The 144,179-nt window shown below is 43.3% G+C and overlaps 1 protein-coding gene across 1 annotated transcript; it reads right to left on the bottom strand.

The window, feature by feature from the left end:
* Positions 1–26,586: 26,586 nt before the first annotated feature.
* CDHR5 (cadherin related family member 5) lies at positions 26,587–79,100 on the bottom strand. The gene is given in 16 exon segments (XM_044270432.1): positions 26,587–29,325; positions 30,433–30,602; positions 40,009–41,073; positions 45,279–45,345; positions 47,661–47,777; positions 48,925–48,975; positions 48,977–49,132; positions 49,573–49,670; positions 50,954–51,044; positions 57,649–57,819; positions 60,167–60,274; positions 63,204–63,296; positions 63,938–64,030; positions 64,486–64,536; positions 65,514–65,677; positions 78,963–79,100. Coding segments are annotated over 16 exon segments (3,051 nt in total). The 5' UTR covers positions 79,024–79,100; the 3' UTR covers positions 26,587–28,830.
* Positions 79,101–144,179: the final 65,079 nt, after the last annotated feature.

Genomic DNA, 144,179 nt, shown 5'->3' with positions numbered 1-144,179 from the left:
AGGTGCCACTCTCCCCCCCCCCATATGCCAGTATCAGGTGCCACTCTCCCTCCCCCCCCATATGCCAGTATCAGGTGCCAACCCCTCTCCCCCCCATGTGCCAGTATCAGGTGCCTCTTCCCCCCCATGTGCCAGTATCAGGTGCCAACCCCCCTCCCCCCAGGTGCCAGTATCAGGTGCCAGTACCAGGTGCCAACCCCCCTCCCCCCATGTGCCAGTATCAGGTGCCTCCCGCTCCCCCATGGCAGTAACAGTTGGGTATTAAAAAAAAATAATAAACACTTCTACTTACCTCCATGTCAGCGATGCGATGCAACCTCTTCCTGTGTCCCGCCCTGTATGTCCTTATATGGAGTCAGTGCTTGTATTTGAGAAAAGATTCTGCTGGGATTCAAACCCACGACCTTCTGCTTCAGAGGCAAAGCAGCTAACCACTAGACCATACCAGCTGCCTTGCGGCTGACTGAAAAAATATGAGACTTCTACTGTTATAGCTGGCTAAGTGTACATCTATACACATGGCAGCTGCTCATATATAGAGATGTAGCAGAGCTGAATGTGCTGAGACAGCTGTCATATACAGATATAGCAGTATCTCAGATATATCTCTATATGACAGCTGTTCCAGCACACTCAGCTCTGCTATATCTCTATATATGATAGCTGCCCCAGCAAACCCAGCTCTGCTACATCTATGCATATGACAGCTGCCCAAACACACCCAGCACTGCTATATCTCTATATGACAGCTGTCCCAGCACACTTAGCTCTGCTATATCTTTAGATATGATAGCTGCTCCAGCACACCCAGCTCTGCTACATCTATATATCTCTAAGTATTGCTATACAGTAGATAGATATATAGAGATATAGCAGAGCTGAGTGTGCTGGGGCAGCTGTCATGTGTATAGATGTAGCAGAGCTGGCTGTGTTTCGGCAGCTCTCATGTGTATAGATGTAGTAGAGCTGGGTTTGCTGGGGCAGTTGTCATATATAGAGATATAGTAGAGCTGAGTGTGCTGGTGCAGCTGTCATGTGTATAGATGTAGCAGAGCTGGGTGTGTTTGGGCATCTGTCATGTATAGATGTAGTAGAGCTGGGTTTGCTGGGGCAGCTGTCATATATAGAGATATAGCATAGCTGAGTGTGCTGGTGCAGCTGTCATGTGTATAGATGTAGCAGAGCTGGGTGTGTTTAGGCATCTGTCATGTGTATAGATGTAGTAGAGCTGGGTTTGCTGGGGCAGCTGTCATATATAGAGATATAGCAGAGCTGAGTGTGCTGGGACAGCTGTCATATAGAGATATAGCAGTGCTGGTGTGTTGGGGGCAGCTGTCATGTGTATAGATGTAGCAGAGCTGGCTGTGTTTCGGCAGCTGTCATGTGTATAGATGTAGTAGAGCTGTGTTTGCTGGGGAAGCTGTCATATATAGAGATATAGCAGAGCTGAGTGTGCTGGGACAGCTGTCATATAGAGATATAGCAGTGCTGGGTGTGTTGGGGGCAGCTGTCATGTGTATAGATGTAGCAGAGCTGACTGTGTTTCGGCAGCTGTCATGTGTATAGATGTAGTAGAGCTGGGTTTGCTGGGGCAGCTGTCATATATAGAGATATAGCAGAGCTGAGTGTGCATGGACAGCTGTCATATACAGATATAGCAGTGCTAGGTGTGTTTGGGCAGCTGTCATGTGTATAGATGTACTTTTTTTTTTTCCCCAATCAGTTGTAATGCAGCCTTTATGGCTGTGAGGGTAAATGCTTTGCCACTGATTCACTGATAGATTGGAGGTTGTGGGTTTGAATCCCAGACCAGGAGACTTTAGCAGACAGTAAGATTAGATCACACTAGCGGCTGCTGTTAAGGGGCCCCTGAACACGATATTTAACTAACTTGAAATTAAACCGTCGGGCCCCGAAGCAGCTGCTTCCCCTGCTTCCCCGGTAGTTACGCCACTGCTGCTATGTCTGCCTTGTTTACAGGAGCCCATAACTGTACACAGTACTCCATGTGTGGTCTGACTAGTGATTTGTAAAGTGGTAGGACTATGTTCTTATCACGGGAATCTATGCCCCTTCTGATGCAACCCATTATCTTATTGGCCTTGGCAGCAGCTGCCTGACACTGGTTTTTGCAGCTTAGTTTGCTGTTTATTAAAATTCCTAGATCCTTTTCCATGTCAGTGTTACCAAGTGTTTTACCATTTAGTATGTACGGGTGACTTGCATTTTTCCTTCCCATGTGCATAACTTTACATTTATCAGTGTTAAACCTCATCTGCCACTTCTCTGCCCAAGCCTCCAATCTATCCAGATCCCTCTGTAGTAGTATACTGTCCTCATTAGTGTAAACTACTTTACACAGTTTAGTGTCATCTGCGAAAATTGATACTTTACTGTGCAAGCCTTCTACAAGATCATTAATAAATATATTGAAGAGAATAGGGCCCAATACTGACCCCTGAGGTACCCCACTAGTGACAGTGACCCAATCTGAGTGTGTACCGTTAATAACCACCCTCTGTTTTCTATCACTGAGCCAGTTACTTACCCACATACAGATGTTTTCTCCCAGTCCGAGCCTTCTCATTTTGTATACTAACCTTTTATGTGGTACAGTGTCAAATGCTTTGGAGAAGTCCAGATACACGACATCCATTGATTCGCCGCTGTCAAGTCTAGAACTTACCTCCTCATAGAAACTGATTAAATTAGTCTGACATGATCGATCCCTCACAAAAATGCTGATATGGCGTTATGTGCTTATTCCCGTTGAGATGCTCTAATATAACATCTCTCAGAAAACCTTCAAACAGTTTACCCACAACAGATGTTAAACTTACCGGCCTATAGTTTCCAGGCTCTGTTTTTGGCCCCTTTTTGAATATTGGCACCACATATGCCATGCGCCAATCCTGTGGGACATTCCCGGTCAGTATAGAGTCTGCAATGTCAGAAATAAGGGTCTGGCTATGACATTACTTAATTCCTTTAGGATACGGGGGTGTATGCCATCCGGTCCTGGCGATTTGTCTATTTTAATCTTTTTAAGTCGCTGATGTACTTCTTCCTGGGTCAGACAGGACACTTTTAATGGGGAATTTATTTTTACATTCTGCATGTCATCTGACAATTTATTTTCCTCAGTGAATACATTGGAGAAAAAAATATTTAACAGCTTTGCTTTCTCCTCATCGCTCTCTGCGACTTCCCCCTCATTGCTCTTTAACGGGCCGACACCTTCAGATTTATACTTTTTAACATTTATATAATTGAAGAACATTTTAGGGTTAGTTTTACTCTCTTTGGCAATTAATCTCTCGGTCTCTAGTTTGGCCGCTTTTATTTGTTTTTTACATGTTCTATTTTTTTCCTTATAGTTTTTCAGTGCTTCCGTGCTCCCCTCCTGTTTCAGTGAATTATATGCTTTCTTTTTGTCATTTATTGCTTTCTTTACAGTTCTATTTATCCACATTGGTTTCTTTTTGTTCCTTAACCTTTTATTCCCATACGGTATGTACCTCTCACAATGAGATTTTAGGATGTTTTTAAAGATATCCCATTTTGTGGCTGCATTTTTATTTTTGAGGACTTTGTCCCAGTTAGTTCGGCCTATGGCCTCTCTTAGTTGGCTAAATTTCGCTTTTTAGAAGTTTGGTATTTTTGTTCCTCCCTGTAGAAACGCTCTTTTGAATGATAATTGGAAGGTTATTACTTTATGGTCACTATTTCCCAGGTGTCCCCCAACCTGCACGTCTGTTGTTCTGTCAGGCCTATTGGTTAATACTAAGTCCAGTATGGCCGTCCCTCTAGTCGGGTCCTGAACCAGTTGGGAGAGGTAATTGTCTTTGGTTATTGCCAAGAACCTGTTTCCCTTATGAGATATACAAGTTTCAGTTTCCCAGTCTATATCTGGATAGTTGAAGTCCCCCATAATAACCACCTCATTATGATTTGCCGCCTCGTCTATCTCGTTTAGTAATAGATTTTCTGTGGACTCTGCTATATTAGGTGGTTTATAGTAAACTCCTATTAGTAATTTATTGTTGTTTTTAGCTCCATGTATCTCTACCCACAGTGACTCCACATGTTCATGTCCCTCACTTATATCTTCGCGGAGTGTGGGCTTTAGACCGGACTTTACATAAAGGCAGACCTCTCCCCCTCTCCGGTTTTGATGATCCTTTCTAAACAGACTGTAACCTTGTACATTAACTGCCCAGTCATAGCTATCATCCAGCCATGTCTCAGTTATTCCCACTATGTCATTAGTCCTCCTCACACATCACTTATTCCAGTTCACTAGTTTTATTAGTCAGGCTTCTGGCATTAGTATACATACGGTTGAGATGTTTATGTATATTTGTTACCCTACACCTTTCCTTCTGAACTGTTCTAGTTCCTCCTTCCATTCTTTCCCCAGTTCCATTCCCTTGCCCCCGGTCTCTATCTGCACTATCTTCCCCTCCTATAACGTAATTACCCTCCCCCCCAGTCCCTAGTTTAACCACTTCAGCCCCGCTAGCTGAAACCCCCTTCATGACCAGAGCACTTTTTACACTTCGGCACTACACTCCTTTCACCGTTTATCGCTCGGTCATGCAACTTACCACCCAAATGAATTTTACCTCCTTTTCTTCTCACTAATAGAGCTTTCATTTGGTGGTATTTCATTGCGGCTGACATTTTAACTTTTTTTGTTATTAATCAAAATGTAACTATTTTTTTGCAAAAAAATGACATTTTTCACTTTCAGCTGTAAAATTTTGCAAAAAAAAACGACATCCATATATACATTTTTCGCCAAATTTATTGTTCTACATGTCTTTGATGAAAAAAAAATGTTTGGGCAAAAAAAAAAAATGGTTTGGGTAAAAGTTATAGCGTTTACAAACTATGGTACAAAAATGTGAATTTCCGCTTTTTGAAACAGCTCTGACTTTCTGAGCACCTGTCATGATTCCTGAGGTTCTACAATGCCCAGACAGTAGAAAAACCCCACAAATGACCCCATTTCGGAAAGTAGACACCCTAAGGTATTCGCTGATGGGCATAGTGAGTTCATAGAACTTTTTATTTTTTGTCACAAGTTAGCGGAAAATGATGATGATTTTTTATTTTTATTTTTTTCTTACAAAGTCTCATATTCCACTAACTTGCGACAAAAAATAAAAAATTCTAGGAACTCACCATGCCCCTCACAGAATACCTTGGGGTGTCTTCTTTCCAAAATGGGGTCACTTGTGGGGTAGTTATACTGCCCTGGCAATTTAGGGGCCCAAATGTGTGAGAAGTACCTTGCAATCAAAATGTGTAAAAAATGGCCTGCGAAATCCGAAAGGTGCACTTTGGAATGTGTGCCCCTTTGCCCACCTTGGCATCAAAAAAGTGTCACACATCTGGTATCGCCATACTCAGGAGAAGTTGGGGAATGTGTTTTGGGGTGTCATTTTACATATACCCATGCTGGGTGAGAGAAATATCTTGGCAAAAGACAACTTTTCCCATTTTTTTATACAAAGTTGTCTTTTGCCAAGATATTTCTCTCACCCAGCATGGGTATATGTAAAATGACACCCCAAAACACATTCCCCAACTTCTCCTGAGTACGGCGATACCAGATGTGTGACACTTTTTTGCAGCCAAGGTGGGCAAACGGGCACATATTCCAAAGTGCACCTTTCGGATTTCGCAGGCCATTTTTTACACATTTTGATTGCAAAGTTCTTCTCACACATTTGGGCCCCTAAATTGCCAGGGCAGTATAACTACGCCACAAGTGACCCCATTTTGGAAAGAAGACACCCCAAGGTATTCCGTGAGGGGCATGGCGAGTTCCTAGAATTTTTTATTTTTTGTCGCAAGTTAGTGGAATATGAGACTTTGTAAGGAAAAAAGGAAAAATAAAGAAAAATCATCATTTTCCGCTAACTTGTGACAAAAAATAAAAAATTCTAGGAACTCGCCATGCCCCTCACAGAATACCTTGGGGTGTCTTCTTTCCAAAATGGGGTCACTTGTGGGGTAGTTATACTGCCCTGGCAATTTAGGGGCCCAAATGTGTGAGAAGTACCTTGCAATCAAAATGTGTAAAAAATGGCCTGCGAAATCCGAAAGGTGCACTTTGGAATGTGTGCCCCTTTGCCCACCTTGGCATCAAAAAAGTGTCACACATCTGGTATCGCCGTACTCAGGAGAAGTTGGGGAATGTGTTTTAGGGTGTCATTTTACATATACCCATGCTGGGTGAGAGAAATATCTTGGCAAAAGACAACTTTTCCCATTTTTTTATACAAAGTTGGCATTTGACCAAGATATTTCTCTCACCCAGCATGGGTATATGTAAAATGACACCCCAAAACACATTGCCCAACTTCTCCTGAGTACGGCGATACCAGATGTGTGACACTTTTTTGCAGCCTAGATGCGCAAAGGTGCCCAAATTCCTTTTAGGAGGGCATTTTTAGATATTTGGATCCCAGACTTCTTCTCACGCTTTAGGGCCCCTAAAAAGCCAGGGCAGTATAAATACCCCACATGTGACCCCACTTTGGAAAGAAGACACCCCAAGGTATTCAATGAGGGGCATGGCGAGTTCATAGAAATTATTTTTTTTTTGCATGTTAGCGGAAATTGATTTTTTTAGTTTTTTTCTCACAAAGTCTCACTTTCCGCTAACTTAGGAAAAAAATTTCAATCTTTCATGGACTCAATATGCCCCTCACGGAATACCTTGGGGTGTCTTCTTTCCGAAATGGGGTCACATGTGGGGTATTTATACTGCCCTGGCTTTTTAGGGGCCCTAAAGCGTGAGAAGAAGTCTGGAATATAAATGTCTAAAAATGTTTACGCATTTGGATTCCGTGAGGGGTATGGTGCGTCCATGTGAGATTTTATTTTTTGACACAAGTTAGTGGAATATGAGACTTAGTAAAAAAAAAAAATATATATATATTTCCGCTAACTTGAGCCAAAAAAATGTCTGAATGGAGCCTTACAGGGGGGTGATCAATGACAGGGGGGTGATCACCCATATAGATTCCCTGATCACCCCCCTGTCATTGATCACCCCCCTGTCACTGATCACCCCCCCCTGTCAGGCTCCATTCAGACGTCCGTATGATTTTTACGGATCCATGGATACATGGATCGGATCCGCAAAAACACATGCGGATGTCTGAATGGAGCCTTACAGGGGGGTGATCAATGACAGGGGGTGATCAATGACAGGGGGTGATTAGGGAGTGTATATGGGTGATCACCCCCTGTCATTGATCACTCCCCTGGTAAGGCTCCATTCAGACGTCCGCATGATTTTTACGGATCCATGGATACATGGATCGGATCCGCAAAAACACATGCGGACGTCTGAATGGAGCCTTACAGGGGGGTGATCAATGACAGGGGGTGATCAATGACAGGGGGTGATCAGGGAGTGTATATGGGTGATCACCCCCTGTCATTGATCACCCCCCTGGTAAGGCTCCATTCAGACGTCCGCATGATTTTTACGGATCCATGGATACATGGATCGGATCCGCAAAAACACATGCGGACGTCTGAATGGAGCCTTACAGGGGGGTGATCAATGACAGGGGGTGATCAGGGAGTGTATATGGGTGATCACCCCCTGTCATTGATCACCCCCTGTCAGGCTCCATTCAGACATCCGCATGATTTTTACGGATCCATGGATACATGGATCGGATCCGCAAAACACATGCGGACGTCTGAATGGAGCCTTACAGGGGGGTGATCAATGACAGGGGGTGATCAGGGAGTGTATATGGGATGATCACCCCCCTGTAAGGCTCCATTCAGACGTCCGCATGTGTTTTGCGGATCCGATCCATGTATCCGTAAAAATCATACGGACGTCTGAATGGAGCCTTGCAGGGGGGTGATCAATGACAGGGGGTGATCAGGGAATCTATATGGGTGATCACCCGCCTGTCATTGATCACCCCCCTGTAAGGCTCCATTCAGACGTCCGCATGTGTTTTGCGGATCCGATCCATGTATCCATGGATCCGTAAAAATCATACGGACGTCTGAATGGAGACTTGCAGGGGGGTGATCAATGACAGGGGGGGGATCAATGACAGGGGGTGATCATAGAATCTATATGGGTGATCACCCGCCTGTCATTGATCACCCCCCTGTAAGGCTCCATTCAGACGTCCGTATGTGTTTTGCGGATCCGATCCATGTATCTGTGGATCCGTAAAAATCATACGGACGTCTGAACGGAGCCTGACAGGGGGGTGATCAATGACAGGGGGGGTGATCAATGACAGGGGGGGTGATCAGGGAGTTTATATGGGGTGATCAGGGGTTTATAAGGGGTTAATAAGTGACAGGGGGGTGGGGGGTGGAGTGTAGTGTTTGGTGCGACTTCACTGACCTACCTGTGTACTCTGGTGGTCGATCCTAACAAAAGGGACCACCAGAGGACCAGGTAGTAGGTATATTAGACGCTGTTATCAAAACAGCGTCTAATATACCTTTAGGGGTTAAAAAAAATCACATCGCTGCTGGCAGGCTGGAGATCCACTCGCTTACCTTCTGTTCCTGTGAGCGCGCGCGTTCACAGGAAATCTCGGGTATCGCGAGATGACGCGCCGATGCGTCCAGGAGGAACAAATCAACCACCTCCCGGACGCATCGGCGCGTTAGGCGGTCGGGAGGTGGTTAAACACTCCTCCAACCTTCTAGCCATCTTTCTCCCCAGCACAGCTGCCCCTTCCCCATTGAGGTGCAGCCCGTCCCTACGATAGAGCCTGTAGCCGATAGAAAAATCGGCTCAGTTCTCCAGGAACCCAAACCCCTCCTTCCTACACCAGTTCTTGAGCCACTTGTTAATCTCCCTAATCTCCCATTGCCTTTCTTGTGTGGCTCGTGGTACAGGCAGTATTTCGGAAAATACTACCTTTGAGGTTCTTGCCCTAAGCTTTTGACCTAAATCCCTGAAATCATTTTTAAGGACTCTCCACCTACCTCTAACTTTGTCATTGGTTCCGATATGGACTATGACCGCTGGATCGTCTCCAGCCCCTCCCAGTAATCTGTCATCCCGATCCGCGATGTGTCGAACTCTAGCGCCAGGAAGACAGCACACTGTTCGGCGATCACGGTCTTTGTGACATATTTCCCTATCTGTTCCCCTAATAATGGAGTCTCCCACTACCAGCACCTGTCTGGCCTGCCCTGCTCTCCTGGTCCCCTGCTTACTGGAGCTGACATTCCCCTGACTGGCAGAAGAAGTGTCCGGCTGCAGCAGTGCCGTCCCCGGACTGACATCCCACTCATCTGCCAAACGTGCAAACTTGTTGGGGTGTGTCAGATCAGGGCTAGCCTCCCTGGCACTCTTCCCTCTACCCCGCTTTCTAACTGTTACCCAGCTAGCTACCTCACTTTCCTCAGCCTCCTCTCTGTCACCCTCCCCCTCATCTACCCCAAAGAGTGCTTGCTCGGTGAGAAGCAAACTCTTCTGCAAATTGTCAATGCCTCTCAGTGTTGCAACTTGCCCGTTTAGAGACTGGATTTGCGATTCCAAACTGGTAATTTGCTCACATCTAGAACAAAGATATGCACCCTGGAACTGCAGTTCCAGGACTGCATACATCATGCAAGATGTGCACTGGACTGCGTTGTCAATTGTGCAGCACATACTAAATTGGGGATTGCAACAGTAAAAAAGTAAAACAGTATATATGATTTAGATTTAGACCCTGTCTGTAATTCTTTGCTGAAATTAAATGAGGAAAAAAGCAATATGGTCGAAAAGCCACATGCATATGTGTACATATAACATATATGCATAAAAACACAAACACGTGCAAATGGTATTTATGATCTTAAAAAAATAATAATGAAAAAGTATTTATAAAAATAGCACAGATACCAAACAGGAATAGGTTCATTTCAAAGGCTTTATTCGGGCCATATGGATAAAGGGTATTTAGTCTATATATCCAATACATCTCCTGTCTCCTATATATCCAATACATCTTTCCGTTGGAAAGGCGAAATTTGTTCTATAGGCGTGACCTAGAAGCCAGAGAAAAGACCTCCATGAGAATTTGCAGCATGGCAGGAAACACTATGTCGAATATATTTCTTTTTTTTACATTAGACCTATGTTTATTCAATGTATTGTGTAATGTCTATATGGTTCGTCCAACGAAAAATGCAAATCACAAAAGTGGAGCCAAAACTAAGTTGACATTTGATAGAAAAGATCTCATTACTGAATTTTCTGGAAAAAGTGGATGTTTTACAAATCATGTCACACCGCATACATTTCAATAACACCTGGAGCTCCCTGTTTCGTTTGACACCTGGATACAGGTTTTTGGTCTATTTTCTGACCCAGGTTTCAGCATGCTTGGGGCCACAAGACTTTTAATGGTCTTAGCTCGTCTGTATGTAAGCTGAGGATGACTGGGTAGTAGTTTCCATAAGATTGGATGCTTTTATTAAATATACCAATGTTTGGAGAGGATATTTCTTATTGCAGTATGATTACTGCTAAAGGTAGTAATAAAATTCGTATTAAAGGTCTTTTTCTTTTCATTTACTGAATCTTTTCTATGTACAAGGCATTCTGATTGTGTCAAATTGCCTGCCTTGTCTCTCGCCGCTTGTATGACATTTAACTGGTGCAGTTCCGTCTTATTCTTTTGAATTGTCCAAAGGGGATATTAGTTTTCCAATTTTTGTAGTATGTACTCGAAAAATTGAGATAGCTGTAGCTATTCACTTTCTTAAAGAATATACGAGTGAGTATGGTATTTTCTTCCATATATAATTCTAGATCTAGATATTTAATGGATGTCTCACTGGAATTACTTGTAAACTTCAAACCCCAATCATTGGAATTCATATGGTGAAGGAAATTCTCAATGGATGAAAAATGTCCACTCTATACGAACAATAAATCGTCTATATTACAACGATGGACCCATATATAAAAAGGTCTTCAAATTTCCCCATAAAGAGGTTTGCGAAACTGGGCATGAACATCATACCCATCGCGGTACCCCTTGATTGTTTATAAAGTTGGTCCTGAAAGAAGAAGATGTTATGGGTGAGTATAAATCTGATTCTATTGATTACGCACTCTCTTTGTAGGGGAGGCATGTGAATGTTTTGAGAAAATGGGCCACACATTCTATGCCCAATTCATGTTGGATGTTTGAATATAAGGCTGATACATCTAGTGTCAACCAGTGAAAACCTTTCTTCCACTTATACTCTTTTAATGTTCTGATCAAGGAGGTGGAGTCTTTTAAATAAGAATCTAGGTTCAAAACATATTTTTGTAACAGTAAATCAACATAATGCAACAGATTAATTGTGAGTGAAGACACCCCTGAAATAATAGGTCGCCTAGGGGGATTGGATAGGTCTTCATGTACAGTACAGACCAAACAGTCTATCCAGTAGGACTATCAGCTGTGTATCCACCTGACTTCTCTACAACGCAACTGATGGTCCCAACCCCATTTATAAGGCAAGAAATCCCACTTATTAAACCTGACAGGGCACACCTGTGAAGTGAAAACCATTTCAGGTGACTACCTCTTGAAGCTCATCAAGAGAATGCCAAGAGTGTGCAAAGCAGTAATCAAAGCAATAGGTGGCTACTTTGAAGAACCTAGAATATGACATATTTTCAGTTGTTTCACACTTTTTTGTTATGTCTATAATTCCACATGTGTTAATTCATAGTTTTGATGCCTTCAGTGTGAATCTACAATTTTCATAGTCATGAAAATAAAGAAAACTCTTTGAATGAGAAGGTGTGTCCAAACTTTCGGTCTGTACTGTATTTTGAGAAGGTAATAAAAAATAGCTAAAGCTATTTTTTTATCACAATATATTCCTTTTCTTTTTTATCTAATATACTGGTAGCAGATTAAATGAGATTAGTGAATTCCTCCATATATATTGTCGGGAAGGATCAATTGAAATGGGTGTATTGTATTCAATGTCAGAGAGAATTCAATAAGCTTCATTTAAATAATCTGTTTGGTTTTGAAATACTATGCCCCCTCTTTGTCTGTATTCCAGATTACCATAATTTCATTCAATTGTAGTTGTTTTAATGCCAATTTTTCAGGATATGACAGATTTTGTTTGATAGAGGTATGCTGATTGATGGTACGGAAGTCATCTAAAACCAGGTTGAAAAAGGTATCTTAGAAATCACCCTTGTTTTGTATTGGATAAAAGGATGATGGTGGTTTTAGGCCTGTGTGAATGGCTTCAGGTAGGTTTACTGTAGGATGATGTATATCTAGGGTGGCAGATGTTTTTGTGGTTTTCTCTAAAATAGCAAAATGTCTTTTTAGTGTAAGTTTACGCGTAAAAGAATTTAGGTCTCGAAAGAGATCGAAATTATTGATTTTTGACGAAGGGAAGAAAGATAAACTTTTGGACAGGAGACTGATCTCATTGGAACTAAGTATGTGTGACGATAAGTTGAATATTTAGATTTTTTCTTTATTTGTTGTACTGGTATTCATAGTGGTAGGAGGTTTTGTGCATTCTCTTTTGAATTTTTGTGTTTGAGTTGTTGTGACTTGGGACCTATGGAATGAAAAAAAAGTTGGTATTTGGGCTTTTTAGGATGGGATTGGAGATGAGCGAATTTTTTAAAAGTGTGATTCGGCTGATTCGCCAAATTTTACAAAAAAATTCGCTTTGTGACTAATTACTTTGTCGTGAAGCACATTTTTGGGTGAGTCGTGGCTGCAATGACAGGGAGCTGCAATAGCATCGCCCCCGTCATTGTACCCCTCAGATGCCGCGTTCATACATGATCGTGGCATCTGAGTGTAAAAACTGTGTGAAATTGACAGAATTTTTTTTTAAATAAAACTTACCGCGTCCATTTGCTTGCGACAGGCTGGCCACCGCCATCTTACTTGTTGATCTGGAGCAAAATCTTGCTCGGAGCGAGTTTACGTCATCACTCCAGCTTACGTGGTGATGTCATACATCACCACGCACGGTATTTCGGCCGAGATCGTCCATCAAGATGGTGGCTGGCGGCCCATCGCAAGCAAATGGAGGAGGTAAGAATGAATTTTTTTGTTTTTTATACTATTTCAGGTTAAATCTATTTGCTTACAGGAAGCCCAAGTAAATTTGGCTTGGAGGTGAATCAAATTTATCCTGAAATTCGTATCGAATTCCACTTCATGGGATTGGATTCGCTCATCTCTAGATGGGATATACCGTGACTGGAGTGAGATTTGACGGAAGCAATAAAAAAGAAGAAGCTGGTCCAGACACTGGTGACAGTGTGCCGTTAGATGTAGTTATATTACCAGGATCTGGTTGTATTGAGATTGGAAGTGCTGGTTGAATCGGATTGTTAGGGGAGGTGGAAAGATAATTGTCATGTATGGTCAGAAGTGATTCCTCTTCTAAATCTGTTAAGGACACTAGAGGTTGTAGATGGGATGTCGGTGGAAGGTGAAGCAAAAATGGTCAGTGGGAGATTGAGAGATTGCATCCTGCAAGAATATCCACACCGAAAAAGGTTTCTGTTGTGGTAGGGGAAGAAGGCACATAGGTATTGGGGTTGATGGTGTGCTTGAGACTGCTAGGATCGTCCTGGGGGTATAGTACAGGTTGGGTAATGGCTGTTAGCTATTGTATTCAGAGTGGTAATGGGTGTCTCAGAACTTGCAACAGAAGTGACATCGTGTGCAGTAAAACTGGATTTGATCCTCTCTGTATATTGAGATTGAGTTTTGTGATGACTTTTGGTGCCCCGGTATCTGGTGTCCGTGTTAGATTGCCGTGCACGCCGCTGTTTGGAATTGAAGCTATTTGTGAATGTTCTATTCTTGGTATAGTGAGGCGCAGAGCGTTGTGAAGTAGATGAAGGATGAGGTGTATTACGTGGGTTGGGGTATTCGGAAGCTCCCGGTGTGTTCTTTGGTGTTTCTTTGTCATGTGATGACCTGCTCATATGATTAAAGGTCCTGGAAGCTCTCGGCATGTTTCTTTTTGTCACCATGGTGACTCGTATGCTTTACTCTTCATTAAAGGTATTTATGCATTTCCTTTTTCTTTTTCATAAGTTCTACCAAGTGATATCAATATCTGTGGATCATAGTGAGCTTTTATACTCCAAAATAATAATTTTTATAATATGTCTCTATGGAAATTGTTAACAGCAGGGGGCGTGTCCAAAAATAGTGGGAACCATCCTCCAACCTCCCCTTTTTTGTGTTAATGGCACCTATTTATAGTCTGTGCCAACCTATGATTGTTATGGAGGTTTTACATGAAGAAGGGGACCTGTGTTCCCTGAAACGTGTTGTTTATTGCTGAATAAAACAAGAAGAACCTATCTATCCAAGTCTCTGGGACGGTTTTTGCGCTGAAGGAAATTATCCTATCCTGGGAAATTATAATGGCCCTGGAATTTTTTTTATAATAGTGACCCCAATGGTTAGTCCAGTCCAAATTGACAGAAGTTGGGGCAACACAATTAGGCAGGGACAACAGAAGTAGATGGAGCCAACACAAGTAGGTGGGGCAGCAATACCATAAGGCAGCACAAAATATCATTCCAGCAGAACCAAATACCACAGTGCAGCACAAAATACCTCCCCTCTGTGGTGGCCTTCAATAGCTGCCATGTTCTGTCCTCCTCCTTCTCCAATTTTGTCTAATATGGGCCATCTCTGGTGCAGGCCACAGGTATCTTCCAGTCTGCAGCCTGAGACATCTTTGTCCTATTTGTATATAGCCTTATATATTGACCTGTAGCCAATGAGGGTGAACAGCAGGGCCGGGAGCCATGGGCCCACTCCCATGCCCCACTGCAGTATTCAACTGTATCCCCGGCCTGAGAATGGCAATACAGTTCAGGAGGGCACCTGTGGACGCTGGCCAGGTACATAAGTATTTGATATCCCCAGCATTACGGTAATTAAGGCTACTTTCACATCAACGTTTTGGCTTCCTGGTTTTCTGGAAAGTCAAAATGTTGATGTAAAATGGTTCAGTTTTGTCCCCATTCATTGTCAAAGGGGACAAAACAGGATGTATCAGTTCCGTTTTGAAGCGTTTTGGGACTGGACACAAAACCGTAGCAAGCTGCGGGTTTTGTGTTTGGTCTATGAAACGGAACAAACCAGAAAATCAATGTAAGTCAATAGTGCCGGATCCATTTTTTTCATTACCCTGACCCATTGACTTACAGTGATTTTAATGCCAGATCTGGTTTGTTCCATTTTGATTAAATACAACTGCATAGGAATGGAACGGATGCATAGTGTTGTATTAAATGAAACAAATCAATTTTATTCAGGTTTTTAGATCCTCTGCCAGATGTCAAACCCTGAATAAAAAGCGCTTATGTGAACATAGCCTAATAGGCTGTCCCCTGTGCACCAGGCCGCGGGGAGATTTACCTGTAGGGTCTATGGGCAGTCTGACCTCGTCCTATGCTCCAATAAACGGCAAAGGTAATTCCTTTGGGCATAAAAACCCTTGTGAATCAAAATTATATGCACGGGCTGATTACTGTGCTCCTCGCCCTCTTTTCACTCAGCACTTTAGGTCCCCCTTGTGGCCATGTTATGTACATTCTGGTGCAAACATTTTTTAAGTGTCACTGAGTTTTCATAAAACTTTTCATATGTTGTAGAGACATATTAAAGGTTTTGATCGGTCTGGAACAGAAGGCAGAAGCGCTCCAGTGATTGATAGCGTCTCGGCACTCAGACCCCCCCCCCCCCCCCTCACTGATCAAAACCTTTGATATGACATATTAAAAGTTTTATGAAAACTCAGTGACCCTTTCAGTACTTAAATGACTAAACTTTAAGAATATTTTTCACTTATTGATTCCTAGTATCCATAGTTTGTTCTGCTCTCAAACAATTACAGCTTGGGGATATAACGGCAAACATGCGGGGAGATGTTTATTAACCCCTTAATGACTGACAATACTCCTTTTTACGGCGGCCTCTAAGGCCTCTTTCACACGGTCGTCATGTTTTTGGCCCGGATAAGATGCGGGTACGACGCGGGAAAATGTGCGATTTTTTTCCGCGTGAGTGCACAACATTTTAATGCGTTTTGCACGCGCGTGAGAAAAATCTGCATGTTTGGTACCCAAATCCGAACTTCTTCACACAAGTTCGGGTTTCGGTTAGGTGTTGTGTAGATTGTATTATTTTCCCTTATGGTTATAAGGGAAAATAATAGCATTCTGAATACAGAATGCTTAGTATAATAGGGCTGGAGGGGTTAAAAAAAATAAAAAATAATTTAACTCACCTTAATCCACTTGTTCGCGCAGCCGGCATCTCTTCTTTCTTCAAGACCTGGGTAAAGGACCTTTGATGACATCACTGCACTTATCACTTGGACCATCACATAATCCATCACCATGGTGATGAATTATGTGACAGACCATGTGATGAGTGCAGTGATGTCACCACAGGTCCTTTTCCTCACAGATGAAGGCAGAAGAGAAGCTGGGCTACGCGAACAAGCGGATTAAGGTGAGTTAAATTATTATTCTTTTTTTTAACCCCTCCATCCCTATTGTACTATGCATTCTGTTTTAAAGGGTTTCTACCACCAGAAATACTGTTATGTAGCTGACTGACATGAGCGATGCGCTAATGTCAGCACTACATAACAGTATGTTTTTTACCTTTCTCCCTGTAGCCGTTCTGATAAAAAAAGCACTTTTATAATATGCTAATGAGCCTCTAGGTGCTATGTGGGCGTAAAATCTGCACCTAGAGGCTCCGTCCACTCACCCTTTATCCCGCCCAGGTTCCCTGTTCTGCCCGCCCCGCTCCTCTTGATTGATGTCACGGTTCGCAGCATGGCTCACGAAATCCCACGCCTGCACCGTTCACTTCTGTATTCGGCGCAGGCGCAGTGAGTGAAGGCCGCTCTCCTGATGCCGGCTTCCTCACTGTGACGTAGTCGGCGCAGACGCAGTGAGGAATCCGGCACCAGGAGCGCATCATTCACTCACTGCGCCTGCGCCAAATACAGAAGTGAACGGTGCAGGCGTGGGATTTCGTCTGCGATGCAGGGAACAGTGACATCAATCAAGAGAACCGGGGCGGGCAGAACAGGGGACCGGGGCGGGATAAAGGGTGAGTAGACAGAGCCTCTAGGTGCTGATTTTACGCCCACGTAGCACCTAGCGGCTCATTAGCATATTGTAAAAGTGCTTATTTTATCAGAACGGCTGCAGGGAGAAATGTCAAAAGCATACTGTTATGTAGTGCTGACATTAGCGCATCGCTAGATCAGTCAGCTACATAACAGTATTTCTGGTGGTAGAAACCCTTTAAGAATGTTATAAGGGAAAATAATACAATCTACACAACACCTAACCCAAACCCGAACTTCTGTGAAGACGTTCGGATTTGGGTACCAAACATGCCGATATTTCTCACGCACGTGCAAAACGCATTAAAATGTTTTGCACTCGCGCATAAAAATCGCACATTTTCCGGTGATGCACCCGCATCTTATCCAGGCCAAAAACATGACGCCCGTGTGAAAGAGGCCTAAGGGTCCTTATAATAAGTTCAGGTGTCCTGTGCATATATAGAGGTGCTTGACTGTTTAGTGCAGATGACCTTCTGGTTTAACCCCTTCCTGATGCATTTGTTTTTTTTGTTTTGTTTTTTACTCCCTGCCTTCCAGGTTTCTGATCTCATAGCCAGTTCAGGGCTGTTTTTGGGTTTCGAATAAAAAACAAACAAAAAAAAATACAATTTTACCACAGTTTTATGGGTTTCGTTTTTATGGTGTTTTACTACGCAGTGACATATTAATTTCATTCTCTGGATCAGTACAATTACAGTGATACCACATTTTCTTATTAATTTTTCTTTTTTATAGTTTTAAAACTTACAAAAAAAAATTAAAAAATTTCAAAAAACTAATTATTTTGCATAGCCACACCATCCTGCATGCAGGACTTTTGTCTCCACTTAGGCTGGGTTAATCCTGAGCGTTTTACAGCGCGTTCCTACGCGCTGTAAAACACTCAACAAGGAGAAACCAATGCTTCCCTATGGGAATGGTTCTCACCTGGGCGTTTTACAGCACGTACGATCGCACTGTAAAACGCCAGACGCCCCAAGTACATGAGCTTCTTTGGGGCGTCTTGTCGTGCGTTCCCGTACATAGACTTTCGGGAAGAGTTTTGGCTAAACGGATCTGGCTTTCCGGTCTGCGCATGCGCAGACCTTTAAAAATGCAAAAAATAATAATACCGGATCCGTTTTTTCCAGATGACACCGGAGAGACGGATCCGCTATTTGAATGCATTTGTCAGACGGATCCGCATCTGAATCTGTCTAACAAATGCCATCAGTTTGCGTCTGGATTGCCGAATCCGGGAGGCTGCCGGAATCCTCTGCTGCAAGTGTGAAAGTACCCTTACATGGTAACATAGTACATAAGGCCTCTTTCACACTACAGTATGTTGCATTCAGTGTTTTGCGTTCCGTTTTTCACGGATCCGTTGTTCCGTTTTTTTGCTTCCGTTGTGGTTCCGTTTCCGTTCCGTTGTTCCGTTCCGTTTTTCCGTATGGCAAATACAGTATACAGTAATTTCATATTAAAAATTGGGCTGGGCATAACATTTTCAATTGATGGTTCCGCAAAAAACGGAACGGATACGGAAGACATACGGATGCATTTCCGTATGTGTTCCGTTTTTTTTTGCGGCCCCATTGACTTGAATGGAGCCACGGACTGTGATTCTCGGCCAAATATAGGACATGTTCTATCTTTTCAACGGAACGGAAAAACGGAAATACGGAAACGGAATGCATACGGAACACATTCCGTTTTTTTGCGGAACCATTGAAATGAATGGTTCCGTATACGGACCGTATACGGAACGCAAAAAACGGACCGTATACGGAACGCAAAAAACTGTAGTGTGAAAGAGGCCTAAGGCCGAAAAAAGACATCTGTCCATCCAGTTCGGCCTGTTATCCTGCAAGTTGATCCAGAGGAAGGAAAAAAAAAAAAACTGAGGTAGAAGCCAATTTTCCTCACTTTAGGGGAATAAAAAATTCCTTCCCGACTCCAATCAGGCAATCAGAATAACTCCCTGGATCAACGACCCCTCTCTAGTAGCTATAGCCTGTAATATTATTACGCTCCAGAAATACATCCAGGCCCCTCTAGAATTCCTTTATTGTACTCACCATCACCACCTCCTCAGGCAGAGAGTTCCATAGTCTCACTGCTCTTACCGTAAAGAATCCTCTTCTAGGTTTATGTACAAACCTTCTTTCCTCCAGACGCAGAGGATGTCCCCTCGTCACAGTCACAGTCCTGTGGATAAATAGATCATGGGAGAGATCTCTGTACTGACCCCTGATATATTTATACATAGTAATTAGATCTCCCCTCAGTCATCTTTTTTCTAAAGTGAATAACCCTAATTTTGATAATCTTTCAGGGTACTGTAGTTGCTCCATTCCAGTTATTACTTTAGTTGCACTCCTCTGGACCTTCTCCAGCTCTGCTATGTCTGCCTTGTTCACAGGAGCCCAGAACTGTACACAGTACTCCATGTGTGGTCTGACTAGTGATTTGTAAAGTGGTAGGACTATGTTCTTATCACGGGCATCTATGCCCCTTTTGATGCAACCAATTATCTTATTGGCCTTGGCAGCAGCTGCCTGACACTGGTTTTTGCAGCTTAGTTTGCTGAAACAATGCATATGCATAAAAACAAAAAACCTACACTTTTTAGGGATGTATAATAAACTGAATAGTTTAACGGGTTATTTACTGTGAAATGGTAATGGTATAAAAAAAAAAGTAAAATATTTTTTATCTTGCTCTGAAAAATATATAAAATTACAAAGTCAGACCAGCAACTCCAAAAATGTGAGAAAAAAAAAGGATTCGGGTGCATGCTACCATGGCTGCAATGTAAAAGGAAACAAGGACTACAAGTAGCAGCACACTGTCATGAGCAAAGACACATGCAAGCACTGTAAACATGAATAATTGTAAATGCAGTGACTGGGACCGCAGGGTCCAATGTGTAAGTGCGGTGGCCTGATGGGTGTAGTAGTTGGTACGTCGTACATGTAAAAAAACCACAGCACTCGCTTGTCTTTAATTATGCAAGATTTATTGACCAACAAAAATGCGACATTTCGACTGTCATGGTCTTTCTCAAGTGAGTGCTGTGTTTTTTTTACATATACGACGCATCTAAGGGGGATCTTCAGACTGGCTCCCAACACGGCTGGCACCACCACAAGAAAGGTTTCATTTTTTCGTTGTGCTGCTATTAACAATTTTTCTATGTAGTAGTTGGTACTCACATTTCTGTAGCTCCCTGGGCCAGTATGCAGTGACGGGAAGAATCGCCCCGGATTCGTTTGGGGCACACTCTGGTGTTGAGGGATCTCCTGCCAGATGTTTCTTGAGGTGCCCTTGATGGTACAGGTTTTAGGTGCAGGGAAGGCAGTGTGAGATTGAGAAACAGCTCTCATTGTTTGAACACTGTTTGTGTGTGGTTTAAGTTAAATGATCAGGACTGATATTCTGCAGTTTGGCCACAAGATGCCGCTGTTTCTTAAACACAGCTAATAGACTGCAGATATTTGAATATTCAAAGGAGTTGGGGTTTGAGAACTTGCTAGAAGAAGCAGCAGCCATCTTAGAAGCTAGCTGGGACTGAGGAACTGTGTGTGTGAGCAGAGGATCGGATGGATCCAGGAATGAGAGGACCCCTCAGTGACCACAGCTGCAGCTGAGTGAAGCTGATCGTTGGTCCAAGACCCAGATCCTGTCCAGGGAAAGGAGCATTGTTTCCAGGGAGGCTAAGAGCTGAGGAACAAATCTGCATACTCTGCGGGACCTCATGTTTACTGGAAAGAATGGTTGTTTGGTTCAGAGTTATCAGCGGATAAAGAGCAGACCTGGGTCGGTAAGATCGTGCACTCATCTCACCACAGTGTTGGTGCCTAGAGACTGAGAACAGGCCTGTAATTAGCTAGTTAGGGTCTCTGCTTTGTGTCAGGCCTAAAGTGTTGCTACTGTTACTACAAGGACTCCATTACTTAAAGGGACATTGCACATATGAGAGCTGATAAACACCCCCACTCAATCCAGTTCAGAGCTTTGCTCAGGAGAAATACTCAGACACGTGATACCGGACTAGTTATGGGAGGGTGAATACTATAGAGCACAGTAAGATTGCAAACCATTGTATTGCACCGCAGGCTAACCCGTACTAAGCACCCAAACAATTGTTTGTGTTTGCTTCAGGGTAATAGTAGGTACGGCAAGGCAGTTTTTTGGTTGTGCCTGCCAGTAGGTAAATGACCGCAAAATTTCCTCCGGCATCCATCAGCGCCGTGCTGTGCAACACAGGGGTCTCAGCCTTCGGGCTGGGTGTATGTAAATTTATTTTATGTTCTCAGCATTTGTGGTTGTGTTTATTACCACGTGTTAGTAAAATTCTGTTTTGGCAAAAGCTGGTGTTGGAGCTGCTTTCCTCTTTCTTGACTTTGCTAAATAAAATAAATAAACAACTATACCAGTGTATTACTGTACTGTGGCGGCAGCAGGGAGCGCACGGCGTGAAACACGGCAGTGTGCATTCGGCCTTATCAGTTGCCTTGAGTTAGTTGTACAGGTTTGTTGACATGGAAGAGGTAGGTGTATCATAATCCATACAAAGCACCTCACAGTTAGCTGTGGCTGCAATCTAAGGCCTCGTGCACATGACCATATTTTGTTTCCGTGCCCGTTCCATTTTTTTTGCGGATAGGATGCGGACCCATTCATTTTAATGGGTCAGCAAAAAATGCGGACAGCACACCGTATTTTATCTCTGTCCAAAATTACTGAACACTTGGCAGAATGCCGGATCAGCATTTTTTTCCATTGACATGCATTAATGCCGGACCCCGTTTTTGCGGTCTGTGCATTTTCAGACCGCAAAAAATGTGAAAAGAATTAACGCGTGTCTGTTTTTCCGGATGACACCGGAGAGACAGATCCGGCATTTCAACGCATTTGTCATACGGATCAGGATCCTGATCCGTCTGACAAATGCCATCAGGTTGCATATATTTTGACGGATCCGGCAGGCAGTTTCGGCGACGTAACTGCCTGCCGGAATCCTCTGCCGCAAGTGTGAAAGTACCATAAGATGTGTATTATGAGGTTCTACAGCAGCTGACGTGTGTATCATGAGGTTCTGCTGCATCCAAGGTGTGTATTATGATGTTCTCTAGCAGCAGAGGTGTGCATTATAATATTCTGCAGCAGCTGAGGTGTGTATTATGAGGTTTCGCAGCAACCAAGGTGTGTAATATAATGTTCTCCAGCAGCACAGATGTGCATTATGAGGTCTTACAGCATCTAAAGTGTGTATTATGGTGTTCTCCAGCAGCAGAGGTGTGTAGTATGATGTTCTGCAGCAGGTGAGGTGTGTATTATGATGTTCTGCAGCAGGTGAGGTGTGTATCATGATGTTCTGCAGCAGGTGAGGTGTGTATTATAATGTTCTGCAGCATCCAAGGTGTGTATTATGATGCTCTGCAGCAGGTGAGGTGTGTATTATGATGTTCTGCAGCAGGTGAGGTGTGTATTATGATGTTCTGCAGCAGCAGAGGTGTGTATTATGATGTTCTCCAGCAGCAGAGGTTTGTATAATGATGTTCTGCAGCAAAGTATATATTATGAGGTTCTGCAGCAGCCAAAGTGTGTAAGATGAGGTTCTTTAGCAGCTGAGGTGTGTATTATGAGGTTCTACAGCAGGTGAGGTGTGTATTATGAGGTTCTACAGCAGCTGAGGTGTGTACCATGATGTTTAGTGTGGTGTGTATTGTAAAGGTACTATGTGTCATTTATAAGACTGTTACCACTTAACCCCCTACAGCTACACCACTGGCCAAAGAGACCATGAAGTCTTTGGGAGAACTTTTCATGGCAGACTAGGGTAAATGAAGAAGAAGCAAAAAAGTGAACGACTACAGTCAGAGAAACATCAGTTGTGACTGGATTAACCCCTTAGTGACCACACACATTTTTAAAAAATTGCATTCCAAGAGCTCTACCTTTTTTGTTCTTTCATCAATGTACTTGTATGAGGTCTTATTTTTTGCAGGACAAGTTGCACCCCATCAGGGGGTTTTACTCCATGCACCCCAGACAATCAGCTGTTAGAAGGGGTTTTCTGGACTCAGGTTTTCCAGGAGCTTACCAGAACAACTGGGGGCTCCGTGCCACTAGAGATTTCGACCGCAGTGCTTGGATATATTAGGAAAAGTGGTTTGGAAAGAAAAATTAAAATGAAATGGACCAAAAACCTAATGTTGGCCCGGGTCGTGGTGGCTAGAGGGTGGGGAGCGGATAGACCACCAAACATTGAAGAATGGAAAAACCTATGTGAAAGGGTGCAGAGATATGAATACGCCTGTAAAACAAATCGATAGGGAACGGAAACGGAATAGGTAATAAACCCCGGAAGATGGATTAGGAATAATTGATTAGATTGAAACCCCACAGGACAACCAAGGGAGAGTGGGGAGGGATAGGGGCGGGCGAGGAAGGGGACGGTAAATGTTTTCTGATATGAGAAAAGAAACAGAATAAAAACTGGGATAGTTGACTGATATGATTAATGAAGAAATAGATTTTAAATGCTTGTAAACTTCTTATACTTGGTTAATATGTATGTTGTCTGTTCTTTCTTATGAGCTATATGGAAAACTTTTTGTATGCTGAAAAATAAAAATAAAATTAATAAAAAAAAAAAAAAAAGAAGGGGTTGCAGCTCTCGTGTGAGCGTTGTGTCCTCCTAAATGTTTACCTGCAAGACGTCAGCATTATAGTGGCAGTGCAGTCGGACCGCCACCGATCTGTTATTGATGATCTTTCCCGAGGATAGGTCACCAATATCAGACGACTGGACAAACCCTTTAATGCAGATAAGCCCTTTAAGGCCTCTTTCACACTACTTTTTTTTCCGTTTTGCGGGCCGTTTTTTGCGTTCTGTATATGGTCCGTATACAGAACCATTCATTTCAATGGTTCCGCAAAAAAAAAACGGAATGTACTCCGTATGCATTCCGTTTCCGTATTTCCATTTTTCCGTTCCGTTGAAAGATATAACATGTCCTATTATTGCCCGCAAATCACGTTCCGTGGCTCCATTCAAGTCAGTGGGTCCGCAAAAAAAAACTGAACACATACGGGAATACATCGGTATGTCTTCTGTATCCGTTCCGTTTTTGCGGAACCATCTATTGAAAATGTTATGCCCAGACCAATGTTTTCTATGTAATTACTGTATACTGTATATGCCATAAGGAAAAACGGAATGGAAACCGAAATATAACAGAAACAAAAAAACTGAACAACGGATCCGTGAAAAATGGACTGCAAAACACTGAAATAGCCATACGGTAGTGTGAAAGAGGCCTAATGCAGATTTAAAGCCCATAAATAGACGTTCCTGGGCGGGTTTGGGGGTGTTTCAAATTTGCAAACTACCAGGTTGGTAAGTAATCAGATCAAAGGGCAAAAGTAATAAATGGGAATAAATGCCATCATTGCTACTTCCTATACACAACTACTGTGTAATATACCCCAGAACTGTGCCTGTTGCTGCTATATTTACTGCAACTCCCATCATCTGCTCTGCAAATAAAAACTTTATTGTAACCAAATGGGCCTTGTTTGGCCCACCATCCACCATCAAGTGCACCCCAGCCACCATCAGGTAGGAGACCCCAAAAGCCCAAGGAAAAAATGGTGCACCCTCCACTCACTGCACGGGTGGTCCACGGAGCACTAGAGGGAGAGGGATTAACCACCGTAAAGACTACAACCACCCTCATTGTAACTGCCACAACTCCCATCCTGCCAGCCACTACACCTCCCCTGCGGCCCAGTGTGCTGCATTGAGAGTTCATATCCCCCCATGTTAGGAGTCCCTGGTGAAGATGTGGGTTTCTTCAATTCTTACTGTGAAATCAGAACAGACCCCACTGAGTGCCCTGCCAATGGCACTACATCTATATGGTTACATGCATTCTACTTTTAGGCCCGGAAGTCCTGATTTATAGAGGAGCTCTGTCTTTTGTAACTTATATCATGACTATTTATGATAACTCTGACAGCATGCAGCCATAGAAAGCTGACGGCTGGGTTTATACAGCTAGCAGTGCACGCAATGATCTGTATACCTGTATTCCATGAGCTCCCCCTTGTGGCTGCTGCAGGATACCTCTGTCACACTAAGAGGGGAAGTAGCTGAAATGTTGGGTCACTTCTCATACATACAGTGGTTTAGTAATGACATATGAGAAATGACCATTACCAAAATTTGCCAGGGACGAGTGCTTAGGATTGTCCCTTGAAATTAGAGACATTTTGTTCTTTTTAAATGTTCTAAGTATTTCATTCTGCTGTTTCTGACTGTCTGAGGCTTCTCTCACCCCCAGCTGGTGGACATGTCATGAGGAGAGCACTCCCGGCCCCACATAGCTCAACGTCAGGTCTTCCAGTCCTTTTTTTCCCCTTGGGACAGGGCTTGGGGTGAATCAAGTGGCCACCCTATAAAAGGACTTGAATATCTTAACCAAACAGGGAAGTACAAGCTGTTTGTGTGCCTGTAGAAGGAATATACTAGTTGATAGTAGTAATGTACAGTACGTACCAACATTAGGGAGGGGGGAAAGACTGGTGTCGAGAGAGATTTGAACTGGCAGGATTGTACATGCAGTGTCTGGCGACTGCAGCACCATTGTATCTGTAACATGGCAGGTAATGAAAACTTCCTGAGGGTAAATTAGGAAGACGAAAAGGTCTACAGTAGTGTTGATCATGAATATTCTAATTGCGAATTTTTATCGCGAATATCGGCATTTTGAGAATTTGTGAAGATGTAGAATATAAGTGCTATATATTCGTAATCGCAAATATTCTAGAATTTCTTTTTTTCATTGGTGCCCTCCCTTCTTGCTTGTGGGCCAATCAGAAGGCTGCAATGTCTTTGTCAGAGCTTAGCAAGATCCCTAGCAACCAATAGGAAAGCTGCCTACCCCCTTACTATATAAGAACCTCCCCAGCAGCCATTTTCTCCTGTTTTTTTTGCATTTGAGAGAGAGCAGTGACATTACTGCGCTCTGTGCTCTCATCTGGATCCTTTTCCTTATCCAATTACATTAGTTAGTTAGCTCATATATATAATACAGATAGTTAGTGGGAGATAGTCAGTGTAGGTTAGATAGTGATATAGTGTAGCTGATAGGTTCCAGTGCAGGGTGTTAGGTGGTGTGATAGGAATTACTGTTTCTCTGCTGTCCATACATACATGCTACAGACATAGTGCACCAATCAGTAATATCTACTCAGACCTGATAAAATGGGAAGTTGCATGTATTGCGCAGAAAATATGCGCATCATTAGTGCCGATTTGCACAATCACAAAAATAATGACTGCAAATAACGAATTCCAGAATTCGCAAATTTATTGTGAATATTATGCAAAAATATCGCGAAATATCGCGAAAATGAATATTGCCTATTCCGCTCATCACTAGTCTACAGCACAAAGGGCTGTGCTTGGAAGGAAAATACTTCACAAAAAGTGATGGGCACGTCGATCAAGGCTGTATTTTCCACTGGAGGTACGCCTTACAAGACAAAATCTCAAACCGAAACTCTAATAATCTGCTATACTGGTCTATTTAGCACACAGTAGGTTAAATATTCATGAGTGTTTTATTAATGCCATATAACAGATGCATATGACAGAATGATAAGGATATATCATTTCTGCCTTAGTATATACTGTAAATCCCACAGTTTGAACATTTGCCCGAGAAGATCTCCTGACAAAAATAATTTAGGAAAACTTGAGGATAATACATAAACTAAAAAAGTAGGCAAAACACTTTAAAAACTATGCCTGATGGCACTGGGGAGCAGAAACTGTGAAAGAAACAATACACCAGGTGCCTAATACAGGGTGGAATGTGGGATGAATGATACAATAATTCTCTCCATGTTGATCACTGTACTTGCCTGGAATTTTACTTTAAAGTATGTTCTTCATTTCCAATAAATCTTCATATTAAAGGGGTTTTCCAGGATTTTGATATCAAAGGGGTTGTCTCATCTCAGACAATGGAGGTGTATCGCTAGGATAAGCCACCATTGTCCGATAGGTGCGGGTCCTACCGCCGGGACCCACACCTATATTTGGAACTGAGCCTCGCAGTGTGGTGGCTGGAGGACTCCGGCCCAGCCACCACCAAGCACTCTCCCCATAGAAGTAAATGAGAGCACACCGCGCATGACCGGTCATTGCTCCCATTCACTTCTATAGGGCCAATGGAAATAGCTGAGCCAGCGCTCGGTTATTTTAAGGGCTCCGTTATCGATAGCAGTGGGACCCGCACCTATCAGACAATGGGGGCATATCCTGTCGATATGCCTCCATTTTCTGAGATGAGACCACCCCTTTAATGGCCTATCAGGATAGGTCATCAATATTAGATTAGCAGGAGTTACGTGAATGGGGCTGAGCTGGAATTTCTAGCACAGCCATTATCAAATTAACAGTGCTGGGCTTGGTAAGCGCCACGGCTTCCTCAAATAGCTAATTGGTGGGGGTGCCAGGAGTTGATCTCATATTGGTAACCTATCGTGAGAATAGGCCATGAATATGAAAATCCCAGAGAACACCTTTAAACAGAGGAGAAAGGTGGCAATTTCATATTACATTGTGTCTTAAGTATCAATAAAACAGAAGTAGATGGCTCAGAACTACTGAAAAGGAAAAGGATTTTTTTTTAAAAAAAGGTAATTATTTAATAAGGGAACTTGTCCTCCTCACTGAGGACAGCATAACGTCATCACGGATATGCCAATTTCAGTGGTCTGTCATCTCTGCTTTGGAAGACTCAGGATTTTTCATGAGTTCCTGCTCATCGGCCCACCTGCTGCTGATTGACAGTTTTCTCCAAGGAAAAGAAAATAGAGAGAATACTGTCAATCAGCAGCAGTTGGACAGGGGGAGCAGCAGCTCATAAATATGTCCACTAAGGGTATCACTTGCACTTAATTTGCAGTCCAGATCCATCCCTAGTAACAGACTCATAAGATGGGTCACAGGAAATGGGGGCATATCAGAACTAGCTGAGATCCTGAGATCCTACACAGCTTTTGAAGATGAAAGGAGCTTCCTGTGAGTCTGTGATTTCCTCCTCCATATTTGTTCTGTGAGCTAGCTCTGTCTGGAGCTGAAAACAAATATAGTGGGAAGTAAACAAAAGTACTTCACAGCAGTACATTGCTGGCATACTTTATAGAGGGGATACTCCACTGCTTCTGAGTGTATTGCATCTAGCTGTGCAGCTGAAACAGTGAATAATATGGCCAAGGAAGACTTTATGGAAGCCCAAAAACCACCCGTCCCTTCACAGTTATGATTCTACAGTGCAGCACAGCCATTATGCAAACTTTTTTGAAAACTAAGGAATGCAGACATTAGCAGACCACTGAAATCATGAGATAACAGGTTGCCCTTAATGTATTTTGATTCTATTTTGTCACCTCTAACAATACAATAGAAGATTGTACCCTAGTGATCTTATCCTTTGTTGGCAAACATACAAAAGTAAAGTATGAATACTCCAAAGAAAAGTAGATTATCACTAATAATGTTCAGAATTGTCAATCCTTGCAATACACAACATGCAATTGTACAACAATATAATATTTGCATAAGCTTGTCATCTTAAAGTACAATGGTTGAAAAGACTCTTAGAATATGGTTATATTATTTAAATTAATTGCATTGTTATTTGAAGTGCTGAATGTTGGATTAAGTTCATCTTCATCCTCATCCTCATCCTCATCCTCATCATCGTCTCCATTTTGATTACTGAATTCTTCTTCTGTATCATCATCATTTGCTTCCCCACTTTCAGCTCCCTCAATCACCATTACTTGTGGAGCAGCATCCTCCCTAAACCACACTGACTTGTAACCTCCATCTTCCTTCAAGTCTTTAGTTAAGATGGATTTTACCGTCTTGTCCTCTGAATCAGACCCCCCATCTTCTTCCTCCAATGACTGACTCCCTGCTGGGGCATTCGTTAAAAGTACTGAGCTTACTGCTGCAGCTGAAAGTAGGTTATTTTCATAGGACACTTCGACTATGTCACCATCAATGCCAAAGTCCAGATTTGAAGGCAGTGTTACACTCAAATTATCTTCCTCATTTATGAGTTGTCTATCTCCAGATCCTCCAGAATTCTAGATTAAAAAAGAAAAACGTTAAACTTAAATTACATTTTAAATTAAATGTCCCCGAACTGCAATCCTTCCTGTATCTTTTGCTCATCATTGATGGTCTCAGATTAGTTTAAAGTGAATGCCTATTTTTTAATACCAGAGCCTAAAGTTCCTCCATAGACATAGTTACATGATAAAACGCTGGTTGTTTGCAGTCACCACGAGGGGGAAGCTTAAGAACGTGCAACAAAATTCTGAAGTTGAGATGGAGATTTTGAATTTTATTCCATAGAAACATTTGACCTGCTCTTGACGTTTCCCGGCACAAATGGGAAACAGACACTTCAGATGCAGTGTGAATGCAGTCTAAGCCAATTAACCAGATTGTAGTTACAAGAAAGATTTTCATTATATAAAGAAAAGTGATCTAATTCTGTATGAATTTTGTGTTTTAGTTCTCTAGGGTTTTACAGATCTCTGCTTGTATTTATTTTATTGTGATCCTTCAGGAAGAGTAAAGTAAGGTACATCTCATGTGTCAGCAAACAAATCAGCAGGAGATTAACTTCTCTGTTTAGGATGTCTACAAGATTGTTTCAGGAACATGCAGAAATCCTACAGAAGTCCTAAACAGAGAAGTTCATCTCTTTCTGATTTGTTCCCTTTTCGGCAGGTGGAATGTTTGATGGCCAGACTTAGTCAAGAGAGAGGAGAAGAAAGATGGGGCAGAGGGGGAAAGCTACTGCTCCAGCCAGTTTCCTTATAGCGAGACACAGATGAAAGAAAAGGAGATGAAGAGAGGAATTAATGAATTTTGTAATGTTTTGTAGCTCAGTGTTTACCACTGGTGCCTTGTAGCGCTGAGGTCTTAGCCTTGAATCCGACCAAGGACAACATCTGCATGGGGTTTGTATGTTCTCCTCATGTTTGTATGGGTTCCAGTGCTAAGGCAATATTTATTTAGCTGGACAAACCCTTTAATTAAAAAGTTGACTAAAAGGTAATAAAAAGTCCCACTGCTGGTGCCAGCTTATGTACAGACTGGTGGCCTCTTCCTCTTTCTGACTCTGTGAGTAGACTTGCTGGTGACATTTGCATTATTGGGAGTCTAAAATACAAGCTACTTACATTTCCTGAGTCTTTCATCAGTCTACTCCGTATTGTGTTTCCATATTGCTTATAAATGAGGAAAGCCAGTCCAACCAAACTCAGAGCAAGAACAGCTCCCAGGGTAGCGCCAAGTATTGCCATGTCAGTGGTGGTATAATAATTAGCATTCTGCAATACTCCTTCAGTACCTGCTTGAAAAAGCATACACACCCTAAGTAAGAAACATGGATAGGAAATTGACGTACATTTTTATGAAAAGATCATAATCAAGAATTACTTTCATTTTGTTAAGCAGGAAAAAGTGTGACAATTTTATTTTTATCATTATTATTATTATTATTATCAAGAGCAAGCCTTAACGTGTCCCTGTACTTTAAAAAAAAATGTAATAGGTCATAGTGACATACCAAGGGTTTTGATTGGTGGGAGCCTGAGTGCTGAGACCTCCACTAATTGCTAGAACGAGGAGAAAGAAGCTCTCACACAGAGCACTGTCTCTCCTTGCTGCTGGGGACAGGCTCAGTAGAAAGTCCATAAGCTCATCTTATCTCCTACAGCAAAAAGAGAGAGCGCTCTAGTGATAACCGGGGAACTCAGCACTTGGACCTTGACTGATCAAAACTTTTCACTATGACATTTCAAAAGTTTGACAGGGACACTTTAAAGGGAATTTGTCACCAGAGAGACCCCATTACAAAAAGAGAAGTTATAACTTTAAGATGTTCATAGTTTTGCTCTCCTGGAGAAACTCTGTTCAGTAACAGGTAGAGCTGAAAGACAGAATTCCTGCATCTGTGGCTTGATGAATTCCCCCCTTTATTACTATATGTATATAAATCACTTAATAAAAGTTTCCTTCAAAGGTGCATACAATGATTAATAGGTGTGTAGAAAGATGTGAAGACAGGACACCAAGCCAATAAGGACAACATCTAAAGCACCACTAATGGGACCACCACCACTATGTTCAGTGTAGAGTCTACACTGTAGTATTTGCACTGGATCCATCAGGATTTAGTATCTTGAAAATTCCTTTTGGAGCGATTGATAATTCACCAGTCATATAGTTGAGAGGAAGATGAGTTCCATAATGATTCCTCATAGATGATGCGATTTAATGCCTTGTGTATATAAAATTAGGGCAAATAAAAAGTGGTGCAGTAGCTTATAGCCAACGGGGAGATTATCATACTTTTTTTTTTAACATAGCACAGCCCAGTATTTCCATAGTCCTGACCATCACTGGAAGGAGGAGGTCAGGGAGGGGTGGGAGGTCATTCTCAGGTGGGAATAACTCATTAATATGAGTCATAAAATTAATATTCCATGGATACTAGAGAGGAGCAATTTGTTTAGTAATTAGGCCTAAACACATGTACGGTAACACAGAGCTGTAGTAGGACTCATTCAAGTGCATGGAGCCACTACTATACCTCTGTATACTTCTGGATCTTTAGAGTTTTTTGTATAGGAATATATCCGAAAAAATGGTGGCAAGCCATATGTATGGAGATTTTGTTCCTGTACAGTGGCACATGAAGGACATACTGCCCCTAAGTATTGCTGTTCTGGGGCTTACTCACACTGGGGTGTAGAGGTTGATTCTTGGGATTACTTAAAGTGACTGCCCAGTCATGGGTTAAAAAAATATGACAGCACATACAGGGGATCATTTCCTGCTATTTATTTTCCTCTAATTTTGTTGCACTAGGGCAGAGATGTGATCTGTGACTACAGTTTACCTACAGTGCCCACAGGAAGTCTGAGGTAGTCTGAGAAACACCTCATATCACATCATTGGTTCAGGCTGCTGCTCGTTCCCTCCCACCTGCAGTTCCTTAGCAAAAGGTAATGTGTACCTGCTGTTGAGAACTATCCCATAAGCCATACAGGGGTTAATGAGGTGTTAATGATACTCACCTCATCCACTTGCTGGCAGAGAGGCCATCCACCCCAGTCTTGATTGAAGAAAACCCCCCAAAGGACCTGAATAGAGCGTGATGACATCACTGCGTGATCACCTAGTGAGGTCATCACGCTCGCCACAGGTCCTTTGGCGTGTTTTCTTCAATCAAGACGGGAGTGGGTAGCCTCTCCGTGAGCAAGTTGATGTGGTATAATTTTTTTATTTTCAGCCACCATTTTATAAAAAAATGGATTAGCTACTACGAAGGGAGAGGAAATTCGGCTTCATGGTGAATCGAATTCTTTCCTTAAATTCAAATCGATGTCCACTTCGGATACTTCGATTGGCTTAACACTAGAGGAGATCTCCAGGGTTTTGTGTCTATTTAGAGGGTTTTGTCATCTTTATTAGTTTACGTGATCTGATCTGGGGCATTTATTGTCTGTGGTCTGCAATTAGTTAATGGGTCTATTAGTTTTGGGGGTCTAATCAAGGGTCTATATTATTTATGGGATTTAGGGTCTGTTTGAGTTTTAGGGGTCTCGTCAAAGATCTGTATTTATTTGGGAAGTCTGGTCTTGGGTTAGGGCTTCTGGTCTAGGCCTGTGCTTAGAGGATCTGGTGTCTATATTTGTTTAGGTATCGGCTCTTCTGCTCTGGTGCAGTTATTTGTTTATGGTGGCATTTTTCATACCACCTAATGGTTTTCTTCAAAGAATCTGCTGTCATTATCTCATGTATAATGAACATACAGTGGTTCTTCACAGTTTTCAGGGAAACACAGGAACTCACTCAGGACCCTTCAGTCCATCAGGAGTAGGCACGGACCCATGGCATGGGAACAGAGTACATTGCTTCTGAATGTGTGAGAACATCATAGCAGGTAGTGCATGTGTATTGTGGAGTAGAGCTCAGGATAAGGCATAGAACGTTGGGAAACTGTGAAAGAATTCATCACACAGGTGAAACTATGACCAGAAAAACACACACACACACACATATATTCAGAACATAAAAAAAAAATTCTGGTGTTTAGAAGGTCTTAAAATTAGATAAGTACAACCTCCAGCTGCTGCTAATCAAATGTCCCTAATTAACTGATCATCAGCACGTGTGACCACCTCTATAAAAGCAGAAGTTTTGGAATTTTGCTGGTCATGCGTGTGTGCACAATGCCAAAGAGGACAGCAATGATCTTAGAGAATTATTGCTGCCCATCAAACTGGGAAGGGTTATATGTAGAGATGAGCACATTTTTGAAAAGTTCGATTCGGCCAATTCGCCGAAAATTTACAAAAAAGTTGCTTCATGACTTATTACTTCATCACAAAGAGCATTTTTTGTAAGTAGCGGGTGCAATGACAGGATGCTGCGATAACGCCGCCCTCCGCCATTGTACCTCTCAGATGCCGCGTTCATACATGATCGCGGCATCTGAGTATAAAAGCAGTGAAAAATTAACATAAAAAAATAATTTCATTCAAACTCACCTCCTCCATTTGCTCGCGATGGGCTGGCTGTCGCCATCTTTCTTCAAGATTACGTCATCACGCGGGCGTGGTGAAATCATAAGTCACTGTGCACTGGATTTCGGCAGAGATCTTTAATCAAGATGGTGGCTGGCGGCCATCGTGAGCATATCGAGGAGGTAAGTATGATTTTTTTAAGTTTTTTACATTATTTCAGGTTAAATCGATTCGCTAACATGAAGCACAAGGAAATTCGACTTCAAGGCAAATCTTATTTATCCTGAAATTCGGATAGAATTCCACTTCGTGGGATTCGATTCGCTCATCTCTAGTTATATGGCCGTTTCCAAACAATTTGATGTAAATCATTCTACAGTGAAAAAGATTATTCACAAGTGGAAAACATTCAAGACAATTGACAACAGTGGCATAGCTATAGGGGTCGCAGCGGTCGCAGTTGCTTCCGTGGGCCCTCCTTGCCAGTATTGCTGTATTAGACGCAGTGCGTCTTATAAAATAAACACTAGTGAGCACTTTCATTATAGAAGCATATAAGCAAATAACGCAGTATCAGCATGGTTTCATGAGGGATCGGTCATGTCAAACTAATTTAATCAGTTTCTATGAGGAGGTAAGTTCTAGACTTGAGCGCAGTGCGTCAATGGATGTCGTAATTCCGGACTTCTCTAAGGCATTTGATACTGTACCACATAAAATGTTAATTAATAAAATTAGAATGCTTGGACTGGGGGGAAATGTCTGTAAGTGGGTAAGTAACTGGCTCCTTGATAGAAAACAGAGGGTGGTTGTTAACGGTACATACTCAGATTGGGTGACTGTTACTAGCGGAGTACCTCAGGGGTCAGTATTGAGCCCTATTCTCTTCAAAATATTTATTAATGATCTTGTAGAAGGCTTGCACAGTAAAATATCAATTTTTGCAGATGACACTAAACTGTGTACAGTAATTAACATGAAAGAGGACAGTATACTATTACAGAGGGATCTGGAGGCTTGGGCAGAGAAGTGGAAAATGAGGTTTAACACCGACAAATGTAAGGACATGCACATGGGAAGGAATAATGCAAGTCACCAGTACATACTAAATGGTAAAACACTGGGTAACTCTGACATGGAAAAGGACTTAGGAATTCTAGTGAACAGCAAACTAAGCTGTCAGACAGCTGCTGCCAAGGCCAATAAGATAATGGGTTGCATCAAAAGGGGCATATATGCCCGTGATGAGAACATAGTCCTACCACTTTACAAATCACTAGTCAGACCACACATGGAGTACTGTGTACAGTACAGTTCTGAGTTCCTATGAACAAGGCAGACATAGTAGAGCTGGAAAGGGTTCAGAGGAGGGCAATTAAAGTCATAACTGGTATTGGGGTCTGATCTGAAGATCTGATATCGGGGTCTAATTTAAAAGTCTGATTTGGGTGTCTGAACTGAGGTGTAATATGGGGTCTGATCTGAAAGGTAAGAGGGTATTTTTGTACTGGTGCACATTGTGAGGGGGTATTTGCACTGACGCTCATTATAAGGGGGTATTTTATGTACTGGTGCACATTATAAGGGGGCATTTTTTGTATTGGAACACATTATAAGGGGGGATTTTTGTACTGGCACAAATTAGGGGGTATTTCTCTACTGGCGCACATTATAAGGAGAATTATTACTACTGGGAGACTATGGGGAACATGATTACTAGTATGGGCACAATGGGACTTTATTACTATTGCGGGCGCTGTTAACACTATGCACTCTGGGAGATAATTATTTCTATTGGTGCTACTTTGGGGAGCACTCTTACTGTGGGGGGGGGGGGGCATCCTGGCACAGTTTAGCACAATAATTATTTGGGGGGCATTATGTTTACACTATTAATGTCAGAGACAGTGTTTCCTGGGCGCAGTTATTTTTTAGACCACTGTGTGTCAATAATTATTGAAGGAGAAGCAATCTGTGTGGTACTAGTTTTTTCAGGGGGACTTTTTCTGAAGCACAGTGTACATACTATTGGTGGTGACAGTTATGTGGCGCTGTATTATCCTGTATGGGATCCCCTCCTCCCTTCCTGCTTGCCTTGGTTGCCCCCCCCCCCTCCTTTTTGCCCTTTTTAGGGGTTGGGGTATGTGGGTTTCCTGGGCTACCACCAGGCTGGTTGACAGCAGGGTTGGGGTTAAAAGCAGCACTGTGCGACTTACTGCCCCCTCCCCTTCCCTCCATGTACTCAGTTGAGCCAGCCCCCATAGTATAAAGGTGCCTCCCCATCCTCCTATCTCCCTCTTGGCTGGCCAGCATTGGTTCCCGCCCACCCGCCCTTGGTTTTGTGGGCAGTGGCTCCTGGTTGTGGTTTTGGGGATTCCCGGTTTTTTAACAGTGTTGCCTGAGTTCCTGATTTTTGTTTTCTTTTTTAGTGTGGATCGGTTATACTTCCTTTAAGTCACAGCTGGCGGTATGAATACAAGCAAGAGTACGGGGTGAAGAAAAATGGCAGACTTGCTCACTGGGAGTCCAGCAGCCGGCATACCGCTCCTGATGATTGAAGGTTCGAGCAGTTCAAAGCTCGGGTTTGCTGTGTTTTAGGAGAAATAAAATAAAGCTGTGGACGATCACCACCCAACAATTTGGTAGTTCTGTGTTGATTTACTTGGGTTAGGGTGGCTTTGGAGGGGGGGGGGGGAGGAATTGGTTGCTTGACCTGGTTCGGGGCTGGGTTTCCCGGCAATCTGTTTTGTAGAGCTGTTTGTAATGTTTTTTAATTATGTCTTTAAGTCCTCTTTCACATGGGCGAGAATTCCGCGCGGGTGCAATGCGTGAGGTGAACGCATTGCACCAGCACTGAATCCAGACCCATTCATGTCTATGGGGCTGTGCACATGAGCGGTGATTTTCACGCATCACTTGTGCGTTGCATGAAAATCACAGCATGCTCTATTTTGTGCGTTTTTCACGCAACGCAGGACCTATAGAAGTGAATGGGGCTGCGTGAAAATCGCAAGCATCCGCAAGCAAGTTCGGATGCGGTGCAATTTTCACTCACGGTTGCTAGGAGACGATCGGGATGGGGACCTAATCTTTATTATTTTCCCTTATAACATAGTTATAAGGGAAACTAATAGCATTCTTAATACAGAATGCTTAGTAAAATAGGGCTGGAGGGGTTAAAAAAGAAAAGCTAAATAATTTAACTCATCATAATCCACGTGTTCGCGCAGCCCGGCTTCTCTTCTGTCTTCTTTGAGGAAAAGGACCTGTGGTGAGGTCACTGCGCTCATCACATGGTCCTTCACATGATCCATCACCATGGTGATAGATCATGTGACGGACCATGTGATGAGTGCAGTGATGTCACCATAGGTCCTTTTCCTACTGAACAGCAAAGATGAAGAAAGAAGAGAAGCCGGGCTACGCGAACAAGTGGATTAAGGGCTCTTTCACACTTGCGTTGTCCGGATCCGTACTCCACTTGCCGGAATTACACGCCGGATCCGGAAAAACGCAAGTGAACTGAAAGCATTTGAAGACGGATCCGTCTTCAAAATGCGTTCAGTGTTACTATGGCAGCCAGGACGCTATTAAAGTCCTGGTTGCCATAGTAGTAGTGGGGAGCGGGGGAGCAGTACACTTACAGTCCGTGTGGCTCCCGGGGCGCTCCAGAATGACGTCAGAGCGCCCCAAGCGCATGGATCACGTGCCATGTGATCACGTCATTCATGCGCGTGGGGCGCCCTGACGTCACTCTGGAGCGCCCCGGGAGCCGCACGGACGGTAAGTATACTGCTCCCCCGCTCCCCACTACACTTTACCATGGCTGCCAGGACTTTAGCGTTCCGGCAGCCATGGTAACCATTCAGAAAAAGCTAAACGTTGGATCCGGCAATGCGCCGAAACGACGTTTAGCTTAAGGCCGGATCCGGATTAAGGCCTTTCAATGGGCATTAATTCTGGATCTGGCCTTGCGGCAAGTCTTCAGGATTTTTGGCCGGAGCAAATAGCGCAGCATGCTGCGGTATTTTCTCCGGCCAAAAAACGTTCCGGTCCGGAACTGAAGACATCCTGATGCATCCTGAACAGATTTCTCTCCATTCAGAATGCATTAGGATAAAACTGATCAGGATTCTTCCGGCATAGAGCCCCGACGACGGAACTCTATGCCGGAAGAAAAGAACGCAAGTGTGAAAGAGCCCTAAGGTGAGTTAAATTATTTTTTTATTTTTTTTAACCCCTCCAGCACTATTATACTATGCATTCTGTATCAAGAATGCTATTAGTTTCCCTTATAACCATTTTATAAGGGAAAATAATACAATCTACACAACACCAAACATGCCGATTTTTCTCACGCGCGTGCAAAACGCATTAAAATGTTTTGCACTCGCGCAGAAAAATTGCGCATTTTCCCGCGACGCACCCGCATGTTATCCGGCCCAAAGGCATGACACCCGTGTGAAAGAGGCCTAACAGTAGGGCTGGAGGGAAGGGGTTAGGTTGAGAATTTGGCATGGGGGGGGTGCCGTTTCAGTTTTTACCTCAGGCAGCAGAAAAGCTAGGTGCACCCCTGCCCCTTGCCACAAAGGGCTGGAGGGGGCAAGCTGAACTCTTGTACCCATGAGCCTTTAGCTACGCCCCTGGTTTTCAATCTTCACAGGAGTGGACTCCCCAGCAAATTCACCTCAAAGCCACAACCGTGCAATGCTCAGAGGAATAGCAAAAAAACCAAAATCTACATCTAAGACTCTACAGGCCTCAGTTAGTACTTAGTGACAGCACAATTAGAAAAAGACCAAGAACAAGTTGGGGGTGGGGGGTTGGCAAGAGAAAGCCTTTCTAATAAGAACATGGCCACATGACTTAAGTTTGCAAACGCGCACCTGAACAAACCTCAAGCCTCCTGGAACAATGTTCTTTGGACAGAAGAGATGTTTGGCCACAATGCACAGCTCCATGTTCGGTAAAAATCAAACACAGCATATCAGCATAAACACTTTATACCAACTGTAAAAGCATGGTGATGTTCTGGGCTTGTTCTGCCACTATATGACCTGGGCAATTTAGTAATTGAGTTGACCACGAACTGTATATCAAAGTATTCTGGAGTCAAATGTGAGACCATCAGTACAACAGCTAAAACTTGGCCAAAACTTGTTCATGCAACAGGAGAATGATCCCAAGCACACCAGTAAAGCTACAACATAATTGCTGGGGGGAAAAAATGTGTTGCAATGGCCCAGCCAAAGTGAGATCCATTCCCAACCCCTTTAGAAATGCTGTGGCGGGACCTAAAAAGATCTGTGCATAAACAAATGCCCATAAACCTCAGTGAACTGAAGCAATGTTGTAAAGAACAGTGGTCAAACATTCCTCCAGAAAATGATTACTTTAGGTTATTGCTGCTATATATGGTTCTACAAGCGAATGATTCATGGGTACTTACTTTTTCACGCACAGCTTTTCCATTTTACTTTCACACTTGCGGCAGAGGATTCCGGCAGGCAGTTCCGTCGCCGGAACTGCCTGCCGGATCCATCAATACGTATGCAAACTGATGGCATTTGTCAGACGGATCAGGATCCTGATCCGTATGACAAATGCATTGAAATGCCGGATCCGTCTCTCCGGTGTTATCTAGAAAAACAGATCCGGCTTTTTTTTTTTTCACATTTTTGCCCGGATTCGGCATTAATATATGTCAATAAGAAAAAATGCTGGATCCGGCATTCCGGCAAGTGTTCTTGAATTTTGGACGGCGATAAAACCGCAGCATGCTGCGGTATTATCTCCGTCCTAAAAAGGCAAAAAGACTGAACTGAAGACATCCTGATGCATCCTGAACGGATTGCTCTCTATTCAGAATGCATTAGGATAAAACTGATCAGTTATTTTCTGGTATTGAGCTCCTAGGACGGTTGTATTTACCTAATTCTAAGACCTTATAAGGACCAGATTTCTTGTATGCCTAATACATAAAACCATAGAATTCAAAGGGAGTGTACCTTGTTCTTATGACTCTCTCTCTCTCTATATATATATATATCTTAAGCACATACAAATTAAGGTCTGTTCAAAAAATTCACCTGGAACCACAGGTGCATGTTAATGTTGTGTGTGATGTACTTATTGTAGTGCTTCTGCTAACAGATAAATGTGTAACAGGTTTTATGTGAAAATAATATGTTGTGGTCTTTATTCTGGTGGTTATGGTAATACCTGGCTCTGGATTTTTAGCAGTACTACCTGTCCCAGTGGTAGTACTCCCTGTAATAGTGCCTGTTTCTGTGGTAGGAGAAGTTGTAACAGTTCCAGTTTCAGCAATGGTACTTTTTGTTGTCTGAGTAGAGGGAGTTCTAGTGATACCTGTCGAACTAATGCCGCTTGGTGTTATCCGAGTAGATGGAGTTGTAGTTCTAGTGGTACCTGTCCCAGTAGTGGTACTTGTTGTTGTCCAAGTAGTTGGAGTTGGAGTGGTACCTGTTCCAGTGGTGGTGCTTGTTGTTGTCTGACTAGATGGAGTTGTAGTTGTGGTGGTACCTGTCCCAGTAGTGGTGCTTGTTGTTGTCCGAGTAGAAGGAGTAGTAGTTGTAGTGGTACCTGTTCCAGTGGTGGTGATGGTTGTTGTCCGAGTTGAAGGAGTAGTAGTTGTGGTTGTACCTGTTCCTGTGGTGGTGCTTGTTGTCCGACTAGATGGATTTGTAGTTGTAGTGGTACCTGTCCCAGTAGTGGTGCTTGTTGTTGTCTGAGTAGAAGGAGTAGTAGTTGTAGTGGTACCTGTTCCAGTGGTGGTGCTTGTTGTTATCTGAGTAGAAGGAGTAGTAGTTGTAGTGGTGCCTGTTCCAGTGGTGGTGCTTGTTGTTGTCTGAGTAGAAGGAGTAGTAGTTGTAGTGGTACCTGTTCCAGTGGTGGTGCTTGTTGTTGTCCGACTAGATGGATTTGTAGTTGTAGTGGTACCTGTCCCAGTAGCAGTATTTGTTGTCTGAGTAGAGGGAATTGTAGTTTTAGTGGTACCTGTTCCAGCAGTCGTGCTGGTTGTTGTCCGTGTTGAAGGAGTAGTAGTTGTAGTGGTACCTGTTCCAGCAGTCGTGCTGGTTGTTGTCCTTGTAGAAGGAGTAGTAGTTGTAGTGGTACCTGTTCCAGCAGTCGTGCTGGTCGTTGTCTGAGTAGAAGGAGTAGTAGTTGTAGTGGTACCTGTTCCAGAAGTGGTGCTGATTGTTGTTGGAGTAGAGTGAGTTGTGGCTTTAGTGGTGCTTGTTGTTGTACTTGTGGTAGTGGTGAGTGCTATACAAGAAATAGATATTCCAAAGTCAATAATAACGTCATTATAATTATTGTACCTTAAAAGGTTTTACTATGATTTAACAGATATGCTCATGTCTTTACTTACCAAATGTATATCTACCCTATGCTCTTTCATTGTGAATTTGGACTCTGCTTTCCTGTTTTCACCATGTAAACAAATCCCTATGGTTTGTTTCCATCCCTGTATGTAGCACATCCTGTTGCTCTATCCAACCAAACCCATGATGCACTTCTCCTTTCTCTGCCACAGCCTCCTGCACCGCCACTAACCACGCCCAGCTAGTTTATAGCTCCTCCCACCCAGCTACTTACATAGACACACCTCTATTACTGCCCCTGTTGCTGCTCTGACATGCCCATGGACATAACATCACAGAAAGTAAGAAAGAGCTGCATGGACATGGTCACATGACCACAGCTCAGAATGGAAGACACGAGCAATAGAGGTAAAAGAAACACATTACAAAATTACAACTACCTTCATAAATAATTATTTTAAAGGATGTTGATGCAAACTGGAAAACCCCTTTAATGTTTGCAATTAGATTTACCATTTAACAGTTCAATCCTCCCCATATTCATAATACAATCTACTTGGAAAATCTAATTTTGGATGCTTATTAAACATGAACGTTTTTTAATTAGCATTATCTGTATTCTATAGTGAGAAGATAATGCGATCAGTAATGGTTCTGCCATAACCCACACGTCTGTAAATTGAACTGTGGCCCTGTATTCTAAGGCTACTTTCACACTAGCGTTAATATTTTCCGGTATTAAGATCCGTCATAGGGTCTCAATACCAGAAAAAAACACTTTTGTTTTGTCCCCATTCGTTGTCAATGGGGACAAAACGTAACTGAACAGAACGGAATGCTCCAAAATGTATTCTGTTCCGTTCTCATACAGGAGAGCTTTGCTGTGGGGTGGAATATTCAGGCTAAGGCTTAGGGCTCATGCACACGACAGTATTTTGCGTTCAGTATACTGGCCGTTTTTTTAGTTCAGTATGCGGAACATATATTGAACCATTCATTTTAGGCCTCATGCACACGAACGTATTTTTTAACGTCCCGCAAAACGTGGTTCCGTTGTACCGTGATCCGTGCCCGTTTTTTTATCCATGGGTCTGCCGTGATTTTTGGAGGATCCACGGACATGAAAGATGAAAAAAAAATCTAAGTCAAGTTTGCCATTGAAATGATAGGAAAAAACGGACACGGATCACGGACACGGATCACGGACACGGATGACAATCTTGTGTGCATCCGTGATTTTCACGGACCCATTGACTTGAATGGGCCCGTGAACCGTTGGCCGTGAAAAAAATAGGACAGGTTATATTTTTTTCACGGCCTCGAAACACGGATCACGGGCGCGGTGTAAAAACGGTGCAGAAGCCGAGTTTTCTACGGCCCCGTTGAAAGTCAATGGAGCCGCAGAAAAAAACAGAAAACGGCACAACGGCCCACGGGTGCACACAACGGTCGTGTGCATGAGGCCTCAATGGTTCAGCAAAAAAAAACTGAAGTGTCTCCGTGTGCATTCCGTTTCAGTATTTCCGTATTTCCGTACCATGAAAAGATAGAACATGTCCTATTCTTGTCTGCAAATCACGGTGCTTGGCTCCATTCAAGTCAATGGGTGCGCAAAACAAAGGAACACATACAGAAATCTGTATCCGTTCCGTTTTTGCGGGACCATCTATTGAAAATGTTATGCCCAGCCCAATTTTTTTCTATGTAATTACTGTATAATGTATATGGCATACGTAAAAAACGGAACGTAAAAACGGAAAGGAAACGGAATAAAAAAACGGAACAACAGATCCATATAAAACGGACCGCAAAACACTGAAAAAGCCATACGGTTGTTTGCATGAGGCCATAAAGGGAGTCTGTCAGCAGTTTTGACCTGCTCATGCAAGCGACCAGGGAGTGGTGCTTTATCTTGAAGTATTCTCTGCTCATTGAGGTGCTTTAAAGCCTGCTCCCTGTGTTTGAGTGACAGCTGCAACATCCATCAGGAAACACTGTCAGGCCTCTTTCACACTACCGTATGGTTATTTCAGTGTTTTGCGGCCCATTTTTCATGGATCCGTTGTTCCGTTTTTTTGGTTTCCGTTGTGTTTCCGTTTCCATTTTTCCTTATGGCATATACAGTAATTACATAGAAAACATTGGGCTGGGCATAACATTTTTTCAATAGATGGTTCCGCAAAAACGGAACGGATACGGAAGACATACGGATGCATTTCAGTATGTGTTCTGTTTTTTTTGCGGACCCATTGACTTGAATGGAGCCACGGAACGTTATTTGCGGGCAATAATAGGACATGTTCTATCTTTCAATGGAAAGGAAAAACGGAAATACGGAAACGGAATGCATACGGAGTAAATTCAGGTTTTTTTGCGGAACCATTGAAATGAATGGTTCCGTATACGGAACGCAAAAAACGGCCCGCAAAACGGAAAAAAAAAACGGTAGTGTGAAAGAGGCCTCACTCAGAGCAGAGGTGAGGGACTGTGAAGCAGAAAGCACTTGGCAAAGAAGCAGTGCCCGGTAGAATAGAATAAAAGTTCATATTCACACTACTCCTGATAAAAGCTCCACATGAGGTATGTTTGTCCTGCTCTCGACAGCCCCTACATAGCACTTTCAGCAGTTTTGCATAGTCAAAACTGCTGACAGCGTGCAAAGTCAAAACTGCTGACAGACTACTTTTAACCCACACTTCCTGATTCCGAAAACATACTAAAGTAATGCTAACAATATTACGATGAAACTAAATTTCCTATAGTAATATAACAAATATTACAGCTTATAGCTACTAGAATAGTGGAGATGGGTCATTTATCCAGGGAGTTATTCTGATTGCCTGATTGGCAAATAAAAAAAATTCCCCCTAAAATGAGAAAAATTGGTCTCTACCTGAAGGTTTTTTGAGATTTGACAGGCCACTGGACTAACTAAATAATCAAGACCTTCTCATGTTCATGGAAACAACAGTGTGCTTTGTTGCATGGGTTATTATGCTACTTGAAGCATCCACTTGATGTACGGCTTGTGCTTATAAAAATATATACATACGTGGCCAGCAACAATAATCTTATAAGGTATGACATTTAAATGATCACGCTCATCACATGGTCCATCACATGATCCATCACCATGGTAAAAGATCATGTGATGGACCGTGTGATGAGCGAAGTGACTGTCATCAAAGGTCTTATTCCTCAAAGAAGAAGACAGAAGAGATGACGGCTGCGCAAACAAGTGGATTAAGGTGAGTTAAATTATTTATATATTTTTTTTAACCCCTCCAGCCCTATTTTACTAAGCATTCTGTATTCAGAATACTATTATTTTCCCTTATAACCATAAGGGAAAATAATACAATCTACACAACACCTAACCCAAACCCGAACTTCTGTGAAGAAGTCCGGGTTCGGGTCTGGGTACCACATTTAGTTTTTTATCACACGCGTGCAAAACGCATTGCACCCACGCGACAAAAACTGAACAACGGAACGCAATCGCAATCAAAACTGACTGCAATTGGGTACCTACTCGCGTGAGTTTGCCGCAACACATCCGGACCTTATCCGGACACGCTTGTGTGAAAGAGGAAGTAAATTTGGCGTAGCTGGCGTCAGTTTCTGGTGCGCGGAGTGCCAGAGATCTATTAATCGAATAAATTAGGAGCATCTCACTTCAGGGCACAGGGATCAAGACTTGCGTATGGGAATGCCAGTCTTGATACATGTTCCTTATTATGTTCTTCTGCTGCTGTAGACCATCCACTTCTCCATGCATAATCCTTATCCATGCTCTTCTGACTTAGTTCATTAATTGATAGTTTGGGCCCCAGATCCAGGCCTCAATGGGCATTTCTTGCTCGGAGTAGTATTTTCTATATGCTTTAGAAACTGGTCTATGTGAAAATTGCTGGAGATTGGCAGCTTTTGAGTTTATTATACCCACTGTGGGAAGGAAATTAAACTCAGGGCCAAGAACAGAACATGTGCATGTCCACTTCCACTGCATCCTATAATCATTGCAAACACGGGTCATATCATAAATGGATTCTAATCACACATACCAAATAAATTGTCCACTGAATGCACATTTTTTTACAATATTTCAATAACCTTGCTAGCAACCGGAGGGTGCTAGGCACTTACTTTGGGTGATTTCTATTGTAACCAGAGTTGTGGTCCTCTCAGACGTTGCACCGTCAGTTGCACTCACCTTTTTGAAAGAAAAAACAGTTGGGGTCATTTATCAAACTGGTGTATAGTTGCCCATAGCAACCAATCAGATTCCACCTCTCATTTTTGACAGCTCCTTTGGAAAATAAAAGGTGGAATCTGATTGGTTTCTAAGGGCAACTCAGCAAGTTCTACTTTACACCAGTTTGATAAATGACCCCCAGTGTCTTTACAGAATTAGGGCAGCATTGTAGACATCACACCCTATATCTACTAATGGTATGTTCACACTGCACATTAGTGTTGAGCTTATCAAAGTTAACGAAGTGGACTTCGATCCAAATTTTAGGAAAAATTTGATTCGCCACAAAGCCGAATTTCCTTGTGCTTTGTGGTAACGAATCGATTTCCCTGAAATGGCGGTAAAAAAAATCATACTTACCTCATACATTCGAGTGCAAAGAGGTCGCTGTGGCCATCTTGCTTGAAGATCTTGCGCAAAATCTCGTGCGCGGTGACGTATGACCATGCCGGCTGAAGTGATGATGTCATCACGCGTCGCGCAAGATTTCACGCTGGAGCTTCAAGCAAAATGGCCGCAACAGCCTCTTTGCACTCAAATGGATGTGGTAAGTACAATTTTTTAAAAAAAAATTCTGGTCTCAGATGCCGCGATCAGTGATGAACGCGGCATCTGAGGGGTTCACTGTGTCCTTTCATTGCACCCGCTACTTACAAAAGAAACTGCACTACGTGACAAATTAATTCGTCACAAAGCAAATTTTTTTTTTGTAAGATTCAGCGAAGCAACTGAATCGAATTTTTAAGAACTATTGCACATATTCCATTTGGCAGATGTATCTCATGCACGCAATGGATGGCAGTGTTCATTTGGCATTTGTCTAGTTGGTTTACATCAGCAATTTTTTTTTCTCAAGCATATAAAAAAGCTTCTACATATCATTTCAACATAGGAGTCTATGGGCGACATGTGCCATTGTATGACTTTGCAGTGGTGGACATCAGAGCCCTCTGTTGGAGGTATAAATCAGGAAGTATCAGTAAACGGATACCTCCAGAGCCTTTTTGCAGAATGACCAAATAGATAATTTAATCATTTATAGATCATTTTGTCAGAAAACAGATGTTGACTTAACAGAACCCACCTGCGAGCACATGCTACCACGGTTTTCGGACCTTTCTCATGTGGCCCTACCCTTTATGGTCTGATTGTGTGTATGGCTGAAAATAGCCTTCAGGATCTAGCGTTATTAATGGAGCAGGACTCAGAGTTGGACTCCTAGACCCCATTTTTCAAACTCTTTTCTCCACTGAATCCCATATTGGACGCATTCTGAGGTTTTGTATGGGTCATTACACACAGATCCAACTTTTTCGTCACCATTTACTTCTATGCGAGAAAATCAGCTTCCATACAACACCAAAGACAACAGCACTACCTGGTAGTGATGAGCGGCAAAGGCAATATTCGTTTTTGCAATATTTTGTGAATTTTTCGCACAATATTTGCAATAAACTCACGAATTCTAGAATACGTGATCTCGTCATTATTTTCGCGATTGCGCAAATTGGCACTAATGATGCGCATATTTTTTTGCGCATCACATTTTATCATGTCTGAGTAGATATTACAGATTTTAAGTATTGTTGTGACATCACAGCACTATGTCTGTAGCATGTATGTATGGACAGCAGAGAAACCGTAATTCCTATCACACTACCTAACACCCTGCCCTATAGCTACACTATATCACTATGTAACCTACACTGACTATCTCCCACTAACTATCTGTATTATATATATGAGCTAACTAACTATCTAATGTAATTGGATAAGGAATAGGATCCAGATGAAAGCACAGAGCACAGCAATGACACTGCTCTCTCAGAACTGCAAAAAAAAAAAACTGCAGAAATGGCTGCTGGGGAGGTTCTTATATAGTAAGGGGCAGCTTTCCTATTGGTTGCTAGGGATGTTGCTAAGCTCTGACAAAGATATTGCAGCCTTCTCATTGGCCCACAAGTAAGAAGGGAGGTTACTGATGAAAAAAAAACTAGAATATTCATGATTACCAATATATAGCACTATATTCTACATGTTCGCGAATTCTCAAAGTGCCGATATTCGCGATAAAAATTTGCGATTAGAATATTTGCGATCAACACTACTACCCGGACTGCGTATAAAAATGTGTGCAAAAATATAGCAACATACCAAGGTCTAGGAAACTTAAAGGGATAACATTAATATATTAATATTACGTAAGAATAAGGCCTTTAATGTGTGTCTTTCTTTTCAATAAACCATGAAATACAGTACTTTGCAGAACTTACTAGGAACGCAGTGGTGCCAGGAGAGTTGAAAACAGAGCTAGTCAATATGTATCCATCGCGAAGAACGGTAAAATCCGTGCTGTTCTCTACCTTATATATGACAGCTGGATTAAAACCCTGAAAAACAGACAGTGCACATATAAATATGGAAGCTGTCTGATTAATGATGCCTAATATAGTAAAAAAATATTTTTTTTTTTTTTTACAATATTCAAGAATTTAAAAAATATTTTGCACTTGGTATTCATAATTAGCAAGGTTTGGAGTGTATATTAAGGCAGTTCTGGTCTGTGATCTATGTTATGAAGGGTCTGGACTGGGATCTGCAGTAGTTTATATCTAGTTTATGTTTTCTGTATTACATAGAGGTATTTATTTAGGGTCTGAGGGGTCTGTATTTGGGGTGTCTGGTCTAGGGTCTGGATTTATTTAGGATATCAGGTCTGGATTTAATTAGGAAGTCTGGTCTGGAGTCCGGATTTATTTAGAATATCAGGACTGGATTTAATTAGGAAGTCTGGTCTGGGGTCTGGATTTATTTAGGATGTGTGGTCTGGGGGCTAGATGTATTTAGGATGTGTGGTCTAAGGTCTGGATTTATTTAGAATGTCTGGTCTGGGGGGGTGGATTGATTAAGGATATCTGGTCCATGGCTGGATTGATTTAGGATGTCTGGTTTGGGAGCTTCATTGATTTGGGATGTCTGGTCTAGGGGCTGGATTAATTTAGGATTTCCAGTCTGAAGTCTGGATATATTTAGGAAGTCTGGTCTGGGGGATGGATTTTTTTTAGGAAGTCTGATCTGGGGGCTGGATATTTTAGGATGCCTGGTCTGGGTGCTGGATTTATTTAGGATGTCTGCTCTGGGGGTTGGATTTATTTAGGATGTCTGCTCTGGGGGCTGGATATATTTAGGGAGCCTGGTCTAGAGTCTAGTGTGTTTTATTGAGGTCTAGTGTGGTTTCTGATTTAAAGATGTGATGAAGGGGCTCCTATGCACTATTTGTTGCCATAAGTTGTGGGCATCTCTTATTGGGTCAAAGGGGAATAAACTTTGTGCAGCGAGTATGTTCTTTTTCTTGACTGCAATGCTATCACAGATACAGTGCAAAAAATATATGTTGGTAAAAGTATACCAAGCACAAGAGCAACGTTCAGCCGTTTTGTAGATATGTAAATAATACAAATAAGTATAGAATTACAATATATTGTAAGAATCAAACAGAATAATTATTTTATTCTTTCAGCTACTGGAGATACTTACATCTGGAAAATCTCTATCAGAGGCAAATACTTGGAGTGATTTACTCCTGGTCACTAGAATTACGAACAAAACTTCCAATATCTGTATTTGTAGGGATAGTTCCATAGTAATTGGACATTTGAAATATTGGAGGGTAATTATTCTTTTCCTTTACTTCAATCTGGACTGTGGTGGTGGCATATTTCTGTATATCATTAGACTGATAAGCCTGGAAGGAAATGCAATGTCTATTATACCACAAAAAATATAGTAAATGGCAAACGTTCTTTCTAGTAATCAGCCAAGTACAATAATAAATACACTGCACATGGAAAATACTGCATAATGATTTACTGTATAATACATGTTATAATATAGTATATAATGTTCAACTAAAGTCCTATGCGAGATATCTGAATCAACATCATTCTGGATTTACATCAGAGATGTTTCATGGATATTGATGTGACGTCACATGTCCGTTTCATCCAGTAATCAATGCTGCAGGATGTTATGTAACAAACTGTTACTGAGACCGGCATTGACTGCATGACGCTGCCATGAGATACTAAGATCAAATGTATTCACAACCACAAGTATCAGAGCAAAATGGCTTATTATTTCTAGTGCCCTCTACTATGTCCACCCAACAAGTTCTTCAGTACCTACCATAACTTGCAGCAGGATTGTCCTTAAGGTGTCTACTGACTTGTCCATTGTTATGTTTCCGTTTCCCGTATCTATAGAAAATATACTGTTCTCATTGCCTAAACACAAAGGAGATTAAAAGTTTAAAAATAGATTAAATGGTGAATTAGTAAAGGTTAATGGATATCTGCCAAAACTGTTTATCGGAGATACATGAGATATTCAAAAGGAGTTTTTTCATAGGTTACATCTTCTCAGACATAACCACTTATCGTCCTTCATGACCTGTCCTTGCTTGAAGCCGCAGGCTGCAAACCTACATCTCCTCCACTTATATTCCTATAATGCCTACTATTCTGAGCTTGGATATCACCATGGATACATCCATGGTAACTGCCCTGAATAATGTGTATGTGTGTCTGTGAAGGTTCTCATTTATCCAGGTCATGGTATATATCTGTAAAGAATAAATCAAGGCAACTGGACGTACTGTAGATTTCTTGAAAACGTTTCACTTGTTCTTCCAACGAGTTTTCTCAATTCTGAGTGATTGTACAAAAATTCTGGGAATAAATATGTAACTGAATCCACATCTGGTAATTATACCCAGAAGTCTTTATCACCTACTGACTCCAATTAGAATAATGGAATCAACACCTTTGACCCAATGCTGGGTATAATTACCAGATGTGGATTCAGTTACATATTTATTCCCAGAATTTTTGTACAATCACTCAGAATTGAGAAAACTCGTTGGAAGAACGAGTGAAACGTTTTCAAGAAATCTACAGTACGTCCAGTTGCCTTGATTTATTCTTTACAGATATAATGTGTATGTGTTCACACCAAAGTGAAGAGTGCAGTGAATCCAACATAGACATTAGATAGCTGTTAGGGTAGGACCACACATATAGCCCCGGAAATATATATGGTATGTAACACCCTCACTATTTCCTTCTCCACTGTCTAGAGAGAGATATATCTATATAGTCCTATTATTTCAAAGGTAGGGATGAGCACGGAAACTACTGAGCTTGTCAGTCCACCTCTGATTGCAGAAGAAGGTGGACCAAAGGGATAAACAGAAGAGACAAATGTGACATGCAACAATATTTTTATTGCAGGTATATTACAATAATACTTTATTTAAAATGCCTAGTAATACTAATACTCCTGGGATAACCCCTTTATCGAGCTATCATTGCAAGTGGTTCAAGATTTTATTTAATTGAACACATACTGGATCCCATCAGCTGGCAGAATAATATGTTGCAAAGCAATACTGTATAGACCCAGTGAAAAGCGCATACGGCATAAGAGCTTCAATGTTTTCTATTTGGCTATATGGAGAATCCGCTGTTCTGACAATTGCAATATTTATTACATTGATATTTTTACATACCACTGATAATACTGTAGGAAATAGGGTCATTAATGCCATAATCTCCATCAACAGCATATAGAGGGCCAGGCATCAGCTGTAGCGGCTCAGTCTAAAATAAAAATTGCATTACTTTACAGTAATAATAACTATTTCAGGCCTCTGTCACATATTTATTGTGTAGTCTGCTGACATCCCACTTGTTTCTCTTTTTATACTTGCTTAAAGGGGTTGTTTCACTTCAGCAAATGGCATTTATTCTTTTTATATAGAAGATATTCGACACATAGTAACAAACAATGAGGAGCTGTGCATGCCAGGAGACAGCCTGTGCTCCTCCCACACAGCCCAGCAGCGCAAGGTGCCAGGTAAGTATTTACAGTTTTGTTTTTTTTTCCTGTGAAGGGGGCACATATCTGGGCATAACTACTGTGACGGGGGCACATCTGGGCATAACTAGTGAGAAAGGGGCACATGTGGGCATAACTATTATGAAAGGGGCACATATCTGGGCATAACTACTGTGAAGGGGCACATATCTGGGCATAACTACTGTGAAGGGGCACATATCTGGGCATAACTACTGTGAGGTGGGCACTGATCTGAGCATAACTATTGTGAAGGGACACATCTGGGCATACCTACTGTGAAAGAGGCACAGCTGGGCATAAATACTGTGAAGGGGGCACATGTGCGCATAACTACTGTGAAGGGGCACATATCTGGGTATAACTACTGTGAAGAGGACACATATCTGAGCATAACCACTGTGAAGGGACACATCTGGGTATAACTACTGAGAAGGGGGCACATCTGGGTATAACTACAGTGAGGAGGGCATATATCTGGGCATAACTACTGTGAAAGGGCACATATCTGAGCATAACCACTGTGAAAGGACATATCTGGATATAACTACTGTGAAGGTGCACATATCTGGGCATAACTACTGTGAACGGGGCACATATCTGAGCATAACTATTGTGAAAGGGGCACAGCTGGGTATAACTACTGTGAAGGGACACATCTGGGTATAACTACAGAGAAGAGGGCACATATCTGGGTACAATTACTGTGAAGAGGGCACTTATCTGGGCATAACTACTGTGAAGGAGACACTGATCTGAGCATAACCACTGTGAAGGGACACATCTGGGTATAATTACTGAGAAGGGGGCACATCTGGGCATAACTATTGTGAAAGGGGCACAGCTGGGCATAAATACTGTGAAGAGGCACCTGTGTGCATAACTACTGTGAAGGGGGCACATCTGGGCATAACTACTGTGAAGGGGCACATATCTGGGTATAACTATAGTGAAGGGGGCACATATCTGAGCATAACCACTGTGAAGTGACACATCTGGGTATAACTACTGTGAAGGGACACATCTGGGCATAACTACTGAGAAGGGGGCACATCTGAGCATAACTAATGTGAAAGGGGCACAGTTGGGTATAAATACTGTGAAAGGGCACATGTGTGCATAACTAATGTGAAGGTGGCACATCTGGGCATAACTACTGTGAAGGTGGCACATCTGGGCATAACTACTGCGAAAGGGCACATATCTGTGTATAACTACTGTGAAGGGGCACATATCTGAGCATAACCACTGTGAAGGGACACATCTAGGTATAACTACTGAAAAGGGGGCACATCTGGGTATAACTACAGTAAAGGGGGCACATATCTGGGCATAACTACTGTGAAGGAGGCACTGATCTGAGCATAAGTACTGTGAAGGGACACATATATGGGCATAACTACTGTGAAGGGGGCACATATCTGAGCATAACCACTGTTAAGGGACACATCTGGGTATAACTACTGTGAAGGAGGCACTGATCTGAGCATAACTACTGTGAAGGGACACATCTGGGTATAACTACTGTAAAGGGACACATCTGGGTATAAATTAACTACTGTGAAGGAGGCACATCTAGCCATAACTACTGTGAAGGGGGCACATATCTGAGCATAACCACTGTTAAGGGACACATCTGGGTATAACTACTGTGAAGGAGGCACTGATCTGAGCATAACCCCTGTGAAGTGACACATCTGGGTATAACTACTGTGAAGGGACACATCTGGGCATAACTACTGAGAAGGGGGCACATCTGAGCATAACTAATGTGAAAGGGGCACAGTTGGGTATAAATACTGTGAAAGGGCACATGTGTGCATAACTACTGTGAAGGTGGCACATCTGGGCATAACTACTGCGAAAGGGCACATATCTGTGTATAACTACTGTGAAGGGGCACATATCTGAGCATAACCACTGTGAAGGGACACATCTGGGTATAACTACAGTAAAGGGGGCACATATCTGGGCATAACTACTGTGAAGGAGGCACTGATCTGAGTATAACTACTGTGAAGGGACACATATATGGGCATAACTACTGTGAAGGGGGCACATATCTGAGCATAACCACTGTTAAGGGACACATCTGGGTATAACTACTGTGAAGGAGGCACTGATCTGAGCATAACTACTGTGAAGGGACACATCTGGGTATAACTACTGTAAAGGGACACATCTGGGTATAAATTAACTACTGTGAAGGAGGCACATCTGGCCATAACTACTGTGAAGGGGAAAATATCTGGGTATACCTACTGTGAAGGGGCACATTTGGGCTTTACTATTGTGAAGGGGGTACAGGTAGGCTTACTACTGTGAAGCGGCACATGTCGGCATTACTACTGTGATTAGGTACAATGTGGACATAACTACTGTGAAGAGGACGCAAGGGGTGACATAACTACTGTGTGGTGGCACAATGTGAGCATTACTACTGTGAAATGGACATAATGTGGGCATTACTACTGTGAATGGGGCACAATGTGGGCATAACTATTGTGTGGTGACATATAGGGGGAATAACTACTATGTGGGGGCATTAGGGGAACTAGATGGGATTGGGTATGTATAGTTATATTTTGGGTGGAGTTAGAGGCATGGCAAATACTGTCCCTCTTTGTGCTTTTCACAAGTTGGGAGCTATGGGTAAATCACATAAGTGTAAAGTTCTAAGTTCAATCTGACACAATATGACATCAAACAATGCAATTCACTGTAGTTTATTGCCTTGCAATTGACGTACATGTGCACATTACTTAAAGCTGTTGTTAATCTAAAGTGCATCAAGTGACTCAATAAAGGAGCAAAGTCACAACCATTTCTTCTGTCTTATCATGCATACTTCTGTGACCTCTTGACAACCATATAAATGCATTGTTGCCATCGTTACTATGAGCTAGATGACTGTATTGAAGAACACAGAACAGTTGATATGTAAATGTCTACTCTGACGTGCATAGTAAAGATGTTTTATTAATTAAGGGCTATCCAAGACATTTAGTGGAGTTGTCACCTCTGGGACCCACACCTATCTCTAGAATAGACTCCTGAAAGTGAAGGAGAGCACGCCCTTTGCTCTCCATTCATTTCTATGGGAGCTTGGCTATCTTGGAACTTCCATGGAGATGAATGTAAAGTCTCATGTAGACGTCCGTGGAACACGGTCCGTGAGATACCGGACTGGCAACCAGAAAGCAACCAATGACGCTGTGCGCTCCTGCAATTCCAGTCCGGTATCTCACGGACCGTGTTCCACGGACGTCTGCATGAGGCTTAAGGTCGCTCCACATGCTCTGGGTCCCACACATATGTCCAGAATTGGACCCACAAACTGAGTGGAGAGCAGCCGCGCATACATGACTGCCCTACATTCATTTTCATGGGAGTTCTGAAAACAGCCAAGCTCCCATGTGTAACACCCCGGAGTGGTGTTACCACTCCTACAACCTGCTACTATCTCTAATGGTTAACCTAAATGCCATGTTATGTGCTCACCACCAGTGCAAATGGCAGAGCTATAGTTAGAGAGAATGATGCGCTCTCCTTTACTTTCGTGGACCCATTCTGGAAATAGCTGTGGGACCCGCATCTGACATCGGTGGCTTATCCTAGTGATAGGCCACCAATGTCTAAGATGAGATAGCCCCTTTAAAAACACTCAGAGACAGCAGGAAAATCCCCTGCCGCCCTAGTGCTGATCCTGCTGATCTCCAATGCTGTCCTGCAGTGATGACATTGAGATTACCCGCAAGTCACTGCTGCAGCCATTCACTGTCTGCTAAGTGACTACAGTGGGTGGTCACAATGTCATCACTGCAGAACAGCAACAGGGACCAGTGGGAACATCGGAGTTGCGGGAGATTTTCCAGGTCAGAAATATTTATTTTATCATTTTATGACATCCCATGCTTTCTCTGTGATTAGTAAATGTCCCAGACATCCCCATCTACACTTTATCTTTCCGTCTGAAATAATGGATCGTAGACGGAAATGGCTAAAACGGATGCAAAATGTGCCTAACTGAGCATAACGGAGGCTTAATGAGTAATTAAACCTTTTTTCCATTTAAAAAAAAGTCTTGATCGGCGGCAGTGTCAGACTGGGGTGCCTAGGGCCCACCAGTAAAATTTATTTTAGGGCCCACCGTACGGATACATACAATCTGTCAAGTTTTAAATATATAAACAAAATCTGGTTGAGGTGCTGTACATTGAATACAGTGAGGAACAGAAGTATTTGAACACCCTGCGATTTAGCACGTTCTCCCACTTAGAAATCATGGAGGGGTCTGAAATTCACATTGTAGATGCATTCCCACTCCCATTGTATGATTTTAAAGAATTTATTTGTCTTGCACTGCTGAACATAAGTATTTGAACACCTGAGAAACAGCAAGAATTCTGGCTCTCAAAGACCTGTTACTGTGCCTTTAAATAGTCTACTCGGTTCATTAATCTATCTTAGTACCACCTGTCTGAGCTCTTTAAAGACACCTGTCCACCCCACAGTCAGTTAGACGCCAACTACTACTATGGGCAAGACCAAAGAGCTGTCAAAAGATACCAGAGACAAAATTGTGGACCTTCACAAGGCTGGAAAGGGCAATTACCAAGCAGCTTGGTGAAAATAGATCAACTGTTGGAGCAATTGTTAGAAAATGGAAGAGGCTAAAGGCGACTGTCAGTCTCCCTTGGACTGGGGCTCCATGCAAGATCTCACCTCGTGGGGTATCACTGATGATAAGAAAGGTGAGGAATCAGCCCAGAACTACAAGGGAGGAGCTGGTCAATGACATGAAGAGAGCTGGGACCACAGTTTCAAAGGTCACTGTCAGTAGAACACTACACTGTCATGGTTTCAAATCATGCATTGCACGGAAGGTTCCCCTGCTCAAGTCATCACATGTCCAGGCCCGTCTGAAGTTTGCCAATGACCATCTGAATGATCCAGAGGAGGCATGGGAGAAATTAATGTAGTCAGATGAGACCAATGTAGAACTTTTTAGTCTAAACTTCCCTCGTCGTGTTTGGAGGAAAAAGAAGAATGAGTTGCATCCCAAGAACACCATCCCTACTGTGAAGCATGGGGGTGGTAACATCATGCTTTGGGGGTGCTTTTCTGCGAAAGGGACAGGACGACTACACTGTATTAAGGATAGGATAAATGGGGCCATTTATTGTGACATTTTGAGCAACAACCTCCTTCCCTCAGTCAGAGCATTGAAGATGGGTCATGGCTGGGTCTTCCAACATGACAACGACCCGAAGCACACAGCCAGGATAACCAAGGAATGGCTCCATAAAAAGCATATCAAGGTTCTGGAGTGGACTAGCCAGTCTCCAGACCTAAATCCAATAGAACATCTTTGGAGGGAGCTGAAACTCTGTGTTGCTCAGCGACAGCCCAGAAACCTGACAGATCTAGAGGAGATCTGTGTGGAGGAGTGGGCCAAAATCCCTTCTGCAGTGTGTGCAAACCTGGTCAAGAACTACAGGAAACGTTTGACCTCTGTAATTGCAAACAAGGGCTTCTGTACCAAATGTTAACACAGATTTTCTCAGGTGTTCAAATACTTATGTTCAGCGGTGCAAGACAAATAAATTCTTTAAAAATCATACAATGTGATTTCGTGAATTTTTTGGGGAATGCACCCACAATGTGAATTTCAGAACCCTCCATCATTTCTAAGTGGGAGAACTTGCAAAATCGCAGGGTGTTCAAATACTTCTGTTCCTCGTTGTATATGTATGTAGTGCAGTAAGTTTTGTGCCACTTGTGCAGGGAGTGGGAGACTAGGGGCCCACCTTGCTCAGGGGCCCACTGGGGGATTCCCCTGTACCCTTGTGGGCCAGTCCGAGCCTGATCGGCGGGGGTCACAGCTCTGAGACCACTACTGATCACTAGAATGAGGAGTCAGAAGCACTTAGCCGGGCGCAGCTTCTCCTCGCTGCTGAGTGCAAGACTGTAGACAGTTTCAATAGAAAGTCTACGAGCTTTTCCACAATCTCACGCTCATCAGCAAGGGAAGCTGCGCTCGGCTGAGCGCTTCTGACTCCATGTTCTAGCGATCGTGGGGGTCTCAGAGCTGGGACCCCCAACAATCAACACTTCTGGTATGTCCCTATGGCATATCAAAAATAGAAAAAAGGTATAGTTACTCTGTAAAATAAAGGATCAATTTTTTTGTTTTTGTTGTTTTCTGTTCCTCTGATGGTTCTTCTGAGATGATGATGTCAACCTGGCCTAAGGAACAGTAATTACCACATACATTTCAATGGTGTTCATCTGAAATTCATAAAGCCCGTATCACTAGAAACCTCCGTAAACCACCCCCACACTTACTGCTTGTTCAGAACGGTTAACGCTACTTGTGTAGCCATTGCTAATACAGATCTTCGTGCCTATCAGCCTGCAGGGCTGGAAGAAAGGTGGTTTATCGTCTGCATCAATGATGTCAATAATTATAGATGTTGTAGCTGTGAAACTGGGATGAACGTCAGGAAATTCAGTGTCCTAAACAGAAACAGACGATGACACGGTCATTTGAAAAATGCACAAGAAGATAAAAATGAAGACGTGTGATATATCTAAAATCATACAATGCGTCCACAAAGTTTGGTACACGAGAGAGCACATTTATTATTAGAAATGCGCCAGTTTTTTAATGCATTTAGCATAAAAAAATTGGCGTGCATACTTTTCATGACATTTGCTGTTTTATACAACATTTTGGCACATTGTGGAGTGTAACTATGCCAACCTATAGGCGGTGTAAGCTTCGACTAAACAGATTTTTTTGGGCGCACAGATGTATTTTTCTAGCGCAGAGACAAAATTCTGGTGCACAGAAACATTTTTGGTGCATTAATGGAATTCTAGCATGAATCTGGCACAGGATTTACAATACTTCAAATTTATAAAGGTCTATGGGCCAGAATAGTAAATTTATCTAATATTAAGACCATAGTAAATCTGTCCAATCACTTCTGCCTCTTAAAAATATATTGGAGTTCTATAGAGGGACATTTGTCAAAACGATTGGTTGATATGGGCAACTTAGCCAGTTTTTGTGATAGAAAGCCATACAATCAGAACATTTGCTAGCTTTCACCAAGAAGCTGGAAATCCTATAGCAAAAAATAATAATTAAAATAAGACCCAAATGACACTAAACTGCGTAAAGTAATTAACACTGAAGAGGACAGTATACTACTACAGAGCGATCTGGATAGATTGGAGGCTTGGGGAGATAAGTGGCAGATGAGGTTTAATACTGAAATGTAAAGTTATACACATGGGAAGGAATAATGCAAGTCATCAGTACATACTAAATGGTAAAACACTGGGTAACACTGACATGGAAAGGACCTAGGAATTTTAATAAACAGCAAACTAAGCAGTAAAAACCAGTGTCAGGCAGCTGCTGTACCACTTTACAAATCACTAGTCAGACCACACATGGAGTACTGTGTACAGTTCTGGGCTCCTGTGAACAAGGCAGACATAGCAGAACTAGAGAGGGTCCAGAGGAGGGCAACTAAAGTAATAACTGGAATAGGAGGACTACAGTACCCTGAAAGATTATCAACATTAGGGTTATTCACTTTAGAAAAAAGACAACTGAGGGGAGATCTAATTACTATGTATAAATATGTCAGGGGTCAGTACAGAGATCTCTCCCATCAGCTATTTATCCCCAGGACTGTGATGAGGGGACATCCTCTGTGTCTGGAGGAAACACAAACATAGAAGAGGATTCTTTACGGTAAGAGCAGTGAGACTCTGGAACTCTCTGCCTGAGGAGGTGGTGATGGTGAGTACAATAAAGGAATTCAAGAGGGGCCTGGATGTATTTCTGGAGTGTAATAATACTACAGGTTATAGCTACTAGAGAGGGGTCGTTGATCCGGGGAGTTATTCTGATTGCCTGATTGGAGTCGGGAAGGAATTTTTTCCCCCTTGTGGGGAAAATTGGCTTCTACCTCACGTTGTTTTTTTTTTTTGCCTTCCTCTGGATCAACTTACAGGATAACAGGCCGAAGTGGATGCACAAATGTCTTTTTTCGGCCTTATGTACTATGTTACTATGTTACATGTTACCCTTTACAGCACCTATACAGGTCATATTTTTGTGCTCATCACCCAGTGAAATTGGCACTCTCTATGACAGGGGCCTGGCCGCATGGTCTGCTTCATGCTAACTTTCACATTGCAGCACCTTGACTTGGGATGTATGCAAACACGTGGCTTATGAACCATGTTGGTGAATGTTCGCAAACACACTGTATGTGGTTCAGTCTACTATTTTCCAGAGATTTTTGGTGTCACTAGAACTGGACATCTAGGCCACATGTCCCAAATATTTGGCCAAGTAGTTCTGGATTCACATTAGAACACCACTTTCAATTGTATTTGATTCCTCAAAACTCAGGATAGGCCATCCCTATCTGATTGGTGGAGGTCCAAAACCCCTTCCCCCCTGCTTCGGAGTTACCTTGTAGCCCCGGAGCAGGACGTAGGTGCAGATACTACACAGGTCTGTCCAATGTGAGCTGATAGAAGGGAATGGGAGCAGCGCTGCAGGAACCAGCTCCGTCTACTACATAATGTACTGAGCTGTGCCGTTCCTATTTCCGACACCGCAGAGCTGATCGATGCGGTTGTGGGGTGTCAGACCCCCGCCAATAAGATAACGATGCTTGCAGATCAATATAAAAATTCAAGACTAAGAATCTCATGATTTAAACTATTGCTAGTGAATTGTTAGAGAGACATAAAAGGCTGAAAGAGAAACGCGTCCACGAACAAATCTTGCACAGAGGCCCGGTGCATTCTGTGTTTACCCTTGAACACAACCTACCCGTGCAGTGAGATTCAGCCGTATGTGGGGGTGCAGGTCATAATCCAGAGACCTATTCAGTAGTAAGACTGGATTTGTTACAGAAGACAATCTAAAATAACCAGCAGCCTAATAGTAAGGGGAAAAAAAGCATAATTAGTATGTTATTAGTATGTTAATAGGTTATGAAGTAATAGTAATAGTGATAGTGAGCATTGGGTTTGAGGGGTGTTCTCCATTGGTCCTAGAGACTCATTTGCATATATTAAAACATCATATTTCTCAGTAATGTGGACACATATGAACATGGGACCAACACAGACGTCTTCAGCTGCCAAGTGCACATGTAACAGGTCAGCCAGTGTCATAGGTACAAAACTGCTGACAGATGCACTTTAAGCATTGCGGTTCTTTCAATGATTTTCCCTGTATAGTGATGTTGCCGGCCACATGGAGATAACCACAACCTCATTCACTTGAATGCATTGCCAAACACAGTGGGTGACCAGCAGCACAGATGTACCAAATGTATATCCAGATCGGTGAACCCACTGATTATAATGTTTTGGCATATGTCAGCAAATTATGGGAATACCCCTTAGAGTCTATAAATCAATTGGATATAATGATATATTATTACCTAGAGACTGACAATTTCATATTTGCTGAGGACCACTGATGCCATATTGTATACTCCAATGTGCCTATGGTTTTCTAGGATTTTTTTTACCACATATTTCATGCCAATGTTGCACTCTCGTCCCATGCCGTATAACAGAGGTACTATGTGGGCACATAAAGTACACATGGGTCCATACTAGGTCCGTGGAAAAGGTAATACCATGAGTCTCACAAGGCCACATTATCTTTCTTAAAGGGATTGTGTCACAAAGCATATTCTACATTTTTCTAACCAACACCTGGATCTGAATACTTTTGTAATTGAAAGTAATTAAATAGTTACTACAGCCAGTGAGCTATTCAATAAAATGTATCTATACAGCGCCACCTGCTGTTTGATCTCTTTTTTATTTTTTGTCCGTCTCACTGAGCTAGTCAAACGTGCTTAGTTGAAATCTCCTACTGCCACCAGTCATATCTTCTGTTAGAAGCTGTAGTAGTTACAGGCAGGGCTGGTGCTACCATAAGGCAGACCAAGCGGCTGCCTTAGGGCGCACCCTGGGGGAGGGCGGAAAAATGTGACATGGAGGGGGAGAAATGTGACATGGGGGGCTGATGTGACAAAGGGGGGGTGATTTGACATGGAGGGGGAGAAATGTGACATGGGGTCTGATAGATGACATGGGGGGCTGATGGCTGACATGGGGAGCATGATGGCTGACATGGGGGGCATGATGGCTGACATGGGGGGCATGATGGCTGACATGGGGGGCATGATGGCTTACATGGGAGGCATGATGGCTTACATGGGAGCATGATGGCTTACATGGGGGCATTAAGGCTGACATGGGGAGCTGATGGATGGGGGCTGATGTCTGACATGGGGGTCTGATCTGAAGTCTGATTAACATTGGGGGTCTGATTGGGGCTGTTAGCTGAGGTCTGATTAACATTGGGGGTCTGATTGCTGGTATGACCTGAGGTGTAATGGAAAATATTTTTTTCTTATTATCCTCCTCTAAAACCTAGGTGTGTCTTAGAGGGTGAAAAATACGGTCCTCAAACCAGCGATTGTCTGAAGCAGAGAGAAGATACCAGGACCACACAGAGGCCAGCTGCTGCAGACGGGACCAGGGCCAGATGAGATGCGAGGGGGGGGGCGCCAAAATGTAGCTTCGCTTGTGTTGGCAAAAATCCTTGCACCTGCCCTGGTTACAGGAAGAGAGCTGCAGCAGAAAGGACACACTTCTTGAGCTGCCAGGGTGGAAGCAATTGAAGCAGTGAAGCGGGAGATCTCTGGATCCATGTGAGGTACAGGGCTGGTTTTAGCTATGTTAGAAATGTATTATCATGCACTATATGATGGTAGGTAAGGGGAGCAGAAGATCATACAACCACCCAAAGGGATATTCCAGTTATATGAAGTTATCCTCTATTCTGAGAACTATTAGATCATTGGCGGTCCTACTGCCAAGAAAGGGGGCCCCCATAACCAGTGGAGCCCTCTGAAGTAAACAGACGCCCCATTCATTTCTAGATGGGATTTCCGGACATAGCGCTGTACTCGGCTATATCTCCAGAACTCCCCTAGAAATTAAGAGAGTGACTGCGCACATACCCAATCATCTGCTCTGTTCACTTCGGGGTGCCCCACGGGTCCTGGGGCCCCCATTTTCGCTATCAGTGGGGGTCTTAGTGTTAGGACCTCCTCCAATCTAATCGTTTTTTCCTATCTTGAGGATAGGGAATACCCCGGTTAAGTAAAGCTACTTTCACATCAGCGTTTTTGCTGGATCTGTCATGTGGATAAGCAAAAGCGCTTCCGTCATAATAATACAACCGCCTGCATCCGTTCTGAAAGGTCAAGACGGATCAGTCTCTAAAACCATTGTAAGTCAATGGGGGACAGATCCGTTTTCTTCTGCGTCAGAGAAAACGGATCCGTCACCATTGACTTACATTGTGAGTCATGACGGGTCCGTCTTGATCAGTTTCCCAGGACGCACTCAGCGTTTTTGTGTGCGTCATGGGAATGCAATGAAATTAAACGGAACGCTATCTGGAGCACTTTGTTCCCTTCAGTTCAGTTTTGTCCCCATTGACAATGAATGGGGACAAAACAAAGCGTTTTCCCCCGCCATAAATCCTATGACGGATCTCAATAGCGGAAAGGGAGAACGCTGATGTGTTAGTAGTCTAACTGACCTCAGAGTCAGTCACTAGTTTATAATGCCCTCAGGAAGGACAGAATAAAGTAGACAACACATGAAACAATCTGAAATATTGCTGCTTGTCCCTCACAGAACATCTCATGTCATGTCTACTTCTTAGACCTCCATAACAAAAGGTCAACAGCGATCATGAAGGGGGGATACTACCAACGAAAATAAATTCAGAGCATAGCATAGGTATAGCAAATATTTGTTGTTCCTCTCACCGTATCATTCCCAATGAGCTCATAGTAGAGGGTATCCATATCGGCATCTTCAGCTTGTATTGCTGGACCAAGGGCGCTGTTCATTGGCAGATTCTTAATATACATATAAAATGATGTTTGATGTTGCATTATGAAACATGTCATACAGGTGATTTACCAACAGTCTGATGGTTAATAGCTGGCCTTCAAAAACAGCAGATCTATCTCTCCCAGGCAAAATTCAATGTGCCTAACCCCTCTTCCCCCAACGTGGGAGAGTCTGGAGGCCCCCCCCCCCCCATGCACATTACATTGACAGCTGTTTCTAGTAAAAATTGTGAGCTCATAGCATGTGACGCTATAGCTGCCTGCTATTGGCTGCGCCCCACCCATGTTTTCATCCGCGTGATGGGGAGATGCAGCAGTGGCCGTGCGGGCTTCAGAAGTGACCCGGGTGCTGGGGAGCCAGGTAAGTACATTGTGTGTGAGGGGCCCGGGCATATGGGTGGGAGGGGGGGGGGGCATTTCAGGGGTCAGATAACCCCTTTAAGGGAGTTTTTCCACCATCACCTATAAATAGGATAAATGATAAATTTCTGATTGTTGGGGTCCCCACCTCTGGGATCCTCATGTGTCATTAGAATGAAAACCTTACATTGTAGACTGGACTCGATGGACAGTCTACAGGGTGCCATGAACAGCTCCTCTCTGTTTCAATGGTTATCACATAGAAGGAGCGTTTATAAAATACTCACCTCAAGAATACTGAAATTATAGCTCACTTCCTTGAAGACGGGTGCGTTGTCATTGACATTAATAATTTGTATATAAACGGTTCCTCCAGGAACCTGAAAAAAAAACAAAATATCAACCCATGTAATCTTCAGACTCTCAGCCACATCACTATTGCACTATGACTGTAGCTTCTGGAATATGAAGATTGACACAATGACTTAGAGAAAGGAATAGTGACAGAACGACATCATGAAGGAGCAACATAACATTAAGGACTCATTCATACGACCGTAGGCCATCAGTGCCCGTATTGCGGACCGCAATCTGCAGGATACGGTGTGGAACGGAGGCAGGGATCGGAAGCACTACGAGAGGCTTCCGTGGGATTTTGGTCTGTGCCTCCGGCGGTGCAGAACGTATCTTGCTGATCGCAGACCCATTTAATGAATTGGGCTCACATCCGCAAACGGTATGTACTGGGCTGGTACCCGCTATTTGCAGTCTGCAGCACGGGCCACACACGCTCGTGTGCATGAGCCCTAAGATTGACAGGGAGGATGTTACTTACAATCTGGCCATTATTTTTGCAGATAAGAGTCACTCTTATGAATGTTTCCACCTATTAATACAAAGAAAAGTAAAATGTAACAAATGACAATAGATATGCATACTCACTGAGGCTCCCCTTACACGGCCCAGAGAATATTAACATCAATCTATGCTGATTTATGGGGTCTTTCACACAGCCTGATGCAAAAGAAATGGGGGACGAATAATCGTTATTACTAGGGATGAGCGAATCGACTTCGGATGCTTCATGCAAAGTCGATTCACATAAAACGTTGTTGTAATACTGTATGGAGCGGGAGCTACGTATAGTATTAGAATGTATTGACTCCGATGAGCTGAAGTTATTACTTCGCGAAGTCTCTGTACTACTTGGAACCGAACCTGAGTTCGATATCAATTTTTTTTTTTACAGTAATAATTAATTCACAAAGTTATTACACAAAGTCTAGTGAGACTTCATGAAGTAATAACTTTCGCTCATGGAAGCCAATACATTCTAATACCGTACAGATACAATGAAGTTTTATGTGAATCGACTTCGGATGAAGGATCCAAAGTCGATTCGCTCATCCCTAGTTATTACGATCATTCATCCCCATTTACTGTGCATATTTACACAGGGTCATGTGCTGCTAACAAGTGATGATTTTAGGTGCTGCATGAAGATACACAGTGCTTTGTCGGGTGATTAGCAGCATATTTACACGGGGCAGTTATCAGGAAGGACATTCCAGTGCCAAAAGGGGAGCAATCCACTTACAGTGTACTGTTGAATGCGGATTTCATATGCAGGTGGATGTTGCCGCCAAGTGAACCCTCTAGGCTTAAAACAAGAATACTAAAAACATCTCAATTGCAAATGGGGCGAGGGGTCATCTCATTGCCCGACTGGTAAATTGGAGGCTGTTTGTGGGGTGTGCAAATACATAAAAATATATCATAGCTCCCTTAACAATGGAGACAGATGCCATTTAACAACTTTTTTTAATTTTTATAAAAATTACCCGGACATTGACACGGACTTACCTCATAGTCTACTTCTTCAGTTAAAACCAAATTTGTTCCAATTATTCCAAATTTAGTTGAGTTAACTTCCACTGTATGCCCAGGATTAATAATTAATCCTGTCACCACTGTACCGGGTTTTTCATCTTCCCTAATAGCTGGAGTTTCGTTATCAGGCCTACAAGCTGTAGAAAAAAAGATGATATTCATATGATAGAAAGCTGACTGCCAACATACCTGCCTAAAATGCCGCTATGTTATGTGCAGCTACTGTGCAGTGGGTGTTCTCAGGTCCCATTCACTTGGAAAGGAGCATCAGTGACAGCACCTGAGAACGGCCACCACACAATGTACAAAGCTGTGGTGTTCCTGCACCATACTTATTTTATTTCCTGGATCCGCCAGTGCCGGTAACAGCTGATCGTTGGGATGCCTGGTGTCAGACCCCCACTGAACTCATATTGATGACCTATCTTTGATATTTTAGTCCTGGAGAACCCCTTTAAGACATATGGACATCACAGTTTTTTGCTAAGACACCTCCTCTTATTGAGAGTTAAGAGCCCCTCCCAAAGAATGGCTCTTAAAGACCTGGCTCATACATGTACTTCACGGTTGGCCATGCATTCGGCCCACATATATACATTTCTCTTTGTACTAGAACCATTGTGCTGTTAAAACTGTAACCTGCCATTAGAGAGTAATAGAACTGAGTAGTGTTGAGGAAAACGAAGTTCACAAAGTGGACTTCGATCCGAATTTCAGGAAAAATTTGATTCACCACGAAGCCAAATTTGTTTGTGCTTTGTGGTAACGAATCGATTTTTCCTTAAATGGTGGTAAAAAATAAATAAATCATACTTATCTCATACATTTGAGCACGAAGAGGCCAATGCGGCCATCTTGCTTGAAGATTTTGATCTGAATCTTTAAGTAAGATGGCCGCGGTGGCCTCTTCACGCTCAGATGGATGAGGTAAGTATAATTTCATTTTTTGAAATTAGCAAACACTATAATGCTTTAATATGGATCTCAGATGCCGTGATCAGCAATGAATGCGGCATCTGAGGCAGTGGCGTACATAGAGAAGTAAGGGCCCCATGGTAAGGATCAAACCAGGAGAGAAGGGTTTCCACCTAAACCCCTTTCAATCACCCTTGGGCCACTTTTTTCCACTGCCTTGTTTGCTAAAAGTTGTTTCTTTAGAGGGCAGAGTCCTGACCAAGTTCTCACCCCCCAGTAGAGGAGGAGATAATCCCAACTGGTTCCCCCTCTTGCCCTGGGCCCCATAGCAGTTGCATGGTCTGCCGCTATGGTAGTTACGCTCCTGATCTGAGGGGTTCAATGACGGGTGCAGTACAATCGCCATTCCCTGTCATTGCACCCACTACTTACAAAGAAATTCGCTTTGTGACAAAGTAATTCATCACAAAGCAAATGTAAAATTTGGCAAAGCAGATGATGACAAACTTTGTTCATCTCTAGAACCAAGCTTCCCACACCCCACCCACAAACAGACAATTCTGTCCTCCCTTCACCCTCATTTCTCTTTATTCCCACCAGCACTATTCAGTACTATAATTTTACTGCACCTGATCCAATGGGAGCGACAACCTGAGATACTCACTTTACATATATACCCTACACATGTAGAGGCCTAAATACACTTTTTACATTTAGTCTTAGACTACTAATTGCCTCATCTTGCTATGTGTTTTTTTTATACATCTGTACTAAAACTTTACTTTTATTCTGTCTTTTATTTACCTAATCTTATCTAACCTACTTTCTTTAAAACTATCATCAGGTGTCACTGTTTTGGTGGCTGCGCGCTAGCTCCAGTTATTGCCTAATATCCATTTGTGCCTCCTTTATATTGCACTTATTAGGGTCTCCTAATGCTTAAAATCTTCTCATTCACTGCCCCCCGACATGTTTTGCCAGTACCTGGCGTCTTCAGGGGATCGGGCAGTGTGCACACTGCCCGATCCCCTGAAGACGCCAGGTGGCTGGCGAACAGCGACTAATAAAAACAATATAGCATTGCAAAAAAGAAGGGGACACCTGAGATAGTTTTAAAGAAAGTAGGTTAGATAAGATTAGGTAAATAAAAGACAGAAAAAAAAGTAAAGTTTTAGTACAGATGTATAAAAAAACACATGGCAAGATAAGGCAATTAGTAGTCTAAGACTAAATGTAAAAAGTACAACCTGAGATACGACACATTAACACTTCCAGAACATCATCATCAGGGTGTACTCCCATCCTCTGCATCGGCTCCTCAGGGGGTCAATGCACAAGAACGACCACCACTGATGGATTGCTAGGGTGGTCGTAACCCCTGGAAGCAAGCAATGAATAATGTGATGGAATAATGAATCCAGCCAGCAAAGGAAGCAATATGGACAATCACAATACATTAGTAAGTGCCTTGTATTAACTTTCTCTGTATGATAAATGCCGTTTGCTGAAGTGAATATATGAAGGAATCCCGGGCAACCGTGTCTTGCTTCAAAGTATATTCTTTTATTTTTCAATCATTCAATGTATAATAAAGACGCGTTTCGGCACAAAGCCTTTCTCAGCCAGGCTTTGTGCTGAAATGCGTCTTATACATTGAATGATTAAAAAATAAAAAGAATATACTTTGAAGCAAGACACGGTTGCTGGGATTCCTTCATACATTTCACGTGGGGTTTGCTCCTTCCCGCTGCAACGTGATTGCAAGATCGAGTGCCGACTGGATTCTGCTTCAGTTTGCTCTATAATGACAAAACAATTTTTTCATCATCACATTCCAATAGCAATGACTTCTTTATTTTTCGGTTCACATGGCTCTATAAGAGGATTATTATTTTTTTTGCCTGTGAATTGTTTTGTGTGCCTGCATTAAACTCCCATTACATTTTTATTTTTCCATCAATCGAGCTGTGAGAACGCTTACTTGTTGTGGAATGTAAAATAAGAATAACAAAGTAACTTTTTGGTCACTTTTCACTGCAAACAAAAACAGTAATTCTGGTGTTTCTGTATGATGTTCCCCATGTGGGATAAAGAACATGATAACTTTACAGTTCAGGTTGTTATGGATGCAGTAATACCAGATGGGAGAATTTACCATGAGGATTTTTGAAGTCAGTTTTGAGTCTACGGCACCATCATTTATGGCAAATTCTTAAAATGTCACACAATGTATACAAAAATTTGGAGCATCTTTACAAATAACACAAAGTTACTTGATTTTTAAGCCACCCCCACTAGATCGAGATTGCAATTTTTTGTGATTTAAAAAAAATTGCAGTTGCCAAATCTGGCGTTCACCTAATTACCATAGTAACCACACACCCTTTTCCATCAATTTTCAAAGGGGCAAAAGTGGCATAAAAGCCACAAAAAGTCTCAAATGTTTGCACAAAAATGGCATGTACTTTTTTACGCAGAAATCTAATGCAGAGGCAAATTATAAATTGCACTTGTGTTTTTATTTTTATTATTTTCCACAACAAAGAATTTTTGTTGATTTTTTTAACCTGTAATATTTGTTAACAATCAGTTCTTTTGATATTGTTTTTAATTATAGGCTATGGACACCTTTGGGTCACTTTTTAATGATTGCATTCTACTCATTTTGAGCTAAAATCCTTTTTTCCATTGGTCTTCAGTTAAAAATTTCAACAGTTTTCGTGAAACATGCAGGTAAAAATAAGTCTATTTGCAGACTGTCCTTCCCGAGTTCCGTTAGCTGACAGCTTATCTCTCAACCTCATAAACACGCATTTAGGCTATATTCTTAACATTTTGATAACAGTCTTGCTATAATGAGTGTAATGAGGTCAGATCAGAGATAAGGCTCCACATGAGCCATCAGCTGACTGGAACTCAGGAGGGAAAATCTGCAATTGCTGATTTTTAACTGCATGTATCACATAAATTGCTGAGAGTTTTTCAATTGAAAAAAAATATTTTTAGCCCAAAATGAGTAAAATGCAATGATAAAAAATTGCCCCAAAGGTGTCCACAGCCTTTAAGTCCCACTATACTATATAATAACTAGAGGTGGGACAAATCCAATTTTTTCCGAATCCGAAAAGGTTCTCGAATCTATTGAATCTTGAATCCTACGAATCCACGAAACAAAGTGATCCAAACACTTATGGGGGGGGGGGAGATCTGTGGATGACACTGCTATGGGGGGAGGATCTGTAGATGGCACTGTTATTGGGGATCTGTGGATGGCACTGTTATGGGGGATCTGTGAATGGCACCGTTATGGGGATCTCTGGATGGCACTGTTATGGGGATCTGTGGATGGCACTGTTATGGGGATCTCTGGATGGCACTGTTATGGGGATCTCTGGATGGCACTGTTATGGCGGGGATCTGTGAATGACACATATGCATCTTGTGCTATGTGCCATCCACAGATCCCCCCATAACAGTGTCCTTGCAGTATGAATGACCCCCAATACAGGGGCTGGGGGCCGGCATCTGTATTAGTAATGACAGCGGGGACCGGTGCAGTCCCTGTATTCTAATGCACCAGCCCCGCTCACTTTTGTATAATCTTATCTAACCTGTAGGTATTGTTAAAATATAATAATCATTTGTAATCCAGCTGTATTACTTACAGCTAAGTTCCGTAGCAGGGAGGAGGCAGGCCGGGAGGACGGACGGGCGACGCATCACTCACTACGTCATGCACCTGCGCTGCCCACTTTATGAATAAAGCAGGCGGCGCGGGCGCGTGACGTAGTGAGTGACGCGCCGCCCTCCCGTCCTCCCGGCCTGCCTCCTCCCTGCTACGGAACTTAGCTGTAAGTAATACAGCTGGATTACAAATGATTATTATATTTTAACAATACCTACAGGTTAGGTAAGATTATACAAAAGTGAGCGGGGCTGGTGCATTAGAATACAGGGACTGCACCGGTCTCCGCTGTCGGGATTTGTCAGATTGGAATTTTACAAAATAGGTCAGGATTCGAGTCCACGATTCGAGGGATTTGTGGATTCAACGGATTCGTCGTCCCACCTCTAATGATAACTAAACCCTAAAGAGGAACTCTCACTTCTCCTGACATGTCTTTTTTTAGTAACTACTTGCATTCCCCATGTAATAGCAATTCTAGGGCATCTATTCTTATGGCTCTATGATGTGGCATTCCTTTATTATTCCTGCTAGAAGTAAAGGGAATGAATTACTTGCAATTTACAATGAATTCAAGTTATTTCTAAAATAGGCATGTCAGGAGTGGTGACAGGAAGAGGCACGGCTGGCAGGAGTGTAGGGGGAGCAATGGCTCTGGGCACACTGGCATGGTAGGGCCCACCAGGATTGGAGTGGCCCAGCACTGTCAAGTGTATCGGCGTCTATAGGATGCAGATACAGTTAGAGCTTGTGATAGAGCAGGAATCCCTGCTATTCTCCATGTTGTCAGCCACAGGCCACTTTAGACCTGTGGCCTACAGGATGCTAGAACACACATAGGACTTCAGCGTTCCTGTACAGGTGGTGCATAGGTGTACATATGCATGACTATTAGGTGTACGTTTTTGTTTATTCTACCTCCCAAAAATGCAATAAAAAAAAATTAAAAAGTCTAATGAAACCAAATTGGCACCTTAAAAACTATTAATCCTCCAGCAAAAAACAAACCCTCATATCGCTTCAATGATGGAAAAGGAAAAGTGTTATGGATCTTTGAATGCAGCTACACAAAAATTTCAAGAAAAAGAGTTGTGTAAAAGTGGAAAACCATGAAACAAAGAACTATGCAGATATGGAATTGGTGTAATTGTACTGACCCAAAGAATATAGCTATTATGTCACTAATAAAGCACGGAAAATGACATAAGAGCAAAATCCAAAGAAGAATGGTGGAATTGCTGCTGTCTTTTTTCACTGCAACATTCAAAAAAAGATTTTAAAAGGTATACAATACATTACATGCACTCCGAAATGATGGCATTCAAAATACAACTCGTCCCACAAAAAACAAGCCCTCATACAGCTATTCGATGTAACAACAAAAACAGAGTTATGGCTTTGAAATGTAGAGACCAAAAAATGAAAAAAATCAAATAAAATGCAGCAGCTGATCGAAGGGGTTCACGGGTGTTGGGCCTTCTCAGATCAGATACTGATGACCTATTCAGAAGATAGGTCATCAGTAAAAAATTCTCGGAAAACCCTTTTAACCCCTTGAGGACACAGGGCGTACAGGTATGCCCTTGTGCCCTGGTACTTAAGGACACAGGGCGTACATGTACGCCCTGTGTATTTTCGATCACTGCCGTGCGGCTGGCAGTGATCGGAACCCGGTGCCTGCTCAAATCATTGAGCAGGCACCTAGGCTAAATGCGCGGGGGGTGTCCCGTGACCCCCCATGTCGGCGATCGCAGCAAACCGCAGGTCAATTCAGACCTGCGGTTTGCTGCGATTTCTGCAGTTTCTGATCGGACCGCGGGGATCAGAAACTTTAGTATTCGCAAAATATAAATTTATCCCCCCCCCCTGCACCCCTGAGTGATTTTATCCGGGTGGGAGGTGCAGGGGGAGGGTTGCGGGTGGTGCGGCAGGCGGGATCGCGATCCCCCACCTGCCTCCCATTGAATAATCGTTGGTGTACAGTGGGTATACCAGGGTGCCAGCACATTGCTGGCACCCTGGTATAAACGGCTGACATCGGTGATGCGATGTCAGCCGTTTAACCCTTTCCATACAGCGGTCCGTACGGACCGCTGTATGGAAAAGGTTAACAGCTCAGGGAGCACCCTCCCTCTCCCATCGGGGGGCTGCTGTGCCTTTGCAGCCCCCCGATGGGAGAGGGAGAGAGCCCCCAGACAGCCCCCCGAGAGCCCCGTCCTTACCCTTCCCCATCTGCGAAGTTGTGGCTACAACTGAGCAGATGGGGAAGGTTCCCATGGCAACAGGATGCCTTCTCAGGCGTCCTGCTGTCCATGGTGCTGAATAAATCTATGCTAAAGGCAAAGATCTGTTCAGTGTAAGTAAAATACAGTACAGAACCCTATATAGTGTTCTGTACTGTATTATACAGACATCAGACCCACTGGATCTTCAAGAACCAAGTGGGTCTGGGTCAAAAAAATGAAAAAAAAAAGTGAAAAAAGTTAACATAAAAGAAAACACATTTATCACTGAATAAAAAATAAATAAAAATACACTACACATATTAGGTATCGCCGCGTCCGTAACGACCTGATCTATAAAACAGTCATGTTACTTTCCCCGCACGGTGAATGCTATAAAAATAAAAAAATAAAAACGATAAGAAAATTGAAATTTTGCCCACCTTACTTCCCAAAAAAGGTAATAAAAGTGATCAAAAAGTCGCATGTACGCCAAAATAGTGCCAATCAAACCGTAATCTCATCCCGCAAAAATCATACCCTACCCAAGATAATCGCCAAAAAACTGAAAAAACTATGGCACTAAGACTATAGAAACACTAAAACATGATTTTTTTGTTTCAAAAATGAAATCATTGTGTAAAACTTACATAAATAAAAAAAAAAGTATACATATTAGGTATCGCCGCATCCATATCGACCGGCTCTATAAAAATATCACATGACGTAACCCCTCAGGTGACCACCGTAAAAAAATAAAAATAAAAACGGTGTAAAAAATGCAATTTTTTGTCATCTTACGTCACAAAAAGTGTAATAGCAAGCAATCAAAAAGTCATATGCACCCTAATCAAAGCCAATCAAACCATCATCTCATCCTGCAAAAAATGAGACCCTACTTAAGATAATCGCCCAAAAACTGAAAAAACTATGGCCCTTAGACTATGGAGACACTAAAACTTTTTTTTGTTTTAAAAATTAATTCATTGTGTAAAACTTACATAAATAAAAAAAATTGTATACATATTAGGTATCGCCGCGTCCGTGACAACCTGCTCTATAAAATTAACACATGATCTAACCTGTCAGATGAATGTTGTAAATAACAGGGAAAAAAACGGTGCCAAAAAAGCTATTTCTTGTTACCTTGCCGCACAAAAAGTGTAATATAGAGCAAACAAAAATCATATGTACCCTAAACTAGTACCAACAAAACTGCCACCCTATCCCGTAGTTTCTAAAATTGGGTCACTTTTTTGGAGTTTCTACTCTAGGGGTGCATCAGGGGGGCTTCAAATGGGACATGGTGTAAATAAACCAGTCCAGCAAAATCTGCCTTCCAAAAACCGTATGGCATTCCTTTCCTTCTGCGCCCTGCCGTGTGCCCGTACAGCAGTTTACGACCACATATGGGGTGTTTCTGTAAACTACAGAATCAGGGCCATAAATAATGAGTTTTGTTTGGCTGTTAACCCTTGCTTTGTAACTGGAAAAAAAAATATTAAAATGGAAAATCTGCCAAAAAAGTGAAATTCTGAAATTGTATCTCTATTTTCCATTAAATCTTGTGCAACACCTAAAGGGTTAACAAAGTTTGTAAAATCAGTTTTCAATACCTTGAGGGGTGTAGTTTCTTAGATGGGGTCACTTTTATGGAGTTTCTACTCTAGGGGTGCAGTTTACGGCCACATATGGGGTGTTTCTGTAAACGGCAGTCAGGGCAATACAGATACAGTCTTGTTTGGCTGTTAACCCTTGCTTTGTTACTGGAAAAAATGGGTTAAAATGGAAAATTAGGCAAAAAAATGAAATTCTCAAATTTCATCCCCATTTGCCAATAACTCTTGTAAAGGGTTAACGAAGTTTGTAAAATCAGTTTTGAATACCTTGAGGGGTGTAGTTTATAGAATGGGGTCATTTTTGAGTGGTTTCTATTATGTAAGCCTCGCAAAGTGACTTCAAAGCTGTAGTGGTCCCTAAAAATTGGGTTTTTGTAAATTTCTGAAAAATTTCAAGATTTGCTTCTAAACTTCTAAGCCTTGTAACAGCCCCAAAAAATAAAATATCATTCCCAAAATAATTCAAACATGAAGTAGACATATGGTGAATGTTAAGTCATCACAATTTTTAGGGGTATTACTATGTATTACAGAAGTAGAGAAACTGAAACTTTGAAATTTGCAAATTTTTCCCAATTTTTGGTAAATTAGGTATTTTTTATGCAATTTTTTTTTACTGAAGTAATTTTTTACTTCATTTTACCAGTGTCATGAAGTACAATATGTGACGAAAAAAACAATCTCAGAATGGCCTGGATAAGTCAAAGCGTTTTAAAGTTATCACCACTTAAAGTGACACTGGTCAGATTTGCAAAAAATGGCCTGGTCCTAAGGTGTAATAAGGCTGAGTCCTTAAGGGGTTAAGTACTGTGTAATTGTGCATAAAGGGGACTGTAATTGTGCACTAGTTGATAATACTGAGTGCTTTCATTACAAATGAGATACGCTCAGAACAGACTGTTACTGTTAACTCTGGAAATATCATGTAAAGCGAGGTTTTTAATTGGTTCTTCCCATTTAATTTCATGAATTTATTTAGTGATCCCTATACCTGGCTGCATTTCTACAGTATGAGGTAACTGTACATACATACTGACCTTTAGATGGGGCTAGGAGGGGCCAGTAGAGTAGAAAACACGTAGGGAGTCATTTACTATCAGGTTATTTGCGCCACAATCTGTGACTTTTCCCCGCTCTCACCGGGTCTAAAATAGTGGATGTAGAGTGGGCAGGGAAGGGGATGGGTCTGAGAGCCTGTCTCATTTATCATTTTCTATGCCTGTTTTAGGTATAGAAAATGGTCTAAATTTAAGCCACCACAGAAGCTGGCTTACATTTAGAACAGCGGTGGATGCGCCAAAGTTTTGTAGAGGCCGGCGCCTCTTCATAACTTCGGTGGATCGACCAACATTTCCGGCCGTGATTAAGACCAGCGTCTAAATGGCGGGTCTTCATAAATATTCCCCTTAGTTCTGGAACAAGGAGCTCATCAGAGTAAGATGTTCGATAGTCGATGGAGCCTGCCCATTAGTTGATGACTCTCAGTGACTGTTACTTTACTTAATCTTTGTCTTTGTATATCTTTTATCATAATTTAGTAAACTCTTTATGCACCTAAGTCGTGTTAAGTCTATTTTTTCCTGACCTTCCAATCTCACAGTAATACAGTCAAGACATATTTTCTGTTTCCATATGCACATTTTTGTACAAGATATATTTAGGAAACATCTGGCATCTCTTGCGATGTCTGTTTGCTTCATTTTATGATTTCTTCCCAAAAAATTGTATAAAACTTATTGACAGTGAAAGGGGTTATCCCAGTGTTTTATACTGATGCTCTATCCTCAGAATAGAAGCAAGACAGTGGATCAGCACAACTCATATCACTTCAGGTGTTATCCACCTCCCCAAACAAAATCTAATCAGAATATAAAGGAAGAAACAGGACCGGAGGTATAAAACAGATGCACTCCTCAATAAATATCAAAATAATATATTTTATTATACAAAATCTATCATCGAGCAGTCAATTGTGTGAACCACACACAAAAAAAGTGTGCTATGATAGGCACAACCTGTAAACCAGTAATCTATAAAGGTACACAAGTATAAGCACAGGCTGCAACACAAGACAATAACTGCAAATATTATAGTACACATTGGAAAATAGAGAAGTACAGCACCCGACAGGAGCTAAAAACATGATTAAAAAATAGATAAAATGAAGAGAATAGAAAGGTGCCTCAAAAATGACAAAAATATAACTAAATAATAAGAACATCTTTCTATTCACCTATTTGTTTTCTCAATTGAATTGTGTATTTAGATCACGTTGGGTGATTTACTTACTGATTTACCCACACAACTGTTATAAGTAGAAATAAACAAATTTCTTAAAAGTTCGCTTGGGCTGATTCGCCGAATTTCACAAAAAAATTAGCTTGACTAATTATTTCATCACGAAGCACATTTTTTGTAAGTAGCGGGTGCAATAACAGGGAGCTGCGATAGTGACGCCCCCGTCATTGTACCCCTCAGATGCCGCGTTCATACATGATTGCGGCATCTGAGTGTAAAATTAACAATAAAAAAATATTAAATCAAACTTACCGCCTCCATTTGCGCACGACGGGCCGGCCGCCGCCATCTTGCTTGAAGATCTCGGCCGAAATCCTGTGCAGCACTAGATTACGTCATCACGCCAGCTGGCATGATGATGTAAGCTCACGCCGCACTGGATTTCGCCTGAGATTTTTAAGCAAGATAGAGGCTGGCGGACCGTCGCGAGCAAATAGAGGAGGTAAGTTTGAATATTTTTTATTTTTTTATACTATTTCAGGTTAAATCGATTCACTGACACGAAGCACGAGGAAATTCGGCTTCTAGGTGAATCGAATTTATCCTGAAATTTGGATCGAATTCCACTTCATGTGGTTCGATTTGCTCATCTCTAGTTATAAGCAATTTTCATTTTTACTGGATAGGTGCTAGATCAGTGGGGAACCAATCACTTGGATCCCCATTCATTTCCACAATGGGAAGAACATCAGCACAAAAGCTGCACCAGGAGCTTCATGACATGAGTTTACATGGCCAAGCAGTTGCATGCAAGCCTTACATCACCAAGCACAATGCCAAGCATCAGATGGAGTGGTGTAAAGCACGTCACTATTGGACTCTGGAGCAGTGGAAACATTGTGTGTGGAGTGACGAATCACGCCTCCCTACCTAGCAGCCTGATGGCCGAATCTGGGCTTTGCGAATGCCCGGAGAACATTACCTGCCTGTCTGCATTGTGCCAACTGTTTGGTGTTTGGTGGCAAAGGGATAATGCTATAGGGTTGTTTCTCCGGGGTTGGCCTTGGCCCTTTAGTTCCAGTAAAAGGAAATATTAATGCTTTAGCATAACAAGACATTGTGAACAATTGTATGCTTGTAACCTTAAAGGAACAGTTTGGGGAAGGTCATTTTCTGTTGCTTGCAGCAGAACCAAGGTCCATGAAGGGATGGTTATGTGAGTCTGGTGTGGAAGAACTTATCTGGCCACACAGAGCCCTGACATCAACCCCATCCAACACCTATGAACTAGAGGGAGGTTGTGAGCCAGACCTTTTTTTTTTGCAACATCAATGCCTGAACTCTCAAATGCTCTTCTGGATGAATGGACAACTATTCCCACAGGCACCCTCCAAAATCTTGTAGAAATCCTTCACAGAAGAGTGGAAGCTGTTAAAGCTGTGAGGGTGGTGGGGGTGGCAACTGCATATTAATGCCTATGGATTTAGAATAGGATGTCATAAAAGCTCCTGTACGTGTAAAGTTACGTATAAAGTGTAGGTGTCCCAGTACTTATATCCATATAGTGTATCTAGCGGTTATTGCTTATATAGTGGATAGGTGAAAATGTCTAATTATTTATAACTGGAATAAGGGGGTGGTCTATTTTAGGCTATTCAAAAGCAAATGCTCCATATACCCTTTTCTCCTTGCACTCCCCAGTGACTGGCCTCAGCGTTGATGCTTCCCCAAGCGACAAGTGACCCAACATGTATCTACTATTAAAGCAGTTTTCCAAGCCTTTTATACTTCCTTAGAATAGGTAATCAGTATCTAATAGGAGGGAGTCCGACACCTGGGACCCCCATCGCTAAGCTGCTTGTGAAGGCCCTGGCACTCACACTAGTGTCACGGCCTTCTCGCAGCTCACCAAGCACAGACCCTTACATTGTATAGCGGTTGTGCTTGGTATCGCAGCTCAGCCCCACTCACTTCAATGGGGCTGAGCTGCGCCTAGGTCATGTGACCGATGAACACAACATCACATGGCCAAAGTAAAGTGGCAAAAGGCCGGGGTGCTACTGCGAGCGCTGGTGCCTTCTCAAGCAGCTGATCAGCGGGGGTCCTGGGTGTGGGACCCCCACCGATCAGGCACTGATTAACTATCCAGAGAATAGATCATCAGTTAAAAAATCTTGGAAAACCCCTTTAATTCAATAATCCATATACAATGAATCTAGTAGAAATCAGAATATACATTTAAAAAGAGACGGTGGTCAGAAGGAACATGTGCCAGTCCTGCTCTCTTGTGCCAGATGAGGAAGTGCAGGCGACAGGTTATCAGGATGTATTGCTCGCCCAGCTCTCATATAACAAGGCTCACTGCCAGTGTACATAGTGCAAAATACTGAACAAAAGGAACAACAATTCATAATAGGGGTCATATAATGTATAAACTAAGTTAAACTGTAATAAATCAAAGATCTAATATATTGCAGAAGAGTCTTGGATAGATATCCACACATAACACACCCTGACATCCCAGCGGATGACGTAATTTTGGCACTGTTGCATCCCTGTATTTAGGTTGCTATATTTTATATTGGTATATAATATCATGAATATCAGAGGGAATGAAAATGAAGGTAGTTGTTATATTGTTATGAAGATCCCAAGAAAACGCTTCCAACCCCTGAGTATATTGATGCGTACTAACTGATGTATTCAGCATTTTCTAAGAAAGAACATAAGTCATAGACCTTACCTTGTGATAAACATCCCATAGGGATCAAAAGAAGAATACATAGGGCCAAAAGGGGCCCCATTTTTGATAGGAGGGTCCCGATTTTCCAAATAGAAGTGGCTGTTCCTGTGTGGGTAGGGTGTTAGTTTCTTTTATGGAAAAGACTGTACGTTGACTGAACACTGAGAGTATCATCCATGATTAACCTTTGATTCCTTCCCGGTTATTCGTTCACTTATTTATGGCTGTGGCGATAAGACTATATCTCATTGCTAATTCACCCTCCCACTCTCCGCTGTACCTATGTAACAGGATGTAACATATACTGCTCAATAAAAGAGGATTTCTCCCTGGGAAGGAAAGTTTTGAATTACTACTCACCTTCTCAGTCTTGTTATATCTTTTTCTAAGGTAGGGGGCAACTAATACATAGTTGCCCCAGACCTGAATTTGCAGGGACTGTACCTTATTTTCAGACACAAATTCAGGCTTTCCTGGGTCAGAAATGGACGGTGCCTACACAAGTTCCACCCACAAGTGGGTTTGGAGCGCCGATCGGACCGACTAAAATATTGGTGAATATGCTAATATAGTCACAATTACAGCATCTAACTGGGATTGTGACCGTTTTTTCAGAAAAGCCACTAATATAAATGTATCCCACCCAACAGATATCACTGATATATCACTTTCCCCAAATACCACCATTTATGAAAACAGCCTTACTCTTATTAGCCCACCATTGAGCCCTGGGACAAATCTGCTTTGATATTCCATCGTTGTAGGTTGCATCTTGCAATGGAGCCTGGTAACGTAGGACGTAGGATGCGTCATTGGTAAGAACAAGGAGATTGGTGAGTGTCACATGGTGGCTAAGAGAAAACTGCAAATGAGGTACATTTGAAAAAAACTATCCAAGGGGCAATGGGAGCTAGAGTAGAAAAATACAGTTAAGAGTGAAAAGTAGAGTAGAGTTAAGGAAATGTATTCTAACAAATTAATTTCAAAATCAGCAACATTAGGCTTACAGACAATCAATACCAGTAAGAAAAAAAAATACAATGATGTGTCTCTATTCCATCATCCAATGTGTTACCGCATTGCTCCTGCTAGGGAGAGCAGAATTTGCTCTGATCATCGGAGGCCTAGGTGAGTATTTTGTTTATTTATAGTTTTTTTTATTTTATAAATGGGGTGGCACTACTGAGAGGAGAACATAGCTACTCTTGGGGCACAATGTGAATATAGCTTCAGTAGAGGCACAATGTGGGCATAACTACTGTTGGGACATAATGTGAGAATTGCTACAGTAAGTCGGGCACAATGTGGGCATTAGCACTGTAAAAAGGTTGCAACGTGGGCATTTCTACTGTGAGGGGGAACAATGTGGGTATTACTGTGAATAGGCATAATGTGGACATAACTACTGTGAGAAGGCACAATGTGGGTATAATTACTGTGACGGGCACACTGTGACCATAACTACTGTAAGGTGCCACAATGTGGTCCTAACTACTGTAAGGGGGCACAATGTGGTCATAATTGCTGTGTTGGCATAACTACTGTGAGGGGGCATAATGTGGGTATAATTACTGTGAGGGGCACAATGTGACCATAACTACTGTGAGGGGGCACAATGTGGACATAACTACTGTGAGGGGGCATAATATGGGCAAGCTTACTGGGAGGGGCACAATGTAGGTATAACTTCTGTGTGGGGGCACTAAAGGAACTGGGAGGGATTGGGCGTGTATAGATATACATTGGGTGGAGTAATAGGAGTGGCTTAGAGAGTAGGGACAGATCTCCCCTAGGGATATACCTCAGCCCTGCCGGGACCACATGACAACCTCTGAAACCTGGGACTGTCCCGCTGGATGTAGAGGAAGAGGGAAAGTGAGAGACTTTACCTGCAGTCCTATGTAACACCACAGATAACACAGTAAGAACTTTATGAATACAGATAATGTAGTAGATGTCACTTGCAGTCCTATGTAACAGACAGATAACACATTGATAACTCTCTTAATACAAATAATGAAGTGAATGTTACCTTTAGTCCTATGTAACACCACATATAATGTAGTGCCCTGGAGCAGGGGTACTTTGACTTTTGGACATTTGCCTGCTTCCCCTATACAAAGTTATAAACATCTAACTTTATTTCACTTGAAAGGGTTAACTTGCGCTGTTTAATACTGTGTAACTGAGTTGTATATGTATGTTGTGATATATATCCTGCCCATTTGCTCTGTATTTGAGAGGCTCTGCGAAAAGGGTTAATTAAAACTGAGAGACTTTTGGGTCTTTGAAAGAGAAGCTGGTAATTTTTCACAGCTACCATAGGGTTTATAGAAGAGCATGTTTTGGAGGAAAAAAGACAGATGTTATTTACCACCAACACCAGACAGACTGACCTTGTGACTGTCTGGTTTAGCTATGTTATTATGTCTGGAAACTTGTTTGTGTCTCGAAATACTGCTGTACCATTGCCTTTAAGCATCATTAAAGCACTAATGTAAGTCTATGAGAGATGAGTGTTGAAACAATGAATCTGTTTGTGCTGAGTTTCTCCACTCCACCCCTCCCACTGGAAGGTTCTAGTTCTGCCAGAAACTGTATAAAAGGAGAGCCCCTAGTGCTCTGCAGTTAGGCACCAGTGATTGGAGGAGAAGACTCTGCCAGTCTGCATGAGTGACCAGAAGAAGACGCTGAGATAGGGACGCAGAGGCACAGACCATGGGTCACCAGCCCTGTGACCAAGGAGCAATCCGGACTACTGAGCTACAGATGGTGAGCCTCCAGCCTTTGACCAGGGTACCATCCATCTGAAGAGAGAGAAGGACAGCTATCTCAGGCCTTTTGTCAGCATCAAACCCTTCTTTTGCCAGCGAGGAGACTGGAGAAGCCAGCCCTATGCCTCGCCTGTGTTGTTTTGGACCTGAATTACTTCAGTAAAGAAGCAAACTGGTTTACTGCAGATCCTGACTCTCTGGACTTATTATTTCCCATTGGGGTGCAGCACGCCTTACCATCCCTTCGGGAGAGCAGCAACACAAGTTGACTAGAGATGGCCTTGTAGTTCACCCGATGACCTTTGCACAGCAAACTTTGCTAGTTCGTGGTTCGCCGAACATGTGAACATATGGCGATGTCCGCCGGCGCCATAGTCTTTTCCATTGGGCCGAACTTTGACCCATGACACATCCATCAGGTGGGACAGGATAGCCAATTGAGATGTTTCAGCACATGGACCAGTGGCGGATCCAGAGCCTGGTCTCGGGAGGGGCACTTTCTGATTATTTTCTGTCCGCCGCCACAAAACAATGGTGCTTATAGAACAGACTACACAGTGTAGGCTATATGTGTATAACAAATAGCCCCCAGTAATAAGAGCCCCCCTTTGCCAGTAATAACAGCCCCCCTTTGCCAGTAATAACAGCCCCCCCCTTTGCCAGTAATAAGAGACCCCCTTTGCCAGAAATAAGAGCCCCCCCCTTGCCAATAATAAGAGCCCCCCTTTGCCAGTAATAGCCCCCCTTTGCCAGTAATAGCCCCCCCTTTGCCAGTAATAGCCCCCCATTGCCAGTAATAGCCCCCTCTTTGCCAGTAATAGCCCCCCTTTGCCAGTAATAACCGCCCCCAGGTGCCAGTAAAAGTATTGTATATAATGAAAAAAAAAAAAACACACATACTTACCTCCATGTCAGCGATGCGATGCAGGCATCTTCTGGCCTGTGTCCTATGCTGTATGGCTCAGGCAGCGCGATGACGTCATCGCGCCGCCTGCGCCGGCCTCTGATAGGCTGCAGGCACTAGGCCGGCAGCCTATCAGAGGAAGGGAAAGGGACACGCCTCTCCCTCCCTGCCGCAGCACAGGCAGGCATCTGTATCGCTGTCCTGAGGACTGCGATACAGATGCCTGGAGATGAGCGCTTCCACAATGGAAGCGCTCATCTCCCTGTGCCCAGCCGCCGTCGCCCGCCGCCAGCTCGGGGGGAGGGGGCAATTGCCCCGTTGCCCCCCCCTGGATCCGCCACTGACATGGACACACCCCCTACCCTATAAATAAACCCCATCCGGCAGCCATTTTACATTCTGTTTTTTGCAAGTGTAGGGAGAGGTTGCTGTGTGGAGCAGGGACAGACTGTTAGGGACACCAAACGCTAGCTAATAGGGCCACAAAAGTCCTTTTAAGGACTTATATAGGTGTGCTATCAATAGGTGTGACATACTGAGGGGGTGTGATATACTTATAATATACTTTCTAACATAGTGCATTTGTATTGTGCAGCAGTTGTGTGCAGTTCCGCTGTGATACTGTAGCTAGATACACAAACACTATTGGAATAACTAATTGCAACTGGTGTGATATACCTGTTGCCTTCCCCAAAAAAACTGATTTACGGCTGTGATGTACCTATAAAATACCGTCTAACATAGAAAGTATATTATAGTGCATTTGTATTGTGCAGCAGTTGTGTATGGTTCTGCTGAGATACCACAGCTAGATAGAGGGACAAACGCTATGGGAATAACTAATTGCAACTGGTGGGATATACCTGTTGCCCCCAAAAAATTGATTAAAGGGTTTGATATATCTGCTTCCACAAAATATTGATTGAGGGGTGTGATGCATTGGCTTCCACAAAATATTGATTGAGGACTGCGATACACTGGCTTCTAACAAATATTGATTAAGGGGTTTTATATACCAACTTTCAGCAAATACTCATTAAGGGATTCTATATACCTGTTTCCACAAAATACTGATAGAGGGAATTGATATACCGGCTTCCACCAAATATAGATTGAGGACTGCGATACATCGGCTTCCACCAAATATTGATAAAGGGGTTTGATATACAGGCTTCGACCAAATATTGATTGAGGCCTGCGATATACAGTCATGTGAAAAAATTAGGACACCCTTTGAAAGCATGTGGTTTTTTGTAACATTTTTAATAAAAGGTTATTTCATCTCCGTTTCAACAATACAGAGAGATTAAAGTAATCCAACTAAACAAAGAAAACTGAAGAAAAGTCTTTTCAAGATCTTCTGTAAATGTCATTCTACAAAAATGCCTATTCTAACTGAGGAAAAAGATAGGACACCCTCACATGTATTCCCTCTTAAATTGGCTCAGATCTCACACAGGTATATCACACCAGGTGCACATAATTAGTAGATCGTTACTCTGCATGTTGAATGAGGCTTGCCCTATTTAAACCTCAGACATTTAGTTTGGTGTGCTCCTGACTGTTGAAGTGAGAGTGAGCACCATGGTGAGAGCAAAAGAGCTGTCAGAGGACTTCAGAAAAAAGATTGTAGCAGCCTATGAGTCTGGGAAGGGATTTAAAAAGATCTCAAAAGATTTTGAAATCAGCCATTCCACTGTCCGGAAGATAGTCTACAAGTGGAGGGCTTTCAAAACAACTGCCAACATGCCCAGGACTGGTCGCCCCAGCAAGTTCACCCCAAGAGCAGACCGCAAGATGCTAAAAGAGGTCTCCAAAAACCCTAAAGTGTCATCTCGAGAACTACAGCAGGCTCTGGCTACTGTTGATGTAGAAGTACATGCCTCTACAATCAGAAAGAGACTGTACAAGTTTAACTTGCATGGGAGGTGTGCAAGGAGGAAACCTTTGCTTTCCAAGAGAAACATCGAGGCCAGACTGACATTTGCCAGAGATAAAGTTGACAAAGACCAGGACTTCTGGCATAATGTTCTTTGGACAGATGAGTCCAAAATTGAATTATTTGGACACAACAGCAGAGGACATGTTTGGCGTAAACCAAACACAGCATTCCAAGAAAAGAACCTCATACCAACTGTGAAGCATGGAGGTGGAAGTGTCATGGTTTGGGGCTGCTTTGCTGCAGCAGGACCTGGTCAGCTCACCATCATAGAATCCACGATGAATTCTACTGTGTATCAGAAGGTGCTTGAAGAACATGTGAGACCATCAGTTAGAAAATTAAAGCTGAAGCGGAACTGGACCATGCAACATGACAATGACCCAAAACATACTAGTAAATCAACCAAAGATTGGCTGAAAAAGAAGAAATGGAGAGTCCTGGAATGGCCAAGTCAAAGTCCAGATTTGAATCCCATTGAGATGCTGTGGGGTGACTTGAAAAGGGCTGTACGTGCAAGAAACCCCTCAAACATCTCACAGCTGAAAAAGTTCTGCATTGAGGAGTGGGGTAAAATTTCCTCAGACCGATGTCGAAGACTGGTAGATGGCTACAAGAACCGTCTCACTGCAGTTATTTCAGCCAAAGGAGGTAACACTCGCTATTAGGGGCAAGGGTGTCCTATCTTTTTCCTCAGTTAGAATAGGCATTTTTGTAGAATGACATTTACAGAAGATCTTGAAAAGACTTTTCTTCAGTTTTCTTTGTTTAGTTGGATTACTTTAATCTCTCTGTATTGTTGAAACGGAGATGAAATAACCTTTTATTAAAAATGTTACAAAAAACCACATGCTTTCAAAGGGTGTCCTAATTTTTTCACATGACTGTACCTGTTTCCACAAATACTGCACTTCTATAGAGACTTTGTCACAGGGTCATTTTGAAAATGACAGGTAGAGGAAGAGGCAGGTCATTCCGCAGGAGTGGTAGGGGTCGGGCAGGTGCACCAGGCTGGAGCCTAAGTGGGAAGTTGGAGAAGGTGTGTGTGATTACGTCAAAGGACGCACCAAAGTTGGTTGAGTGGCTCTCTCAGCCTTCTGCTTCCACACCCTCCTCATCCTCTGTATCTGCACCCTCCTCACTCTCTGCTGTGTGCACCCCCAAAGACACCACCACCATCATAGCCCCTCTACTTGAGTCAATTATTTTCCCATCCATTCCCAGACCTTACCAATGTGCAGCCATTCTTGGCATCGGATCAGGAAGAGGAGGTAGTAACGGCCGCCACCCTGCGGTATGACGACAGTACCTAGATTAGCCCAAGGAAGGATGTCGCTGCTGTTGCTGCCTACTCCAAGATCTCTAATGTCAGTGGTGGTGAAGGTGACGATGATGATGTGTCGATGGATGTCACGTGGGTACCCACAAGAGAGGAAGAGGAGGGGAGTTCAGAGGGAGAGACAGAGCAGCAGATAGGGGATAGAAGGAGTAGAAGCAGGCAGAACTCGCAGATCACAGGAGGCAAAAAGCAGACTGCAAATGTATCTGGAGGGAGCCATGCACGGTTACATCTGGCGCTCCCAGGACGCCGGCACATGGCTCCACAGTTTGGGCTTTTTTTAACGTGTCAGCTGCTGACAAGAGTGTTGCCATCTGCAGCCTGTGCTGTCAACGCATACGTCGCTCTAAGCCCAACACTCACCTAGAGATGACCGCCTTAAGAAGGCAACTGGCCTCCTATCACCGAGCCCAGTGGGAGCAACACCGTCAGAACCCACAAAGCCACACTCTCGGCGCTCCACGTCCTGCCTCTTCTCCTTCTCCTCTCTTCTCCCATTTGTCCTCCACTCCACCTTCCACCATGCCATTATCACGTTCATCTGGCAAAAGGCAGGCTTCCATGGCCCAAATGTTCGAACCTAAAAAGTTGATGACGCCAGATAACCCTCTTGCCCAACGGCTGACCGCTGGCTTGTCGGAATTGCTAGCCCGCAAACTACTGCCATATAAACTGGTGGACTGCCATAAAAACTGGTGGACTCAGAGGCCTTTAGAATTTTTTTTGCCATTGGCACACTGCAATGGAAGGTCCCCGGAAGGAAATATTTCTCCCAGAAGGGCATCCTAGAGCTATATGGCCATGTTCAGCAAGTGAATGTATCTCTGGTGCACAGTGAAGGTGCCAAGATACACCTGACCACATTCACGTGGCTATCAAACACGAGCAGGGAAGGTACATAACTGTATTGCCCACTGGGTGAACCTTTTGACGGCTGTCAAGCATGCAACCCGTGGCACCTGTGTGGATTAGATGTTACAGTAAGCCGTGTATCGGGTGGGCTCCCCAGGATACAGCGAAGTCACAGACGAGAAAAGTGACACCGAAACCAGTTTTTTATGCAAGTAGTAATAACACAACAATATAAAAACACCCAGAATATCTCGTATTCCAGACTCCCTCCCCCAGTCAGTGTCCCTCTCCGCTGGACAGGCCTAGACCGGTGGCGCACACAACAGAGCCTACAAGTCGTGGCTGTGCCACAAAAGGTGACAAACCTAGCCAGTGGCGGACACAGCAGAGCCTACAAGTCTTTACCACGCCGCAGAACAATTCGGTGCAGTCCAGCAAAAATAGAACCCTATATATCTAACTACTTGCAGGCCTAAACTTGGTTTCTGGTACTGGAGTCACTGATGCAACATAAAGCATAAATGGGTTCACTGACATGAGTCCCTTCTGTATCAGAGGATGGCTTTGACTGGGATGGCCACAAGTCCCTTTACACAAATGTGGCCTTGCCAAGGTAGATGATGTTTCACTACACAGCTTACAGCAGCCTTCCTGGAAGCAACAAGCATCAAATAGTAACCAGCGATCAGTCTCTCCTTTCCGCGACTACAATGACATTCAGACTCCCTGCAGCCAGGATGTAACTGGTTGGCCTCCTTCACACGCAATCCTTTCAAGATGTCAGCACCTTCACTTCCTGGTTCTTCTCACAAAAACATCCTGCATGAGTCATCGTCTATTTTACATATTCAAATCCCAGAATATACTGGTTGTAACTGCGAAACAGTGGCATCTAGTGGCAGAAATGCCAAATAACAATTATATACAAACTTTGAACAAAGAGAGCTGTCTCACAGTCTCATATTACCACCACGGATTGCATGCAGGCCTGCCTCTTCTTCTTCTCCTTCTCCTACTCCATCCTCCATCTCCTTCTCGGCTGACTCCTCCTTTTCCACTGCTACTGCCTCTTCCGCTGCACCCCCCAAGCTCCCCAGAACCTTATCGACGTGCCAGGTGAGATGTTGCCATGCTGTGCTGCGGCTGTTGTGCCTAGAAGCCAAGAGCCACACCGTTCCTGCACGGCTTTCAGCTCTGCAGTCACAGGTCGATCAGTGGTTAACCCCGCTCAATTTCACAGTTGGTAAAGTGGTGTGTGACAACGGTGCCAATCTGCTGAGCGTGCTGAAACAGGGCAAAATGACACACGTGCCGTGCATGTCACACATCCTGCACTTAGTCGTGCAGCGATTCGTTGCCAAATACCCCGGGGTCCAGGGCGTCTTGCAGCAGGCCAGTAAAATCTCTGGTCATTTTAGAACATCTTACACGGCCAAGCGACGACACCACCTGACCGGCAGATGTCTGATTTGTGACAGCCTGACGCGCTAGAACTCCACCTTGTATATGCTTCATAGGCTACTCCAGCAGCAATGTGCCGTTAATGACTACCTGTGTGAACTCTGCAACAGGACATGTTCTGGATATTATAACCAATAACAAACACACATGAACATGAAATGCAAATATTTTATTAATATGTCACATAAAAAACGACACAAATACAATCAATAGTAAATATAATATATAAGGTGCAGTAATGTGGTGGTGCTACAGAACAGCGCCCCACCATGGATACACAAGGAACGTTATATATGCCCAAAGCCCCTGTCTCTAATCAGCCCAATATTAACAAGATGAATGATCTCAGCATAGGCTCAAAGGAGACACGGGCTATAATCAAGGTGCAGGTGTTGGCATGCTTGTAAAAGAATGTGAGTCAAATGGTAGAAGCAGTGTGTAAGTCCCACATCCACTAAGGATGTCATAATATATAACCTGCATCCACCCTGTATCACATCAACACAAGCTAAGCCAGCACATATAATAAACACATGACAAATGATACTGGGAAACAGATCTTCGATCCCTGGTGAGCGGACCCCTGATGCGCGTTTCGCCAAGCTTTTTCGAAGGGGCGTGTCTATCCTGTCAAATACTCAGCCTTAAATCTAGCCCCAGATGAGAGAGAACCAATCCGCTGCCTCGCTAACTTAAAGAAACTCCACCCCTCACTAAACTCCAGCTGTCAAATCCTGCCCTCATTTCCGCCCATATCCTCCCCTGCACCACGTCAGCACAACGCACATCTCACTTCCGCCCACACCGCAACTAGAGGATCAAGGCGTCACGTCACTTCCGCCTCTGACGTGGGCGAAACAGATCCTCCCTGGTGAGTCCTGTCATACTACGTGATCCAGCTATATCATGCTGGATCACATGCGGACAATGTTAACAAGGTGCCGGCAGTTGCGCACTAGCCTACATCTGTCCACAATCTCGGCAACTCACTAAAGATAAAGGCAGTTCTCCAGCACTCGTCACCTCCATACTGCCATAATATCAAATAAAGATAACAGTATCAGTATTTAGGATAAAGGCAATGGCATCAGTTGATAAATGGACATGTTCTGGGGAACTTGATTTCTTTTTACTGCTCCAGTGGCTGCCCATGTGCAACGCATGCAGACTTCTGTAACCATTTGATGAGATCACCAAACTGGTCAGCCGCAGCCAGGGCACCATCAGTGACATCTTACCTTATGCCTTTTTTATGTAGCGTTCATTGCGTCGTGTCATTGATCAAGCCGTCGTGGAGCAAAAGTTAAATTCATGGCGCTCCAAGTAAAATTGTTATCCAATGACCGTCTAATATACCTCCAGCCACATAATCACTTTTCTGTACGGTGAATGCCTAATTGTTGGGGCCTTGGAACAAAACCTGTGACGTCCACGTGTTATCGAATTTCACCTATTATCATTTGGGGTTTATTCAAGAGGGGATTTCGCTAGCCATGTTTTTAATCCAATTTTATATTTTTAGTTCTTTTAAACATATGTATTTGACATGTATTTGTACTGGACTACAATAAAATTCTTATCCAATGACCGTTTAATATACCTCCAGCCACATAATCACTTGATCTTTTCTGTCCGGTGAATGCCTAATATTTGGGGCCTGTAGTCCACTGGCCTGCAGTAAAATTGTTATCCAATGACCGTCTATTATACCTCCAGCCACATAATCACTTGATCTTTTCTGTACGGTGAATGCATAATTTTTGGTGCCTGTAATATAACTGGCCAACACTAAAATTGTTATACGGTAACCGCCTAATGTACCTCCAGCTACATAATCACTTGATCTTTTCTGTCCAGTGAATCCCTAATGTTTGGGGCCTGTACTCCAATGGCCTGCAGTAAAATTGATATCCAATGACCGTCTAATATACCTCCAGCCACATAATCACTTGATCTTTTCTGTCCGGTGAATGCATAATTTTTGGGGCCTGTAATCTAATTGGCCAACAGTAAAATTGTTATAGGGTGACTGCCTAATGTACATCCAGTCACATAATCACTTGTTCTTTTCTGTACGGTAAGTGCATAATGTTTGGGGTCTGTACTCCACTGGCCTGCAGTAAAATTGATATCCAATGGCTGTCTAATATACCTCCAGCCACATAATCACTTGATCTTTTCTGTACAATGAATGCCTACTGTTTGGGGCCTGTACTCCAGTGGACTACAGTGTAATTTTTATTCATTGACCACATAATGTACCTTGAGACACATAATCACTTGTTCTTTTATGTCAGGTGAATGCCTAATTTTTAGGGCCTGTACTCCCTTGGCCTAAAATAAAAAAAATTCTAGGCTCCAGCATGGCACATGTTTGAGAATTTCCCTTTAAGACGTATAAAAATGGCCCCTGATTAAAATACATATTTTTTGTGGGAATTTTTGTCATTGATCCCCCTCTAGTATGTCACTTCCCATGTTGTGGGACTATTTTTGCACTTCTAGTAAACCTGGCCATTGCAATTTGTGACCACTGATAATCAGTGACCACTGATAACGAGCTTGACGTCTCGATCCACCTTGGAACTTGTTCACGGCCGTGTTGTGTGCTGTGTCACGAGTAGTGGATGCCAATCACTACTCAAGACACAGCACACAACACGGCCGTTAACAAGGTACAGGGTGGACCGAAACGTTGGCCATGTTTTGTTAAATACTTCTAGATGGAAGGAATACATTTCTAATTGCAATATAACCTGAGTGCCGTGATACTTCATATTATTATTTATGTACCCCTCATCACTGAGCACCAACATTTGCAACGTGGCGTGCATGTTCCATAGAACCAGCTATAAGGATGCATAATCAGTTACCAGGCAGAATACAGCATTGACGACTCTCCAATCAAAAGTGGAAAAACAAGCCTTGTTGCTAACTACAAAGCCCATGATTAATCCAGTTCATATCATTCAAGAGCCTGTACCCTAGGGGAAGATTGAAGGCTCCCCTAGAGCTGGACTCAAACACTATGTACATAGTTGGTGCCTGTTGCACGAATTTGCTTTTTTTTTAGTAGTCAGTTCTAACTGTGTCAGGGAACCCACAGTTAAAGCTGGGGAGAGTGAAGTGCCACAAATGTTTGGACATTTGTGGACATTTGCCTGTTTCTCCTATGCAAAGTTATAAACGTCTTACTTTATTTCACTTGAAAGGAATAACTTGCACTGTTTAATACTGTGTCATTACATTTTATATGGATTTTGTGATAAATATCCTGTTCATTTGCACTGTATTTGCGAGGCTCTGTGGAAAGGGTTAATGAATACTGAGAGACTTTTGGGACTTTGATTGAGAAGCTGGTAATTTTTCACAGCTACCATAGGGTTTGTAGAAGAGCATGTTTTGGAGGGAAACAGCCAGACATTGTTTACCAAAACTAGACAGACTGACCTTGTGAAATTCTGGTTTAGCTATGTTGTTATGTCTGGAAAAAACTGCCATGTCATTGCCATTGAGTATTATTGAAGCTCTAAAGAAAGTCTATCAGAGAAGGAAAGTTGAAACAATGTATTGTTTTGTGCTGAGTTTCTCCATTCCACCCCTCCCACTAGAAGGTTCTAGTTCCGCCAGAAACTGTATAAAAGGAGAGCAGTCAGAGCCCCCAGTGTTCTGCAGTTAGGGATCAGTGCTTGGAGGGGGAGACTCATGCCAGTCTGCATGAGTGACCAGAAGAAGATGCTAAGATGGGGACGCTGAGCCACAGACCATGGGTCACAAGCCCTATGACCAAGGAGCCACCCAGACTACTGAGCTACAGATGGTGAGCCTTCAGCCTTTGACCAGGGTACCAGCCTTCTGAGATAGAGAGAGAGAGAGAAGAACAGCTAGCTCAGCTGCAGCCTTTCCTCTGCATCAAACCCTTCTTCTGCTAGGTGAGAGACTGAAGAAGCCAGCCTTATGTCTCGCCTATATTGTTTTGGACCTGAATTCCTTCAGTAAAGAAGCACACTGGTTTACTGCAGACCCTGACTCTCTGGACTTCATTTCCATTGGTGGAACACGTGGTAACACCTCGATTGTTTACGGGGGACTCAGCATAGTGTTGGGGCCACCCTAAACCGTCCACTACAATAACACTGCTAACTTTCTGAATACAAAAAATAAAGTAGATGTGTCATGGGTAATGGGGAGGGAATAACACCAAATGACACACAGAAGGAATAGACTGGAGTCTAGGCCTCAAAGCTAAGGGAGAGAGATGGTGACCTCCTAGGAATCCCTAGACCTCTCCCTGACTCCTGCCAGTATGAGTAGACCCTGAAGGTGGAAATACTCATACACCGTAACCTAAGCCCTGAAGAACCTGAAAGGCCCTAGGAACGGTGGCAGGGAATGAGACTACAGGTTTCTTCCCAGATGAATGAACCAGTCTCTTCCTGAGGCCTAGACAACAACACACACAAGTGAACAACAAAATTCAAGACAAAATGTACTTAGCTTAAAGAAGAATGGAGGAGCAGGAGATCCAAAGGAATAACACACCAGCTCAACAAACTCCAGGAAGAACTGAGGAGCCACCTACATGCTGAAACAAACACAGGCAACAGCATGCACGGTAACCGTGTCACGGCGCACACAACAGAGGCTGTGACAAGATGTTACCTGCAGTGCTATGTAACACCACAGATAAGCGCCCATTCACATGGACCAGTCGTGGACCACAAACTGCAGATCTGCAAAACACGAGTACCAGCAAAATACAGCAAAAGATAGGACATGTGGATGAGTGGAGGCACAGACCCGGAAGCCCACGGAAACACATGGAAACCCTTCCATGGGCTTTCTGGTACATGCCTCTGCTCCACAAAAGATAGGACATGAGTGATGCCTGTGCTGCCTGGCACCTAATATTATCATGCCTCCTATGCCTTCACCGTTTGCTCATAGGACACAGATACAGTTGAAAGTTTTGGCGCTGTCTGGACCGCCTGTCAAGAGGCCCATACAATTGCATGGTGGTAAAGACCGTCACTGCTTGTGTGGTAAATTAGTCCTTTGAGTCTTTGACTCCTGTGTCTGACTCCTGTCTGGAATAAGCTTTGCCTCCTCCTTACCCCTGCCCTCAATGAGCAGAGAAAGACAGGCAGTGCGCCTGTGGGGCCCGGGCAGCACTGTGAGTGGGCAGCAGGCAGGGTGGCCTAGGCTGACCAGAGGTCCGGTTTTAAGCCAAAGAGTCCAGCTCTCTGAGCCCCTGTCCTCCGTCCTGTGCAGAGCCTGGACAGATGCAGAAATGAGCTTTTTACCAGCTCATGTTCAGACAGCAGCACTGCGCTGTCTGAGAGTGAGCTGTAGGCATAAAATCACCCTACCTCTCTTCCTCCGCAACTGACCTGAAGTTCTGCAATTCATTTTTTCAATCTTAATCTGCTGCATGGCCTAACGAAATCGGGACTTAGCAGAGCTGGGGTTGTAGTGTCCAGTTTTTGAGGGTGGTCTGAGTGGCCACCCTAGGCCCACCAAAGAATCTGACAGTGCTCCAGTGGGTCAGTCTGAGGATGTTTGCAATTGAAAATCAGTTCCATTCATCTGAATGAGGTTGTCTCCATTTAGAAGAACAGAACAGCTGCAGAAATGTCTACAATAAATCTACCACAGGAAGGAAAACACTAGGTGCTCATTTCCTTTGTAGCACCATCACATGGAAAATATTACAAATTAAAACAAATGAGCTCCTCATGTAATGGACAGATGTGCCAGGTCTCTTTCTATCGAGCTTTCTTCTTTGGCTAATGGGTGAAAGCTCAGAACATGAGATCATTCTGTTAGGGTGGGTTCACATCTGCGTTCTGGATTCCGTTATGGCTTTCTGTTATAACATGGTTATAACTGAAATTAACGGAATCCATAAGACGGAAGGACGGATCCATTATGCTGCCGATAGACTTGTATTATGACAGAATGCAAAACGGAAGCCTTTAAAAGGCATTCTGTCTTAATAGAGGTCTATGGGAATCATAACGGGTCCGTCTGGTTTCCGTTATGCAGAACAGAGAAAAAAGTCCTGTCGACAGGACTTTGTTTTCCGTCTTGCATTACGGGAACCAGACGGATCCGTTATGATTCCCATAGACTTCTATTAGGACGAATCAAAACGGAATGCCTCTTAAAGTCTTATGGATTCCGTTATTAAGCCATAACGGAATCCAGAACGCAGATGTGAACCCACCCGTACCTGGATTTTCTAATCCAGACCTTTTGATTTTTAGATATCATTTTTTCTTCAGGGTTAATGGTGATCTCCTTAAAACTAGTGTAACGATAACAAGAGCAGCCACGGAGCTTACAGCTCTACCAGGATCTGCTGTACTTTGCCCTGTGGTTACCATTGTTCTACTTTGCTAAGTATCTATAGCAGGCTATAAAGTTATATAAATATTTTGCACGCAAATAAAGGCATTCGAGGAAGCTCCCGGAGAAAATAACAAATATACACATTATATCAGATGTTGCATTCACAAAAATGATGTACCAATGTATGTAAATTGTACTCAAATACATCTGGGGTATTGAGGTATACGATAATACTGTAAAAGGCAGTAAAATGCAACACTATCATATCGCTACTCCACCAAGTATATGTGTACATTTTCTTCACATAATATGGTTGTCTGGGGCATAAAACATGTGTGATGAGTGTAGTGTCCCACTAGGTAAAGGTGGGCACTACACAAGGGTCAATTGGGCCACGTTGTCCTCCTACTCCTAAGGAACAGTGGCAGTATATTTAACCGTCCATTTTAATGTATTTTTTATATGCTTTTATATGTATTGTTCCCCTGTAATATGTATAATGGGCCTATTGGGGTGTAGTGTAGCATCCTAGACACTAGAGGAAGATAGATAGCCCCTAGTATAAATGTTCAGGCCCAGACAGGGAGGAGTTAGTCTGTAGTCAGGAGTCTGTGGAGAGACAGAAGTGAGAGTGCACCTTAGCCAGAGAGAAGCTGAGGGCCTCCTCGTGACATGCAGCTGGATAGTCCAGGCTTCTAGTTGCCACCAGGAGGCTAGTGGAAGGATCCTAGCCTGCCTGAGGATAAAGAGCCAGAGTTAGCTCAGAAGAGTCACCCCATGAGAAGAGTGTGCCTCCTGGGAGAAACCTTCAGTTCCCACAAGCCAAGCAGAGCCAGTGTTCCAGCTAGTCAAGTAAGCTGAAGGGCAGAAGGATTATTAATGTAAAGCAAGGATAAATACAGGAGGAAGATTGTTACCAAGGATAAAAGCTAGCATTAGGGCGTCCGGGCCTTGGGATAAAACCAGACAGGAGTTCTAAGGAACAGTGTAGACTATTTCTGAGGAGAGGGTACAGCCTGATCTGAGTGTGTTGTTGTTTACCCTCTGAGTATCTTGCAAGGAACAGTATACCCGTCATTATTGTGAAAGCCTGCTTGTGAAGGGAATCTGCTATACTGTTGCTAGTAAAGTAAAGTTTGGTTCACCATACCATCGTGTTCCTCATTTACTACAACTATAAATCGGTGTGCCACCGTCACAGGTACTGGCGTCACGTTTCTTAAAGGGACCTTGCCCCAGGCACATTAAACACCTGCAACATCCAGGGCACCTCATCCACCATCAGGCCTGGTCCCAAAATACAGAGTGTGCCCCAGCGGACCCCTGTGCCAGCCTCTCCTTCACTGCTGTACGCCTGCCCAGGGTTTTCCTACAGAACTGTGAGTAACCCTCGCTTGCCCATAAACCGTGACCTCACAATCGCAATACCCTGCAGGTCTGGCGTGGAAGTAACAGTGACATGCATAAATCATGAGATGCAGGATGTGCTGAATAGATCTCATGATTTCAATGACCTTTCAATAGAGATACATGGATTTCATCCTTAGCAGTTCTAAGTTCCCAATTTCAGACATTGAAGAAAAGATACATATCATTTTACTCATTGCAAAACTTTATTAGAAATTAGTTTTTAAGCACAATGTAGATTGTTTTCACAGTAAGGCTTACAGTTCTCAGGACTACAGAAATGCATGGATATTGTAGCTTACAACGATATGTCAGCGTACCTTACACTTCACTGACTTTTAATGGATTTTAAAGTCTGTGGCCACCCTTGCATTGTTTTTTTTTTATTTGCTTCCTGAAGGCAAAATGAAGCAACTTTCAAAATAGTCTTCATTTAAAATTCTCTACTGCTTTGCCGTTGTTGTCATTCTTTCACAGCTGCTTGTTCTGCTCCTTCTGACATGACTCTGACAACACAATGCTCCTTCTGTGTCACCTTTCTCTGATCTCACCTTCCCTTTTCCCAGTGTTAGAGATAGCAGCAGGGAGGGGAAGGAGGTTGTACAGAGCAGACAGAGAGTGGTGGGGGGAGAAAACATCTATGTATTCAGGAAGGCGAGATCACACAAGCTAAACTGTACCAGAGGGTAAATAGGGAGAAGAACACAGAGGGTGGGGCAATCACACAGGCTTTGTGTCTGTGTACAAAGAGGAGAAAACCCACAGAAGCCTCTGCGGTGAAGGGGGAGAGGGAACATCACATACTCTTCAACATCAGTGAATGTGAACACATGGGCGTGCAATCCCTCTTGAGCTTTGGGTGTAGAAAGCAGTCCCCAAAGGAAGCTGTACTAGAATTCGAAAGCTAGTAAAGACAGCACCCCGGACACAAAGCTCACCCATATCACATAGAGGGATACCCACATAATGAGGAAAGTCTAAAACTAGGAGCAGGTTCCAAACTGAATATCAGGGGTCTGAAAATGTAGGAATGAAGATTGCACGCTGAACTGTTTTCAAGGTAACAACTAACATAAAAAATAAAATAAAATTTCAAGTCAAAAGTTTCCATAAAAACTATTTAAAAATGAATGTTTACTTTAAACTTGAAATATCGGTAATATAGTGGTTTGGTGATATTTAAGGCAGTAATTAAGATCCAAGATCCTCCTCCTTCCTTTTTATATACATCAGCATAGTTCAACTAGAAGGATATCTTTTTCAACCACCTTATGTAACCTTGTGTGCTTGAATATTCCTTTCTTAGTATAAAATGACTTAACAAACCCCTGACAAACAGCTGAATTCCAGATAAGTTACAGCATAGAAGATAATGCATGAAGATGAATGGTCCCATAGACTGTGTCTACCAGAGTCAGAGGCAATAGTTGTTAGCAGCTGTCCGCTCAGGGGATCCATGAGTAGTAGACATCCCTATGGGAATATGGCAAGGAGTTATCAAGATGAGTTAAATTCTTTATTTATGTTGGGAACTATGCAATCAAAAGAACCTACGTTTGGAACACATCTCTAGTAAAATCATGACCTAGCTCAATAGACACTATGGCGCTGATTTATCAAGGCCGGTGTGTTCTACTCTGGCCTCGATAGTGCCTGAGCTGCTGAAGTGCTGAAGAAGGCATGTAATTTATGACGAAGCCTGTACCTTGTCATAAATTACCTGCCTCCTCCAGCTCTCTGTGTGCAACAATGAAATCAATGCCAGGTGGGAGCTTCCAATTTCTGGCATAAATAATGACGAATTAGATGGGGCCAACGGCCCCACTCTTACAAGTCACCCTCACTCTGCCCTTGCCACTTCCCCTTTTCATACACTCACCATAAAATGTAGATTACAACTAGAAAAGTTGTAAATCCTGAGGATTTGTTACTTTTCTATGCCAAAAAAAGGCATAAGGGGTATTATAAATGCCCACCAATGTGTCCTGTATACATGATATGGTGTTGACAAGTAGAACAACAAGTTGGCCTTTAACCCATTCCAATTAATGAAGAAAATTATTATCAGATAATGTAAATGGTGATTTCCTGATGACGTGAAGGTAAGCGGGTCCATACCTTGTATGAATTAACATGTGCAAAGTAACCTAGCTAGCAAATTTGTATTTGGAAAGGTAATTAGCTTTAAAAGAAAATTTGTAATAAATAATGACACTCTGAGCAGCCACATCTGCCTTATACATGTGGAATTTACTCTTTAAGGCTCTGAAGGAGATGGCCTAATGGTTGGCAAATTAGTTTGTAGCTTTGTTGGGCAGCTTCTTCAGCATCACGGTCCGATAAACTGTAAAACATGGGAAGAGGTACAGTGTTCAAGTTCTGAAACATCAGAGTACATGTTCTCCCACAGTTACATCAAAGCCTCCATTTACCCACATTGTATCACTGTGGGGCATTTAAATAAATATCTGCAGAACATTCAGCAAAATAAGGTGGACCCCACCACCTAGTGTCAGGAAACTAAAAAAGCAGCATAAGTAGCAATAATCAAAGGTGTGTATAATGGCATAGTATATCAGAAACCTTACAGTATGGTGCTAGATACTAACTTCCCGCCGATGGTAGTTATCAGGGCCAAGAAGGGTTTAGGATTTGGGATTTGAACATGCCTATTCCTTTGCTCCCCTCTTCCCACTGACAATTCTTGCAACTCCGTCAGACCGAGAGCATGTTTATGGTGGACTCCGGAGGAACAGCTGTTGACCGACTAAGTGCTAAATCAGAGCAGTATATAGGCTTTCTTTTGCCCGGGACAGTGATTAGTCTTGAACATTCTAGGCAAGGCAAAAGTGGCTTGTTGGAGTCCCCCTGGCACTCAGCACCCAGAACACATACTCCAGTTGCCCCCAACTTAAATATTCATAGTCTAACATGACATTTCTTTTGATAAAGCATAGTGTGCCTCCTCATGCACACCCCACTGTACGGCATGCTTACCTTTCACTCAGAAACTTTTGATACAGCCAGATATAGCAAGCTTCCTCCGACATTGTCTCATTGTCTTCAAAGTTATCCATAAAATTTATTTCTGGAACACTAGAACCCAAAGGGATTGAAAGAATTAAGGTAACAGTCACATTTTACTCTATAGCAAAGAGATTATTATTATTTATTATTACAGTACCATTCATTCCATAGCGCTGTACATATGATAAGCGGTGCACATACATAATACAGACAAAGAGATGAAGTAAGCTGGTACTGGCTAGGCACTGTTTTACCCAAAAGCTGTTCTTGTATTGGTACTTTTATGGTGGCACCTTGATTGTTACTATGGCTGGCTGAAATACTGTCTAGCTTATGGTATGGGGTATTTTGGCTGTCTGAGACTATCAAACTGACACTGTGTATTTTGAAAAAAAGAAATCTGGAAAACTGTCCGCACAGTTTAGACGTCGCAAAGGTGCATAAATGCAGGCGTCCTTGACTGCAGAGAGAATGGCGTTAAAGAAAGGATTGCAACCTGGTTAGAGTGGCACAGCCCACAGGAGTGTTCTGGTTAGCAGGCTGGTAAGATAAAAGAGGCCTTCTAGTAATCAAGCTTCCCCCCCCCCTCAATCCTGGTTAGCTAAAGGGGTTGGTAGTGGCCATATGTAGTAAAGAAGGGGAAGTGCCAGAGGACAACCTCTTTGTCCGGCACCCCAGTGAAAGCTTCCCGTCCACCCACCCCTTGTTTTGTTTTTTCCGTTATTGTTCTTCTCTCTGCTGGTGTTCTGTATTCAGATCTAATCCTGTTCAGAAGTCACAGCGGAGGTCGGTTGAGTCATTTAAGAGGGAGAAGAAGGAGGACTTGCCCACAAATGAATTCTGTGGGGCACACTGCTTCTTATGTTTGGTATTATAAGAGTTGGATGGTTGGAGAAAAATAACTAATAAAGCTGTGACCGACCCTCACCCAACAAGATGGTTGTCAAGTGTTGTTATTTATTATAGGCTGCAAGATGGCCAAGGCGTTGGAGGGCAAGGGTATAAGTCTCGGCAGTCTTCCATGTGCTGCTTGTGTTGATCAGTATTGGCTTTGTATGTTTTGGCATCTAAATGCTTCATAACTCCAGTAGTCTGTGTAGTTTTTGTTCAGACAGACATTTTATGACAGCTATTTTTGTAGAAATGAACTTTAACCTGAACCTTAGTTTCTGTAGTGTTTATTACATTGTTTATTCAATTACTATTTAATTAGTTTACAGTAGAGCTCTGAAGAACTAGAACGTGACCAACTGAAAAACACACCTCAAAAACGGAGTCATTGTTCACATTATAAATGTTGCATCTCTAAATGCCGAAGTGTGGCTTTATCATTGGTAAGCCCCAAAGATCATGGGCCCCAATTCAAAAATCTGCAACGGGGCCTCCTCACTGCCACGTGTCATTTATATTACTGTTTCTAATATGGCAAAAGGACTTATTAGGCTTCCTCAAGAACTAAAGCTCTGGTGTGACTGCTAACTCTGTACTCCCTATAGCTACGCTCCTGAGCCAAAGCTGAAGCCTATTTATTTATAGAAAGACTACATAGGAAGCTAAAGGCAATTTAGCTCCTTGGCAGATTTTCTGCTTAATAATAGAAAAAATATATACGGTAGTACAGGATTCCTTAAAGGGGACATAAACCTTTGCTGAAACCATAATCATGCAGCAGTGCTTCATTTGGATTTCATTTGCTCTCTTCACCTTTTCTGGCATGCGGAGTACAGATCCACAGAAAATATATGGGAACTCCGCGTGCTGGAAAAGCCGAACAGTGCCGATGAAACCTGACAATGCAGAGTTCTCCGAGAAGCGCTGCTGCAGGATCACAGTTTCACCAAAGGTTTAGGCCCCCTATAAGGAATTCTATATTCCATTTTATACAGGATCCATACCAATCCTGTAATATATTGTTTTTATTTATTTTATTAAGCAAATTGATAGTTCCCTCTTATAGGTGTTTTCAAAAATATAAGTATATACAGGGATTTCTGTAGGTGCAATTTGCTATAATGCAAGCGCTTTAAAAAACAATGTTGCCTTTAAATACCTTGTGATGATTTACTTGTAAGTATAATCTACATAAAATTTGGAGTAAATTTGTATAGACATTGCATTACTTATATCGTACAGGTTCTTAGTTGGTGATTTGGTTCCGCATCTGAGCTGCAATTTTTTGCGGCTCGGATGCGGACCCATCGACTTCAATGAGGCTGCAAAAGATGCGGACAGCACTCCATGTGCTGTCCGCATCCGTTGCTCTGTTCCGTGGCTCCGCAAAAATTTTTGATTATGCCCTATTCTTGTCCGTTTTGCAGACAGGAATAGGCATTTCTATAATGGGCCACCCGTTCTGTTCCGAAAACTGCGGAAGGCACACAGATGGCAAAAACACAACATGTTCATGCGAACGAGCCCTTACAGCCTGTATTACAGCTCCTGCTGCTGGGTACTGAAAGTAGTCACCAAGGTTGTTGGCAGATATATCCTAGAAGCTTAGCTGAGTTTCTATACGGCAGATTATTGTACAGTGTCTGCAAACGTATCTCTGGTCTATATAAAATGCTGTAGCTCATTATCTCTAAACAAGCGTGTAACTGTCAGAATAGCAGTTGTAGCCGCTGCTGAGGGGCTGTGGAGCTGAGGGGGTCCATCTTCTCTTATTAGAAGAGAAAAAAAAATGTAGGCTAGAAGCTCAGTATAAAAATGTATATAAATAGCTATTAAAGGGCACCTGTCAACCCGGATCAAACCTATTATACCAACTATGCTTCCTGGTAGGGTTGATCTTGCTGATGAAAATGATATCTGTCTTGTGATCTTCTTGCAGATTGAAGTCTGCTCTTGCCCAGCCTGAAGGGTGTGCAAGCGCTCTGTTAGTCTCCTAAAGGTCCAGCGCGTGCACACTAACCCTCACCAGCAGGGGTGTATCTAGCCTTTCGTCTGCCTGAGGTGAAAATTGAAACAACGCCCAACCCCTCCAGCCCTACTGTTTAAGGCATACTGTGATACAGTTGAATGCAGAGATATTCCCATGGCCCTGCCACTGCTCCCACTTGTCTCTAGGTCTTGTCATCTGAGGCAGTTGCCTCACTTGGCCTAATTGCTGGTGCACCCCTGCTCACCCGCCAAAGGCTGGCCACCTTGTGGAGGGTGCCTGAGTAATAGATAGAGTTCGCTAGTGTCCTGCATTCGTCTGGCCGTGTACCAACTGTTGCTTGTTTCCCAGATTTCACCCTTTGGTGCCAGACCTGATCTTGGACTGTTGACCTTGGATTTAAGTTGGATGCTCTGAGGAGCTGTACCTCTACAGGCTACTGTCCTTTTAACCATATCCTTTAGGCTAGTTGCACCGGCATAGCTGGAAAAGGGCAAGAGCACCGGCAGGCCCCTTTGACTATAATGGGATCTGGAGGGGATTGGGCATTTGTGCCAGTATTTGGCTGGACAAAAACTGCTGCAAATAGCGGTTATGTCGGAACAGTCTGTCGGAAGAATTTAACTCTAGTGCTGTGTTTCCCAACCAGTGTGCCTCCAGCTGTTGCAAAACTACAACTCCCAGCATGCCCGCACAGCCAAAGGCTGTCCAGGCATGCTGGGAGTTGTAGTTTTGCAACAGCTGGAGGCACACTGGTTGGGAAACACTGCTCTAGTGTACATGGTTTAAAGGACTTGTGTATCCCGTAGAGGTACAGCGCCTCAGTGTATCCAATTCTTTGCAGACACTAAGGGTACGGTCACACAGTCAGGTTTATGCCTGCAGTTTTGGGAACCAAAATCATGAGTGGATCATTTAAGGATAAAAATTATAAGATCCGACTTCTCTTTTTTTAAAATTCACTCCCAGTTTCGGCTTCCAAATCTGCCACAAGGAAACCTGAATGTGTGGCTCTCCTTCACGTGCATTGACTTGCATTGCAGCTAGATCCCATTCAAGTCTTTGAGCCGGGCTGAACATGCATGCTTTTGGAGGAGCCACGGCCTTCACACTTGTTTTCACATATGTGTGATACTGTTACTATGTAGCTATATGCTATAATCTCACCCTCTCACATTATTTGATGTTAATGATGGAAGTTTGCTTCCTAAATACCTGCGCTTTGAAACCAGTAGAGATTTTAGGTAACTCCTCATGGCCAGATCATTCTTCATCTTGCTTAGTTCACTGGTGAAAAGGCCGTCTGCGTGTCTCTTGACTCTCCTGTAACAGGTGCAATAAGGTCATACACACGTCATACAATACCCTTAGAGACCATCTTTGAATAGAGCTGCTAAGAGAAGAGCTGTTTAGGTTTAAGAAAATGTCTGTGTGTGTTTGTTATAATGGGAGTTTGTTATTTTACACGTATTATATAATAAAGGCTACGTTTTAAGGCAGGTGCTACCCTGTGACTATAGGTTTAAGAAAAGTAATGTGTTCTGCCAGAAGTCCATGCCCACTGCCAATCCTCTCCAAACCAGTAGGCATGGCCACTGCAACTCTTACCTGCTCCGGCACTTCTCCTTGGCAGCGGCTCCGACCCACTGGCATTCCCCAACTCCTACCAGGCAGGCCCAGGCGTCGGAGTAACGCTGCCGGCTTCCCTCCTCTTCTTTCAGGCTGAAGCCTGCTTCTGCTGAGCCTCTAGGGCAGTGGTGGCAAACCTATGGCACGGGTGCCAGAGGCGGCACTCGGAGCCCTCTCTGTGGGCACCCACGCCCTGGAAAAAGTCTATGGTGTACCAATATACCTTAGACTATTCCTGCCCTTCATCAGCGCAGGCGCACTATGAACCGCACAGGCAATGCACTGAATATGGTCAGGCTATGACAGCTAAATGATAAAGTACATGGAAGATATACTATACTGGATGTAGTATTCAGGTTACATTGCCGCGTTGGCACTTTGCGATAAATATGTGGGTTTTGGGTTGCAATTTAGGCACTCGGCCTCGCAAAGGTTCGCAATCACTGCTCTAGGGCATGCATGCCCTTCCCTGACCTCCTGCAGGGCCCTATACACCCTTATCCTCATCAGCCAATGGCTGCCCACCTTATGGAACTCAAGGTTTCTTCCCCCTGTGGGAGGGTGCCTGAGTAATAGATTCTAGTTGGCAAAGTTGTGCTATCTCTACATGCATCTGCATGTGTATGCTTCTTTCCCAGATTTGACCCTCTGGTGCCCGACCTGACTTTGGACTGTTTATCGGATTGCTCGGACCCTCTTTGCCCTGACCTCGGACTGCCCCTATGATTTTGCCTGATACCTTGGTGTTCTGCACTGGTCTCTCTTGACTCTTGTAGTTCAGCAATCACTTGAACAGAGACTACTCCTGGAGATAGCAGCCTAGTGATTCCTCTGCAGAAGATTCTAGATCCCAGTATAGGAGTTAAAGGGTAGTGACTTTAGGAGTAGTCTTAAGTCAGATCTGTTCAAGTTACTCAGTAGATCCACATCTACTTCATTAAATAATGAATAATTGGACTTTCTAGTGGGGTACACAGAAGACAAGTGGCCTATAGGCTAAGATTTAATGATGAGTGAGCTCTCACTTAGATGGAGCAATAACTTAGAATTATGGGGATGAAGAATTACTACTATTGTTCATCCACATACAGATCCATTGAATGTCCATCTTTATTTACATAGGGAGATTTGCTGCCAACCACCAAGGAATTTAGGTCCTGCATAAAAGAGGAGATCTCCCAATGAACAAGTTTGTCTGCTGATCGGCGGCACCTCTGCAGGGCAATTATCAGGAATAATCATTCCTACGAGTATTCATCCTGATAATTGTCCTGATCCTTGGCCAGTACAAAAGGACCTTTTGTCTAAATAGGTTAAAATGATTAAATTTGTAATGAACTGTTTATAGGGATTGTATCTCAGTTTTTGTGATCTAATTTTTTTAAATTGTATATGCTGTTCTTTCTGTAGGTGAAGGGTTAATGAGTGTGGTGAATGTCCAACCGCCCACTCCAGGTGAGCCTGCTTGGCCTGCCCGATGTTTGATGGGAGGCATGGGGGTTTATATGGAGTGGCATTTGTAGCGCTCATTTGTCATGAGTAAGGACTGTAATCTGTGAGCCCAAAACGTGTAGATTGTGTATTACTGTCCTGTGTATGGAAAACGTTTAAACGCTGGAATAAAGAATTGGATTTTAAAAGCTGGACCTTTCCATCTTTTTCTCACATTACAAGTTAGCAGCTCATCCAGGCTGCGTCCGTGCTTCTGGGAGTCGATTTTAGGTGAGCGCTGCAGCTTTTGTATGTTCTATATATCTAATTTTTCCCCAATACACAGTCAGAATTGATATACGTTTTTGGCTGTCACCATTGGGTGGAGCTATGGTGTTTACAATACATTAAAGGGGTTTACCAGGCATTAAATGTTGATGACCTATAGGCATCAGTATTAGGTTTGTGATGTTCCTGCTGTTTTGAAGAGGCCGCAGCACTTGGACGAGCGCCGTACATTGTATAGCGGCTTGATATTGCAGCTCAGTCCCATTCACATAAATGGGAATGAGCTGCAAATAAAGGTCATGTGACCAAAGGATGTGACATCACTGACTAAAAACGGGGGTGCCAGTAGTCGATCCTCTACTGATCGGATATTAAAGACCGATCATGAGGATAGGTCATCAGTATTTTATTCCAGACAATCCCTTAAAGGGCTTCTGTCACCCCACAAAAGTCATATATTTTTTTTTGGATAGTTACATTACTTATAGCGCGATATAGGAGAATATAATCTTGTCACTTACTTTCATGCGGCCGTTTCTTTAGAAAACGAAGTTTTATAATATGTAAATCTGGTCTCTACCAGCAAGTAGGGCGTTTACTTGCTGGTAGCCGCAGCAGAAAACCGCCCCCTCGCCGTGTTGATTGACAGGGCCAGCCGTGATCTCCTCCTCCGGCCGGCCCTGTCAGTATTTCAAAAATCGCGCTTACTCTCTTACCTCTGTTCATTCGGCGCAGGCGCTCTGAGATGAGGAGGCTCGTCTCCTCAGAACTCCCTCAGTGCGCCTGCGCTGATGACATCACCGAAAGAGAAGACGTCATCGGCGCAGGCGCACTGAGGGAGTTCTGAGGAGACGAGCCTCCTCATCTCAGAGCGCCTGCGCCGAATGAACAGAGGCGCGCGATTTTTGAAATACTGACAGGGCCGGCCGGAGGAGGAGATCGCGGCTGGCCCTGTCAATTAACACGGCGAGGGGGCGGTTTTCTGCTGCGGCTACCAGCAAGTAGACGCCCTACTTGCTGGTAGAGACTGGAATTACATATTGTAAAACTTTGTTTTCTAAAGAAACGGCCGCATGAAAGTAAGTGACAACATTATATTCTCCTATATCGCGCTATAAGTAATGTAACTATCCAAAAAAAAAAATGACTTTTGTGGGGTGACAGAAGCTTTTTAAAGGGATTCTGTCACCTCTCATAACCCAAATTCGGATTTTAAACCAGTCATGCTCCACAGATTACCTTGAATCGGCTTTGCTGTTCTATATTGTAATCCGTCCAGTAGTTTTGCAGAAAAACGACTTTTATAATTATGCAAATTAACCCTGAAGGTGCCCAGAGGGGCGTTATGTTCCCCTTTGTGTGCCCAGTAACGCCTCCCTGCAGTGCCCAAAACGCCTTCCTCCTGAATCCCTAACCGCCCACAGCGTCTCATCCCTCTCCTCCCCCTCTCTGACGGCTGAGTGAAGTCTCGCGCAGACGCAGTACCCACTGAGGGCTGAGCCAGTGCGATTTGCTGGAGACTGAGGGAAGAGCGAGCATCGGACGGCACTGGGCTCGGCGCATGCCCAGTGACGAGGATGAAGCTCCTGCCCTCAGTCTCCAGCTGGCTCAGCCCTCAGTGGGTACTGCGTCGTCTGCGCGAGACTTCACTCGGCCGTCAGAGAGGGGGAGGAGAGGGATGAGACGCTGTGGGCGGTTAGGGATTCTGGAGGAAGGCGTTTTGGGCACTGCAGGGGGGCGTTACTGGGCACACAAAGGGGAACATAACGCCCCTCTGGGCACCTTCAGGGTTAATTTGCATAATTATAAAAGTCGTTTTTCTGCAAAACTACTGGACGGATTACAATATAGAACAGCACAGCCGATTCAAGGTAAGCTGTGAAGCATGACTGGTTTAAAATCCGAATTTGGGTTATGAGAGGTGACAGAATCCCTTTAAAGCTGAATAACAACTAGTAGTAAGCTCCAGAGCTCCCTCTAGTGGTCACTGCATGCAGCAAGTATTCAATTATTTAGCTTGCTATAGCAGGAATCTGGGTCTCTGCAACAAAAAAGAGATCTAATTCATGTAAAGATATATAACAATATATTACTATATATATATATATATATATATATATATATATATATATACACTGAAGAAATCCACGGCACTCCTTTATACAAAGTGAAAAAAATGTGTATTTATTCACACATGTCAAAACAGCCTGCGAGAGGACCAAAACAAGCTGTTTTGACATGTGTGAATAAATACACATTTATGCCGTGGATTTCTTCAGCGTATATCTACACCCATAATCAAGGGTTGAACACGGACACCCGGACTGCATCATTGAAGGAGTGCTGCCCTATTTCCACAGAAAAAATTTAAAAATAAATATATATATATATGGTACTCAGCACTAATAGTTGGACATAACAACATGGGGAAAATATGGACATTCAATTCAATTCACTCCCTGTCTTTTTTCAGTACCAGTTGGCTAGTTGGCCATAAGTGATACTATTCTTTCTGTTGCCTAAATCAAAAGTATAAAAATACTAAAATATATTCCCTAGAGTACCTCTAGGCAAGGATACTATATAAGTATATGCACAATAAATGATTATGTAAATGATCCACCAATAATCAGAAAACCTCTCACCGGTCTGGAAAAGGAGAGGCGAAGGCAAAGATTGTCATCACCATCAAGGAGGTCAGTAAACGTGCCATCTTCTCACTGCCAGTAAAACAAAGATATCCATTACTGTGTGTAGAAGAGTAATACTGGGGTTGTATAGGATTAGTAAAGCGTGGTACACTTCAGTGGAGCTTAGCTGCAATCAATTATAAGGATTTTCCAGGATTTTTTTACTGATGAGCTATCCTCTTGAATGGGGCTGAGCTGCTCCTGGGACACATGATACATGAACGTGCCATCACTTGGCCTAGGAAAAGAAGAGAGAAAGCTGTGGCGCTAACAGGAGAGACAATGCCTTCTCGAACAGCTGATCGGCAGGGGTCCTGGGTGTTGGACCCCCACCGATCATATACTGATGACCTATCCCGAGGATAGGTCTTCAGTAAGAAAATCTCAGAAAACCCCTTTAAAAAATGGCTAAAAGGGTGACCATAGCTTTTAAGGCAGCAGTGTATCACTATAATGTCCACATAGGTTCCACAAGCACAATTATACAGTGTGTAAAATTAATTCTAATATTTCTTAGTATCAAGAAAAGATTCACCAACCTGTGTGCCGCTTTGTCAGGATGTGAGCTACAAAGTACTTACCCATCTAAACCACAGAATTACCAGGTATATATACCCAGGGGCATTGGATGTAATTACCCTGCCCACTCTAGTCTTGCCTATCTGATTACTTCCGTAACTACTGTACGTCTGTTCCAAAAATACATGGAAGAACACAACCAAAGCTGTCGACATAAGGGATCGATAATTTCTACACTAGAAAATCAAACCATTCATTCTTAATCTCCGGTAAATTGTATAATCCAAAGCACACACATCGCAGATGATTAATGGTATTGACACTATGTTCATTTCCATAAACCGGCCAAACAGTGCCCACAAATAGGTCGTTTTAGATATCTACGATCATCTGTAATTTAAATGTGGATTAAGAAGAAATTGGATCATTTAATGCGACACGTTAACCAAATAAGTGTTCTCCTGGTGTCGTTCTACGGATATGTCAAAAGAAACATGTGGTCGTCAGCGTACCGCGCTTGCATATTCCACTCCCCGCTCACGTGCACGGAAATGTGTGTGAGGCACCAATTAATCCAAAATGAACAAATCCAGCACTCTGCATGGACCGCTAAGACTTGTAGCTTTATTTCCAAAAGACAATGAATAAAACCGTCGCTTCTACTGACGCGTTTCAAGCTGGAGCTCTTAGTCCTAGAAACTTTCTTTGGATGTGTGCATAGAGTCTAGAAAGTCAACCAGCAAGTTTTTAAAATCTCATTTTGGATATAGGATAATGTGAGTAAAAGTTATGGATGTGAACAGTTCCCAATAGATGCCATTGATGGGGTCAGTCAGGTTTATGTAATTTTAGATGGCAAGTATAGATGCAGCAAATGTCAGCCTGACACTTAAAAAGGTTTTTTTGGGGGAGTAAGATATTGATAACCTATCCTGAGCATAGGTCATCCACATCTGATTAGTAGGGGTCTGACGCCCAGCACTCTTACTGTTTGAAGAGGCTGCAACACTCCATTGAACACTGTGGCCACTTCCTGGACCAGTGACATTACGTTCATTAATCACATGGCCTAGGCGCAGCTCAGGCCCATTTAAAGGGGTTGTCCGGGTTCAGAGCTGAACCCAGACGTAGCTCCATTTTCGCCCAGGCAGTCCCCTGACTTGAGCCTCTGAGCAGTTCATGCTCCGATGCTCTCCTTTGCCCTGCGCTAAATCGCGCTGGGCAAAGTTCCGGTGACGTACCTGGGGGTCTCCATGGGGCTGCTAGGAAGCCCAGTGACGTCACCGACACTGATGGGCGGCCTTTAGCGCTGCCCTAGCCAGTAAAGCGCGATCTAGCGGTTGGCAAGGGAGCGCATCGGAGCATGAGATGCTCCGATGCCAGCATCAAGGGGGCTGCCTAGGTGAAAATATGGGTATGTCCGGGTTCAGCTCTGAACCCGGACAACCCCTTTTAGTGACTTGGCCTTGGCTGCGATACCAAGCACAGCCACTAGAAGCCAAAACTCAGGACCCTCACAAACTGTATAGTAATGACCTCTCCTAAAGATAGGTTAGCAATATGTAAGTTCTAAAAAAACCTTTAAGGGGGTTGTGCAGTGATATAATATTAATAACCTAGCCTTAGGATACGTCATCAATATCTGATCGGTGGGGGTCAGAGTCCTGACATGCCAGCAGATCGGTTGTTTAAAGGAGTTGCCCAACTAGTATGAGTGCTGCATACTCTTCAAAGTTTAACTGTACACTTTCTTTTAGCGGCAGCGCATGTAATTGCAGTGGTGCAAGGTGTCAGACTCCCACCAGTCAGATACTGGCAACCAAAGTGGAGAGGGCACAGCAGTTGCAGAGAGAGCAGAACCTTTAGGTGTAATGGTAACGCCCCCGTTGCTCCTAGAGGCTTATTTGCATATATTAAAACATCATTTTCTCAGCAATGCGGACACATATGAACATGGGACCAACACAGAGGTCTTCTGCTGCCAAGTGCACATGTAACAGGTCAGCCTGTGTTATAGATACAAATCTGCTGATGGATGTGCTTTAATGTGCTAAATACACTGTTGCAGCAAACTTTAAATTGACACTTGACACCGGATTTTATTAATTGAGATAAGTACCTGTACTTGCGGGGTAACCCCCACTGATGCTACCACCTTGCCTGTTTTGTTAAAATAGCACTCCTACGCTGCGCTGTGCCCCCCAATATTTTCCCCGCTCAGTATGCTAATACTGAGCATTGGAGCAATGGGGAGGAGACGCAGTCTTTCTCTGTGGGCGTCTCCTTCTCCCCTGGCTATAGCGCTGTCCAATCGCAGCGCACAGCGTCACACCCAGGGAGAAAAAAAACCTTGCTGCCTAAACCAGGCGTAGAAAATTGTAAATGAGACAGGTCTATCGGCCCATCCCCTTCCCTGCCCACGCCACACCCACAATTTTAGACCTGGCGTGAGTCGGGAGAAGTCGCGGATAGCGGCACCATCTGCGCCTGAAATATGCACAATTTAAGAGTATTTCAGATTAGTAAATGACTCCCTCAGTTTCATATTGAGAATAAAGGTATTTAGGATTTGGAATCTTTGCTCCTAGATTTCATCTGGAGATGACGGTTACACAGGATCTCATTAAAGAGACTACAAATACCTAAGCAGAAATGTGGCATCTCCTAATATAAAATATATATATATTTATTGGACATGTATAACAAGACAGGCTGAATAAATGTTGAATAAATAAGAGGTAAGTCACATTTTATGATGAGGTAGAAAAATAGTTTTTTCCCATTGAGAATTATTAGAGATCTGTAACACCCCAGAGTTGTGTTACTACACGCCTCTACCCCGCTACTATCTTCTAAGAGCTTGTATATTGTCATCAGATGTCATTCATATTATGTCTCCACAAATGTGCATGTAAAACCTATGTTAAATTCCATTTCCTTGTAATTTTCCAGGTTGACCAGCAGGTGGCAGCAATGCATTGGCCAGGTACAAGTCCTAGTTTAGTGTATCTAAGCTGGAATGGATTATTCCAGCTTAGCTCCCTCTCTGTGGAGGTGTGGACAGTTCCCACATCCTGCAGCATGGGTGGAGAAGGAAGTTAGGGTCAGTGTAGCGTACCCCTTGCTAGGAGTAGGGTGTGTGTGTGAGGAGATCCCCTGCATAGGGAAGACAGCAAGGATCTTGTCTCGGATGAGACCTGATCATATTCCCAGTCTGAGCCCTGCAGCTCAACTGGATGAAAAGAAAGCAGAAAGCTACAGACAACCTCCAGAGTTCAAGGAAGAAAGCATCCCCTGAGAAACTATCTGTGAGTCAAGTCCAGAGACCTAGGAGAAGCCATTCCTTCTCAGCTAGTCAGTCCCCACAAAGCAGAAGTTACAGAGAAGTGCAGAAGATTAATTCCTGCCACAGTTACAGAGCTACCAAGCAGACGTCTTATCCTGCAAGCTCCGCACATATAAAGCAGAAGTATTTATTCCTGCCAATGATTGCCAAAACCTGCTGGGACCAGAGACCAAAGCTGTATACTGCTTGGATACAAGTTATCTTCAGTGAAGAAACGTTTGAACTTCACCTAAAGGTCTGGACATTATTTCTGCGGCAAAATTCCTCTATTACTCCTACTATCACTACACTCAAAATTATTGCAAGTGAGCCAGGAGTCCAGCCGTACCCAGGTAGGAGACACCGTTGACACAATTATCCCCACCCTATAGAGACCTTATAAGCCATTACACCACTCTGCATTTCTAATCTGGGACATGCGTTATAAAACCTTGGAAGGGCCCTGGGGTAGTACCCTGTGCACGCTGCAATTGGCGTCACGACAAATACAGAACTTTAACAACACGTATCCTGGACCACTGCATAAGTGGCGTCAGTGTTAACCCATATCCTGCTCATTGCAGATCTTCCAGTGAAACTGAAAAATCCAATGCTTCTTCAGGATTCCTGGAGGTTAGGAGATGGTCAGATCCCTGTTTAAATTGTCTCCTTTTTAGAAATGAGCGAATCTAAACTAATTAAATTCAATCCAAATATTCAAAAAATTCTGTTCAACTCCGAATTTGAATTTTTGACAAATTGTTTCTGAATTTCTCAAAATGGCATGTGACATGTTTCAGATCAGATGTCGGAAAACATGAAGGATGATCACATGACCCCAGATGGTGTGTGTGTGTGTGTGTGTGTGTGTGTGTGTAGACACACCAGCAGGCAAACATTTTTCAGACTATTTAAAATAAAAAAAATCTTAAAAAAATAATAAGTCCATTTCTTTTTTTTAACAAGGTGTTTACCACCAGCAGCCGTGCATTTACCATTAACCCCTTTCAGGACACTGCCATTTTTCACCTTAAAGGGGTTCTGCACCTTCATTTAACTGATGATCTATTCTCTGGATAGATCATCAGCTTCTGATCGGCGGGGGTCCGACACCCGGGACCCCTGCCGATCAGCTGTTTGAGAAGGCAGCAGCGCTCCAGCAGCGCAGCGGCCTTCTCACTGTTTACCGCCGGGCCGCCCGCCCACTGACGTCACGACTTGTATCAACTAGAGTGGGCGCGGCTAAGCTCTGTTCACTTGAATGGAGCTTAGCCGCGCCCACTCTAGTTGATGCAAGTCGTGACGTCAGTGGGCGGGCGGCCCGGCGGTAAACAGTGAGAAGGCAGCGGCGCTGCTGGAGCGCCGCTGCCTTCTCAAACAGCTGATCGGCGGGGGTCCCGGGTGTCGGACCCCCGCCAATCAGAAGCTGATGATCTATCCAGAGGATAGATCATCAGTTAAATAAAAGTGCAGAACCCCTTTAAGGACCAGGTCGTATTTTGCAAATCTGACATGTGTCACTTTATGTGGTGATAACTTTAAAATGCTTTTACTTATCCAAGCCATTCTGAGATCGTTTTCTCATCACATATTGTACTTCATGACAGTGATAAGCTTGAGTCAAAATATTTCATTTTTATTTATAAAAAAAATACAAAATTTGCAAAAACTTTGGAAACATTCGCAATTTTCAAAATTTCAGTTTCTCTGCTTTTAAAACAGATAGTGATGCCTCCTAAAATAGTTATTACTTTACATTTCCCATATGTCTACTTCATGTTTGGATCATTTTGTAACTTATATTTTATTTTTTGGGATGTTAAAAGGCTTAGAAGTTTAGAAGCAAATCTTGAAATTTTTCAGAAAATATCCAAAACCCACTTTAAGGACCAGTTCAGGTCTGAAGTCACTTTGTGAGGCTTACATAATAAAAACCACCCATAAATGGCCCCTATTTTGGAAACTACACCCCTCAAGGTATTGAAAACTGATTTTACAAACTTTGTTAACCCTTTAGGTGTTCCATAAGAATTAAAGGGAAATGTAGATGAAATTTCAGAATTTCACATTTTTGGCAGATTTTCCATTTTAGATCCAATAGTTTTTTATTAGGTTTTTACACATGAATACAGCAAAAGTAGCGGGCACAGCCGCTTTCATTGCAAAATCAACAGGAACACCAGTATCGCATAAGTAGACTGCACATATCAAAGCAAGGCATACTATTCACAATATAGCTAGAATCCAGGGCATCCCTTAGGATGCAAACAACCTGGCATTCTCCCATACAAGTGTTTGCGGCCACTGATGTGTGACCTAGGTAACACTCTGACAATAATTAAACACCTTGGCCTAGAAAATATAACTCTTACCATATCTCTAGTAAGCGTACTCTATGGCACCCTGGTGTAAATAGCTTCCGGTGTAATTTTAAAGGAAAATCATAAACACAAACCAAGAAGTAAAAGAAAAGGAAAACAAAACACAGAAGGACGAAAAGAAAGGTCAACTAAAACAACAGCAGTGAGATCAATAAGCTATTGTGTACGGTATATCACTTATATGTCTTGTGCATGACACATCTCTGTAAACTTCCAGTCAAAGCTGCGTATATCCAATTGTAGGGTTACATAGTAAATGTACTAAATGTACTAATAGACCATAAGTGCCAAATTGCATCGAAATATTTCGTTGAGAAAATAGAAGGGGTTAACGCTCTTTCATATTTCCAGGTAGTATTTATAGCTGATATTGTCTCCTCCACTGCAGGAGCCACCGTATCCTTCCAATGTCTGGCGATGACCAATTTGGCCAAAACTAGGATCTTGCATGCCAGTATTCTACTGCTTGGAGGCAGTTTTTCTAGATCCAAATATAGTAGTGCAATATAAGCCTTATTAGGAATTGTCACTCCCACAGTGGAAGACAGGATACGAAATATCTCCTCCCAATATTTCCGAATAACAGGACAGTCCCATAAAGTGTGTAGTAATGTGCCCTTTTGGCCACATTGTCTCCAACACAACTGTGATGTTGTAGGGTAAATTTTGTGTAACCTGTCAGGTGTCATATACCAATGTAAGTATGTTTTCATAGCAGCCTCATAGTGTGTACTGCATTTGCAAGCCAATTGAACTAATTTGAGAGCAGATTCCCATTGTTTAGCATCAAAGGTACGTCCAATATCATCTTCCCACCGTAGAAACGGTTGAGATTTCTGGAAGCAAAATTGGGAGTCTATTAGGCCATAAGCATATCTCATAATTTTAGATTTAAGTTTATGGATAGACGTTACTTTGGTATCTCCAATGCTAACTCCTTTGGGATGAGTGCTGAGGAAATGCCGTATTCGTAAGTATTTAAAAAAGTCAGCATTAGGAATATGGTATGTCCGCACTAGCTGTTCAAAAGTTTGCAAAATTTCATTATCATACAGCTGAGATACACATGAGATACCTCCCCTTATCCAGTTAGCGAGATCCAAGTCTCTGATGTGTATATTCAAATATTGCAGTGGCACTGACTCCCAAGAAACCTGGTCCTTCCCATCCACAGTTCTATGGAATTCCTTCCAACACTGCATTGTGGTTCGCGTCAGAGGAGAAATTAGCGGGAATTCGGGCGTTATGTCCCTGTCTACAAAAGTAAGGGCGTGTAGTGTCAACGGAGATACAAGGCTATTCTCTATATGTATCCAATTTGTAACCCCCTCGCTTTTCCATTTGGCAATCATTTCTACTTGCGAAGCTATGTAATATGCCCTCAAATTGGGGACACCCAATCCCCCATATACTTTATGTTTAGTTAATAAAGAATACTTAATCCTAGGTTTGCGATCTGCCCATATAAGCCGGGATATACACTTTTGGAGATCCGCGAAAAATTTTGCCGGTACTTTAATAGGTACTGTACGAAACAGGTATAACAGCTTTGGCAACAGTAGCATTTTAAAGGCCGCTATTCTTCCTGTCCACGAGATCTCGCATTTAGATAATCGGGCTGATTCCTCCTTGATATTGGATAGCATAGGCAGATAGTTATATTTATATAGTTGTTTGAACGTGGAGGTAATTTTCGTCCCTAGATAACCAATGGTTTCAGTTTGCCAATCTAGATGGAACTGGGATTTTAACCGTTCTATAAGAGGGGATGTGAGACCTAACGGCATAGCTTGAGATTTTGAAGTATTAAGTTTATATAAAGATATGTGCCCGAATTGTTTAATCCATTCCAGGGATTTGGCCAGCGATAGTTCAGGATCTGCTAAGGTCAAAATTACATCGTCAGCATAAAGGGAGATAGTGTGTTCCCGGTCACGGATATTTATCCCTTTGACATCTGGGTCGGATCTCAGGAGGGTAGCCAATGGTTCCATGCAAAGGACAAATATTAATGGTGAGAGCGGACAGCCTTGGCGTGTACCATTTGTGATATCGAATTTATCCGATAGTGTGCCATTAGTTAGTACTCTGGCTGAGGGTGCCGAATATAACGCTCTAATAGCTTGTAGTATTCCATCTTTAAACCCGAAGCGAGATAGTACCGAGAAGGCGTACGACCATCCAATACGGTCAAACGCCTTCTCGGCGTCCAAGGATACCATCAAAGATGGAATTTTGGAAGATGTGACGTAATGCAATACATTTAGCACTCTCCTGGTGTTATCGAATGCCTGTCTAGTCTTAACAAAACCCACTTGATCCTCATGTATAAGGTTCAGTAATAAGGGAGCCATTCTCACAGACAAAATCTTGGCATATACCTTCAGGTCTATATTCAGTAAAGATATAGGCCTAAAGTTCTGAGGCTTATCAGGTTCTTTACCTGGTTTGGGCAAAGTAACCACTAAAGCTTCCTGATTTTCTCGCGGAAATGAGCCCGTATCCATAGCCCGCTGGTAAACCACCTGGAGATGTTCCGCCAGTAGATGGGTAAACGATTTGTAATATTCTCCTGTTAGTCCATCTGGCCCTGGCGATTTACCCGCTGGTAGACTACGTATGGCTGAAGTTACCTCGTTCACTGAGATTGCTTCGTTTAAAGTGACTAATTGTTCATTAGTGAGGGATGGGAGATTAGCTTTTTGTAAAAAGGACTGAATATCCTCTGGAGAAGGCTGAGTAGTAAGTGGATCCTCTTTTAAGTTATATAAGGATTCATAATAACGTCTAAATTGCTCTGCAATTTTTGTAGGATGTGATATTTTTGCTGTCGTATGTTGGTCTATTAAATAAGGGATTCGGGATTTCTGAATCTGTTGTTTAAGCCTATTAGCTAATAACTTCCCCGCCTTATTGTTTTGTGAATAATAACGCGCTTTAGTGTAAAATAATTGTTTATTGTAATCCGCCAATAAGTGATCTCTCAGTTGCAACCGAAGAGTATGTAATTGCGTCTGAAGAGCTGTCGTTTGAAGGACTTTATTCTGAGATTCAAGTTTCTGTATTTCTTGGGTCAATAACTTCAGTTTTTGGGATCTCAGTTTCTTCACTGAGTGATTCAATTTGATAAAGGACCCTCTGATAACCGCTTTGTGTGCGTTCCAGAGACAAAACGGGTCACTAACTGAATTATGGTTAAGTTCAAAATATGTTTTAACATCCTGTTCAATAGCTTTTTTTGATGATGGGTCATTCAAGAGGAAAGAATTACACCGCCATACTGAAGCTGGCGCGGTCCTATAACTTTCCTCCAATATAATGCTAATTGGGGCATGGTCTGACCATGATATTAGGCCAATAGAAGCTTGGGTGGTCTGGAGGAGCACCTCCTTGTCGGCTAATATGATATCAATTCTAGAGTAGCTGTTATGTGATGCCGAGTGAAACGAGTAGTCCCTTTCCGACTCATGTAGTACCCTCCAAACATCATATAAACCTTCCTGCCATATCAGCGACCTTAGGGAGTTATTGGAAGTATATCTAGAGGGTGTCGTCGTGTCTAGCTGGGGGTTTATTATGCAATTAAAGTCTCCTAAAACAAGGAGTTTACCTTGCTTCAATTTATTTATACGGGTCATCATTTTCGTATAAAAGCGTATCGGGTATTTATTTGGCGCATATATCGCAGCTATAGTGTATATAACATTGTTAAGGGAGCATATAATAATTACAAATCTACCTTGGTCATCCGTGCATTGGTCTATCAATTTAAATGCTACAGTATTACGGACTGCAATCAAGACCCCCCTAGACTTAGTAGAGTAGTGGGATTGGAACACTTCCGGAAATCCCCTGTTCCGTATGCGGTGTGCATCTTTAAGCAGAATGTGTGTTTCAACTGCACAAAAAATATCGCTTTTCTGGTTTATTGCCTCAGTCCACATTTGCTTCCGCTTATATGGACTATTCAGCCCATTTACATTAAGAGCTGTTACGTGCAGCACCATTCCAATACCTAAGGGTTAATTGATACCATAGGATGTCCGGAGATTCCAAACCCACAGCAATGACTTTCCACCTATACCGCATTTTCAGACTAAATTTCACTGATCTCTTACCCACTGCTAGAACAGACAAAAAGATAAAACCTGTTGAACAAGTAGCAACAAAAAAAGCAAAAAGAAAAGCAAAAAGAAAAGCAAAGTCTCTGCCGTTACGTTTCTGTATCTTGACAAAACGCTTACGTTGCAGAGGAAGATCTGCATTAACACTTATCAGGTAACAAGGATGGGTTGAGTTAATGTCCTCATTTTCCATCCCAAAAGGTAAGGGGAAAGTTCAACTCGAACTCACAACAGGTTCTCCCCAACCAATAACATGGATGTGTAGGCGTGCCGGTGAGTGCACTCCATCAATCCGGTGCACGGCGCCAATCTTGCACTGCATGCCGCGGAGAAGGTCTTCTCTTTATTTCCGCCGATGCTTTGATCCGGAGATCCTGGAGAAGTTTAGTACCTTCGGCAAGAGTCTTAATCACATGCAGATCTTTGTTATATTTGATAATTAGGCGTGTAGGAAAGCCCCATCTATACAGAATATTATTCTCTTTCAGGGCCGTAGTGATTGGTAGAAATTCTCTGCGTTGCCGCAGGGTTGCTGCAGATAAATCTGAGTAGAGAGTAACTTTGCTATAAGGCTCAGGTAATGGGACCTGATTTCTGGCAGCTTGAAGTAGACGTTCTTTCACATGAAAGAAATGCACACGTGCAAGCACATCCCTTGGCACAGATTCAGCTAGAAATGCAGGTTTTGCAATTCTGTGTATCCTATCTATGATAAGATCTGATGGCAAAGACTGAGGCAGGAGGATTTTTATGAGCTCTTGCAGATATGATGGTAAATCTGCTGGAGGAATTGCTTCAGGAACTCCTCTGAGTTTAAGATTGTTGCGGCGCGATCTATCTTCCAGATCGGCCATTTTGGATTGCATCATTTTGACCTCCTCCTCTAAACTGTAATGTGCATCAATGAGCTCATTATGTGATGAGACTAGTTCTCCCGTTTTAGTCTCAATATGCTCAACTCTGTTCTCCACTTCAGATATAGCTGATTTAAGCGGTAGAACAATGTCTCTCATAGATGAATGTAGAGAATGTTTAAACGCCTGGAGCATGTTCTTAAGTGAGACTTCAGTAACCGCCTGTTCCGAGGCAGGCATATCTTCAAATACGCAGCCGGGTTGTGGGGCTAGAAGAGCTGTGATCTCCCCTTCTATTGCTTCTCGCTGCCCCGAGGTATTATGCAGGGCTGGTGATCGCGGCCCGTTAGTGCTATCAAAATGGCTGCCGCCCTGTGCCGCATCGTGCCCCCCCGCGTGCACTGGAGACCGTCTTTGATTACCTGCTGGTGCAGGAAGGGACCGAGGCTCCGATCCACTTCGTCTCCTGGTAGAGGACTCCTCATCTCGTATGCCTGGCGCAGGTTCGGATGTAAAGGAAGAAGCAGGTGAGACCGCTCCTTCCCGCGCCGAGTCATGTTGCTGTGAAAAGTAAAAGTCCGAGATTTTCTTCGGTCCTGCGATAGTCTTCCTTCTCTTAGGCATCCTGGCTCTTCAATCACGGACCAAGACGCTAGATTAAGGCACCGTTTGCTGGGGTTTAGTCGCTAATTCCGTTATGGCTGGAGAGAGCTGTGAGCTCAAGCGGCCATCTCCTTCAAGCGCAGGCCACGCCCCCCAGATTTTCCATTTTAATAAAAACAATTCCGCTAACAAAGCAAGGGTTAACAGACAAACTCAATATTTATTACCCTGATTCTGTAATTTACAGAAACACCCCATATGTGGTCGTAAACTGCTGTACAGGCACACGGCAGGGCGCAGAAGGAAAGGAACGCCATATGGTTTTTAGAAGGCAGATTTCACTGGGATAATTTTAAATTGCCATGTCACATTTACAGACCCCCTGATTCACCCGCTAGAGTAGAAACTCCAAAAAAGTGACCACATTTGGGAAAATACACCCCTAAGCGTATTCATACCTGATTTTACAAACTTTGGTAACCCTTTAGCTGTTCCACAAGAATTAAAGGAAAATGTACATGAAATTTCAGAATTTCACTTTTTTCTAGTAACAAAACAAGGGTTACCACCAAAGAAAACTTAATATTTATTGCCCTGATTCTGTAGTTTACAGAAACACCCCATATGTGGTCGTAAACTGCTGTACGGGCACACGGCAGGGAGCAGAAAGAAAGGAAGGCCATATGGTTTTTGGAGGGCAGATTTCACTGGAATAATTTTAAGTTGCCATGTCACATTTTAAAGACCCCCTGATGCACCCCTAGAGTAGAAACTCCAAAAAATACCCTATTTTGAAAACTACGGGATAAGGTGGCAGTTTTGTTGGTACTATTTTAGGGTACATATGACTTTTGGTTGCTCTATCTTACACTTTTTGTGAGGCAAGATAACAAAAAATAGTTGTTTTGGCACCGTTTTTATTTTTTTGTTATTTACAATATTCAGGTTGTAATCATGTGGTATTTTTATAGAGCAGCTTGTTACAGATGCGAAAATACCAAATATGACTACTTTTTTGGGTTGTTTGTTTCAGTTTTACATAATAAAACATTTTTGTAAAAAAAAATTTTTTGTTTCTCCATATTCTGAAAGCCATTTTTTTTTGGGGGGCGACTGTCTTATGTGGGGCCTCATTTTTTTGGGTATGAGATGACGGTTTGATTGATACTATTTTAGGGTGCATATGACTTTTTGATCGCTTGGTATTACACTTTTTGTGATGTACGGTGACAAAAATGGCTTTTTTGTCATACATTTATTTAATTATTTTTTTTATGGTGTTCATCTGAGGGGTTAGATCATGTGATATTTTTATACAGCAGGTTCTTATGGACGCGGAGATACCTAATATGTATACTTTTTTATTTCTTTAAGTTTTACGCAATAACAGCATTTTTGAAACAAAAAAAAATCATGTTTTAGTGTCTCCATAGTCTGAGAGCCATAGTTTATTTTTATTTTTTGGGCGATTGTCTTAGGTAGGGTCTCATTTTATTCGGGATGAGATGACGGTTTGAATGTTGTAATTTTGTGGTGCCTATGACTTTTTGATTGCTTGGTATTACACTTTTTGTGATGTAAGGTGACAGAAAATTGCTTTTTTGACACTTTTTTTTTTAGGGTGTTCAACTGAAGGGTTAGGTCATGTGATATTTTTTTAGAGCAGGTCATTATGGACGTGGCAATACCTAATATGTAGACTTTTTTTATTTATTTAAAAGTTTTACACAATAATATCATTTTTGAAACAAAAACAAATTCATGTTTTAGTGTATTCATAGTCTGAGAGCCATAGTTTTTTTTATTTTTAAGGCGATTGTCTTACGCAGGGGCTAATTTTTTGTGGGATGAGGTGACAGTTAGATTGGTACTACTTTGGGGGGCATACGCCTTTTTGATCTCTTGGTGTTGCACTTTTAGTGATTTAAGGTGACAAAAATTTTTTTTTTTAGCACAGTTTTTATTTTATTTTTTGGACGGTATTCACCTGAGGAGTTAGGTAATGTGATATTTTTATTGAGCCGGACGCGGCGATACCTAATATGTCTACTCTTCTTTTTTTTCCCTATTTTTTTACAATTTTTTTTACTTTATTTTGGGAAAAGGATGCTTTTTTTACTTGAAACTTTAATTTTTTTTGGAAAACTTCATTTTTTTAACTTCTTTTTTAACTTTTTTTTGTCCCACTCTGAGACTTCAACTTTTGTGGGTCTGATCCCCTTTACAATGCATTACAATACTTCTGTATTGTAATGCATTGGCTGTAAGTGTATTAGGGTCAATTCACATGTCCAAATGAATGGTCCGGATCCGTTCCGCATTTATGCGGAATGGCTGTGGACCCATTCGTTTTCAATGGGGCCGGAAAAGATGTGGACAGCACACAGTGTGCTGTCCGCATCCGCATTTCAGATCGATCCGCGGCCCCGAACTTCCGGTCTGCGGTTCCACAAAAAATAAAGCATGTCCTATTCTTGTCCGCAACTGCGGACAAGAATAGGAATCCTCTATATAGCCATGTGCGGAGTCAGTGTTTTGCGGTCCGCTATTTGCGGACCGCAAAACACTACAGATGTCTGAATGGACCCTTACTCAATGTAATACACTTACAGCCTGCTTCCTGTGAGATCCAGGGGGCTGGATCTCACAGGCTGTCACGGAAGGCATTGGGCTGCCTTCCCTGCCATTGGGCCCCTGTCACAGCAGGACCCGATTGCCACCCCGCACACCGAGCAGGATCCCGCACGTGCCACGGTCAGTGCTGACCGCGGCAGTGCAAGGGTTAATGCGCCGACATTGGTGTTGTCACCGATACCGGTGCATACAGCAGGGGTCTGGCTATTAGTGACTGCCGGACCCCTGCCGCTGATCGGGCGAAAGATGGCCAGAGGGTAGAGAAAGGCGCTCATAGGGTGAGCCGTACGGCGCTGGTCCTTAAGTCACATCCACCAGCGCCGTACATGTACGGCGCGGGTCCTTATGGGGTTAACCATATAATTCTGCTGTCACTTAAGGACTACTAATGCTGTCTTGCCGTTAACCCCTTGCTGGTGGAGCAATTTTCGTTTTTTTCGTTTTTTACTCCCTGCCTTCTTGGAGCCATAGCTTTTTTATTTTTCCGTTCACATAGCCATATGAGGCTTTTTGCGTGACAAGTTGTAATTTTTAATGGCACCATTTAATATTGCATAGGACCGTGATGGCTAACTTCCGGCACTCCAGCTGTGGTAAGACTACAACTTCCAAGATGCACACTTGCTTGGCTGTGTCTCAGAACTCCATAGAAATGAATGGAGCATGCTGGGAGTGGTAGTTTTACCACAGCTAGAGTTCCGGAGGTTAGCCATCACGGGCATAAGATGTAGTGGAAAGCTGGAAAAAAATTCCAAATGTGGTAGAATTCCGCCACAGTATTATAGGTTTTGTTTTCACGACGATCACTATGTGCTAAAACGGGCTTGTGCTCTTCGTTTCTCCGGGACATTCGAACAGCGCTATCACGTACAACATCTAACACATATATAATAGTTATACATATAACATAATGCTCTAGCTATTTTATGCAAACAGTATTTTAATGTTTTAAAGGGAACCTGTCACCATGAAAATGCTAATTAATCTGCAGGCAGCATGTCATAGAGCAGGGGGAGCTTGTAAAGTTTTATTAGAAAACATTCAGTAAAACTTGTAATTTATACATTTATATTCCTTGGCTTCGAAGTCCAGGAGGCGATCCTATCAGTGACTGGCAGCTATACACAGTCATAGAGGAAAGGCTGTCAATCACTGATAGGACCGACTCCTTGACTTCAAAGCCCAGAAGGAGAAAGGATTTAAATCTATAAATGACAAGTTTATCTGAATCTTTTTCCATAAACTATATATCAATCTTCTCAGCTCCCTCTGCTCTATAACACACTGCCTCCAGCTCAGATACCAAGTTCAACGTGACAGGTTCCCTTTAGCTCCCCAATAAACTGGATTATTTATGACACCTCTGGATTGAGAATTTTTTCGACAGACCTATAACAGGGGTCTTTTTATCTACTTCGCAATAAGGATCCGTGCACACATACATTTTGGACTGGTGTCTTTTTCTTTACCACTGGCAGAATAACAGCATGAGGTTTTCTGTCTATTTACATTTTCTGCCACTTTTATTTGTGCTTACTCATATGTCTTTTGCAGTGTGGTTGCCCAATAGTGTTTTTTTCATGGCATTCAGTGCCATTCACCCCTTTAGAGAAGGTGAAGTGAAAATGGAAAAAAAAAAATGGCAAGAGCTCCAGCATGCCGAGGGGCATTTACAATAGTGGCATAAAAAAGTTGCAAATTATGGTGCACTCCATATGTGCACCATAATTTGCAACTTTTCAAGCTTCTTGTAACTTTAGAAATGGGGCAGGGATTAACGCCAGGGGATGGGGCTTAGTGCGGCATAGACTTCAGTTTCTGGCACGCGGACTGCCAAAAATGTGCCTCACTCCCACGCAGAGGGATCAGTACTGGTGTATGGGAATGCTAGTCTTGACAAATGTCCCGTGCTGTGTTTTTGAAAAGATACCAGAAAGACAAAATGCCAGTCACTAACATCTGGAGCTAGCGTTTCTACAGCAAAAATCCACAGCAGTGCAGAAAAATGCTAGCGAAAACCTATGCGTGAAAGCACCCTAATACTCAACAACACAAGGGCAAACAGAGTAACTGAGCCTTGGGTCCCCTTCATATACAGTGACCCAGTGTGTCTGCACCTAAAATCTGTCTAAAAAGTAGCACAGTTTTGGCAATTTGGCACAACTAGGGTTTCTACACTTTTTTCTGAGTTGATAAAAAAGGGGCCAGGACTTATTGAAAGGGGTGGAGCTTTGTGTGAAAGGCCCATGGCTTAAGATGTTCCATGTCGCTTCAAAATTGCACCACAATTGTGGCCAAAAATTCTGTGTCAAAGAAAGCCAACCTATAGTTGGTACAGAGTCAGAGAAAAGTGTCTATCCCTACCAAAGGTATTATTCCAGCTGAGCCACTGTGATAAATCTGGTGCAGGTCTAGAGGTTACTTCACCTAAAGGATTAGTGAATCTATGTCAGAGTTTTTATGACATTAAAAAAACTGCTTCAAAAATTACATATTGAGTCACATGGGCCGTTCCTGTTCTTGCTACAGTGTTTGTTAAAATTGAGGTGTATATGGATGGAAAATGATATAACAAATGAGCATATGTAGTGGCTGTGTTTGGGGTGGCCCTATGCTACGTTGGGTTGCTTCTCTCTAGAAGTGATGGTATAGCCTGGTGCACCCCAATGGGAAATAAGTGCAAAAAGTCAGTTTTGCAGTAAACCAGTGTGATTCTTTATTGGAGGAACTCAAGTGCAAAACAATCCAGGTAATGCTCTGAGCTGGCTTCTCTAGTCTCCTCCTTGGCAGAAGAAGGTTATGTGCTCAGGAAAGTCATAAGCTAGCTCTTCCTCTCTCTCTCTCTCTCTCTCTCTCTCTCTCTCAAAAGGCTGCTACCCTGGCCAAAGGGTTGGTGATCGAGGGTCTGAGGCTCAGTAATGCGGTTGGCCCACTGGTCAAATGGACCCTAATACACTGGTCTGTGGTAGAGTATCACCATTTCACCATCACCATTTCAGCGTCTTCTTCTACTCACTCGTGCAGTCTGGCAAAGTCTCTTCTTCTAAACATTGGTTCCTTTCTGCAGGCCAAAAAAAATATATGCACTTCAAAAATATACATCAGTATAAGTTTAACTTATGGCATAAATCATAGTGTAAGTTAGGCTACTTTCACACTTGCGGCAGAGTGATCCGGCAAGCATATACCAACTGATGGCATTAGTAAGACTGATCAGGATCCTGATCAGTCTTAAAAATGCCTGATCAGTCAAAAAAAAAAGGCATTGAAATGCTGGATCTGTCTTGTCAGTGTCTTCCAGCAAAACGGATCCGGCATTTATTTTTTTCACCTTTTTCAGGCAAGTCTTCAGTTTTTTACGCCGGAGATAAAACCATAGCATGCTACGGTTTTCTCTATTGCCTGATCAGTCAAAATGAATGCACGGGGATACACCTGATCAGTTCTTTTCCGGCATTGAGCCCTTTTGACGGAACTCAGTGCCGGAGAAGAAAAACGCTAGTGTAAAAGTACCCTTAAAGGGGTTCTGCAGTTTGTTTAAACTGATTATCTATCCTCTGGATAGATCATCAGCGTCTGATCGGCGGGGGTCCGACACCCCCGATTAGCGGTTTGAGAAGGCAGCGGCGCTCCAGGAGCGCCGCGGCCTTCTTACTGTTTACCGCAGGCCTAGCGATGCCACGACTATTATCAACTGGCCTCGGCAAGGCTAAGCTCCATTCAAGTGAACAGAGCTTATCTCCGCCCAGGCGATTGATACTAGTCGTGACGTCACTGGGCCTGCAGTAAACAGTGAGAAGGCCGCGGCGCTGCTAGAGAGCTGCTGCCTTCTCAAACAGCTGATTGGAGGTGTCGGACCCCCGCCAATCAGACGCTGATGATCTATCCAGAGGATAGATCATCAGTTTAAACAAACTGCAGAACCCCTTTAATCTTTCCAAGTACAGTAAAGTAGTTAATTCAATTTCTTTGCACAGTAGCAATAGTGGCAAATGTCCACAAATGTCCATAGTCCAAAATACCCCTGTTCCAGGGCACTATGTCGGGCCTCCAAGTGTCCTTTTTTTGGAGGGACAGACCCTACTTTTGACCCAAGTCCCTCTGTTTCTCTTTTTTCCTTAAATGTCCCTCTTTTTGAGCTGAGGTATAGATTTGCATTATTACATTTACAATATTGATCCACAAAGTGTTTGTCTGGTTCCTATTGATATATTATAGCCCACCTTGTCTATTATTTCATCATTTGATGCAGTTTGGATTTTAGAAATGTATATATTCAGATCATTTTTGCCCTGTTGTGTAAAAGAAAACTATTGATGTGTATAAATATTCAAGAAATAGATTTTTCAAACAATGAACCAAACGTGTCCCTCTTTGACTGTCCAAAAAGTTGGGAGGTATGGCTCTGTTATAAAAAAAGGCAATGTGAACAGAAACAAAAAAATAAATGCCACAAACAAAACAAGAAGTTTGTATAGAACTTCATATTCTGCTACTGACTACCAGTAACCAAAAACATTGTGAAAACCTGATCTAAAAGCTGCATGTGGATCCAGCTTTATACTAGCAGTAGAGTTGAACGAATTGAAGTATCCGAAATTGACTTTGATCCGAATTTCAGGGAAAATTTGATTAGCTGTGAAGCCAAATTTCCTCGTGCTTCATGGTAACAAATCAATTTTCCCTGAAATGGCATAACAACAAAAAAATACATACTCACCTCATCCGTTTCAGCGCTAAGAGGCCACTGTGGTCATCTTGATTGACGATCCTGCACAAAATCTCGTGCGCCGTGACGTCACAACGCACAAGGTTTGAGTGGGATCTTCAATCAAGAAGGTTGCGGTGGCCTCTTCGCGATTAAAATTGATGAGGTGAATATTATTATTATTTTTTTTAACCCATGAAAGGCCTCCATTTTTACATCAGATGCTGTGATCAGGGATGAACCGTTCCCCGTCATTGCGCCCACTACTTACAAAGAAATGTGCTTTGTGACGAATAGGATGCTCTCAGACGGAAGTGGCCACTGAGCTTAGATTGTCTCAGGGTGTCATCAGCAGGTTGCAACAGAGATACAGAGAGACTGGAAGAGTCACAGAAAGGCACAGAAGTAGACCTCCTTTGGCCACATCCCATTGTGAATAATGCTCTGCGGAACCGGATGATAAATGACACACAACTCCAGACATATTTAAGGGAGGTGATAGGTATCCAAGCAGGGCCGGTGCAAGGATTTTTGCCAACACAAGCGAAGCTACATTTTGGCGCTCCCCCCCCCCCCCTCGCAGCTCCCCTGCAACAGCTGGCTACTCCTCTGTGTGGTCCTGGTATCTTTTCTCTGCTTCAGACAATCGCTGGTTTGAGGACCGTATTTTTTGCCCTCTAAGACGCACCTAGGTTTTAGAGGAGGATAATAAGAAAAAAAAATATTTTCCATTACACCTCAGGTCAGACCAGCAATCAGACCCCCAATGTTATTCAGACCTTAGATCAGACCCCCATGTCAGACATCAGACCCTCATGTCAGCCATTAACCCCCATGTCAGCCATCAGCCCCCATCCATCATGCCCCCCATGTCACATTTTTCCCCCTCCATGTCAAATCACCCCCCTATGTCAAATCAGCCCTCCATGTCACATTTCTCCCCCTCCATGCCACATTTTTCCGCCCTCCCCCAGGGTGCGCCCTAAGGCAGCCGCTTGGTCTGCCTTATGGTATCACCGGCCCTGTATCCAAGTGTCATGTCAGACCATTCAAAACCAATCACATCAGCGTGTTCTGTGTGCTAGACGACCTGCAAGGGTACCTGACCACACCACCAGACGCAGGCGTCATCATCTTGCATGGGCCAGGGAGCATCTACACTGGATGAGGGACCAGTGGGCCTCAGTGCTGTTCACTGATGAAAGTCAATTCACGCTGAGCAGAAATGATGGCCGCCATGGATGTTGGAGACTTCAAGGAGAATGCTATGCATCAGCCACTGTTGTCACCAAATAATCTTTTGGTTGTGGTGGTGTTGGTGTGGGCAGGTGTGTCTAGTCAATACAAAACTGCCCTACACTTTGTGAATGGTACAGTGACAAGTCCATACTACTTGAATAACATCATTAATCCAGTCATTGTGCCTCTGCATGAACAACACAGGCCTAATTTCATCTTCATGGACAACAATGCACCAGCTCATCGAGGTCTCACCATTAGGGAACGGCTGCTGGAGACTGGGGCACCTCAAATAGAGTGGCCTGCAGTTTCTCCAGACTTGAATCCCATTAAAAACCTATGGAAACCATGTAGAGACTCGTAAGTCCATACCCCAGAACCTCAATTCTCAATGATTCAACTTGTGAACAGCATGATACGCTGTTGTCAAGCTGTAATTGATGCTCAAGGCCACATGACAAGTTATTGAGACATTGACATTTTTTGTGAGGGTATACCCACCACTGGTGATGGCTTTTGTTTCAATAAATTGCTTGAGATGAGGAAATCACCATTGCATGCTTCTACTTAAATGCCCTACTTTCAGGATATATTACCACTGTAGCGTGAACTTCTACATTTTTCATAAATTTCACCCAAAAGCCAAATATCCCTAACTTTTTGTGGTAAGTGCAAATAACTATTTTAAACAGTGGATTCAGCCAACAGTATAACAGGTACAAGGAGCTTCCAACTCTCCCCCGACAGATGTTGTCACGGACAGAATAATCAGGCAAAATGAATATTTTTGCCTGATCCTTTTGTTCTCCCAAGAGATAAACTGCAGCAGCTTTCTCCTCTCTCCACAGTGAGTACACATACACATTCAGCCGAACTGAGTACATATATAGGGGAGTCGGGAAAGATAGCTGTCTACCAAACAATTGTTTGTCCGACAGCTATTGATTGTGTATGGCCATCTTTAGACTACCTTTGGTGAACCTTTTGAGGTAAAGACTGAAGCACGTAAACAGTTAAGAATAACAGGTAATAGGATTAAATCTATTTCAAGGAAATGCACCTCATTTGGGATCAATGAAGGAAGATTAGTTGTGAGGTGTTCGCTGGAACATTGTTTCCAGGGAACACAAATGCTGGACAAACGATATAATAATCACATAGTAAATCACCAAATAAAATGTGGAAAGTTGTCATACAAAGCACATTTATCCTCTCTAAAATGACAGGTGGAGACATTTCCTTATTAGTGACTGTTGGATCTGCTTTTTGCTTTATAATATTAATGGGTTTGTTCATCTATAGGTACCTTTTCTGCAGACCCCCAGCATGGCTGGACTAACGGTGGGAATCATACTTGATCCCCTCAGTCGTCATTCCCCCTCAGCCGCCGCAGGTATTTAAAAAACTGCTTGTTTTGGAGAATTTAAGAGAACTTTTTAACATTGATCAACACAACCTCATGTATCAGCTGTTTTGCATCAAAAGCATACAGTTCAGTCCAATGTGCAGTCCTTGTAGATCCCAACTGCATTACTGCTCTTATTCACTACCATGGAACTAGCGCTGGTACGGTGATTTCATGATTGAACATTGGATGGCACCGTATGGATCATATAAGTGTATTTGTGTGAGTTAGCAGAAAACTGCAAAACTATCAAGTGATCCTCCATCCTGATAGTACGTTATCTATCAAAAGGCCAACATAAATTTCATGTGTGGGATTACCGTGACGGGTAAGGCTACTTTCACAGTAGCGTCGTTTTTTCGCGGATCCGTCATGGATCTGCAAAGACGCTTCCGTTACAATAATGCAACCGCATGCATCCATCATGAACGGATCCGGTCTTATTATGTCTTCTATTGCCATGACGGATCCGTCTTGAACACCATTTAAAGTCAATGGGGGACGGATCCATTTTCTATTGTACCAGATTGTGTCAGAGAAAACGGTTCCGTCCCCATTAACTTACATTGTGTGCCAGGACGGATCTGTTTGGCTCCGCTTCGTCAGGCGGACAGCAAATGATGCAGGCAGCGTTTTGGTGGCCGCCTCCAGAGCGGAATGGAGACTGATCGGAGGCAAACTGATGCATTCTGAGTGGATCCTTTTCCATTCAGAATGCATTAGGGCAAAACTGATCCGTTTTAGACCGCTAATGAGAGCCCTGAACGGATCTCACAAATGGAAAGCCAAAACGCCAGTGGGAAAGTAGCCTAACCAGGTATATGGCAGATTGATGACTTTTCAAGAGGATAAATTATCAACATCCATTCACCTGACTTCTTTGGCCTACTTCTACACTTGTGGTCCAAATTAAAGTTTTATGTATTATCAGAGGAATATAGTATCATAACAGTTTAATGTGGCATATGAATAGCGATGTGTTTGGTGAAGCCCGGAAAGGGGTGTATATTTCACCTAGATGAGATAAGTAAAGTCCAGGAAGATGGCGCTGGCTTCAGCAAACCTAGTTGCTGAAGCTATTTTCTTTATTGGATTGGGATGGTAGGATTGGCAGTGGGACCTCCCAATCAACCCCCTAATTCCAGGGCATGTTTTCCTTTCACCTGAGGTGATCGCAGGTGAGGCCTGCTGTAATCAGGCTGACATAAAGCACCTCCCAGTGTGTCAGTCTGAGGAGGGAAAGAAAGATTGTTTGTAAAGCTAAGGCTCTGGGTGTGTGGTCTCAGTTAGCAAGGCTGATGGGCCACAAGGCTAGGGTGTAGCCTAAAGTTTGGGGGATGCAGTGACGCCTGCGGAAAAAGGGTCACTAGGTTAGAGTCGGGATGACTACTGGACCACAATCCCCCAAAAAGATACTGTAATTGCCACAGCCTGGAGGCTGATGGATTGATGTTGGCTGAGGGAAGCCACATATGATGTTCATGTGTGAACTGTGCTCTACGAGTGAGGTCGGGACGTATTTTGTTTAGGTAGTGCCTAGATGGGCAGGAGTTTATTTGTGTTTTAAGTGTTGGCGGTGCGGGAACCTCATCCCACCTAGTGATGTATAACTGGACTATCCTGTATGAGAAGAGTGCCAAAATAAATGCACAGTTTGGACATGAAAAATCCGTTGTCTGGCGAGATATCTGTGAGTGTGACTCCCTGAAAAGAGACGATCCCTTACAACACATTAAATTTACATTGCACCCATCGGGCGCTAATGATTTCAGGCATATGTTGCATACTACTATATTTCTCCCCCACAAATGAACCTGAATTTTGAAGGCAAGTATGGATAATGTCTCATGCATGGAGGCCTCAGTTGAGGATTCATAACGAAATGCGGTAGAGAAAATTCCTGTAAACAGGATTTTTGTCTATGCCAGCCTCCTACCAAGACATAACACAAACATATCCATGGGATATGTTTAATTATATTCAATTTGGGCTTAAAGGGGTTCTCCTGGAAAAGAAAATTATGACTTCTCCTCAGGATAGGTCATCATTATCACATCAGGTTCAAGTCCCGGCACCCCCAACAATCAGCTGTTTCAGGTGATCAGCTCTAGTGAGCAATGCAGGCTCCCGGCAGCTTTCCAAGGACTGCGCCGTGCATCGTATAGTGGCAGTGCTTGGTATTGCAGCTCAGCCCCATTGACTTGAATGGCACTGAGCTGCAACTAGGCCATGTGAACAATTAACGTGACGTCACTAGCCTAGAAAGAGGATGCTGTGCTCAAGGCCTCTTCTGACAGCTGATCGTTGGGGGTCCCAGGTGTCATACCCCTGCAGATCTGATACTGATCACATAGCCTGAGGAAAAGTCATAAATATCTTTTCCTGGATAACCCCTTTAAAATGTTACACTTCATTATTTCTGCTCCAGACCAGAACAACAGAAATAATAAGCACACTACTTAGACACTGCAACAGTAAAACATCTACCCACAAAAAAAATTAGACAAATTGGCTTTGAACAAAAAAAAAATAATAAATAGCAATAAAAACCTCCAAAAAAGATGAACTAAAAATATTTATGTGTTAGGCTACTTTCACACTGGCGTTTTGGTTACCGTTTGTGAGATGCATTCTGAATGGATAAGGATCCGGTCAGAATGCACCAGTTTGGCTCCGTTCTGCCTCCATTCCGCTTTAGAGGCGGACACCAAAACGCTGCTTGCGTCTGACGAAACTGAGCCAAACTGATCCATCCTGACACACAATGTCAGTCAATGGGGACAGATCCGTTTTCACTGGCACAATCTGGCACAATAGAAAACTGATCCGTCCCCCATTGACTTTCAATGGTGTTCAAGACGGATCTGTTTGGCAATGTTAAAGATAATACAAACGGATCCGTTCTGAACAGATGCATGCGGTTGTATTATCTGAACGGATGCGTTTGTGCAGATCCATGACGGATCCGCACCAAACGCAAGTGTGAAAGTAGCCTTGAAGGGGTTCTCCGAGAGTATAAGATGTCCCCCCATGCGCCGGGCACCCCACATGGAATATACTTACCCCGGTCCCCGTTCCCAGCGCCGCTCCTGGTCCCCGCACACGGATAAAAACATCAGGTGTCGGGGGGGGGGGGGGGGGAGCTAGGGGGAGCCTCCCTAGCATCGCTTAAAGATCCTGGACAGACCAAAACCCATCTGCTTTATTCGGCTTAATGATAGAGGTCTAATGGCTTGTTGGGTCCTGAATACATCTCTATCACCGCCGTGTATTTATATACACGAGAATAGATCATGGCTTGGGTATCCGAAGCAGATACAAGCTCAGGGCAGTCCCTCCTTCGATGCACTGGGGTGGCATAAAGACTCTTGTCTAATGTCCGGGACCTCTGGCTTGTCTTCCAGTGTAGGAGTTTGGGAGATGGAGTTGTCAGCAGGAGACTCACCAACTGGAAGATGCAATTGAATTTCATCTGAATCCTCTGCAACTTCTTCGGCCAGCTTGTCAACAGTGCTCTGAAGTAACAGATTTGAAGAATTACAATTGATGGAGACTTACAGTGACTGTAATCCATTGGAGCAGGAGCAAGGCTGCCATGTGAGAACCAAGCTTCTGCTCTCTGCTGCACGGCAGACCTTTTAAAGGAGTAAGCCTAGTCTAAGGCCTGTTCGTGTCCACCAAAAATAGATGTATTGGTGGTTACTAAGCAGGGGCATCACCAGATCAAAACATTCCGGGCCTATGCCCCAGATAATTTGTTCCAGGCCACGAATGTACTGGCTGTAGGTGATACAATTGTATCAATGCAGAGGGATACGGGATCCAATTGCTCTTCCCCTGCCATTCTCTCTCACAGTCCTATGGGAAGTAGTGCAGGCGGGTCTCGGGCACACGATAATGTCATGTTGACCTCAAATGAGCACCTGAATGGAGAAGCAGGGAACTCATCACTCTCTTGGCAGTCGGGTATCTTTTTTTTCGCCCCTTGTCTGTTGTTGAAAATAGTACTGGTAAGCATTAGAGGGAGCCTTATAAGTACTGAGGCCACTATAAGGTCTGTAGACACAACGGGGGGGGGGGGGGGCAATTTGAGGACTGGGCTAACTACAGGAGGGTACTATAAAGACTGGGGACACTACAGGGGGCACAATAAGGACTGTGGACACTACAGGAGACACTATGAGGACTTTGGGCATCACAGGGGGGCAGTTTAAAGACTTTGGGCACTAAATGGGGCACTATGGGGGCAGAGCTGAACTCGGACATACCGTTATTTTCACCCAGGCATCCCCCCTGAGGCTAGCATCAGAGCATCTCATGCTGCCGGGGGGCTACCGGGGGGAAAATGGAGGAATGTCCGGGTTCAGCTCTGAACCCGGACAACCCCTTTAACTAATTTCACCTCGGTGGAGCCCATGCATTTGACGGGTCTCCGTGCAGCATTAAAACATAGTTTTGAAGGAAGCGACTTCAGATCTGTGATCCGGAGTGTGCTTCACTCAACACTAGTAGTGTCCATGTAGCAAGTAAAATATGTCTTTAGTGCTAGAGTGTGGGGGGGGGGGGGGACAAAGAGAATTGGGCCATATGCACTGGGGCTTGGGCCTCGGATCCTTTGAGCCCTTAGCAATGCCCCTCTTACTATGGGTTATAAAGCTCATCTGTCACCTTTTTGCATGTAAATCCTTGTCGTATGATGAGCAGGGTTCTTGGTGTTCAGACCACCACCAACTTGCTGATTCACGCGACCGTGCTCAGTCCTGGATTGCCCATAGCAACCTGTCTGATGCTTTTAGCTTCCTAAGGAGCTGAGGAAAATGAAAGGATGGAATCTGATTTGTTGCTATGGACAATTGTCATGATTGTGCAGACACGTAACACGATGTATGCCACTTAGGGCACACTAGTATTCACAATACCTGTGACCTTCAATGTGACTGTAAGGGGTAATTCCGCTTCCACCGTCGCCTTACGAATTAGGCTACCAAGGAGTAAAGCAACCCCCAAACACGTCCACACCTCCACACACAGTGCTGCAACCATCCATCAGTACGGCAAATGGCATATGACAGGCAAACCTCTAGCACACTGCCCTTCAATGGTAACACAGCAAAACAGTATTTAGAGGTTATGGGTACATTTAGAGCAGCAAGGAACTATTTATAAATGTTACAATTTAATATACAAAAAGGTACAGTGCTAAAAGATTACAAAAGGATGACAAAAAAGAACAAACAGACACAGTGCAGAAATAAAAGAGATAAAATAATGAATCACATAACAGTTAGATTGGTGAGGGATTCATGCTGGGAGAACATCTGAAAGTTGTCCAGACCTTCTCGATCTGACCATGTGTGATTTACAGTGTGCACTTTTTAAAGGGTCTTAGTGCAATGAGCAGGACCGTGGTACGGTTACGCGGACGCCAAAATATGCAGTGGGTACGGATATGGGTATAGAAGGCTATAGTTTTTGTTTGTGACGCCAATTGCAGCGTGCGCAGGGTACAGTCTCAGGGCCCTTTAAGGTGTTGCAACTCACGTACCAGGTTAGGAATGCCAGAGTGGTGTAATGTCTCTGTGTAGCAGTAAGTATAGTGTCAACGGTGTCTCCTACCTTGGACTCCTGGATCCTGGCTCACTTGCAATAAATGAATGTGTTGCTAGTAGGAGTAATTGAGGAACTTGGTAGCAATGAATGAGATCCAGAAATATAATTCAACTTGTCTTTACTGGAGGCAGCATTGATCCATATGAGGTACAGCAATAGCCTTGGGTCCCAGCAGGTATTGGCAATGTATGGCAGGGCTCAATATCTCTTCTGCTCCTATACTATGTGCCTGGAGAATATGGCAGGAATCTATATCTTCTGCTCTGTCTATCTTCTGCTGTGTATGGGACTGACTAGCTGAGGAGGAATTTGGCTTCCTGGTCCTGGATAGAACTCACAGTTCTGCTCACAGGGAATGGTTCATCCTGGAGATCTGGAGGTGGCTTCTTGCTTGTCAACCAGCTGAGGCTGAAGGGCTCAGACTGGGAATGATCTCTGGTCTCAACCGAGACAAGGTCCTGGCTTGGGATCCCTTTTTCTGGGAGCTCCTAACAGCACAGCCTTCACCTAGCCGGGGTGGCTGGCACACACTAACTGAAACTTCCTTTCCTCCCCATGAGACAGGACATGGGCCAGCCAACTTCTGCTCACAGAGGGAGAGCTAAACTGGAATGTACTATTCCAGTTTAGATATGCTAAATTGAACTAAAGCTCTACTAAACATTGCTGCCACCTGCGGGTGTACATAGAAATTACAGCAAATACATATAACAGGCTTAGAATATGCACATTTGTGATAATGTGATGTTAAATCACACAGGATGACAATGCAGATACACTTAACAGGTTGTAGCGGGGTAAAAGAGTTTTGTAACATAACTCTGGCATGTTACATTAGCTGATCCCCTTCACCGTTCTCATGTGACAGAAAGCTGGCTAAATACATGCAAACAGGGAGGTTGTATGACATAATCCATGTATAGAAGGTTTACCTACCTTAGGGCTCAATAAGTGGCTCTCATACTTTAGGGTGCAAAGTGGATTCACTTACTTTAGGGTACATTAGTGGTTTACGTACTACTACTTTAGGGTGCATGGGCGGTTAGGGTGCAATAGTGGGTTTACATACATATGCAATGCCCCGGTGGACCACTGCAAGGGTTAAATATTTCTACTTTCTCCACTCCGTTCTCATTGTAGGTGCGGGTCCCAGAGGTGGGACGCGCACCTATCAGTCAATGAGGGCATATCCTAGTGATATACCCCCATTGTCTAAGATGGGCTAACGCCTTTAAATATCAGTTTAGTAATAATCCACATGTTTTTGAGTAAGATCTCAAGTAATAGGTATTAGCCCGTCCAATGTGGAATAGTCTACAGAAGGGTAAAGTATATATAGTGTGAGACAGTGACAGGTCTCACTCAGGTTAGAGGCAAGGAAGGGGTGGATAGTTCGGCCCACACCCATGTTCCACCACAGGTGAGAGAAGCTGGAGGTAATCAGCCTGGCACAAAGCACCTCCCAGAGTGTCAGAAAGTGGGGAGTGTGGTACCTGTGGACAGAGGCCTGGAGGCTCTGTCTGTGTGGTCTCAGCTGGGCAAGGCTGAGGGACCACAAAGCTGGGCGATAGCCTGGAGTGGGGGGACGCAGCGACGCCTGGGAGGGTCGCAGGGCCATAGTCAGGCAGACTACTGAGCCCCAATCCCCCACAAGAAATACTGAACTGGAGACAGTGGGCGTACTGTGCTCTGTACAGCCAGGAGGCTGTGGGACATTGGCTGACAAAGCCGCATGAGTTCACAGGGTGTGAACTGGGACCTAGGTGAGTCAGGAAACTTTATGTTTAGTTAGAGCCTGGACGGGCGAGTGTTTATTATTTTGTCATTTTATTGTTGCTGGTGTTGAACAATAAATACACTGTTTGGACCTGAAACTTGGTGTCCTAAAGGCGTATCTGTGAGAATGACCCCCAAATAAGAGGCGATCCCTTACAATTGGTGTCGGATGCGGGCAAGTTGTCCATGAGAGAAGGGCAACGGTCGGTTGCTAGGGGCAACGCGGAGACTGCAGGTGCTGCTAAAAGCTGTTTTTTGCCGTGTGTGGCATTAAAGGAACGGAAGCTTTTTTTTTTTGTCCAGTGGAGCAGGTGCTGCTCATAAAGAGTGTGAACTATTTTGCTGTGGTGCAAGTAAAACTGCAGTGAATTAAAGGCCAGTAGCCCAGCAAAAGTGGACTTGTGGCTGAAAGCTTTTCCTGCTACCATGGGTCTCGGGGAAGAGTACATCCGGCAGCGCTGGCGCATACAGCATGCAGAAGACATGGCCGTAGCAATTGGCTACACTAAAAATGAATTGGCGAAATTTGATGCAGAGCGAGAGGCTTTGGAGTCACAGTTGCAGCTGGCCTTGAGAAATGGGTTCTCAACACTGTATGGACCCTGTACAGAAAGATCCTGCAAGTTGGTGATTGGGGGAATCCCGCTGGGGGTCATTCTAGACTCCCGCCAGCAAGTGTCTCGGGTCCTGCCTGAAATTCTGGACTTTGTAACAAGGGGGCCAGAGACAAAAACTACGGTGTCACTGACCTTTGTGACTGACTATGGCTCTGTGCAATGGGAGCTGTTAAAATGTGAGAGACTGGAAGTGGAATTTGTACTGGGCAAGGACTTTCCATTGTTTGGGCAGTTGTGGAGCGGAGTTCCTGATAAGAGGCAAAGATGTGACGTTGCCAAGGGCAACCGTCGGGAAGACAAAGAGGTGAAGAGCGGTGCGGTTCTCAGGAGTGCATATCTTCCCTGCGACTGTGTCCGGAGTCCTAGAGAGGAAGTGCGGAGGTGCGGTAAAGCTGTTGCTAGGAGCAACCACAACCTTGATGAGTCCGCGGGAGAGGATGTCACTGCTTTACCAGAATGGTTGATTACAAAGGGTAAGACTGTTCCTGTTATTAACCATGTGGCAGAGCCAGTGACAGTGAGCCGGCGGCAGGGGATATCTGCTGGGCCGGTAGGTAATAAGTCACACAGAGAAAAAACTGTGTCTGGACAGGCGGATAAGCCTGCTGTGATCGCTCCCTCGCAGAAACCTGCAGGGGAGAAGGTTTCTGTGTTTCCTCAGTTGCCCATGACCAAAGCTAGTTTTGGGATGACAAGGATCCGGGATCCCATGCTAGCCCGGGTAAGAGGTAGCACAATATTGAAACCAGAGACTGATAAAATATTAAAGGTGCTGGACAGTCGTGCGGATAAGGACTATCCACTGATTTTCACTGAGCGCGAGACTCCAATGAGAACAGAGACTGATGAACTTGATGTTACAGATAAGCTTATGCATGAGGGAGTGTTGGGCCGTGATATCGGTTTGTTGCTGTGGGGTAAGGTAGACACTTCTGCAGATAGTGACGAAACTCCTGCAGAACCTGCACCTGTCCCTTTAAGTGAGGATCTAAGGGAGCTGCACTTTGACCTGCATGGGGAAAGAATATTGACCATTGGAAACAATGGTGCTGGTCAAGTGCAAGGTGATGGTGACAAAAGTGCGGAAATGCATAAGGAAAATATGATGTCATATGAAATATGTGGTGACAGTGATATAACTTTTCCGTTGCAGGTTGTGGTCAGGGGAGAAGCGCCCCCTGGTGGTAAAAATGTAAATGATGATGAAACTTTATTTTCTGCATCTGCTATGTTTCATGAAGCGCGATATGACGTAATCAAAAGGTTTGAAGACATGCATATAAGTAGTGTGGAGCAAAGCCCAGCTCCAGCTCAGTGTTTGAAGGTGCAGGAAAATATGATCGGGTTAGAGGGTGTACCGCATTTACCAGAGGTGGAAATGCAGTCTCCACAATGTTGGTCGGTTACTAAGGAAGTGTCCCAGGTGGGGATTAGCTCAACGGTGCCCCTAGAGGTCAGAATTAATAGTGACAAGAGCGGTATAGGTGACGTATGTGCTGTGACCGACTCAGAGAGTGAAGCTACCATGTCAAGGTCCTGCGAAACAAAGGTGGTTACTAGTAGCGACCAGACAGTTATATCTGACGAGATGGGAATTAAGTCGGGTGACATCAGCCTAGGTTCTAAAGCCCATATCCAGACAGTTGTAGGTGACCTGACACGACAGTACAGCTGCAAACAGGAGGATGATCTCACGCTCCCTAGAAACGTTAGAGACGGGACTAGCTGTCTTCACAGAGCAACTGAAGAAAATTTCAGAAAGGGCAAAGAAAGAGAATGGTGATACTCCTACATCTGCTGCAGCAGAGCCGAGCAAGGAGCAGCTGGAACCGGAGGCCAAAAAGCGGGGCACTTCCCACAAGCTTGTGCAAAAAGCTGAAAAGAAACTGCTGAAAAACATGGAGTTGGTGGTTCAGCGCCTGGAGAAACAGGGTGTGACTTACAAAAAGGTGGAGAAAACAAAGAACAAACTTCAGCGAGGATTGGATGATCTGATGGTGGACCTGGACCACCAGAAGCAAGTTATGTCTAATCCAGCAAAGAAACAGGAGAAGTGTGACTGGCTCCTAGCTGAAGAGAAATGCATCTCTGCTCGATATGGTGAAAAAAGTGATAAAACAGAGACTGATGCTTGGGAAAATGAGACCAAGGCCCTCTCCTTGGCTAAAGCCCTGGAAGAAGCGCTTGAGGAGCATGCTGAATTGGAGAGGCTGAACAAGCAACTCAGAGCAGAGACTGAAAATCTCATGAGCTTAAAAGATGAGTTGGAGAAATCTAAGTGTGCTCTCGAGCAGCAGGTAGAAGGTGAGAAACCTGAAGAGGAGAGTTCTCTGGAAGACGTCAAGAAGCCAGAGCCTGTTACAAATGGGACTGGAGAGGGTGGCACTGTGGTGCTGGCTGTGGCAGAGAAGATGGAAGATGCTTCTGCTAAACCAGTTGATGGGGCTGATGTGGATGCCAAAGACCACAGACCCGTGGTAGCGTGTAGCCTAGGCCTGGAAGATGTCCCCTCTGCATACAAGGCCTTCCAAATAGCCAGCAGGCTGCTGGGGAAGAAGTACAAGGAGGTGAACGATCAGTTTTCGTATCCGGGCTATTACAATGGCCTGTATCTCCTGACTCCTCCACAAAATGAGAACAGGGTCCTGGGTGAGCCTCTGGAGAAAATAAAAGAAGACGAGGAGTCTGCTGAAGACCCTGGTGCCTCCTGCCTCAATGAGAAAGAGGGGGAGGGGTTAACAGGGCAAATGTATGGTGCCATGTCCGAGAAGGATGAGAAGGCGGTCAAAGACACTGGAGACTTCAAGAAGACAGACTGAAAAAGTTAAGGCCGATACGTTGGTTGACATGAAGTCCCCAGGTTCTACAGAGGCCAAAGTTAGGCCAAAGGGAGCCGCGGCCGAAGTGGAAAAAGCCGCTAAAGAAGCAGAGGTCTCTAAAACTGCCATAGTAGCTGGGGTAACTACTGTTGGAAAGAAGGAAGAAGTGACCCAGATGCACTTAAAAGAAGCGAGTAGGGGCAAGCATGCTCTGCTGAAGGAGCCCTGCAAAGCAAAGGAGAAAGTCTCGGGATATGACCATGACTGGGAACAGTTCAGGCAAGAGCTGCAGCAGTCCCAGAAAGGACGTGAGGCGCATGTACAGGAGCCAGAGGATCTAAAAAGAGAGAGAGATCAAAATATACGACAGCGCATCATCACTCGGGAAAGAGTAAAAAAAGAGTATCTGGCCATGAGATGGGCACATGAGGCCTTTAGGCAGTTTCGGTTAGGCAAGATGTTGGTTTTGGTGATAAACCAAGCTCTGATGGCGTGGGTCTGGCAGAACAAAGGGAAGGTATGTGTCACCGAGGTTCCTGGCCTCGGTGAAATAAGAACCGGTAATTTTCTGTGTCAGCGGCAGCTAGTGCTCGCTGACACTGGGTTACTTAGTGTGGCTGTAAAGCCAATCTGGGCCGGTTCTTATTGGGAGCAGCCAAAGAGCAGGGTGGGTGGCTGTTCCCCACGTCCAGGCCAGGTCGATACCCTCTCACCAGCCTCCCGTGGTTATGCAGGTGTTCACCCTCACGGGCTTGAACAAAGGGGGGGGGATATGTGAGACAGTGACAGGTCTCACTCAGGTTAGAGGCAAGGAAGGGGTGGATAGTTCGGTCCACACCCCTGTTCCACCACAGGTGAGAGAAGCTGGAGGTAATCAGCCTAGCACAAAGCACCTCCCAGAGTGTCAGAAAGGGGGGAGTGTGGTACCTGTGGACAGAGGCCTGGAGGCTCTGTCTGTGTGGTCTCAGCTGGGCAAGGCTGAGGAACCACAAAGCTGGGCGATAGCCTGGAGTGGGGGGACGCAGCGACGCCTGGGAGGGTCGCAGGGCCATAGTCAGGCAGACTACTGAGCCCCAATCCCCCACAAGAAATACTGAACTGGAGACAGTGGGCGTACTGTGCTCTGTACAGCCAGGAGGCTGTGGGACATTGGCTGACAAAGCCGCATGAGTTCACAGGGTGTGAACTGGGACCTAGGTGAGTCAGGAAACTTTATGTTTAGTTAGAGCCTGGACGGGCGAGTGTTTATTATTTTGTCATTTTATTGTTGCTGGTGTTGAACAATAAATACACTGTTTGGACCTGAAACTTGGTGTCCTAAAGGCGTATCTGTGAGAATGACCCCCAAATAAGAGGCGATCCCTTACAATAGATAAAAAGATAAAACCAAATGAAGATAAAAGGAACAAGGGTCAATATATAGTCCCTTTGCTGGGATAGTGTGTAAAAAACAAATGTACTGTAGTTAAAGGAATAGAATTAATATCCAGAGGACAGGTTATCACTATTTAAGTCTCGGGAAACCCTTTTAATCCCTGATACCCTTGAGGAAGCCATGTGAAGCAGTGGAACATAAAGAAAGGAAGGGTGTCTTTGTAAGCCTTGTACCGGGGTGGGCTCCCCAGGATACAGGGAAGTCACAAAAGAGGAAAATAACTCCACCGCCAGCTTTTGCCAAAACAGAATTTTACTTAAACGTGGAAATGAACACAACCACAAATGCTGGGAACATACAATAAATTTACATACACTCAGCCTGAAGACTGAGACCCTTGTCTCAGACTTCCGATGGATGCAGGAGGAAAGCGTGGTAATTTACATGGCACAACTAAACTGCCACACCTGTTATTACCCTAAAAAAAATAAATAATAATTGTATGGTGTGTGGTGCGGGCTAGCCTGCGGTGCATCACAACAGCTTACAATTTTACAGTGCTCTACAGGATTCCCCCTCCCATAACTGGTCTTTTAGCACGTGCCTAAGTATTCCTTCTGAGCAAAATGCCAGCCTGGCTTGAGTTTGTGAGGAGGTTTATCAGCTTTCCTGTGTGAAAGGTCCCTTTAAATTATGTAGTCCTTGCAATGAACAATAGCAACCCTTGTGGCCTGACACAAACAGAGACCCTATCTAACTAACTACAGGCCTGGTCTCAGTCTCTAGGCGCCAACACTGTAATGAGGTGCGTGCACGATCTGACCGACCCGGGTCTGCTCTGCCTCCGCTAGTGACTCTGAACATAACAAATGCCTCTCCAACAAGAATGCGGTCCTGCAGTATATGTAGCTTTGCTCCTCAGCTCTCATCAGCGTTCCTAAAAACAATCCTTGTTTCTTTGGTTTTGGACATGATCAGCTTCACTTAGCTACTGCTCTGGTCACTGAGGTATGCTCCCACAGCTGGATGCCGTCGGATCCTCTGCTGACACAGTTCCGCAGTCTCACCTCCCTCTAAAATGGCTGCTTCCTTTCCCTTCCTCTCCAGGCTCTGTGTAACTCCACCTCTCATGAATATGGAAATATAAGAGGACTGTAGCTGTGTTTAGGAAACAGCGGCATCTTGTGGCCAAATAGCAGAATGTCAGTCCAGATCATTTAATTTAATCTACACAAACAGTGTTCAGACAAGGAGAGCTGTTTCCCCATCTCACATCTTTAAAGGCCTGTAGCTAGGGTTGCCAGCTTTCCCCCCAAAAAAAATACCTACCAAATGAAGCCACACCCCAAAATGGGTGTGGTTTGGGTGTGGCTTAACATAGGATGTTATTTGACACCAATGGTTTGATAATATTGATTTTTACCACTCTTTTTTTAAATAAAACAAATTTTTCTCCTGTTTTTAATGGGAATCTGTCACCACGATTTGGGACTATTGGCTACTTAATACATGACATCAGTAGTCTTGCAGATAAGGAGGCAATGTCACTATTTTTTATTTTCCTACTGCCTCCGGTTCCCCCACTGTCAGCACTAAAAGCTGCGCAGAAATACACAGTCCGGACTGCTATGCTGTTCTAACCCAATGGAGAGGACTCCTGTGCACATGCGCAGCAGTGCTGAGAATGTATTTCAGTGTATCTCTTAGCGCTGGCAGAAGGGAATGGGGGCAGAAGGACAATAAAAATAGTGATCTGATATCTGCAGTACTACTCATGTATTACTGTAGATAATGGTCCAAAATCAGGTGACAGATTATTTTTAAAGCGATTGAGCAGTGGTTTAATATTGATGACCTATCCTCAGGATCAGCAGGGGTCCAACTCCCTGCACCCTTGCCGATCAGCTGTATGAAGGTGGAGCGAGTGCTGCTTCCTCTTCATGATTACCTGCGCCTCATCTCATTTGCAGCAGCTGCGCAGTGTAATTACAATACAGTCACTTGAACAGATGGAGCTTTCCCATAAAAGTGAATGGGGAGGCATACTTGTATTTACACTGCTCACTGCTGCAGTTGCAACAGCGAACAGGTAAACAATGGAGAGAAGGCTGCACTCGTACAAACGCTGCGGTCACTTAAAACAGTTGATGGCAGGAGTGCAGGGAGTCATACTCCCGCTGATCTGATATTGATGACCTATCCTGAGGATAGGTCTTCAATATAAAAAAGCAGACAACCCCTTTAATAGTAAGAGCACC

Source organism: Bufo gargarizans, chromosome 10, assembly GCF_014858855.1.
Source record: "Bufo gargarizans isolate SCDJY-AF-19 chromosome 10, ASM1485885v1, whole genome shotgun sequence".
NCBI classification, from domain to species: domain Eukaryota; kingdom Metazoa; phylum Chordata; class Amphibia; order Anura; family Bufonidae; genus Bufo; species Bufo gargarizans.
Note: the sequence above shows the minus strand (reverse complement) of the source record. Positions and strands in the feature narration are given on the sequence as shown.